Source organism: Mustela erminea, chromosome 12 (assembly GCF_009829155.1).
Source record: "Mustela erminea isolate mMusErm1 chromosome 12, mMusErm1.Pri, whole genome shotgun sequence".
NCBI lineage: Eukaryota > Metazoa > Chordata > Mammalia > Carnivora > Mustelidae > Mustela > Mustela erminea.
In genome coordinates, this window is record NC_045625.1 from 25410711 (window position 1) to 25554889 (window position 144179).

Below are 144179 nucleotides of genomic sequence, written 5' to 3' on the forward strand. Positions count from 1 at the left end.
ATATTTGCACACATCTCTTTTCTCCTATATTTACGCCAATGCTACAATTTACAAATTTTTTTGATGATAAAATAATGCATTTTCATTAATGAAGAATGTAAAAGAAAGAATATGAGTAGTTTCATCCTTAGACACAACACTTAGCTTTCTGGTCTTCCCGGGTTTCTTTTATGCATAGATACCCTTTCATAATGTTACAACCAGTTGTACATGCTGTTATATAAACTCCCTTTTTAACTAATAATATAGTATGAGATTTTTGATTTTTATACTTTTCCTTAAGAGCATGATTTTTGATAATGGTTTGGTATTCTCTAATAAAGATGTGTTATTATTTTATGCTGAAATTGATATCTTTATACATGAAGGCTTGTGTTCCTTTTTGTTTACTTAGAATAAATATCCAGGAGTGGAATTACTAAACCTATTTCAAGGACTTTCATTAATGCTTAAAATTTGCTTTCCATAAGTATTGCCACAATTGTACCCCCCACCAGCTGTGTTTGAGGGTGGCTGTTCTGACACACCATTGTCAACACTGAGTAGTCTTTTTTTCCCTTAGAATCTTAATTTCTCTAATAGGAAAAAAGGATATACCATTCTTTGAATTTATATTTCATTGATTTTAACATGATTTAATATTTTAAAAATGTATCAGCCATGTGGAGATTTTTATATGTGTGAGTTGTCCCTGGTTGTCCTTTGCCCATTTTTCTACTGAAGTATGTGGCTTTTTTCCTTATTGTTTGGCCAGAGTTATTTATATAATAAAAGGAATACCTCTTTGCCATCTATCTTGCATATGTTTCTCTCATTTGCATGCCCACTGCTGTGAGAAGCATATAGTACTGGGAATACAAGCAAAGAGACACAGGAGCTGGGCTCTCTGGGTTCATAGCACAACCCAGAGATTATTCAACATCTTTGTTCATCTCCTTCTTCTCCTATGAATTGGGGTAGTACATATCTTTCTGATACGTACGATACTTGGAATAATGTCTAGAGTATAATGTGCCCTCAGTATTAACTAGTTTCGTGAATTAGATGTTTATTTTCAAATATCCTGCTTTATATTGTGCCAACTGAAGAGCTGTCTTCTATCTTTTTAGAGGGAGAGGTTGTGGGAGGAGAACAGGAGAATAAAGGTAGAGTAAAGAAGGTCTGTGTCGATACCATTCGTACTTGGTGACAGCTATGCAAAGAACAAGTGAGACTTCTCCAGTTCCAAGTTTGACTTACACCCAAAATAAATGTAAGTGCATAGGAAAAGAGAACTCGAAATACATGGAACGTGCTGGTCATCAAACACACAGCTGTTGCGTCTATTTGTTTGTTTTGTTTTAAATGACAGATGATACTCCAGTGACCTATCCCTAGTAGGATTTCAGGATGTCTCACAGGTGCTTAGTTTAAGCCTCATCTTTTCCATCCAGGAAATAATCCAGGTAGGGCCCTCTTGTTTAAAGGAGGAGGAGATGACAGGCATGGTGGGCGGCTCCTCCATAAGCGAGCTGCCAGCTAACCCTCAACCCTGGAAGGGCCTAGAATTTCGCTTGGGACTGGAGACCCTCCCAGCTGAAAATAAAACAAATCGTGTTCCAAATCTGGTTTTGAAATGAGGAGTGAAGAGCCTCCAATTTGAAAATAATCACATCCACTGTGTCTTCATCCTCCAAATGAGGACTCTCTTACATTTCAGTTAGTCAGTGTGCAATGTTCCTTTTATATCTGTTCTCGAAGTCTTGACATCACTAAAAATAAATGACTCAATTACGCTTGTGCATAAGCAGCTGGAAAACTACCCCAATCTTCCCAATCTCTACACTGTGTAAACAGAGACACCAAAGAGGAGAAAAAGAGAAAAAGGAAACAAAGATGAAGAGAGCAAGAGAGTTTTAAAAATCGAAAGTTCTACCGAAGAGGCTCAGGGAGGAGAGAGTAGGGTGCAAATTAGTTTCCCTTCTTTGTTCCCCAGCAGGACACCGTCGTCCCTAAACCTTCGGGTCCAGGAAGCAAACCAGGTGGAAAAAAGGATCAAGCAACTTTATAAACACCTTGCAAAGACATGGGCCCAGCCAAGACACATTCCAGTGCTCATGGGAAAATGTTGGCAGGCGCCTCGGGTCAGATGCCCCAGGATCTTGGGGGCCTCGGCTAGAACTCGAGGACTAATGGGAAAAATGGAAACAGAATCCTGGCCGGCCAGCAAGCCCCAAGATACAACCACAAACCCCCTCCATTTCCAAAGACTGGTCTTTTGTGGTGGCTCTGAGCTCAGAATGCACAATTACAAAAATGAAATGTTCTAAACGTCCTCTACACCCACAGCATTCTTTCTTTTATTTACTGTCTTGGGTGGAAGAATATACTTTGTCTCCCAGTGTCCTTTCGCCAGGAAAGAAAAGCAGGTTTGGCCAGCAGAAAACCTGATCGTCTTTATTCCGTCCCTCACGTTACTCAGGAGATGAAGGAAAAGGTCAGAGCGGTCGGGCGGCCGGGCTGCCTCACCCTGCGCCGGGCTGCACGTTATCTCCACGCTTCAAGGGGAGCACAGCTCTGGAGATGAAAGTAGGTCACGAGGCGGTGAAAGGGGACCGAGACTTAACCGAGGAAAATGAGAAGCCAGAGCTGGGTTAAACCCGGGGCCTCGAGCCCTCGGTGCTTCTTCTGAGAGCTTGACCAGAGAGCGGAAGGCCAGCGTCTGGCGGTGACCTCTCTCTCCTTCTCCCGCTGCCCAGCCCCGGCTTTGCTCTCATTTCAATCAGTAAACGCAGCGCCTGTGGGAGCCCAGGAATCCGTGAAGGGACCTGCGAGGGCAGTGGCAAAGAGCTTTCCTCTTTTTCCACACAAAGACGGGCCAAAGGGGACTGGTTTAAATTGCTTCCAGCAGGATTTAGGTTCGGCATGAGGAAAATCTCTCTGAGTGCGATGAGCCTCTGGAATGCATTACTAAGAGAGGCGAAGGAATCCACTTCAGAGATCCCCGAGGACGCCATGGAATGCTAATCTTTCCTTAATGGCTAATATTTTGGTGTAATCAGAGGCGGAGGCATGGATGAGCTTTCAAAGTCCCCTTCACTCCTGAGATTTGAATATGGAATCTGAAAGAGCAGTTGTCCTGTGGCATCTTCAGAGTCCAAACTCTGCTGCATTGAGGTCACCTGAGGCTCCCGGGGTACCTGCCCCCACTGGTGATTAGGTTCGGGTTCTGCGTGCATGGGTCCAGGGGTGTGCAGAGGGTGAGGGGAAGGGGGGCAGGTCTGGGGAGAAAAGAGTCACACCGAAAGCCACAGGAGCAAAAGAATTGGAAAGTGAGTCTGAGCCAAAATTTTTAGGAAGTGCTGAAATTGGAGTTAGGGAAATGACAATAATCTATCAAATATTCCAAGGGGTAGGAAGCAGGCCAGAACTGGAAAGCAGAGCCCAGGCTCACAAGCTGGGTAGAAGGAAGATGGAAACGGGGAAGACTGTTAAGGGCAGACTTTTACTTACGGGGTCCTTGAGACGCACCATATCACCACAGGTGTGTCAAAGGAGTTGACATGCATCAAATATTTATTAACAAAAGCTAACATCTAGAAATCTATAAAAGAACATAAGAATGGGTTCAAAGGTATCTTTAAATAAGATAATTATATCAATCTTTGACCTTTTGTTTTCTTGGGTGAAAGCTAGGGGGTAGGGAATTGGGATAATCTCGTATTTGCTCTAGAAGGTGCTTCATGTAGGTAATGAGGGCCCCGTGTCTGAGAGGCATGGACTGGACTCAGTGAAGGTCCTGTGGATGGAAACTTTGGCAGCAAGGTCATCATTGGGGAGTAGGCAATTAGGTGAGTCAGTCAGGCCACCTGGAAGCCCATAGCTCAGTATTAAGATACTCATCGGTACATCTTCCTTGTGACGATATTTGCCTGTACAGAGTCGGCATCTTTTTTCCCTTGGTTTTCTTTCTCCAGAGCAACCGTGTCACACAGCAACGCTCATTACTTAGGATCAGTTTGGTAGACACAACCTGTATGCGTATATGCTGGGGGTCTGGGTTAGACAACATGTTACTTTCTAGCTTGTGAGTTGTTGCGCTAACAAGCAAAGAGAAGTGGTCAGCCTTCCTCTCCCTTCTGTTTCACAGTGACATTCATGCAGCACTGTGTACCATGAACTAGGCGGTAGAACAGGGAGTCAAAGATGAATTCGAGAGGCTTCCTGCAGTCAAGGCAATCTCTTCAGGAATAGCCATTAGCTTGCCTCAGGCTTCTGGGTCACGGAACCCATAGAGAGAGGAGAGCAGGAATGAAGCCATTATTGATGAACACCACGACTCCTGGCATTACCTTCTGTTTGGCTAAGACACTGATTTAATGAGAGAATGCAACCCACGGAGGTTAGTAGAAGTCATAACGCTTGGAGAGGACTGGTTAACACACCGTCCCATTTGTTTTCCTTCCCCGCAGGTAGTTTCAACTGGAGCGCTTGTAACCCCATCACTCTCTAAGATGAAGAACAAGGAGAATAAAACTCGTCAGAAACCCAGCAGCCAAGGTGCTCTAATCCTCTAGGCAAATATTTAACACAGGGGTTTCCTTCCACGATGCCTCCTCAGTCAGAATGGCTCTCAAGGCAAGAGGTTCTGAGACTTTCTGCTCCTCGGGGCGGTGGGGGTGGTGGTGGTGGTGGTGGTGGCGGTGGCTGGAGTGACGTTACTGTTAAAGGGCAGGGATGATTTAATGATGGGGGTGGGTAGTTGTTGAACTGGTGGTCATTGTCTGAATCTTGCCACTGACATTTCTAGGAAGGAATTTTGGCCCTCATGATTTTGGCTGCAAAAAGTTGGTAAGATAACTCTCCCTCCTCCCTTCCCATTTTCAGCTCCTTTGGGGAAGAGGAAAACCCCAGACACCAGCTTTCTGGTAACATAAGACGCTTCCCATAACCACGTACTATAAATTATAATAAGCACGACCCTTCTTTTTCTCTTCCTCTTTGTTTCGCTCCCTGAGCAATTCTGTAAGAGTCTACACAATCTCATAAGGGACTTGGCTGGCAATCAGTCGAAGATACTGTTCCTTTGGCGGCAGTTCCAAGCAACTAGACTAATGTATTCCTTTTTGCTTAGTTTCTACAAAATTGCATTATGGTTCTATGCAGCTGAGGGGCTGGAAGAAGAAACCAAAGCCTAGAGAAAGTTAAGGTACAAACTGGCAAAGCCGCTCAACCAAGCTGTATCATTTCACCCGCTTTATGTCATGGCTGTATGTGGGTAGCGAGGTTGCTGTCTCTTTGGGGTGTGGCCTCTTGGCAGAGGTTCAGGGACTCTGGTTGACCAAGAGGCACCTGGGGCTGTGATGGATCTCTATGGAGGTGCAACCTTCTGGGCTGATGTGGTTTTCTGTGTGGCCCATCCCCCTTGGATCTTGCAGAGTCAGACTATGTTTGGGCCTGGAGGATACACCTTTTGCACAAACTTCCCTGGAAACAAAGACCCCTGGCCAGTTTGCCCAGGCAGACCAGAGAAACAAGACTGTCAGGCCATTTGCTTCCCATGATGGAGCTGTTAGAAATAAACACTCAACACCAACACCTGCTACCTGTGTGATCTGGGGCAAGGTGTAAGCTTTTTTTTTTTTCTTTTGCCACCCCTTCACCCCCACCCCGGTCCCTCATTTGTAGATGGTAGGAGGCAAATGATCTTTGAGTTCCCTATTGCTCACTTAGAACAAGCCTATGAAATTAAGTCAGTTTCTCTAACGTGCATTGTTAGCTGAAAATACTTCCCCACTTCCTGCAAAACCAATCTATATACACAGAGTCTCAACAAACTTAAAGTTTCTAATCATTATTTTGAATTGCATTTCATAGAAAGTGAAACAATTTCGGAACAAACACATTATCCACATGAAATAAGGGAAGATTTAGTCTGGCTCACGGTAATAAACTGCAGTGGGATTTGGGAGCCTGGGTGGGTTCCTGTCTGAGGCTGGGCCATATGCACAGATGATACCAAGAAGTTCAGTCCAGCATAAAAGTAAGGCCCAGAGCATATGCATCTCTAGCCCCCATGGCCTCCTGCAAGCTTCTCAGGTACAAAAAGTATGTACCTGATAGCTCCTTAAGAGGACATCTTTCACTCAGTCCACAGTTTTAGTTCTCAGCCACTTACTCTGAATTGTTTATTGATGCTTGCCCTCTTTTGCTTTGGAGCCATCCTGCTGCTAACCTCAGTGCTCATTCTGTTTCTACACTTGCCTTGCCCTCTGGACTTTATGATGGGCATTATAGTCCCAGCTGAACATCCTTCCATAAGACTTCATTTCACCCAGATAGACGGCTTCTTGACCTCCTTGGTTGAACAAGGGCGGGTCACTACCCATGTGAGCTCTCTATCACCATGGGTATGACACTCACCAGTTTTAGCTTAACTTCCACTGGCAGCCCCTGAACACGGTAACAGATAATAGAGGAAACAGGAGCAAATAGAACCAGGAACCTAAGAACATCGTAACAGGGTTTCTGATGGATGAGCACAGAGCTAGGAAGCAAGGATGGAGAGTAGGGTATCAGTTACTGGACTAGAGTTCAGGGTTTGGGCTCTAATTCTTGATAGTGGTGATGGTGAGGGTTCTAGTAGGATCAAGGTTCTAATGGCTCCAGGAATCCTACAGGCTCATAATACTAATGCCAGTTAGAAAACCATAACATGCCCGTCTCTTTATCGCAGGATCATAATAGTTACATTCCAGGTAATGAATCCTAGCCATGGTGAGCAGGCAGTCAGTCTATAATCTCTGAAGAAATGCAATCATGATCCTTAGTCTGTGGCGAGATACCTATTGGAGCTCTGATCAGTTTCCCTTGCCTTTCCCTGCAGGTGGCAGCCCTAACTCACCTGGTCCAAAGAAATTATATTAGCCAGGTCTTGGAAATTTTGATGGTTCTAGACATTCTGGACCAGGTCAATTATAAGCAGCCAGAGTCTCCTCTTGAGAAACAGCTAGCAGGAGGGGTGTCGTTTAAGGAAGTGAGTTAAGCAATAGGTGGGTGAGTGAGGACAGCATGGTGGCATGGGGTGAGAGGGGGAGGGGTCCACTACACGAGTCAAAAATGAGTTGAAGGGGAACGGTACTCCCTAGGGACTCAATAAGTAGTTGGGAATGAATGCATGAATAAATCATTCCAATTTTTCCCAGACTCAGGAGCTAGGATCAAGGCTAAAGATTAATTACCCAAACTGACATACCAGGTCATGGTTGAACTATTAGCAGAAGTGACTCAATGTTGAGTCCCATAATGAGAGACTCCTCCGGCTTTGTTCCTCTAACCCCTGTCTCTTGGTCTTTGGGGGAAGGTTGAGTTGTGGGAAGGAAGAGGTATGAGGAAACAGAGCTGGATAGGGCTTTTCAGGGCAATGTTTTTCAGAGCCAACCCATTTCTGGCAAAAAGTATTACTCTCTAGGCAAGTGTCTATTTGCTATGTTGATCTAATACAACATTAACTTCTGAAACAGTTGCACTCACTTTGCCAATTTTCCAAGCTCAAAACAGGAATGGAGTTAATAAAGTAACAGAGGCATTTTGGATGGTGAAGCTTTACTTTAGAAATGCCCACATGTGCATAATTTTCCACTTTCTTCCTAAATTCCTATGCCTGGAAGGAGCCTTAGAAATCTAAACCTCTTGTTTACAGATGAGAAAACTCAGGTCATGAGAAGTAGAGGATTTGTTCAAAGCCACATGGCTATCTAGGGAAAAGCCAGGATCAGAATCCAAGATCTCAGACTTCCGGAAAGTGCTGTTTTAATTCTACTCCAGTCTTTTAATTCATGAATGGATACGGTTGAGGGGTTTGGAGATCCTCTCCAGCATCAGGGAGCAATCAGCTTGTTCGGGCACAGACCTCGGCTTTGCCACAGTGGGCAAGTGCAGCCGTGTAGAATCACGGTCTTCTCTTAAGGGGAGCTTTGAAAGGTTTGACAAAGCATTGGGAAGAGTTATCTGAGCTGCTATTTTATTTTATGGCAATTATTTTCTGTTGTGATACTATTTATCATGATAAGTTGGTTCATTCATGTGTTCATTCCCCAAATACTTGTGGATATCTATCATGGGCCAGCACCATTTTAGGGACTGGTGGGAGGGGGACAGTGGTGGGTATGGCTTCCCTCATCCTTGTCCCTATGGAGCCTTCAGCCTAGTAAAGGGTTTGGGAAGCTGTTTTCCATTTAAGTCCAGTTTGCTGTATCTATCCAAAGTCCCCTGTTGGATTAAATCCTTGTCTAGCTCCCTGCCCTGACATTCTAGTTGATAAAGACACACTTCAGAAGAGGAGAACACTTGCTTTTCTTAAATTATTTAATCCTTCGTGAAATATTCTTGGTGAAGTAGTACTACTAACTCAGCAAACAAAGCAAGAGGAGATTGAAAACCCTTACATGTCAGGAAAGTATAGAAGCTGCCCAAAGCCAGAAGGTGACTTGTTCAAGGCCGTGAATGTTGGTGAAGTCAAGAAGGGACCCAGATTCCTAGGCTCTCATTTTATGACTCTTTGACAAGAATGGAATCTTCTAAAAGTTCAAAAACATTCTAAAAATTTGAAAACACTTCTAAAAACACAAGTTCTCTCTTTTCACAGTAAGAAACTCTCCTTACAGGACTCTATCGCTTGTCCCCATTGAGTCTGTGTGTTTCCTGCTACCGTCCTAGCACTTGGCCAACTGCCCTATACAGAGTGGACACTCAATATAGTTGTTTAATGAACACATGAATGAATGAATATCATGGACATTGATACAAGGTATTAACTTATTTTGGTCACTCGCAGACATGTGTAAAGCATGGTTTGGAAATTCATTTCACTTACTCTGCTCTTAGAAGAGCTTTGCATAAGATTTTTGAAGGTTCTGTTATATTCTACAGGAAAGGGAAATAAAAGCTATTTCTATGTACTTCTCTCTTCACAGGAGAAACTCAAACACGGGCTCTTGATGTAATGTCAGGTTGGCCTCAGATACAGGCCCACCTTCGAACTGACTTTCACCTTCTGAAAAGAAGGTAGAAATTAAAAATTGTCATGTCTCCTTTTAAAACACTGATAAGGGGGTATCTGGGGGTGGCTCAGTTGGTTAAGTGCCTTTGACTCAGGGCATGATCTCGGGGTCCTGGAACTGAGCCCTGTGTTGCGTTCCCTGCTCAGTGGAGAGTCTGCTTATCCCTCTCCCTCTCCCTCTCTCCCATGCTCATTCTCTCTCTCTTTCTCTCTTTCTCTCTCTCAGATAAATAAACAAAACCTTTAAAAAGATAAATAAAATACTGATAAGTCTGGGAGAAACAGAAGGACATTTTAAGGAATGCAAAAATATGGAAAGAAGGAGAACTATGTTAGTAAGTTACTGTTTATACAATATTTTCATATCCATGATCTCATTTACTACTTGAAATAATTCTGAAGATGCTATTATCATTCCCATTTTACAGATGAACTCACTGAAACATGAAAGTATATGCTAGAAAACGGCAGAGCCTGCACTCAAAGCTAAGTCTCCTGACTTTAGAGCTGGTGCTGTGCCAAGCATTTCACCCTTCTTTGTAAACATGGTGATATCACAGCCACCTGTACGCATTCAGGCTTTCATACGCAGATCATGAAGTGGGCGATTCAGTGGTGAATGTGTCTTAAAAATGATGGATGCTCAACACTGGTGCACATTCCCTATTTTAGTTGACAGCATCACCTTGTGGATGAAAATACATCTGGTGTGTGTTTTTATTTGTAAATATATGTATACTCTGTCGATTAGGGATAATGAGCCAAGCGATTATGCCGTCAATCAGAATTGTTTAGGGGTTCAAACTTCTTTTTCAGAGTTTATTTTTCAGTAATCAACTATTAAAGAGCGATCAAATACTAATACTTAACTGATGCGGGAAGAGAATGAAAGCTGGTTTGTTTCTGGCTACCTTGGTTAAAACTCACTGCAATTTTGTTGCTTAATTAATATTTTTTGAAAAGCGGGAATTATAATTTACAGTATTTGTTGTTTTTTGGCAAGAACTACAAGGGCAAAGGGAAATCAGCCGCTTAGCAGAATCTTATTGTCTGAGACAGAAGGATGGTAGGGTCTCAAGTCCAAAGACCTCTGAGGTTCACCATTTCACCTTGGGATCATGGAAAACCCTCTGGGCCTCAGTGCCTTTATCTATGATGTAGGGAGAATCATGTCAAGCTTCTGGAATTGTCATAACATGCCTGGTAGCCTGGATCACTCTTTTTTTTAAAGATTTTTAAGAGAAAGAGCCTTTGCATTTAATGACAAGGAATGAAAACTCGAAGACAATCATCCATCCAAGTGCAAACAGAATCCACACCACTCAAGCAAAAATGTAGGCACATTTTTGTAGGCATCTCAGCTGGCTTGAATTCTCTTGCTGCTGCAGTTTCCAAAAGACAAATCAGTTTATAAAAAAAGAGTTTTTGTTATCCACGGTGGAAAATGACACATACCCTGATCTTTTTCCCCCAGAGGTCTCTCGAATGAGAACATGAAACTACACTACAACTTGTGAACAGCAAAGCAAGGACAATTTCTCCTAACTTGACAGATTATTTATAATTGCAATAGGTTACAACTTCTTCTTAATTTTAATCATTAGATAATTATTAATTCGAATGATGATTTGATAAAGAATTTCATAATCTGCATTACATGACACCTGATGTCCTCATTAAATGTTTCCTTTGGAAACTTTACTAGAAAAAAGTTTTGCTTTTTTTTTTTAAAAGATTCCCTTTTTCTTGTAAGAGAAAGCCTTCCTGGGCAATCCACGCACTGTGGGAATGGATTCTACACAACGTCTCATGTTCACAGGGTCTGGGGAAAAGCCGGCCTGGTTAGCTCCGGCTCACCAGCCTCTGCAGCCTGCCGGCCCCCCTCTCTGCGTACCCCCTCCCCCCAGCCCAGCCCTCACAGCTGAAGGTCTTTAGGGCAAACTTTCAGTTTAAATTTCCCGGCTTTTTGTCAGTTTGTGTCAAAACCGTAGCCACCTTCTCCCGCTGACTGTGGTGGCTTTGTTTGTTCTTCCCCTCCATTTGCTACTTGTTAGCCTCCGTGTACTGTGTCGGCACACTTACAGTAGGCAGAGCGCTGATGACAGATGGTGGGGGGCTGGGAACTGGGCTGCCGTGGCCCCGTGCCAAGGGACAGGCCTTGCCGCCGGAACGTGCAGCCCAGAAGCTTCTCCTTGAAGCCTTGTCCGTTTGGTTGGTTCTGTGGGCGTGTTTGTGTGTGCTCGAGCACACGTGGCCTGTTTTGTTGTGGTGATGGTGGTGGTGGTGGCTGTTTTTGTTGTTGTTTGGGCCAACGACAACAGAGGCCTCGCTGGCTGGCTGCGGCTTTTCACTCTTGGCAGTTTCCAGACTCCCAGGCAGGAAATTCTCCCAAAGATTGCAGCTGTGAATTGGCCCATTTTTTTGGAAAGAGGATAAAGAAAAGAGTTTTGTGGGTCTTTTGCTTTTCTCGCCCAAGCAAGGGTGTGTTGAATACAAACAGGGAGGGATACGTGGGGGGGGGGGGGGGAAGGAGTGGGTGGGAGAGGGAGGGAACGCTCCCTTGGAGCATGCGCAGGGCTCGTGCCCGGAGCCAGATGTGCAGCTGCCCCAAAGGTGAGACTGCCCTAGGTCTTTGTGTGGTTTCTGCTGTTTGACCCCTTTGACCGCAAGAGACACTCACTTCCATTCATTCCTTCAACAAATATTTGAACACTTGCTCTCTGACCGGTGGTTTACCGGGAGGTGAGGGCACCAGGAAGTAAAACCGACAAGGTCTATACATCATGGAAGTAACAATCAGATGAAGTGGAAGCAAACACATCACAATCTCACACCGTTGTTAGTGTTTTCCATGCGGTTTAATGGGCTACTATGGTAGAGGATAATGATGATGACAATGATGGTGGTGATGATGATTTACAACTTTCAGTGAGCATTTCTGTGCCAAGTGGTGTTCTAAAGGCATTTCTTATTTAATCTTCAGGGCAATTCTAAGAGGTGGATGCTATAAAAACGGACATTTGGGGATGGTTAGGAAAGACCTCTCTAAGGCCTCTCAAATCTAAAATTTGATTCACTTCTCTGCAGGTCCTACCTTTTGGAAAGTGGTTGATTTTCTGTTTCTAGAATTGCTGCTCTTCTCTTATCTCCTGTTGGATATATAGGTGTTCGGAATGGTTTGACAAACTATCTAGCTGATCTCCTGCTGCCTGATGTCATCTCAGTCTGCTACTCCTTTGCCATCTTGACCAGGAGGTAAAATTTGAGTTGAGATATAAAGGATGCAAAGAAGTCAGTTATTTAAAGAGTTGGGGGATGGAACAGCAAGTACAAAGGTCCTGAGGCAGGGAAGAGCTTAGTGTATTCAAGTTGCTCTTGGAATGATGTGTGATAAAATTGGAAAAGTAGGCAGGGGACTTTTGAGGACTATGTCCTGGGAAGGGATATGAGAATGGGAAGCCATTGTTGGATTTTGAGCTGGGAAGTGACATATTAGAATTACATTTCTGAAGGATTTCTACATCTGTACTGGGGAGATGAAATAGATTAGATCAGACAAGCATGGAAGCAGGATTATAGGAGGCTATGACTGGGCAGAAATGATGGTGACATGATTGAGGATGGCAAATATGAACATGGAGCAGAGGAAGGGTTAGGTATCCATGTTGGAGGTGGACACAAGAAGTGCCAATCAACTGAAGTGATAAGATGGTGAGGCAAAGTAGTCATGGCCGGCACCCTAGTTCTGACCACAGGCTGGCGGTAGATGGAAAGGACCAATGGCCTAGAGCAAGAGGGTACCCCTTTGGACACCAGAAAGGCCAGTGTACAACGAGGACACCTGAGGCCCTGGGACAAAGAGGAAATACCTTCCATGGAGGGGAGAAAAAACTATCGTATACATAGCAGGAAAATAATTTTCTTACATTTGCAAGGTGATGTTTACACTTCACCTTCTGTCCCTTGTCTTATTTGATTTTCACCATAATATGGCAATATAATTATGATAACCTCCACTTACACAGGGAGGGAATGAGATCTATGGGAGTGAACTTTCCATGGTCACATAGCTATAATACTAGTTACTGCTCATATTGAATGAAAGTTTACTTTGTACCAAGTACTGTCCCATGCGCTTTACATCTACTGAGTCTTCACGATCATATAAGGTAGATATTACTCTTACCCCATTTTTCAAAGGGAAAACTGAACCACAGAGCATTTGAATAGTTTGTTAAAGGTTACAATGCTACATACTTATCACTGTAAGTAACAAAGCTGGGCTTCATATCCAGCTGCCTATCTGTGCTCTTAACCACCGTGCTGTATCAGGTACAAGTGAACTGGGACTCTGAATCTCACAACCTCTTGACTATCCTGAAATGTCTCCTTGATGCTACTTCTGATGATTACTCTTTTCCTCCAATGGATTTATGTATCGGGGCAGTTTCAGCATTGCTTTAGATAGCTAGATGACCATCCCTCAAATATTTTCCTCCAAAGACCATACAGCATTATATTGTGATATCTGAAAAGAGATTATGCCTCCTAGTGACATAACTTTCAATCAAAATTAAAAAAAGAAAACAAAGCACCGATCAAATAATTTGGTCTTTATGTATCTGTTCATTGGAAAATAGTTTTCTGTTCTAAAGAGTTAATACATATATCATGAACGTGATTTCTTATTTTCTTGAAAGTCCTAGAGCTGAGTAAGAAGGCAAGCATATAAACATTATATCTGTTTCATTTTCATACCTCTTAAAAGATGATCTATGCATATAACGAAGCTGAAAGAATTAGGCCATAAATAATCTGTGTGTATACACCGATGAGGTCTGGTAGGTGATCATCTTGGCAGCATCTTAACTGGACTTCATGTCATATTTCTTCACTAAGGGCAAGATAGGAGAGAAACGATTTCAACCTTATTTGTTCATATGTATTCAGTCAAGCTTCTAGTTGCCGATGACATAGTGAGGATGAGCATGCATTCTGTCACTGCTCTGCCTTCCAGAAAGGCTATGTACCTAAGTAGGGTTGAAACAACCACAGGCAATTCTTTCTTGCTATTGTTTAGCTCAGTAACCAGGGGTCTAGGTCCTCATTCTGAAACGCTCTAAATTGGTGTCTGTACCCAGATGATGGGGAATAGTTGCCTCGCCAGGTGGGTTCTGAAGACAAAGTGAGGTGATTTCTCCATTCTGGCCACCAGCCAATCTGGTAGCAGGGATAAGAGATGCAAAATGGCTACCCCACATTTCTCAAAAGGAGCACCACATAACGTTGGTTTATATTCCATCAAAACATGCTCCTAAGTTAGGTTTGGAAAATGTTGTGTTCTCTTCATGCTAAGGATTGGCATATTAAAAGCTCTGATCAGTCCTATAGGAAAGAACATTCAAAATGCTGCCAAGATGGTCACCTGCAGGACTTCATCAGGTGGTGGGCTAATTCTTTCCTCTTTGTTATGTACATAGATTATCTTTGAAGAGATGAAAGTGAAACTGGTATGATGTTTATATGCCTGTCTTCCTACTTGGCCCTAGGACTTTGAAGAAAACAAGAAGTCAGATTTCCTGGTGTATGTACTAATGCAAATTTAGAACAAACAAAAATATTTTGCTGAACATAGTATTTCCAAAACTATCTATTACCATCAATGCTAATGATAATTTTTGTGACTAATGGCACAGCCAGATAATTCTTTAGCCCATTCCAGGTATGTTGAGACTAAATTCTCCTGAAATAAAGACCTGAGAGAGAAAATATTGTCTGAAGTAAGGTATTTCCTGTCATATGGACTGGGTCTTAAGTATTGGCTTAGTCTATAAGAAATTTTAAAATTTTGAGCTAGCGTACTTAAATTCCTTGACTGCCTTCATCTGCAAAATGGAAAAATGAATCTTTCCCTCAGAACATGGTTGTGACTTGTTTACTCAGTGAATTAATTCACTTAGCAAATATTTATTGAACATCTTCCCAGTACTAAAGATTGCAGTATGGATCAGGGCTTCAGGAGTTAACTAGCTGTATTTATCAAGATTTTCTAGAGAAACAGAACTAACAGGAGATATACCTTCACAGAGATACATAGATATGATTTATAAACATACAAACAAACAAATGAGTAAATTTATTATAAGGAATTGGCTCATTTGATTATGGATGCTAAGAAGTCCCATGAACTGTCATCTGCGAGATAAAGACCCAGGAGAAATTGGAGGGAAAGACGAACCATGAGGGATTGTGGTCTCTGAGAAACAAGCTGAAGGTTTTAAAGGGGAGGGGGTAGAGGGATGGGTGAGCCTGGTGGTGGGTATTAAGGAAGGCAGGTGTTGCATGGAGCACTTGGTGTTATATGTAAACAATGAGTCTTGGAATACTACATCAAAAACTAATCATGTATGGTGGCGAACATAACACAATAAATTAAAAAAAAAAAAAAGATCTGGGGGGAGGGCAGTGGTATTATTCAGTCTAAGTTCAAAGACCTGAGAACCAGGACCACCCAGAAAAAGAACAGTGTCCCAGTTTCCCAGCTCAGGCAGTGAGGCAGGAGGGGCCAAATTCTCCCTTCCTCCACCTTTTTGTTCTATATAAGCCCTCAATGGATTGGATAATGCCCATGTATACTCTTTTGCGGAGTCCACTGATTCAAATGTTAATTTCATCCAGAAACACCCTGGAAGACAGATCCAAAGATAATATTTAGCCAGATATCTGGGTACCTCATGATCTAGTTAAGTTGAACATATAAAATTAACCATTATACCAGCCCACTTGGAATTCAATTATTCAATCATAAGAAGTCCCTGATTAACATTCTGTCCTTATATTATCTTGGGGCATCAGTGACTTGTCCTATTTTTTTGGTAACACAAAGCAAGAGTAGTCTGTACCAGACCAAGTCAGATGTTTTTCAGAACTTTCAAGCAGAAAGGGATGTTATCCAAAGATGGGTAACATAAAAGGTGCCAAAATGAAGGCAAGTTATTTGTCAAGGGTTCTCCTATAAGAGGTTTAAAAACACTCTTCTGACTTCTACCCTTTGTACTGCTTTTTTTTTTAATTTAAATACTGCGGTTTTCAATATTTGTCCTTTCCTTTGAGAAATTTATTTTTACTCAACACAGAAAGATTTTCCTTTGGAGATGAATACATTGCTAAAGGGAAAAGGGGAGGAAGAAGGAAGAAGAAGACTATTATTGGTTCTCGGGTGGAGAAGATGTTTGATTCCCTCACCCCCACTTCTGTCCTGCTGCCCTCCTAGCCTTGAAAAGAAGCCCCGCATTTTAAGTGAGGGCACCTTTGTGGAAAGTACTGACTTAATCATACAGTAATTGCAAGACCTGGAGAGCTAGATAGACAGATGGACCATCTTGCTTTTGCCTGTGGGACACTGAGTCCTCACTTACACGTCTAAGAAGATGGTCCCGTAAGTTTGTCAACCCTCATAATACTGCCTTTCCCAGAGCTTCTGGCTCACAGATCTAGGGTGACTTTTTTTTTTTTTCCAAAGATTTTTTATTTATTCATTTGACACAGAGAGATCACAAGTAGGCAGAGAGGCAGGCAGAGAGAGAGAGAGAGGAAGAAGCAGGCTCCCCGCGGAGCAGAGAACCCGATGCGGGACTCGATCCCAGGACCCTGAGATCATGACCTGAGCCGAAGGCAGCGGCTTAACCCACTGAGCCACCCAGGCGCCCCCATTGGGTGACTTTTAATACCTGAAACTGAGATGGATGCAAGAATTAAAAACAAAAACAAAAAATAAACAAGCAAAAAACCCCCAAACCTACTTCTGCGTAATACTTGAAAATGAGATGGATGCAAGAATTAAAAGCAAAAACAAAAACAAAACAAAACCCACATCTGTGTGATTTCTCAGAGGGAGAGCAGGAAGATTAAAAAGGTGAACATAAATAGGAATTAGGTGGGAAAGGAAGGACTAGCAACTTTTTAGCCTTCTGTTGAATATTGTTCTAAAGTGGAGTTTCTCAAACTCAGTGCTGACATTTGGTCATAATTCCTTTTGTGTGGGTGCTATCTTGTGTACTGTAGAATGTTTAACAGTATCCCTGTCCTCTACCCACTAGATGCCAGCAGCAACTATTTCTAGACATTGTCAAATATCCCCAAAGGACAGGGGCAAAATATCCCTGAGTAAGAACCTTTGCTCTAAAAGCAAGAACTCTTTCAGTTTTTGTTGTTATGGATATGTTTGGTGACCTGGGGAAGATGATAGACTCTCAGATTAATATTCTTAAATGTATAAAATAAAACACATAGACCAAGAAAGGAAAACATTTATATTGTTTATCAAAATATTTTTTAAAACCCACAAATTTTTGCTATGGTAATTTACATATTTCTTTATTAAAATACTAAATAAAAATATCTAAAAGTGGACCCAAATAACTACCTTACTTTTAAAGTAGTGGTGAGGTCATATGGTATTTCGGGAAACCTGTAACAACTGTTATGTGATATGAAGACATCTGTGATTTTAATTATGACAAAATTCTAAGACTACTATGGTTTGTTCCCTACATTTATAGTTAAGGGTAATGTTAAATTTCATCTCAAGATGGATGGAAATTAAGATGTAACTTTTTCTTGTCCATGTTCATAGAGACTGTGAATTCATAGGTATTCAATATAGAATTCCCTTTTCTAAAGCATGAATGGAAAGAAGCCATATAAGCTCAAGTATTTTTATGATATTTAATTAATACCTCAAATTCCAATAGGAGGGCATGAAGTGAAGGGAAAGCTCTGGCAGTTAGGCAATTATGAGCAAATCATGATTGCAGAGATAATCTTTAAATCCGAGCAAGCACAAATTTTATAGGCAAAACCTGAGCCTCTATTCTACTAATGCAGAACTCAGAAGTAGCAGAAGGAGGACTATAACATGATTGGGCCAAAACTAAAGAAAGTATCCTGGTGTGGCCAAGTGGCCAAGGGGCACTGGGACCTACTGGGCTCTGGGTAATGGCGGAGGCTGTGGTAGTGCTGGGAACTGGCTCAGCCAACAGTGAGCTACATAGCTAAGCAAGTTACCCGACCCCTCAAGGTATCCAGGAAATGATGGGCTTAGCTTGGACCAATGTTGATGAAATCCCTGATGTTCAATGATATAGTTTAAGACTTTCATCAGTAAGAAACTCATGGAGGCTAACAAAATCCACAGAACCAAGTATTGTGAAGGAGAAGAAATTGGCATGGGAAGAGAGGTCAAGTTGTTCAGTTCTGCAGATAGTTAATGGAAGAGTTGAATGAGCTTGTTAGGGCCAGGAACTGGGTTTATTATTATTATTTTTTTTTCTGGGAGTCATAGCAAATGTCAGGAATATAATGGGTACCCAATGAATATTTGGTGAATGAACACATCCATAAATCACCAAATTCCATTTTTAATGCTGATTGTGTCGACCCAGTTACTTCTTCTTCTTCTTCTTCTTCTTTTTCTTTTTTTAAGATTTTATTTATTTGAGAGAGAGAGGGAGGACAGATTCTCCACTGAGCAGAGAGTACAATGCAGAACTTGATCCCAGGACCCTGAGATCATGACCTGAGCTAAAGGCAGATGCTTAACCAACTGAACGCCTAAGTGCCCAACCCAGTTACGTCTTGACATTATGTTCTTCAGGGAGAGTAACTGTGGAGACATATTTTTATCTAATTTGCTTACTTATTGTGTAATTCTAATAAATACACTTACTCATAAATTTCTCTTTCTCTCTCTCTCTCTCTCTCTCTCACACACACACACACACACACACACACACACGCTTATGGGTCTGTTGGTTCCTGTGGGATAGAGAAATCAGTCCAGGGTCATCTTCTAGAAGGTTCCTTAAAATCTTCTAAGGTTTTTGTTTGTTTGTTTGTTTTTAAGATTTTATTTATTTGAGAGAGAAATAGAGAGCACAAGTAGGGGGAGCAGCAGAGGGAGAGAGATGAGCAGACTCCCCACTGAGCAGGCAGATATACTCAGGTCTCTATCCCAAGACCCTGAGATCATGACCTGAGCCAAAGTCAGATGCTTAACCAACTGAACCACCCAGGCTCCCAAGAACCTTAACCAGATTCCTGTTGACATCAGGAAGGCTCCTACAGGATTTAGTGCCATGTGATATTACCATGCTACTGAAGTAAAGCTTCTGAGAAACTGATCGGGCCCATGAGCATGCAGTAATAGAAACCATAGCAGAGAAATTGCATCATGAAAATGGTGGAGAGCAAAAGTGGTTGACCTAAAGAAAGAAATGTAGGCTGGCTTTCATTTGAGGATTTTCTTTTGAAATCTAGTGTTGTGCTTTTTTTGTTTTTGTTTTTGTTTTTTTGGGGTTTATTTTGTTTTGTTTTTCCTCAGTCAGGGGAAGCCCTAATCAGCTATGGGGCAAAGTGAGCCTCTTTTCTCTTGTTTTGCAGAAAAAAAAATGGGCTTGGTTATAGGCACAGAGCTTCACAGTTGTTGCAGGGGTTGGGGGGGGGGGAGCGTACATAAACTGCCGACTAAGGGGATCTAAAGCAGAAAACTGGTGGGTTTCAGTTCTTGTTGTGAGGGTGGTCAAGACACTGTACCGTCTTGAACTGAAATTATTTCTTCTGTCAAATATGCTTGTTAAACTGGCTTCAGGACTGTAACTCAAAAGGCCTACAGACAGGGGTATAAATGGGTGAAACATAAGATGAAAAAGGGGAAAGTGGGACTCTTGCCAAGTAGAGGGTATATGTCCATTAGAAAGAGGTACTGCTATGCACTTTTAGTCCATTATCACCATACTAGCATGTGCATCTAAAGTTGCCAGATCTTTCAGACTTTTTAAAAATCTAAAGTTTGACAATTAAATGCTATGTTAAAGACATTACGCAGGCCAGATTTGACCTTGGTGTGGCCACAGACCATAATGTCTAAGGGATTGCAGTATTAACAGTTCAAGAATATAAACTGACATGTTTATTGTCTGTGAAGGAGTTCTTTAAATTCACGCAAAGTTGTTGTTGTTGCTTTATAGGCAGGAAAGCAAGGTCATAGGCGTCTGTGCTCTGCAGGGCAATCTCCAGGTGCTCCACTGGCTTCTCCAGTGAGACAGCCATGATTGCAATCTTGCAAGTCTCATTCAAGTTCAGGGCTAACTTATTTTCATGTCTGGTCCCAGGTGCCCAGACACCTGGTAGACAAAGGGTTCCAGACCCTGTCCTTTCCAGTCTGCCCTGGGGAAGGCCTGGCCAGCCAACCCTGGGAACTTTCAGGACCACAGTTCATCAGCCAGCATCTTTCTCCCTCGATGCTGTCCACCTGGGCATGTTGCTAGGAAACCTAAATTCACTTGTTGGAGTACTTCATAGTTTGCAAGTCATTTGCATGATTTTATCAGTGTCATGAAAATCCTGTGCACTGCTGTTACTCCTGTTTTACAGAGGAGGAATCTTAAATTCAGGCATGTTATGTGACTTGTCCTCAGTTAGAGTAAGGAAGTGGTAGAACCTAGATTCATTCTTTCCTATCGGACTCCCAGCACTTCTGCCAAACATACAACCTTGTCCCATAACACAAGACCTTAGTAACCCTACTTAGCATTTCTGGAAGTCAAATAAAGGAAATACTGCTATTCCAACCACTGATCTGCGGAAGTCTGTCCTTGGAATGAGGAAGGGTTATGAGAGAACTACTCCTTAAGAAAGAACATCTGAATCTCTATTTTTTAGTAGGTGGAATATTAGGTCGATATTTCTTCTAAACTTTGGGTATTCCTCCATTATTCCAAAGCAGAAATAGAACTGGAGAAAGGAGCCTTATATTCCGGTCATGATTCAACTGTTGACTTTAGACAAAATTCCTTTGTCCTCTCCCTTAACTTTATGTTCCTCCTCTGTAGAACAGAAACCATGATATGTGAGTGGCAGAGCTAGAAGCCAGATTAGTACCCCATCCCATTCCATGAAATACCACCAATTTATCCTTTAAAGATCACAGGAACCTGGAGGAAGCAGATCCCAACATGCAATAACTATATTGGGTATGGGCTACTAATCACAGATGGGTGGAGAGTGATTTATAAAGGAGATACAAGGCAAGACATTGGGATACTTAGGACATATAAACAGCTCCTACTTGTGGTGATGAGTAAATGTTTCATAGAAGCCGACTCTTTTTTTGTTATTATCTTAATGTCTTTTAAAAAGGATTAAAAATTGTAACTATTAAAGGATATACAGTAGAAAGGAGTCTCCCTCTCACTCTGACCCCCAAATTCTACTTCCTGTAAGGTAACTTATAGCAGATTTTGTGTGCCTTCTCAGCATTTTCTAGATATACAGAAGTATATATGAATGTGGTACATATCTCTGTATCTTTACTTTTGTCTCTATCTATTTATATGTTCTCTATTTTTCACAAATGGGAGCATACTACACACATCCTTCTTGAATGGATTTTATTAGTTAAAAGCTTCCTTTAAAAATTTCTTTATCAGGACATATAGATGTATCTCATACTTGCAGTAGCTCTATAGTATTCCACCATTGCATCCTTCATGTGCCTTTCTTAGTCAGTTCCAGCTGCTATAACAAATTACTATAGGCATGGTGGCTTAAATAGCATTTATTTCTCATTCTGTTCTATAAGCTGGAAAGTTCTATATCAGGATGCCCGCACAGTCGGTTTCTTGGTGAAGGTACTCTTTCTGGTTTATAGAGGGTTGTCTCTTCCCTGTATCCTCACATGCCAGAAAGCATAGAGGGAGAGGAAGCAAGGTCTCCCATGTTTATTCTTATTAAGCCACTGATCTTATTCATCAGGGTCTCTGTCTCATGACCCAATACATCCCAAGGCCCCACTTTTTAATACCATCACACTGGAGGTTAGGATTTCAACATATGAATTTGAGAGGACACAAACATTCAGTCCATAACATTTATTTATTAATTTCTAATTGTGGAACATTTAGTATTATTTAGTATATTATTTATATTTATATTATATTATGTTTTTAGTATATTATTTATATAGTATATTATTTAGTATAACTATATTTTTTACTATTTCAAAATGTTCTAATCTGTAACCTTGTATATATTGCTGAACACAGGCTCAAAATAAACTTCTACTATTGTTTCATTATAGGCTTTGAATATTGATACTGCCCTCTGAAGAGGCTATGTCCTTAATATTTCAAGGAACATTTCAAGAAAGTACCTTTACATTTTTACCATCATCTTGTATTATAAAACTTTGATTTTTGTCCATTGAGAGGCAAAAAATTTTCTGTTTTTATTTGAACTTACTTGCTTTTAATAAAGTTGAATAGGGACTCCTGGGTGGCTCAGTTGGTTAAGCAGCTGCCTTCAGCTCAGGTCATGATCGCAGCGTCCTGGGATCGAGTCCCACATCAGGCTCCTTGCTCAGCAGGGAGCCTGCTTCTCCCTCTGTCTCTATCTGCCACTCTGTCTACCTGTGCTCTCTCTGTCTCTGACAAATAAATAAATAAAATCTTAAAAAAAAAAAGTAGAACATAAAATCCTGACGAGACATATTCGTGCAAAGAAGCCTGTTCATGATCTTTATCCATTTTTCTATTGGGTTGTTAATTTTCTATCTTTTTTTTTTTTAAGTTTTTATTTATTTATTTGTCAGAGTGACACAGGCAGACAGAGTGGCAGGCAGAGGCAGATGGAGAAGCAGGCTCCCTGCTGAGCAAGGAGCCTGATGTGGGACTCGATCCCAGGACGCTGGGATCATGACCTGAGCCGAAGGCAGTGGCTTAACCAACTGAGCCACCCAGGCGTCCCGAATTAGAAGAGATCTTTATGTATTAATGAAATTGACTATTTGCATTTCATACTTGTTGCAATTTTTTTTTTGTAGTTTGTTATTTGTCATCATATCTTCCAGATACATCTTTTTAAAGGTCTGCTTTTCAATGTTTTAAAAATCAAGATGGTTCTTCAAGAGTACTCTGATTATGTGGCTGATGCTTCTGAAAGTTGGGTTTGTACAACTTTACCAGGAATCTTCTGCTTGTCCTCACAGGGGATCGTGTAATATTTCTTGACTAGGACCTGGTTTATGCCACTGTGAGTCACTCATGTTACTGGAAAAACTGACCAACCACTAGACATTACTGGCACAGTTCCCATAATTCTCCAAGGAACTAAGGGCATTCAAGAGGGAGGGTTTCTCATTCCCTTTGTAGCCAGTCATTGTCCTGATTGACTTTAAGACTATCTCTGTGAGAAAAAAAAGTAAAGAAAATACTAAAGCAAGAAAGGTTTCCCAAGTTATTTTGAGTTTATAAAAAATAACAGTCATTAACTGAAACAGGAATTTCAGAAAAATGATCCAGACTTATTGAAAAACTCAACACCGTTAAGCATCACTATTTGGTTTACAAGTTACATGGTGAAGTGCTTAAAGCATCCCAGCCAGAGAAGAGAAGGCTTCATTAACCAGGCAGAGACATCCACAGAAGAACAACTTAAGCCTGAATGAGTGGAGACAAAGGTCATATGCAGTCCCTGAGGTAAGAGGGGTACCATGTTTTTATTCTGATGCAGATTTGATAAGATGGGACACAAAAAACAACCCCTCCCTACAGATATTGAGGATGGACTGTTCATTCAAAAACCACTTGGCACTGAGCTGTCAGATTCACTATCTGAAACAGCAACAGAGATAGAAGGAAAATGATCTCCTTTCTTCTAAGTTCACAACAACCATCAAAACAATGTGCACCCATGCCACAGGGCTCCGAGCTGATTGACCAAAGACCATGCTTAATTAAGGGGTAAGGTGGTAGTGTATATACTATACTTGGTCTTTCTTTATGGGGCATTTGCTTCTGGTTGCTTATTACTCCTCGTTGTATACAGTGGAAACAGAATGCAGTGAGTTGTATGGTTCTTTGATTTTCTGGCTTAAGCAGAGATCAAAATTCTGCACTGTAAGAGGCAGTGACCAACTGCCCCTAATTGCCCAGGATTGTCCTTGTTTCAGTAAAGTCCAGTGTTCTGGGAAACCCCTCAGTCATAGTTCAAACTAGGACAATTGGTCACTCTCAGTCTTGATCTTGTCCAGCTGATTCTTTCTTTAGTCATGTTGTTCTATAGAGAAATTAAGTAAGATAAAATGGGCTAAAGCATAAGAAAAAATTCGGTAATACAGAAATAGGATCACAGATTTTTTAGTGAGAAATGCTGGAACAAGATGCATAAGACTATACGCTCAGGAAGAGAAAAAAATTTTGAGGTAACTTCTATGATTCCTTGATTCTATAACACGATCCCTACCATCTTAGAAAAGTTAGATGATCCATAAGCAAAATAATTTTTATTGCCATTTATTGAATGATTACTGTATTCTAGGCACTGTAGAGAACCCTTCAATGTTATTCTGATGATAACTTTAGAAAATAGGTATTATTAGATATGATTTATAGGGGAGAAGACAGGCCTACAGATAGAGTTTATGTCTTACCCAAAGTTATGTAGGTAGTAGACGGTGAAGACAGGATTTGAATTCAGATCTGTGTGGTTACAAAGCCTATGTTCACATCCCCAATCTTCCATTATCCACAGATAGTTGTGAGAAATCATTTCTGTTCTCTCCATGTTATGAGATTATTGGTACTGCCTGTAATATGATCCCTGGGGACCAGAGAAATAGTAACACTAACAACACGCATTTGCATAACATATTTTACATTTCAAAACACCTTTACTTCTATTTTCTACTGTCATCATCCCAGAGATGCTGGGAAGTAGCTAATGTTGATCCTTTCTCTATTTATAACATGTAGGAAAGAGAAGTATGGAGGAGCAGGGTCAACTCTTGATGGGTACACAGGTGATGTAGTGGCAAAACTGGACTCCTATCTACAACTTCTGATCTTAATTCCTTCCAAATACCGAGTCCATTCACTAGAGATTAAGGGATTCTGTGACTTTCTTGGTTGATATCAAAGGCCTTCCAGACCTCTCTGGGCATTGATCCAAATTTGTTTCCCCTACTTCTCTGTCTACCCGACTACACCATAAGCTCTGGGAAGGCAGGTTCTTGTGTCTGTCTTATTCATTTCTGTATTCTCAAAACCCGACACAGAGATTCTAAGTAAATATTTGGTAAAAATGAACATCATTTGCAAACCTTTCTCCTAATTTAGATGGTGGTCACTATTCCCCATTACCATGCCGTGTTTTCTTGTCACCACACCACACCTCATTTCACACTGTTTCCTCCCCTCATTTTCACATGGTCAAAGACCAAGGGCTCTTTCAAGGTGTGACTGAAACACCACATCTACCAGACAGCTCTCCCAGGCCTCTTAGCCATAAATGTTCTTTCCTTAATACCCGGGGTCCACCCCTAGCCTATTCCTCTTTTGTTGCACCTACCAGTGTGTCTCTTTAATAATAGTGATTTGTAACTTGCATAAGTCAAAAGGGAGTAGAAGGGACTGGAGCTCTCTTTATATTGTACAGACCCTGTGAGTAAGCACTTGAAGAATGAGTCCATGGCTTGAATTCTAGGACCTTCACAAGCCCAGGGCTTCTAAAAAGAGCCCCAATTCTTTGCATTCTGGAATGTCAGCCCACACTTCAGAAAGAGTGACACAACAGTTTCTGTAGGCACTCCTGGTTACAAGAAGTGAGATGAGGATTGGATGGTCCAAATGTGATGCATGTATTTGGAGTCAGAAGAGGAGGACTTGAGAGCCATTGTGAGAGCTTGTTGTTGTTTATTAATGAGATATTTATTAGTATTCTTTATTAATGAGATAGCATTGCTGCATAATTTACATTAACCCTGCCCACATCTATTTCTGGGGTCAACTTAATGGGATCATCTCCTAGTGAGTTTTTTTAAAGGGAATGTCTGTTATTATTTTGTCCAAGTGATGGGCTAAAGGAAATATATTAAAAACTATGGATCCAAGACAATGTTGGGCCCTTGAGACTTGCCTCTCTGCTATTGTTACTTCAAAATTCAAATAAAAATCCACAAAACTGTTTTCTCAACTCAAAAATATAGACATCAAGAGAATCCCTGGATAACTGAACTACCCTGAGGTTGTGGTCTTTTGGGTCAGGTGTCTGCTTTCATCACTATACTGCTTGACCTCAGATTTTTGTTTTAGATTTTCTGCTACAAATGGTAGCAGATAGTTAAGACAAGGCTCATTGAACCAGAGCAATATAAAAGCATTGGCATGATACTCACTAGAGAAACCAGAAAAATTTAGTAGTTTATATACTCAGGCAAAATAAAAATAATTTGCTACTATAATGCATTTTGTCACAGTGATGGTTTAGTGTGGTGGGTTTTTCTATCACAAGGTACAGCCATGTTGTTTTAATAAAATATGTTGGTTTTCATTAAAAAAAAAAAAAACACAGCAAAGCAGAACAAAAACAGAACAACCTTCACTTCCCCACAAAACCCTAATGCCAGTAACCCTTAAGCTTATTAAATTTTCTTCTCTCATAACCTTCAAAATGGTTCACCCTAATGAGCTGTGGGGCAGAAACAGCTTAGCTAAGTAGCATCCCCTGCATGGTGGATGAATTCCTAGCAGATGGCAAAGGAAGGTGTCTTCAGTTTGGGCTGCTATAAGAAAGTACCATAGACTGGATAGCTTACAGAAAACGGGAATCTATTTCTCACAGTTCTGGACTAAGTCTAAGGTGGGTGCTGGTATTGTCAGGTTCTGATGAAGGCCCTCTTCCAAGCTGAAGACTCCTCATTGTGGTGTCCTCACATGGAAGAAAGAGAGCTAGAAAGTTCTCTGGGGTCCCTTTTTGAAGGGCACTAATCCCATTCATAAGAACTCCACCCTTATGACTTAATTATCTCCCAAAGTCCCCTCTTCCTAATACCATCCCATTAGGGGTTAAGATTTCAACATTTGAATTTTGGAGGGGACACAAACATTCAGTCCATTACAGAGGAGAATTCAGAGTGGTAACTGGTAAGATGTATCAGCTGTGGCAGAGGGTAAAAAATGGTTTTGCACAATCTAGTGGGAGGCTTCCTACCTAGCGACTTGATTCAACACATTTATAGCTGTAAGTAGGTTGGCTCTGGGTAAAGAATGAGAAGGGAGAACATCTCAAGTACCATCCCAAGATCCTCCTGGGAGATTCTGGTTCATGCCTATTTTGTTCCTATGTAATTATTAATAGCATCCCCTTTATTCTCAAAGGTGTCATGGTGAGAATGATTAAGTAAGTTATATGTTCATCCTAGACAGGAGGCAGCCCCTTTCACAGAGGTTTCCTTTTACCCATTGTAAACCAACTCATTTAATTAGTGCGCAGTTCTAATGTTGCTTAAGGTAAAGTCATATTCCTTATGAACACAGGTATAAAACATTGAAAATTTATATGCTGCACTGATTTTTAAAAAATCATGATTTTAACTGATAAAGAGGATATAAAGCATAAAAAAACTATTAGAACTACACCAAAATAAAAGCAAAGGAAACTATTGACAAAATGAAAAGGCAGCCTAATGAATAGATGATATTACAAATGATATATCCAATAAGGAGTTAATATCTAAAATATATAAAGAACTTATACAACTGAACACTAAAACCACCAATAATCTAATATTAAAATGCTCAGAGAACCCAAATAGGCATTTCTCCAAAGAGGACATATACAGAGCCAACAGGCACATGAAAGCATGCTCAACATAATTAATCATTGGGCAATTATATTCAAATTGGCAATGAAGAAGTCAAACTCTTTCTCTTCACAGATGACATGATACTTTATATGGAAAACCCAAAAGACTCCACCCCCAAACTACTAGAACTCATACAGCAATTCAGTAATGTGGCAGGATACAAAATCAATGTACAGAAATCAGTTGCTTTCTTTTACACCAACAATGAAAATATAGAAAGGGAAATTAGAGAATCAATTCCATTTACTCTAGTAACAAGAACCATAAGATAGCTGGGAATAAACCTAACCAAGGGGTAAAGGAGGTACTTGAGGAACTACAGAACACTCACGAAAGAAACTGAAGAAGACACAAAAAGATGGAAGACCATTCCATACTCATGGATTGGAAGAATAAACATTGTTAAAATGTCTATACTGCCTAGAGAGATCTATACTTTCAATGCCATCCCAATCAAAATTCCACTGGCATTTTTCAAAGAGCTGGAACAAACAATCCTAAAATTTGCGTGGAATGAGAAGAGACCCTGAATTTCTAAGGAAATGTTGAAAAAGAAAAACAAAACTGGGGGCATCATGTTGCCTAATTTCAAGCTTTACTACAAAGCTGTGATCACCAAGACAGCACGGTACTGGCACAAAAACAGACACACAGACCAGTGGAAGAGAGTAGAGAGCACAGATATGGACCCTCAACTCTATGGTCAAATAATCTTTGACAAAGCAGGAAAAAATATACATTGGAAAAAAGACAGTCTCTTCAATAAATCGTGCTGGGAAAATTGGACAGCTATGTGTAGAAGAATGAAACTCAACCATTCTCTTACACCTTACACAGAGATAAATACTAAATGGATAAAAGATCTAAATGTGAGGCAGAAATCTATCAAAACCCTAGAGGATAGCATAGGCAGTAACTTCTACATCGGCCACAGCAACTTCTTTCACAATAGATCTCCAAAGGAAAAGGAAACAAAAGCAAAAATGAACTTTTGGGACTTCATTAAGATCAAAAGCTTCTGCACAGCAAAGGAAACAGTCAAAAAGAAGGAGGTAACCCAAAGAATGGGAGAAGATATTCACAAATGACAGTACAGACAAAGGGCTGATATCCAAGATCTATAAAGAAGTCCTCAAACTCAACACATTCAAAACAGATAATCATGTCAAAAAATGGGCAGAAGACATGAACAGACACTTCTCCAATGAAGACGTACAAATGGCTGACAGACACATGAAAAAATGTTCATCATCACTAGCCACCAGGAAGATTCAAATCAAAACCACATTGAGGTATCACCCTACACCAGTTAGAAAGGCCAAAATTAACAAAACAGTAAACAACAAGTGCTGGAGAGGATGTGGAAAAAGGGGACCCTCTTACACTGTTGGTGGGAATGCAAGTTGGTGCAGCCACTTTAAAAAACAGTGTGGGGTTTCCTCAAAAAATTAAAAATAGAGCTTCCCTATGACCCTGCAATTGCACAACTGGGTATTTACCCCAAAGATACAGATGTAGTGAAGAGAAGGGCCATCTGTACCCCAATGTTCTTAGCAGCAATGGCCACAGTCACCAAACTGTAGAAAGAACCAAGATGCCTTTCAGCAGATGAATGGATAAGGAAGATGTGATCCATATACCCTATGGAGTAGTATGCCTCCATTAGAAAGGATGAATACCCAACTTTTATGTCAACATGGATGGGACTGGAGGAGATTATGCTGAGTGAAATAACTCAAGCAGAGAGAGTCAATTATCATATGCTTCACTTATTTTTGGAGCATAAGGAATAACATGGAGGACATTGGGAGATGGAGAGGAGAAGTGAGATGGGGGAAACAAGAGGGGGAGTCAAACCATGAGAGACTGTGGACTCTGAGAAACAAACTGAGGGTTTTAGAGGGGAAGGGGTGGGGGGCTGGGTGAGTCTGGTGGTGGGTATTATGGAAGGCACGTATTGCATGGAGCACTGGGTGTTGTGCATACGCAATTAATTTTGGAACACTGAAAAGAAATAAAATAAAATAAAATGGAAAAAAAATTAGGTTATTGTAAGTAAAAATCACAATGAGATACCACCTCACACCCGTCAGAATGGCTAGAATCAAAAAGACAAGAAATAACAAGTATCGGTGAGGATGTATAATAAAAGGAACCCTCATGCATTGCTGGTGGGAATGCAAATTGATGTAGCCACTGTGGAAAACAGTGTACCTATTCCTCAAAAAATTAAAAGTAGAAATACTTTTATGGCCCAATAAGTCCACTGCCAGGTATTTACCCGAAGAAAACAAAAACACGAATTAAAAAAGATACAGACATTACTATGTTTACTGCAGCATTATTTACAATAGGCACAATATGGAAGGAACTCAAATATTCAGAAGATATGTGTGTGTGTGTGTGTGTGTGTGTGTATGTATGTATATGTGTGTGTGTGTGTATATATATATATATGAATATGACTTAGTCATAAAAAAGAATGAGATCCTACCATTTGTGACAACATGGATGGACCTATAGAGTATTATGCTAAGTGAAATAAGCCAGACAAAGACAAATACTATACAATTTCACTCATATGTGGAATCTAAGAAATAAAACGAATAAGTAAACAAACAAAGAGAAAGCAAAATCAGATCTATAAATACTGAGAACTGATAGGTTGCCAGAAGGAAGGGGAGTGGAAAGATAGGCAAAATGGGTGAAGGGAAGTGAGGGGGTACAGGCTCCCAGTCATGGAATAAATAAGTCATGGGGATGAAAAGTACAGCATAGGAATATATCCAGTGCTATTGTCACAATGGTGACAGATGGTAGCCACACTTAGCGTAACATATAGAGTTGTCAAATTCCTATGTTGTACACCTGAAACTAATATAACATTGTGTATCAACTATCTTCAATAAAAAATATGACAATATCTAGGGGCCTGTGCATATATATATCACATTAATAAAAAGTACACATGTTGAGAAAGAAGTAGGAAGCTGATGGTCTGAATTGTGTGCTGGAGTGTGTATGCCTGTGTACAAGCACACACACACACACACACACACAAACAATAATTTTCAATAGAAGTGCACAAGAGGGTAGAAGGAATAGAAGGAATCAGTGGTTGTAGCCAAAGTGAATGGCATCCAAAGACCAAGATAACCCACAGTTCTCAATGATCCTGCATAGCCCAGGCTCAATGTTTGATTTATATTCCATTGTACCTTCAGCTAATTAAAGTTCTCCTGATAATTTGGATAGAAGAGAGTTTATTCTGCATTTCAGATACTTCTTGGCTTTCTAGAAAAGGATAATTCATCATTCATAATATCCCATGAACCCTTCCTTGGGTGAATCACATAAAAATCAAACTGACAGGTGTGATTATGAGATTTGTATGGTATTTTGCTTTCTACATACCCTATGCCTCCTAATTCTCAGCAATTCTACCAGGATATATTTTATACATGAGTGAACTCCATTATCAGAGGGAATTAGTAGCTTAGAAAAAGTACATAGCTAGTAAGTGGGGGCAGGACTGATCCCAGAGCCCACAGAGTGGGCTTATCTCCCTTAGCTACAAGATACAGAAGGCAGGAATGAGTGGACACAAGGACATATAACACCCCGGCATTGGGTGTGGATCTCCCATGTTCACTGAGTGTATCACTGATGTACAGATTCTTCACTGGTCTCCCTGAGCCCACGTATCTCTTTCCAATAAGTCAACACCTTAGCCACTATTATTTTTTCTGACTATGTCTCCTCCTTCCATTCCTCCTCTTTCTAGTTAGAAAGAGTTGGACATATTCACACTGTGGTTGGTACAAAGTCGGAGAGCTTTGATGCAGCCTCATAAGACCTGGCATGGGTGGGACCCAGACCACCCCTGTACGACTCCTTGGACAACTTCCAGCATGATCTCAGCACTCCAGGCCTCTACTCCCTTTGGGTTCCCTTGACAGCTCATGCTGTCACCTGCCTCAGAACTTCTACAGTCAAATCCCCTCTACCTGGAAGAGTCTTACCTCAGAGCTCAACCTGAACATTCCTCCTTCAGGAAGATTCCACGAGCCACTCAGAGAAGTCCAGGTCTCAACTAACCTAATAAATTTGCTTCACAACACTACCATTGTAATTTTACCTTCTTTTTTTTTTTGGTATAATTATCTGATTGATATCTTGTTCGACTGGAAGCTCCATGAGAACAAGGGATTGCTTTATTTTCCACTTTGCTTTTTCCCCAGCAGCTAGTAGGTATTCCACAAATAACTGTTGAACAAAATTTCTTTGCTATCTAATGACCACATATGACTATTTAAACTTAATTAAAATTAAAGAAAACTAGGGGCACCTGGGTGGCTCAGTGGGTTAAGCCTCTGCCTTCAGCTCAAGTCATGATCCCAGGGTCCTGGGATCGAGCTCTGCATTGGGCTCTCCACTCAGCAGGGAGCCTGCTTACCCCTCTGTCTCTGCCTGCCTCACTGCATACTTGTGATCTCTGTCTGTCAAGTAAATAAAAATCTTTTTAAAAAAATTAAATAAAACTAGAAATTCAGTCTCTCAGCCATACTAGGGACATTTCATGTACTGGATAGCCACACGTGGCCATTCCTGTATGGGGACAGTGTCGTTACAGAACACTTTCACAATCATAGAAACCTCCCATGGACAATGTGTCCTCAGATGTTTACAGAACCAAGAAATACAATATACTTGCTTCTTGTTCATGTTCAACATGGGCAATGGTTAGATTTTTCTTAAAAAAAAAAAAAAAATCTCAAGGGATGCTGTCCAGTGTGGCCTGAGGACCCCTGGGAAGTCTGTTCTGTAAATAAAAGAAATGTGAAGATAAAACCAGCAGAGAATTCTAGATGGGGTTTTCACTGGCTCATTTTCACTCAACAGATAGTTAAACCATGCCTACTATGTATTATACTGACTACACTTAAAGGAACAATCTTCCTGAAATTTTCAGTTTTTCCTTTTAGAGAGGCAATAAAGCTGGATGATGGAGAATACTGACTTTGAAATCAGGAAGACGTGTGTTCAAATATCGAGTCTGGTGCTCACTAGAGTGTGTGTGTTGCTCTGCACAAGTCATAGAACTTCTCTAAGCTTTAAATTCTTCCTATGACAGAAGTGGTACCTACCTGATTGGGTGGTTGCGAGGATTTAGTGAGATAAACTGACTCATTCTTTTTTTTTTTTTTTTAAAGATTTTATTTATTTATTTGACAGAGAGAGATCACAAGTAGGCAGAGAGGCAGGCAGAGAGAGAGAGAGAGGAAGAAGCAGGCTCCCCGCTGAGCAGAGAGCCCGATGCGGGACTCGATCCCAGGACCCTGAGATCATGACCTGAGCCGAAGGCAGTAGCTTCACCCACTGAGCCACCCAGGCACCCAAACTGACTCATTCTTAAAGGGTCTATCCACCCAGAAGATCTAACAATTATAAATATTTATACCCCCAATATGGGAGCAGCCAACTACATAAGACAACTGTTAATCAAAATAAAGAGTCATATTGATATGAATGCATTAATTGTAGGAGATCTTAACATGCCACTCTCAGTAATAGACATATCAGCCAAGCAGAAAATCAATAAAGAAACAAGAGCATTGAATGACACGTTGGACCAGATGTACCTCAAAGATATATACAGAACATTCCACCCTAAAACAACAGAATACACATTCTTCTCAAGTGCACATGGAACCTTCTCCAGAAAAGACCACATTCTGGGTCACAAACCAGGGCTCAACCGATACCAAAAGATTGAGATTAATCCCTTCATATTCTCAGATCACAATGCTTTGAAACTGGAGCTCAACCACAAGAAAAAGTTCAGAAGGAATTCAAACACATGGAAGCTAAAGACCACTTTGCTTAAGAATGCTTGGCTCAACCACGAAATCAAGGAAGAACTAAAACAATTCACGGAAACCAATGAGAATGAAGACACTTCGGTCCAAAATCTATGGGATACAGCAAAGGTCACCCTAAAGGGGAAATACATGGTCATCCAAGCCTCCTTCAAAAAAATTGAAAAATCCAGAATACACCAGCTGTCTTTACACCTTAAAGAACTGGAGAATCAACAACAAATTAAGCCAACCCCATGCACAAGAAGGGAAATAATCAATATTAGAACAGAGATAAATGAGATAGAAACTAGAGATACAGTAGAACACATCAATGAAACTAGAAGCTGGTTTTTTGAAAGAATCAATAAGATAGATAAACCATTGGCCAAACTAATCCAAAAGAAAAGAGAGAAGACCCAAATTAATAAAATTATGAATGAAAAGGGAGAGATCACAACTAACATCAAGGAAATAGAAACAATAATGATTATTAACAGTTATATGCCAATAAGGTAAGCAACCTAGATAAAATGGATGCATTCCTGGAAAACTATAAACTTCCAAAACTGAATCAGGAAGAAATTGACCACCTGAATAGATCAATACCTAGTAATGAGATTGAATCAGTGATCAAAAACCTCCCAAAAAATAAGAACCCAGGACCTGATGGATTCCCTGGGAAATTCTACCAAACTTTCAAAGAAGAAATAATACCTATTCTCCGGAAGCTGTTTCAAAAAGCGGAAGCAGAAGGAAAACTTCCAGACTCTTTTTATGAAGCCAGCATTACCCTGATCCCCAAACCAGACAAAGACCCCACCAAAAAGGAGAATTTCAGACCAATATCCCTGATGAATATGGATGCTAAGATTCTCAACAAGTTCCTAGCTAATAGGATCCAACAATACATTAAAAAGATTATCCACCATGACCAGGTGGGATTTATCCCTGGCTTGCAAAGGTGGTTCAACATTTGCAAATCAATCAATGTGATAGAACAAATCCATAAGAGAAGAGAGAAGAACCACATGGCCCTCTCAATTGATGCAGAGAAAGCATTTGACAAAATCCAGCATCCGTTCCTGATTAAAACGCTTCAAAGTATAGGGATAGAGGGAACATTCCTCAACTTCATAAAATCTATCTATGAAAAACCCACAGCGAATATCATCCTCAATGGGAAAAAGCTGACAGCCTTCCCTTTGAGATCAGGAACACGACAAGGATGCCCACTCTCAACACTCTTGTTCAACACAGTATTAGAAGTCCTAGCAACAGCAATCAGACAACCAAGAGAAATAAAAAGTATTCAAATTGACCATGAAGAAGACATATTGTGATATGTCTTTTGTTAATTTTGTTATAATTAATTAATTTTGTTATAATTCTCTCTTTTTTTTTGTTTTATTCTTGTTTGGGATTGGTGTTAGTACCCTACATTTTATTTGTCTTTCTTCTCTAAATTCTGATAAAATATACCAACATTTTCTCATCCAAAATAAATCAAGTTGCCTGCTTTCTATATTCCTATTAAGTTCCAGTTTGTAACATATGAAGATGGACTTGCTCAAGACTCTGAGTGTATTTTTTGCCATTAATGCTCTTGTCTTGATTATCCCACCGCACAGTGAAAAGAGAGCTATTGAGAGTTTCCAGAGGATGAGGAAGGTTTGCTTGGCTCATAGCCTATAATCAATGGAGATGTAATTGCTTACCCAAGTCAGGACCCTGGAGAACCCAGGATAGCACAAGGAGTCATTTTTTCAGGAAGACTCTGAGGCCTTCTAGGCAAGATGGTGAGCTGTGTCTAGGGCTGCTCTTCTGACTCTAGTACATTGAAATTGAGATTCTCCTTCAACATTGGAAGTTTTAGGGAGCACCATGTAGGAGTCTCTGTGTTAGCAACTGTAGATGTCATAGTGAGGAAGACATGAGTCCTGCCTTTAAGAAGGCCACAGTCTACTCAGGAAGGAGACTAACTATAGGAGACTCCCTTGAGAATATTCCACCAGTTTAGTCCTGGATAAAGAGGGGGAAATGGGTGCAGGAAAGGAGGGCAATTTCAAAGCCAGAGTGCCATGCACACATGCATGGAGGAAAAGGACGGAGAGGGAGGGGTAGAGAACCAGAGGCTCCAAATGCATAAGGGGTAAGGAAGGATGAGGCTACTTAGGAAGGACAGGACCAGGTATGGAGGCTTTTTAGCCAAATGAAGATACTTGGCCACTGAAGGATTTTAGTAGTGATATAGTCAGACAGCATTTTAGAAAGATTGCTCTTCTTAACTTGCACAGAATCAACCAGACTTGGACAAGAATGGAGGCAGGGAGAACTGATGGGAAGTTGATAGAGTGATCCAGGTTAAGACATGATACTGGCTTGAGCTAAGGTGAAAACAGGAAAAGAACACAGAATAGAGAAAGGTTAACAGGCAGAATGGGTAAGGTTTTTTTTTGTTTGTTTTTGTTTTTAAGATTTTATTTATTTATTTGACAGAAGAGACACAGTGAGAGAGGGAACACAAACAGGGGGAGTAGGAGAGGGAGAAGCAGGCTTCCCGTTGAGCAGGGAGCCTGATGTGGAGCTTGATTCCAGGACCCTGGGATCATGACCTGAGCTGAAGGCAGACACTTAACGACTGAGCCACCCAGGCACCTCCAGAATGGGTAAGTTTTATGAACCAACTGTATGAGGTTAGTGAGGGAGCTGGAAGGATACTTCTGCTCAGTTTTCTGGTGTGGGCAAAAGGTGCTGATGGCATCCCACCAGTTAGAAGTGAAAGAAAGGGAGGAGGGAAGAGGATGAGTTAAGCTCAAGACTTGTGGTGTCTGTAAGGCAAGTAAGTGGAGAGGCACGGTCAGTAGATAGTAATGAACATTTGGAGAACAGAAGAGGGGGCAGGGCTGCCGTTAGCATAGGTGGTGGCTCAAACGGTGGGAATGTTGGAAGGAATTCATTTGTTGAAATAAAGTTTGAAATAACTGAATGAGCTAGCAGTGGGAGAGAGAACTGGGCATGGGATGGGCCTTGTTTCCTTTCTCAGTAACCATGTATATCACTTAGTGAGGACTAATGGTCTCATTGTAGCAAGCTGAAGACAGAAATGTGCTTTGGGAAGCCCTAGACATTATGCAATTACCATCTGCAGATTTTTAAAAATGCCATATTTTGCTATCTTTGCAGCAGAGTTGAGTTGAGCAAGCTGAGTCTCTGATCATAAAATCTGATGGTCAAACCATCAAAACTAGATAAAAGAAAAAGGTTGGTTTCCTATCTTGGCAATGACGCGGACATCAAACATGGCTCCAAAAAGTGAAAGCAACTTTCTCAGCAGTACGGACCTACTCCATGTTCTTCTCAGTTGAGGACACTCTCCTAATACATTCACTGTCTTTTGAATAGTTCCTGGCAAGATGCCAGGAAGAAGTACAAAGTTTAGGGTAAAATAGGATCCATTTCTCAGTCTTTTATCTGAGAAGCGAGAGACTTGCATATATACCTCTACATATCTCTGCTTACCTACAGAGTACTAATCTTTATCCTTCTCCCACCTCCCGAATGGCAGGCTGGTGTCAAAATGGAGAGAGGATTAGCAGGAAAATTCTCTCTCATCAACCCTATTCCAACACTACCACAGAGCCTATTGCATATTCTACCTTTGCTGCAAGCTGAGCCACTCTTCACATGAATAGGACTTAAGTGCATGCCCGGAGTCTAAATTATGCAAGGGAGACCATCACTGCATCTCAGAGAGGAAAGTTCAGCCTTAACTGATGCAGCCGGAAGTCACACTTGGAGTTCCAACTGTTCTGGCTTTCAGCCCCCAAAAAGCTTGCAGTGTTTATAGGAAGTTTTCTCCCAGAGCAAAATATGCTTGTATTATTATTATTATTATTATTATTATTATTATTATTATTACTTGACTTATTAGAATGTTCTTCGGCAACTCAAAGGTGCATGAAAAGCAAGAGGAAAAAAGTAAGGGGCCTTCAGTGGGTTTTCCTTGCTGTTTTCTGATACTATGAATTGAATGTATATTCAGGTGTGTGTACAAATCAGAGTGGCAAGTATAGTCTGAGCTCTCGTTTTTCCACAGCAGTAAGGAGCTCAGAGAAACAAACAAGGTTGTGTAACTGCTGGAAATTCAGAGGCTGCTGGGCAGGTGCTCAGAGCCCTACTTGCATGAGATTCTGGAGATTCTCACTGGAGGAATCAGTAACTCAGAACTTGAGCTGATGGCCGATTCCCAGGTTGAGTCTTGTCTAAACCAGAGGGAATAAAAATCACATCTCAGCAACAAAGGAAGTGGGGAAGGAACTGTCCTTAAAAGAAGGAAGACATGGTGCATATCTTGGTCCAGAAGGACTAACAATGATAAAAAATTATTAAATGTCTCTTTATATAATATTCCATGGGCCAGGACTATCCAGCCTGTGGTGCAGTTAGTCTTATTCTCCCTATTTAACAAATGAGGAGGGAAAGCACGTCCCTTGCTCAAGTTCATCCAACTAATCAGTGGAAAAGGAAGGACCTAAACCCAGGTCTATCTGATTCCAGGGCCTGTATTCCTACCTTCATATTATACTAGACAAGAAAGGAGTGATGCAGATTGGAGCATGACTCAATGCTTTGAAAGTGGCCTCGATGCCAGGCTTGGTGAGAGAGTTCTAGGTGCCACTCCTCAGGTAGCCTGTGTGGACTAAATCTAGGATAGCAGAATTAGGCTCTAGTCCATGAGTGCTAGTGGGGGAACTCAGCACCGAGACTACAGTGTAGGCTGAGAGTTGGGAGAGCAACACCCGGAAAGGGGGACATTTCAGCCGCCCAGACATGCATCCCTGTTCTTGTGTTTTAGCGTGGTGATTATGAAGGAGAACAGGGCAGCAGCTAGAAATCTGCCAATACAGGTGATACCGAGTGATGCAGCAGGAGTTGCAAGAATGAGGCTGGGCTCCACATTCAGCGTGACTCTGAAAAAGTCATTGTAAGTGAGCCAGCAGCTGAGTCATGACAGCTCCTGAATCATAACGGGAACCCCAAAATTAGAGTTAATGACCTCCGTGGGGGCTAGGGCACTTTGCTCCAGGAAACTCCTTCTCACTTAGATTGGCCCTGGTGCTCTTCAAACACCTCGTGGCCTTGTTGCAATTCTGCCCATAACTTCACCTGGAGAGACTGTTCTTAGTTCTCAAATCTTACTTTTGATGCCATCTCATTAGGGAGGCACTGTCTAATCAAATTAGCAGCCTTTCCCCAATGCCCATGCTCTAATCACTCTCAGCCACATGATCCTGCTTTCTATTCCCACAGTACTTCAATTATCTTGTTCCGTTTATTTATTTACATATGTTTAGTATCTCTCCCTCTTTGTTGGAATGTAGGCCCTGCTATTTTGGAGACCTCATTTGTTTTGCTCAGTGCTGTGCCCTAGCATACAGAATGGTGCCTCATTTAGGAAATGTTCCATCAACACTTTTAAATGAATGAATGGATGAATGAATCAATGAATGGAATATGGCTGTGCTGCTGTGAATATTATGATCTTTCTGTGCTACCAAGCCCTCAAAGGCTGGAGGAAATACAGGCTTCCAGGTTGCCGAGACACAGAAAATCCACTCAGAAGATGATTGAGAAGAAGAAAAGAATAATCAGGTAGAGATCCTTCTGTGGGCCAACATCATTGCACATGCTAAATCAGGTAACCACTGCAGGTGAAAAAAAGTAGGCATGGGCTACATTGCTAGAAAGCGCAAAGAGCAGAGGTGTGCACTCAGGTCTCTGACCCCGGCGCTTTTTCCATGCAAATGGAAGGCTAGGGAGAGAGGGCCAAGTACTGTGCTAAGTATTTCTGTTCTTGTCCTTCTTTTACAAACTGAGCACAGAAAGATTTGGTAGTTTGCATAAAGTCACTTAGTTAAAAGTAGCGAGCTAGCTCCAAAGTCCATGCTTCTAATCACTGGAATATGATGGCATGTTCCAGACAAGATGAAGAGTCTTCCAAAGAGACAACAGTGAATCTAGGACCACCAAGATATGCGGGGACTGTGGGGAGGGTCTTCCAAGTCAAGGATATCTGCCCGAGCTAAAAATCTACTGTACTCTCTTTTCCTGCCTCCGGACATTCTTACCGATCTGCCTGAAATCCATTTATTCTTGGAAATGTTGCTGCTTCTGATTTCTGGGTAAATGACAAAGCAGAGACTGGAGTAAATAGTTTTCAGGCACACCATTGCTCCTCCTTGAGACATTTTGTCTTTGCTGTCTCTGAGACAGACTCACGGGGTTCTAAGTACTTGTCTGAAATGTGCATGACTAGGTGGTGCAGCCTAGAGGTTTTGCCCTACGGAAGATGGAGGTAATGCCCACCGAGTGGACACTGGTTACGGGCACCCATTTGCATTTTGTCTGTAACAATTAAATAGCCTTACAGCAGCCTCTGGTTGCGTCGGGCTCACACCCCATTGCCATGTAATCACATCTAATCCCATTGAGCTCTGCTCAAAATAACCATAATTGGTGGTTTTATCCAAATCAATAAAGACAGCTTCTACATATTGATTATCATCCAGGGTATAAAATCATCATCGGTTACCTGGAAAAGAGAAGCAGGCTGCCAAGGGAAAAGGTCAGATATTCCATTTGAACAGGGGAGGGAAGGGGGAGGCGGAACCAGTGAATTTTAAGGTAATAGTATCAAATTACCTGAAAATGCACACAGTATATTCTTGTAATTTACAACAACAGAGAGCTCAGAAATAGGTCAATCATTTAAGTGAGTCTTCAGGTCTTCTCTCAGGGATGCACTGAGCTAGCTTACATTAGCAGTCTTAAAGGGGCTGGAGCCAACCAAGACAGAAAGAGCCAAGGACTCTTTCCTTCTTGTATTTTACAATCTAACAGTTTCAGTCAACTCCATACTTCAGCCTGATTTCTTTTCTTTTCTTTTATTAAAAAATATTTTATTTATTTATTTGACAGACAGAGATCACAAGTAGGCAGAGAGGCAGGCAGAGAGAGAGGAAGAAAAGCAGGCTCCCCACTGAACAGAGAGCCCAATGCAGGGCTTGATCCCAGGACCCCAGGATCATGACCCAAGCTGAAGGCAGAGGCTTTAACCCACTGAGCCACCCAGGCCTCCCCAGCCTGATTTCTTATATTCAATTAATGATCAACAGAGACTGTTGGCCACTGCCATCAGTAATTTGGAAAAAGTCACAAGGGTAAGGTGAATAGACTATCCATTCTGAGGACCCAGGAGACAGAGTAGAGACGTTCACCACCATGTGGAAAATGAACTGTAAGGCATTTTCCACATGGCAATGGAATCAGGAGCCTGCCCAATTCTAAAGTTTATATGTCTAACCACAGAAGTTAAAAAATGAGTTGGATCTTCTACTTATTTCAAGATGAAGCTCATTATTTTATCCTTCTTTCTAGCAAAGGTTAAAACAAAAATTGCATAAAATCATTCATGAAAAACATAAGAAGATGACAATCTATTCATAATCTTGCTACTCCAACAATATTAAAGCTGGTCTTGGGAAATTCCCGAGTGAGGTTTCCCCTTCTGTTAAACGAAGATAGCAATGGTGACAACATTTACCACAACACATGGTTTTATAGGAAATTAAAAAAATATATAAAAATATATAGGAACAATATATATATCATATATATAATGTATATGGCACTCAAAAGATAACTACAGAATTTGACTTAAAAATTTATTTATGGGAGTGCTCTTAAAGTTCTCATCCATATGACTATATCATTTTTACATAGCTATAATTATTGCAGAATATCATTGAGATCTCTCCCCCCCATTTACTCACAAGAGGAAATGCAAGAGTTGTGTAAAGTTCTGTTGAATGGATATTTATTTAATTCATCTTCTATTGTGAGATATCATCTATGATAGATAATATTTCAATGCATGTCTCTGGCACACAAATTATTTTTCCTTTTGGATTATTTTCTCAGGATAATGTGAAGTGGGGTTTTGGGGTCAAAAGTATTATAATATCACAGGCCCTGGAAGTAGAAAGGCTTAACCCAGCAGGGAAACCATACCAATGATCTAACTAGAGGAAGAATAGTCAAAGCCAAAGTTAGTTTTTAATGCAAGAGTGTGAAGTAGAAAAATCAGTAGTTTCTGTTTTACAGATGAAAAAACTGAAAGTTTAGACAGGATATTTAAGAACAGACATATGCAACAGTTAAGAAATAGAGGAATGACCTTCACATACCGTAGGCACTATTGTGGAAAAGTAGGCTTGTCAACAATATTCTTGCGTGTTCTGAGGTGGGTAGTTACACAGTAACGATGGAACAGGGATTGAGGTGTGAGAGAGGAAGGAACACTGGTTTGTAGCTTGATGGAACAAAATTTGTAACTGGCTGACTCTTTATGAAGATCAACTGGGACATGTCCACTAGTGATCCCCGGGTTTTTAATCTCTAAAAGGGGAGGATCCCAGTGCTCTCATTTCATGGGATGGTTGGATGGGATCTCTGCCAGGCAAAGATTTGACTTCCATTGTTTCTTTCATGGAGGCAGATTTTAGCCTTCATATGTTGCATTTTATTTAACATAATTATTGCAATTATAATTTTGAATGAGCTCCTAGGGGATATTTGGTTTATGAATAATGACTATACTTTTAATATATTGGAATGGCAAGTAATATACAGAATGAAACTAACAGAAGAAATGAAGAGAATAAAATAGGGTCACCAAAGGTTAGTTGATCATAGGGCTTGATCGCATGACCCTGAGATCATGACCTGAGCTGAAATCAAGAGTTGGATGCTTAAACTTCTGAGCCACCCAGGTACCCCCTTCCTATAATTTCTAACCCAAGACCTTACATACTAATAGTTCCACAAATATACCATATTGCTTCACTTCTCTGGACAGGCCTGGAAAGCTCTTCCTCATTTTCTTCATTTGGATAATTTTTAGATTTCCTTTGGGACTCAGCTTATGTGTCATTTCCTTTGGCTCATCATGTCTCATTCATTTTTCCTCAAACTCTTCATTATCTTACCATGTGCCCAAAACTGTGTTAGGCACAAGGAATAAAATGGCAAGTAAGATCAAGGACAGGTAGGGAGTTAGGTATGGAAACAACTAAATATTCATTTATTGAAAGAAGGACTATGAGGTATAGAAGAAAATGGTGACCAGGAAGGAGAAGAAAAATAAAATGTTAGTTTATAAACTCTATCTGTAGAAATTAGAGGGTTAGTGATAAGAATTCCTAGCAAATGGGCTGAATTATATCCCTCTCCCCAAGTTCATATGCTGAGGCTCTAATATCCTGTGTTTCAGAATGCGATCATATTTGGAAATGGGGTCTTTGCAGAGATAATCAATTAAATCGAGGTCCTTAGGGCGGGCCCTAATCCAGTATAACTGGTATTTTCTAAGAAGACGAAGTTTGGACACTGACATATAGAGAGGGAAAATTGAATAAACAGGGAGAAGACAACTTTCTACAAGCCGAGAACAGAAGCCTGAAGCAGAATGCTCCTTCATGGCTCTCAGGATGAACTGACTCTGCTGGCCCCTTGCTGGCCTCAAACATCTAGTCTGTGGAATTTGTGACACAATACATTTCTGTTGCTGAAGCACCCAGTCTGTGGTATTTTATTAGAGGCCCTCGTAGACTAATACAGTCTGGTACTTGGTAATTTGCTGGGGCTTGAAGATGGCAAGAATGGGCAGAGTTACGAACAAGTTATGGGAACTGTTACATGATACACTGAGATTTCCTCTTCCAGTTAAACTTTGAAACTTTCTTTATAGGTGACGGGGAGCAAGGAACACAAGCAATTTAGAACAGAGTCTAGAAAGCCCATTCTGGTATGGCTAGAGGATGGGTCGAGGGTGGAGAAGATTGGGAATGATGGATGAAAAACCAGCTGTGGCAATAGTTATGATGGGAACAGTGTGGAGATTCCTCAAAAAATTAAAAATAAAGCTACCCTTTGACCCAACAATTGCACTACTGGGTATTTACCCCAAAGATACAGATATAGTGAAAAGAAGGGCCATCTGTATCCCAACGTTCATAGCAGCAATGTCCACAATAGCCCAACGGTGGAAAAAGTTGAGAGGCCCTTCAGCAGATGAACGGATAAAGAAGATATGGTCCATATACACAATGGAATACTATTCAGCCATCAGAAAGGATGAATACCCACTTTTGCATCAACAGGGTTGGGACTAAAGGAGATTATGCTGAGTGAACTAAGTCAAGCAGAGAAAGTCAATTATCACATAGTTTCACTTACTTGTGGAACATAGGGAATAGCAGGGAGGACATTGGGAGAAGGAAAGGAAAAGTGAATTGGGGGAAATCAGAGGGGGAGACGAACAATGAAAGACTGTGGACTCTAAGAAACATATTGAGGGTTTTAGAGGGGAGGGGATGGTGGGATTGGTGAGCCTGGTGATGGGTATTAAGGAGGGAACATATTGCATGGAGCACTGGGTGTTACACGTAAACGATGAATCTTGGAACACTACATCAAAAACTAATCATGTATTGCATGGTAACTAACATAACACAATATAAATTAAAAAAAAAATAGTTCTGATGGGAGGGGAGAAGAGCTTGGGCCAATGTAACAGATGTGTGAGTGAGGGGAACTGCCATATTGCCTTGATTACATTTATTTTTAAATTACATGAGACTTACTGAGCCTATGACTGAAAACACAATGAGAGCAGAGAGAAACCAAAGAAGAAGTTGATACAGACAATAGCACATTTCCTCCTGAAGCGTCACCAGCCCTGGTTCAGGTACCATGGCACAGTCCAGACAATCAGAAGTCATATTCCTAATTCTTCAGTATTAAAGAGCAGTGGAACTTACTAAAACTGACTGTTTAAAGCCTACAAACAAAGGAAATGTTAACAGAATTTACCAAGATAATACTACTTTTTTTTTTTTTTTTTGAAAGGAAAACATCAGTGGACTTCTTTCTTGAGACAGCAAAGAACATTCTTCTCCCCACCCTGGCTTCCTTTGCCCTTTTTCTCTTTCTCTCTTTCCTCCCTTCAACAAATAATTACTAATCTCTTAACTTCCCGCTAGGTGCTACACTAAATGCTGGCCACATAGAGAGCAAGCAAACAAACAGAACTTTGTATGAGGATCTCATGACTTACTGGAGGAAAGATGTGTAAACTGAGAATCACCATCCAGTGTTATAAGAGCTGTGGACACTCTGAGCTGTTTGGCAATGCCTTATTTGATGGAAGGAATTAGGAACTACTTCCCAGAAGTTGTGACTGGAGCTAGATCTTGAAGGCGACAGAAAAGGGATCTCAGTCCGGGAGTGTGGCGGAGTGTGCTATCTTCAGGGAAATGCAAACAGTTGTGTGACTGCTGACATTCTAGGGCAGACAGAAGCCAAGTGAAGAGATTGGGGGCGGATAACCTAGAGGTCTGACTCTTAAGTCTGACCTCTTGCCACTGAAATCACCAGTTTGGTCCAATGACTCCAGAAAATGTTAGATTCCAGAGAGGAGAGAGAATTTTTCAGACTCTCTCTTCTCAATCATTCAGCCTCAAAAAAAAAAGAAAAGAAAAGAAAAGAAAAATCCCTATAAGATAGTGGATAAAGGAATGAATCTAAACACAGAGACCTTCACTAGGGCAACATGTTCTATAAATTCTTGGGTCTCACTGTGGAAAACTGAGCAAACTTCTTCAAGGCTCTGAGTGTTAGCTTTTCTATAAGACAGCATTACAATGGTAGAAAGGCTACAGAACTGGATATGAGTTATAGCTCAGTGACTCACTGGTCATGCCACCCAGGATAAGTCTCTTTGCTTCCCTGAGCCTTCTTTTGCTTCCAGAGAAGTACTCACACTCCAACTCTCAGTTTAACTTCCCTCAAGAAAGCTGCAGCCACGGGTGCTCTGGCTGGGTCTGTCGTTCCTCAGTAAAATGCACATGCAACAGTGAGTGAGACAGGGAAGTGGACTCTGTCCGGTCCCTGTGAGGGTGGGTGCCAGCACCCCCAGCCAAAGTCACGTCCAGAGCATGGCTACCGGTCAGCCTCCTTGGTGAAGTGAAGACTTTAGCTAAATCAATATGCTTGCAATAGAGCTGTTCTAGTGAAAAAGCACAGCTCAGGCGTGGAAAAAATCCCAGACTGAAATAATCACAGGGTGTTGGTATAAGGAGGAGCCTTGTAGGGCAGCCACTTAAGCACTTTCATGGTACAGGGGGAAAACTGAGACCTGGAGAGTCTAAGGGAGCACAGTTAATGAAGCATCATTAAACACCTCATTAATTCCCTTTATTAGATCCTTTATTAGGGGAAATCTGGTGTTGGAAGAAACCCTATTTCACCTGAGCAACTGATTTTTCCTTATCTTTTTGGGCACAAACAGCCTAATTATAGATAGTGCTGCCAGATAAGATACAGGAAACTCAAATGAAGCTGAAGTTTTGATGAACAAGAAGTAACTTTTTGGGTAAAAGTATGCCCCAAATATTGCATGAGACAACTTACACTAAACTTATTTTTTAAAATAGATTTTCAAATTTAACTCAGCTTCCTGTTATTGTATTTGCTCTATCTAGCAACCCTAACCATGCAGTGTCTTTCCATCTTCCATCCTTACTTTGACTGCTAGGAATCTTAAAAGCAAATGCATCAACATTGCTTTCTAATAGGATTTTATGGTATTCACTTAGCTTTAGCTTTCCTTTCTATCCATTAATATTCCCTTCTTTTCTTTTTATTAGACCCCTGGTTTATTACAAAAGGATGTGACTCAGGAACAGCCAGATGCATAGGGCAAGGTATGGGGAAAGGGCACAGAGCTTTTATGCCCTCTCCAGCCATGTGATTGCCTCAGCACCTCTGTGTGTTCATGAACCCCGAAGCTCCCTTCACTTCTTTCTAAAAACAAATCTAATTGTTGTAAGGACTTCAGTAAATTACATCAAAAATTTTGTTTGGGTATGATTTATAAAAAAACCCACAACGCTAGGTAATTAAAAGGACCAGATTTTGTACTAGGTCCTACAGATGTTTGTATGGATAATACCTCTCGTCCAATCTCAAAAAACCCTCGTCGAGTAGAAGAGATAGTCATCTATTTCAGTAATCATAGTACACAGAGATGAAGGAGGCATGTGTCCCAAAGTCACATGGCTAGTTGGTGGCAGAACCAAGATGTGTATTCCATGTAGCCGGCTAGTGGCTGACAATCTTTTCGTTACGCATACCTACCTAAGTGCCTAAAGGATAGCACAGAGGGAACTGAATGTTTGGCCTTCTCAGCACCCATCTTTTTTTCTAGGACTAGCATGCCCTTTCTGGAGGAACCTGCTCTCCCTCTTCCTTAAATTTTGTAAAATTAGTAAGGGCTGCCATCGGAATATTTGTTCTCCATGGTTATGGGTGATTGGTTCAGGTTGTGGGCACAGGACCTCAGCCAGGCAGAATCCTTCCCTAAGAATTTCCACAGTGGAACAAGGAAAAAGGAAAATCTGGTGGCAAAGATGAAAACGTAAGTATCATCTATATTGCCTGCTGTGTGGCAGAAGCTGGGCTGAGCACATAAAGGTAATATGTGAAGAGCAGCAGAGACAAGCGATGAGAACACTCTTGCAACATCTGAGTTTCTAATTTCAGCTATTCTCAAAGCTCAGCTGCAAGTCTGCTTAATCCTTTTAGCCTAAAATGATTTGAGTTGTGTTTCTATCACCTGAAAACAAACAAACAAAAAAAAGGTTGAATCTAATAGAGATGGTTTGAACTGAATTACAATTAGCATTTCCCCCTGACCCCTAGACCCATAAAGGGATACCAGTGGAATTCTGTGGAATTCTGTGGCTCAGAGCAGAGTTTACACAAAGCTGTTGATTCTGCTTCCAAACAATGCAGAAAGGCTCCTGGCCCTCGCTGCCAAACCCAGTGTTTCGCAACCTACTTCCAAGATACCCTCAAGATGTTTGCACTTGACAGAGTTGTATCTGGCAAAATCAAGCAGCACTACTGATTGGCCAAGACGACCTCAAGGTCTCCAAACTAACTCCGTACTGCTGTTGTAACTGCTTCCATTTCCAAAATGGGTAAATTAAAACCCAGAGAGGCATAGTAGGTTATTCAAGTTCATACATTTTTGGCTGAGTTTATTTTGGAACCGGTGTCTCTTTGCCATTTAAAACAGTGCTCTTTCCAATATGCTTACTCTTAATGGCTGGTATCATTCATTGAAGATTCTCTGTGTGGAGCGAAATTATTGATTGTGATGAACATAAAAAGAACAAAAAAAAAAACCCTTTCAGACTATATGGTTGTGTATTTAAATAGTCATTTTGGGGAGAGATCTTGAGAAAGTTGTTAAGACATAATGTGTATTTAAGCATCCCCATTTTGGCCACACATCACAATCACTTTTAAAGCCTTTAAAAAGGGACAGGGGAGAGGGATATGGGTTCTTCACTCACCAGGATATACTGAGTCAGAATGTTTGGGAGATAGGCACCAGGGTTTGTTTTCTTTCTTTCTTTCTTTCTTTCTTTCTTTCTCTCTTTCTTTCTTTCTTTCTTTCTTTTCTTTCTTTCTTTCTTTCTTTCCTTCTTTCTTATTTTTTAAAGATTTTATTTATTTATTTGACAGAAATCACAAGTAGTCAGAGAGGCAAGCAGAGAGAGAGAGGAGGAAGCAGGCTCCCTGTGGAGCAGAGAGCCCGATGCGGGGCTCAATCCCTGGACTCTGGGATCATGACCTGAGCCGAAGGCAGAGGCTTTAACCCACTGAGCCACCCAGGCGCCCTGGGTTTTCTATATTTAAAGAATCCCAAAGATAATTTGGAAATAACTGATCTAAGGACCAGTATTTGGCATCACTAATGCAGATTTTTTTGGGTCTACATCATCAGTTGTTTTATTAACAGCATTTAGCAAAAAAATCTCTTTCGCTGTATTTATGTAAAATCAACAGAACTACTTATACAACCATCTAGACTTGCTATTTAAGCAATGTTATATACCTCCTTCATTCAGCCAATATTTACTAATTCCCTCCTAGTTACTGGTTTCTGTGCTTGGCACTTGGATTTAAAGATGAGTCAGAGGGAAACCCTGCACTCAAGCAGCCTCGATGGAGAGAGTACATGTGAATGCATGATGTTCAAAAGAGGTTGCGATGTCAGATGATCAGGGAAGAAACCAGAGAGAATTAGGGATGGCTTTGTGGAAAAGCATCTGAACTGGGTCCTGAAAGCCTGGTAGGATTTGTATTTGCAGATGAGAGGAAGCTCAAGTCAGGCAGAGGAATAAGCATGAGCTAAGACTGGGAGCTCAGAAGCAACAGCAATAATAATGATAGAAATAACAATAATTACAGCCATTTTTGAGTGCTTGCCAAATGTGTCAATTACTGTTACAAGCGCTTTAGGGGATCATCTCATTCAATTCTTACAACAAAGCAATGAAGTAGGTACTTTTATTATTCCAATTATATGGATGAAAAACGGAGTTAGGAACAGGTTTGGTAACCTACCTAAGGTCATCCACTAAATAAACTAGTTATTTCTGTTTTGTTCAACACTTGTTTGTGGATTGAACAGATATGTTACTTCAACACCTTCACTCACAGATGAGAAAACTGAGGGCCAGAGAGGTTGAGAGACATCTCCAAGGTCACCAGGCTGGTTGGTGGCCGTGCCAGAATCGGCATCACTTTTGTGTGTTCTTCACTATGCCATGTGTATACACGCACTGTGTATACATGCGTGCAGCGAGAGACTGAGAGGACAGCGTTAGAATGTCAGTTCTGTGTAGTTACAAAAACAAAGAGGAAATACAGTTATCTGGAGAAGTAACGAAACCCAGAGCTGACACTTAACCAAGTCCTAGCTTTTAAATGCAGGAGAAAAAAAAAAAAAAAATACAAAGGTGAGGAAGTAAAGTGGAGTGGAGTAGTACTCATTTTGAGCAAATCTCTTCATGTTAGTGTTCTCATTTACAAAATGAGGAAGTTAGACTAGATCTCTAAAGGTCCTTCCATATTCTGTATGATCCTAGGAAGGGCTAGAAACAGAGATTATGCATCTGCAGACCTCTATGTCTGATGGAGTGAGATTCAGTCAGCAATGAATAATCATGGCCTGAGAAACCTGATCCGGGGGGCCAAAGCCAGCTGTTGGGTAATGGAGAGAGAGGTACTCTTTGGTTGAATCCTGGTGCTTCACTTATTTGCCCTCATGTGATGCTGAGAAAGTCATGTGATCCATTTACAGAAATATCCAGCACCTAATCAACTTCCTTCTGAAAAACAGGGACTTAACAAGAGAGAGCGCCATTTTCTGTGATGTCAAAAGCTGAAGAAAAGGGCACCTGTTTGGTTCAGTAGGCTAGGCGTCTGCTCTAGCTTAGGTCATGATCCCAGTGTCTCGGGATTGAGCCCTGCATTGGGCTCCCTGCTCGGAGGGGAGTCTGCTTCTCCCTCTGCCATTCACCTCACTTGTGCTCTCTCTCTCTCTCTAAAAATAGTAAGACTAAATAAAATCTTTTTTTTAAAAAAGCTGAAGAAAAGATGAGAAGATGTTAGGGATTAGGCCATCGGGGCACTGCTGGCCTATTGTCCCACTATGGACGGTAGACCCCACGTGGTCTTGAGGTTGAGAGCTTTACCCCCTTTAAGGAACAAGATAGGTTCATGTGCATTCCCTGCATTGCGCTGTAATTTTTTCAAGGTAAAATAAATACAAGTAAAACATCTGGGAGTAGAGGCTGCTTGTAATTTATTCCTACCAGTAGCCTTACACCTACCACAAGCGCTAGCTACGTCATCTGTTGAGAAGCCTGAGAAGAGCAGTGATGCTGGAAAACATTCTCAGTCTATTGTAGAACAAGATGGATGGAAAAACATTTCCCACACAGCAACAATGATTATACTTTGTATTTATACAGCACCTGTTTCTGGAGAGCCTCTGAGAGACTTGGAGCACGTTTTTTCATTTCTCCTTTTAAGAAGACTGTGAAGCCAGTTCCAGAAAGTCTGCTGCCAAGTGAAGAGATACCCTGCAAGGCACACAAGTAGCCTCCTGGTCTCCTGAGTTCTGCAGTCAGAGGGTCTGCTGTGAAAGCTGAGGGTTTACGTGACCCAGCCACTAAGGCACAACAACAATTTAGTGAGTCCCTGCACCTTAAACACATCGGGCAGCTCTCAGGTGAAATGCAAAGGCAAGGAAAGCCCTTGCTCTTCAGTTTTAAAACATATCAGAGTCAATAGTGAGCATAATCAGAGGAAGTTTTCATAAGTATGGAAAACAGAAGTATAGAAAGAAACCTGAGGTCTTAGATTAGAATTGGATATATAAGTAAATTCATAATTTGGTTTTAAAATATTTATCTATCTACATAGATATAGAAATAGATGTATATATTAATGTAGAAGAATGTCTGTTAATGTATGTATATACATGCACATTTTTCTTACCTCTGTCTGCTGAAACAGTCTAGAAGCAATACCATTCCAGTAGCAATGAGCATACCAGCCTTCCCTATCTTGCTTTCCAACTAGAATTTTCCACTGAAAGGAACTGAGGCCCTTTGGAAAAAGGATTGCTCTAAGGCTGGGGTAGGAAAAGTGAAAGCTCAGCCCCCAAATTTTTGGCAGCAGAAAGTAGGAAAGTGCTCTAAGAATATGGGGACAAATCCAAAGGAAATTCGAGTCAGGGGCTCCTGATGACCAAATCTAGATAATTTAAGCATTATAATAAATGACTGTAACAGACTACCACCTGCTGCATAAGATAGGAATTTGAGGGTATCTAGTGAAGAGAGAGAAAGGAGGGGAGCTCTTCCTTGCAGTAAAATGCCAACTGAATAAATATAGTGAGGATGATGAAGACAGAAAGTAGTTATTTGAAGACCATCAAGGTGGTGGCCATTTCAAGCAGGAATTATTAATGCATGCTAAAGCAGGTGAATAGAGGTTTGTTGAAATACAGGATAATGGTTAGTTTTTCAGTGTCTTGCTATATAAAATATTTATCCATCATAAAGATAAAAGCTCTGACTCTAGAGGAGGGAATCCTGGCAGAAAGCAACCTGACCAGGTGAGCAAGGTTTGGTGTCACTAGGGGTTAGCAGAGTGACATCTCTCTACATGGTGTGCACTAAGAGGAACAGAGCATAAGATTTATGATATTCTGTCAACAATACATGCCCCTGGTTCTGGTCATGAGGAGATCATAAGGAGGTCATGAGGAGGTCACAAGGAGGATCCACTGGACGGCTCCAGGTTGAGGGACACCCTGTGGAATGAAATGCCTTTCATTCCACAACTGTCAAGTTCAGGAAAGACTAGGAGGAACTTAAATATAATGACCAAGTGCAATGTATGATACTAAATTGGATCCTGGCCACAAAGTGAACGGGACACATTGCTGAGAGAGCTAGAATTGAATGGGTCTGTATCCAATAGTGCTATATTGATGCTGATGACCTGAGTTGAAAAGGTACACTGGGTTTGTGTTGGAAAGGGTTTGTTTCTGTTTGGGGATATATACATTGCTCTCAAGAGACTAAAAGGAGAACAAGAACACACAAAATCTGTGTGTGTGTGTGTTGGGAGACACAAAAACAGCTAAAGGTTGACAGCCGATAAATCTGGGTGAAGAAGATGCAGGAGCTCTTTGTACCACCCTTGCAAACTTTCTGAGAGTTTAATAGTATTTGAAAAATCAGAGCTCATTTTACGAAGTCAGATGAAAGTATGCTCCAATCTGACATTTCCCATCCCCTCACATCCTAACCCTAAATACAATGATTAAAAGGATCATTCTCTCCACACGAGGAATTTTTAAAAAATTTATTCCATAAATATTTTCATGTACTCCAAACAAGGTCCAAAGCACAGTAACTAGATGATAATGCCAGGATTAAGCTGTGGAGCTCAAACTGAGAGAATTTCACTGAGAATTCAGGAGAGATTTTTAGAGAAGCTGAGGTTTGGGTTGAGCCTTGAAAACAGGGTAAAATGTGGTCAAAGAGAAGTGAGAAGAAGGCATTTAAGGGAAAGGGAAGGGACAGAACAATGATTGCTTAGGTTATACGTGGCAGAAAACCATTTAGACTCTCTCAAGAACAAAGGGAGACCTTATTTGTCCCTCTACATGGAAGGTATATAAGTAGTCTAGCTTCAGGTCCAGTTAGAACCAGGTGCCTAAAACATGCCTTTAGAACTGGAGTCTCCATCTTGGCTGTTTCCCTCTGTATTGGCTTCATTCCCAATTCCCTTCTCCCTAGTGCTAGTTACAGTTGACACACTCAAGAATCCTGGTGGAAAAAAGTTCCATCAGAAGTCCAGAAATTATAGTTCATTACTGTGGCTTTGGTCACATGCCTATTTGAGGATCAGTTATGATAGAGAGAATGGAATGCTCCAATTTCCAGATTTTGTCATTGATTTTTTCCTGGGACTGAGAGTGAGATTAGTCCTCCAAGAACCACAAAAACTGAGGGTTGAAGAGGGCCAGTTTTCAACAACTCTAGTGCCATAACCAGGAAAAGAAGAAATGGACACAGGGCAATCTAATTCTTCCATTGAGAAGAATTTTGGGGGAAAACCAAATAGTCCAAAATGATTCTAATATGGGAGATGTTAAGGAAGAGACCAGGAATTAAAGAGGGCAGCTAACTTGGGGAAATTGTTTAGAAGGTCTTAAATGCTTGCCTGTGATCGTGGTTCCTATTTGATGGGTTAGAAGAGGCATCAGCAAACTCTTTTTATACAATACCATCTATTAAATGTTTGATGCCATATGATCTCTAGGACAACTTCTCCGCTGTTGTAGTATGAAAGCAGCCTTAAATAATACATCAACAAAAGAGCATGGCTGTGTTGTGATGAAACTTTATTTATAAAAATAAGCAATGGTTCAGATCTAGCCTGTGGGTTGTAGAGGTTAGAGGGAGCCCTTGAAGGCTTTGAGCCTATAAATGATAACATCAGAATTATGCCTTGGGAAGATACATTTAGCTCTTGGATGGAGAATGGATTAGAGGGAATGACTGAAAGTGGGAATAAAAATTAGGAGGCTGTTGCAATGGTCCAGATGTTTGTACTGTGAAGAAACCAGTATGCTTTTATGAGCCAAATGTACCTGGGAGTTTGGCCTCACAGATTAGCTGGCACACAGTTGGGTCTGTCTGTCCTTAGCTGACCTAGATTCTCAACACCTTGCCAGTTTAGCCACCTCTGAAATCCTAGCCACCTCTGAAATCCTGTTTGTAAATCATCTTGGGAGCCTGATTATTCCTTTTCTTTGCTCTACAGTGTTTTTGATTTTGAGGACTAAGTCTGTACTATTTGTATGAGAGGGAAAAATCAATAGAAAGAGAAAGTTTAATAAAAAAAATACATTCTCCATTGACTTTAATTAACTTGGCCTTAGGTTTACAACTCGGGCAAGTATGGAAAATGAAAAAAAAAAAAAAAAAAACCCAAACCAAAAAAAACCCCTCTTACAATTCACCCAGTACACCAAACTTTTTAAGAATAAAATCTCAAATTAAAATCCATATGTTATTAGCAATTTAGTTCCCTGCAACAAGCTGAAGAAAAAGAATAAGAAAGCAGAGAAAAGAAATTCCCTTGTAGGATCTGACAGAACAGGTGGGCACTTCTAATTTCTTTGGTAAATGACCATATGCCAGAATTGAGTCAATAATTTATCAATGTCAGAGAACACTTGCATTTTTCTACGATGGTCATGACTTTGGTGTCTTCTTCAGTCTCATGGCTTAAGACCCACAATCTCTGAAACCTGTCTGCATTTGCTTCTCTTCAGCATCAGTACTTTCTGCCTTGGGGCAGGAGGAGTGAGGAATGATGTGGGTACCTGTCTTTGGCCAGATGCCTGTAGAGAAAGCCCATGAATTTGTGGACAATTCCCATAATTACACACTTGTGAGATTTTCCCGTCATTTGAAGTGACACATGGCTATTTGTAGACACATGCATTACTGTAATATGTAATATTAACAAGCATGTAATAAGCATACATGCACACATACATACAGGAATATGTTCCATAAAGTAACATGTGCATTCAGTTGCACAACAGATACATGCATGAACATGTTATCTTATGTACATCACACACAGACATAATCAAATAAGCTGTGCCACAGAAACATATACATACTATTTATACTTCTCTAAATGTAATAGGTATTTAGACAATAAAAATCTATTAAGACTAAAATGTATTTAAGATTAAAAATATAAACGTGTATACTCTATATACATGTATATCACCTATGTATATTATCGGTATGCATTACATGATCTGGTTCCCATTATCTCTTAGATATACTCCTTATAATATTCTGTCCCTCCAACATTATATTCAAGCTCCTCCTTGCTGTCCCATAAAAGTCAGGTGCATTCTCACCTCAGGGTCTTTGCACTGGTTGTCTTGTATAACTAGAAAACTCGTCCCATCAAATATCACAAAGACTATTCCCTCACTTCCTGCAAGTCTTCGTTCAAAGGTCAGTTATTCAATGAAATCTACATAACCATTCTCTCTGTTTAAAATTGCAACCCTGGGGTGCCTGGGCAGCTCAGTCCTTAGACATCTGCCTTTGGCTCAGGTCATGATCCCAGGGTCCTGGCATTGAGCCCTGCATCAGGCTCCTTGCTCAGTGGAGAGCTTGCATCTCCCTTTCCCTCCTGCTTCCCCTGCTTGTTCTCTCTCTCTCTCTCTGTGTCTCTAAAATCTTTTGAAAAAAATTAAAAATAAAAATAAAATTGCAACTCTTCCACTCCAGTCATATTTCTGATTTGTCTTAGTCCATTATAGTACTTATCACCTTCAAGATATCATATAATTTACTTTATTATGTTTACTTTTTATCATTGACTCTTCACCTTCCACGGGAATATAGTTTCTAGACAGGGTAGGACTACTTGTCTGGTGTGTTCATAAATATACTCCAAGCAACTAGAACACAGTCTGACTCATTGAAGACATCTGGTATATATTTGTTGAATAAATGAATGAATGGATTCATATATGAATATCCACATATCCGTAAATCAATCTCTCTCTCTCTCTCTCTCTCTCTCACACACACACACACACACACACACACACACACACACACACACACATACCCAGAGTTTGTTGGGCTATATCCATATATAAAGAGTAACAACATTAATCCCTATAAACATGTATACTGGTGTAATGTGAATATATGTATTTGTGCATATTCCAAGAGACTGGGACACAGTAGTAAAACTGTGTGTGTGCTGAAAGTATTTGCTCCTATTGAATGTGCTCACCAACTCACATTAGGAGTTAGATCGGTTACTCTGTGTACCCCAGCTATTAGAACCTATCATGTGAGCCCATAGTGAGATAAGTTCAGAGTGACCAGAAGTTTTGGAAAAGAAAGAAACTGACTGAACACTGGGAGACAGATTTTGGACTCCAAGAACTATGTTGGTTCCCAGACCTAAAGATCAGGAGTTAACTCTATCTTCTATTAAGTTTGATAACAAACTAACACAGAATTTCAACTTTGAAAACTTTGCTATAAGGTGAGGTAGAGGGATGAGGCAGAATAGCTTTTAGTCCTTTAGATCTGGGCTCAAACATGTGTGTCTCTTTCAAGATTTTTATCAGTTTCAGCCTGGGGAATATGAACTAGATGGAAAGTTTCAAGTCAGAAGCCTTGACTTTTGGAAATTTAAGAAAATATAAAAAGCCTCGTGCCTTTCTTCTCTGCTTTCCCCATCACTGTGTGTGTATGTGTGTGTGGTGTGGTAGGAAAGTGTTTGAGAGATATTTTTATTTTTCCACTACTGTAAAAAAGAAACCAAGTCCAGATCTGAGCCTTTCCCCAACAGTTGGAGAGATTCAGCCCTTTGAAGACTCAGGGCACCCTTCATACTCCTTGAGCCTCCTCTGGAACTATCAGAAATTGAATTGTCCTATCTGGCTTTCTGACTACCTTCTGACTTCTCTAGAGACATGGCAAATTTCCAAGCCCTAATCTCTCTCATATCCCTTGCTGTTTGACCTAAAAATTATCTTTGAATCAATAATGAGATACAACTACGGTGACCATAGAATTTATTTTCTAAACTAGAACACTTCTGAGAGTGAAGGGGTGATATTGCTAGTTATGTCTCTTCTTCCTCTTCTTTCTTTTGATTTTCTTACTTATTTATTTACATTATTGTTGGGTACCTACTGTGTGCCAGTTACTGTGTGGGTCCTTAGATATATAATGGTCCACAAAAATAACATGTCTTCATGCAGGTTTCAAGTTTGGTGAAGGAGAAAGACAATGACTCATTCTTTCAACACATGGTTCTTATGTACCTACTGTGTGTTTGGCACTATTTTAGGTACTGAGACAATGCAGTGATCAAAATAAATGAAGTCCCTGCCCTTATGAAACTTAGAAATGTACATAAATAAATGTATAATTACACACTATGATTTGTTCTCTGAGGGAAAGGTGTGTGATGCTAAGAAAGTCAAATAAGATCCAATTCTAGTCTGGGATTCAGGATCAACTCCTCCAAGTAAATGATATTTGGGTGCAGATGAGTGAAGAGCTAACTAGATGAAGGAGAGTGGAAGGGTAGAGAGAGAGAATGTTTAAGGTGGTGGGAACAGCATGTGCAAAGGCCTTGAGGCAGGAAGAAACATGGTATCTTCGAGAAAACAGGGCATTGGAGTGCAGGTGCAATGTGGAAGTGGATAATGGTAGATAGTGGGTGACATGAGATGGGTCTGGAGGAAGCAGAGAACAAACTTCACAGAAGATTCTAGACTGGGGTGAGGCCCAGTTGACCTTTCATCTTCAACTCTCTTCATGGGCTCTCATATCTAGATTCCTTATCATTTTTGTCAGGCCTAGACTCTACTGTTTGTTGTCCTTAAAATTTCCCACTAATTGTTCAGGGAGATGGTATGTAGTACCTCAGATAGGCCCTGAGGTACTACACTGTGGCAGATTTCAGGGAAGCTGCTGCACAGAGCACTTGGGAAGATAAGCCCAAGTAGAGCCTCACAAAAAGACTCTACTACTCTAAGACAAAGAATAGTCATATGCCTTCCTGTGTGGTCACACACAGGAAAGGAAGTGGCAGTGAGAAATGGTGGGACAGAGGATGTCTGTGGTCATGATAAATAGATGTGGTCTCAGATGAACTGGTGTAGACCCCAACTGGGGTTACTGTTTATATCCATGAATTTATTCAGTCCTATTTATTGAGCCCTATAATGAGCCAGAAACCTTGTTAGACAGTGAAGAATCAACCATTATCATGATAGATACTATTTCTGCCACCAAGGGAATAACATTCTGCTGGACAGAATAGGTCTATGCACTATATTTTAAGGACAACAAACAGTAGAGTCTAGGCCTGACAAAAATGATAAGGAATCTAGATATGAGAGCCCATGAAGAGAGTTGAAGATGAAAGGTCAACATAGTGATTGACTTTTTATTCTCCACAGGAGAGAGTGCAGGAATATTCTGCTGTTTCAGGAGGTGGGAGTAGAAGCAGGGAATAAGGGTTTTGAAGAGGTCTGTTCTAGTAAAATAAACAAATAAATAAATAAATAAATAAATAAAGTAAAATAAAAAAGAAGACTCTTTTAATGGTAGAAGAGATTTGGGATACAGCAAGGTCCCCACTGACAGGGAATGCTTCAAATTTTAGCTAGTGACCATCCCATGTAGATACTATAGTAGGAACTGCTCACAGGGATGGAAAATGAGCTGGGAATTTGCATGCTACTAAGGGACACACACATACGCACAATGCAAAGTAAACTCAAGAGTGGGAAGTGGTGAAGAGAGATCATTAGTTGTGCAACCTGGAAGGTTCAGGCTTCCTGTTCTTACCCTAAATCACTGATGGCCCATACTATTCAACATGTCATCTCAGAGCTCTGGCAGGTAAAAGGATATCCTTTTAGGTTTGGGAATAGAAAAACAGTCTGAAGGGATATTCTGCTACTCTATCAGTTCCTAGCCAGGTGGTCAATGGGATGTAAATCTCTTCGATCTGGAACGTTTCAACTATAAAATGTTTTTAGTTTTAAGCTTGTGCTTCTAGTAGGTAATGTTTAAGCAGTGGATTCTGCTCCTTAATGAAAGTTTGCTGAAAATTTTTGTTATCTTTGAGACTGCTCTTAGTCCGAGGCCAAACCCTGAAAGAAATGTGTTCTAAAGTCACTTTGGGAAGGCAAATTCCTCCATCCTTAGTAATGGATATCTGGCAACACTTGACACTGTTATAATGATTTACTGTTTATACGCTAATTTCAGATCTTTGGAAGAGTTGATGAAAGTAGCCTTATTACAGCTATCTCTACTTTAGAGATGAGAAACCCGATGCTCAAAGAAGCAACACTGTTCAATAATCAACACTTGTTCAGTAACAGAAAGGACTTGCATCAGTCAGGATAGGCTGGATTACGTGGTAGTACCAAACAACCCCAAAATCTTGAGGACACCAAATAATAAAAGTTTAATTCCCTTTCATGCTAGGTGTGAAACTGAGAGCCCACCAGGAGACCTGTCCGGTATTATCATGGTCCTCACTCTGAAACCTCTACTGTCAGAGCAGCTATAACCGGCCCTTGCCATGGCAGAGGGAAAAGAGAATTCAACTCTTAAGCCTGCCTTTTAGAAGTGACTCCCCTGACTTACTCATATTTCAATGGCCAAAGGCAGATCATAGCTAACTTTAAGTGGATGGAAAAGTCAGTCCTACCATGTACCATGTGCCCAGGACAGAGAAGCAGACTATTTGTAGAGTCCAAATAACTGCCAAAGTGCTAACAGTGAGCTTCTAACACATTCCCTCTGTACTGGTAAATCCATGTCCTTTCCACTGAGCTTACTACCTCTTCATGCTAAGTGCAGAATCAAGGCTAAGGCTGACATAAAGCAATCCAACCAGCTGGAAAAATCTATATTACTTCCTTGCTTCTCAACTTTGTTTCTTGTATCTTTTCTTTTCCCAGACCATAGCCTTTTGGATGTTAATATAAGTCAGTTTCCCCTTTCCATGTGACAATATGGTCTACTGGAAGACATTGGTCTAGGCTCCTCTGAGAAAGTTTAACTATGGCAAACCCTGTTGTGTTTTTCAAAGTGAATTGTCAAAGGTTTACCTGGAACACAAGTCCAAAGGAATGGCAGTTGTTCCCATCACCAAGGAAATCCATTTCATCTATTGTTGAAACTTGCCATCAACTCTACCACCAGCCTTCTCAATACATACATATATTCATAAAAATGCATTGATACATAAATTTATAAGTATATAAAATTACAGGGGAGGGGGAGAGAGATGATGGAGGAGGTAATCCAAGAAACACCATTCTTTATTGTTTCCAAATGCTGTCTTTGATCCTGTGGACACTCTGTCTTCAAGAGCCTCTACCTGGGCTGCTTTGTATGGAGTTGTTTCAAATAATCTGAACAACTGAAGGCAAGAGTATCCTGCACTCCCTTATTTCTCCAATAAATTAATCCCAGTGCTCTTAGGAGCAGTCACAGCAGCACTGAGGAAAACACTAGCAGCTAAAAGAGAGAAATGATAAATTTGTTGAGGATCCAAACAAATTTAGTAATGAATATAGTAAATGAATAAGTAAGCACTAGTAAGAGTAAATCTCAGCAAAACCAAAAAATGTAAATGGCTGTGATTTTGACTGAAGCTTCTCTTCTCTGAATCTAGAGTATACAACTAAAGAGATTTTGACCAATATCCTTTTTAACATTTGTGTCCTCGGTATTATATGTGTCTAAGTGAGATGGGCACCTAGACAAAATTGTCAAGTCAGTAGATAGTCTGTTCTTGTTATACTTTGGTCTATAGCCCCATTGTGCTGCAAAGCTTGTTAGGTTGAGGGAAGAAAGAGCACATATAAACTGATCAGGATCTGGACCTGTACTTGGTGGTAAACAAATATTAACTTACTTACAATTATGATATCCCTGGAAGTTGAGTGTTATTATCCAATGAAGAAGGGAAATGAAGATCAAAGAGACTTAGGAGTCTGCTTAGAGCTATACAGTTAAGCAAAGCAGAAATTCAAACTCAGCAGCCACTGTGGAGAACAGGATGGAGGTACCTCCCAAAAAATAAAAAAGAAAAAATGGAATTACCATATGATATAGTAATTCCACCACTGGGTATTTATTCAAAAAAAGTGAAACACTAATTTGAAAAGATATATACACTCCTACATTTATTGAAGCATTATTTACAATAGCCAAATTATGGAAGCAGCCCAAGTGTTCATTGAGAGACGAATGGATAAAGAAGTCGTGGTTTTTATATACAATATATATTACTCAGCTATAAAAAAGAACGAGATCTTGCCATTTGTGACAACATGGGTAGACCTAGAGGGTAATATGTTAAATGAAATAAGCCAGACAGAGGAAGACAAATACTTATACATGGAATCTAAAATACAATAAAAAAATGAACAAACAAACAAAAAGCAGAAACAGACCAATAAAAACTGAGAACTAACAGCTGGCAAAGGGGAGAGGGGTGGGAAATGGGCAAAATGACTACAGAGAAATCAGAGATACAGGCTTATAGTTGTGAAATGAATATGTCACAGGGATAAAAGGTACAGCATAGAGAATATAGTCAATGGTATTATAATAGAGCTGTATGGGTGAAAAAAGGTAGCTACACTTGTGGTGAGCATAATATAATGTATAGAGTTGTCAACTTACCATGTTGTACACCTGAAACTAAGGTAACATCGTGTATCAACAAATTTTAATAAAAAATAAATAAAAAATAATTGAAACCCAGATTTGCTGACTCCCAAAGGCAAGACCCTTCTTTCTTCCTTTCTTCCTCCCTCCCCGCTGCTCCCTCTTTCTCTCTCCCTTCTTTCCTTCCTTCTTCTTTATTTTTACATGCATTGCTGCCTCCACTTGATTGTAGGACTCATTCTTGAGAAGCTTAGCTGACTATCAAACCAAAATGCAATTCCTTAGAAAAATACCAATAACAAGGGTTAGAACTGTGCAATCTCATCATACAACGTGGCCCATTCCACCAGATATGGTTGGAACATAAATAGTTTATGATGGCATTCAGGATTCAGGTGATCATTGGCACAGAAGAAGGTCTTGGAATAGGAGCTCCACATAGGTTCTATTGTGCATTTATGCAGTGCACAAGCCACACAACAGTAAGTGGCAGTTTTGCCACTTAAATGATTGAGAAATGATAAATGATTGAGAAATGTGGACCACACTTAGGTTTCCATGGATAACTGTAGGCAAGAGTTAGCAGGGCCCAGTCCAGCCCGCTGGGTTGAGAGCTGGATTCCATTACCAACAAGAATGGCTTGTTGGTAATAACATGGCTTGTTAGAAAGAGAACAAACATTTCTCCATACACACTAAATAAACATGCACAATATAAAGACCCAACATTTTAAAATAGATCAATCCTTTCTAAAGATAGGTAGTATGTTTAATTACTTGGAATTGCAAATCTGTAGGTGGGACAAAGGCCAAAATAAATGACCCGTTAAGCTACTCAGATATGGTAATGTCTGAGCTTAATCTTAAAAAACATGCGAGAGTTAACCATGAAAGGGTGGCAAAGACATTCAGCAAAATTGAGGGGTATGACATATATTTCAGTGTAACTAAAGGAGGTTGTGCCTTGATATGATGCTAGAAAAGGAGGCAGGAGGCAGATTATAAAGGACCTTTTATGCTAAAGAATTCAAATCTTATCCGAGGGCAAGAAGAGGTCAGTGCAATGTTCTAAATAGAGGAATAACATAATTAGATTTGAAATTTAGGTAGACACTTTGGTCATAGAGGATAGATTGCTGAGACTGGGGAAGGGGACAGAGACAGACTGGGACAGAAATACCAGTTAAGAAACTTCTAGAAATCTGGAGCGCCTGGGTTGCTCAGTGGGTTAAAGCCTCTGCCTTCGGCTCAGGTCATGATCTCAGGGTCCTGGAATCGAGCCCTGCATTGGGCTCTCTGCTCAGCAGGGAGACTGCTTCCCTCTCTCTCTCTCTCTCTCTCTCTCTGCCTGCCTCTCTGCCTACTTGGGATCTCTGTCTGTCAAATAAATAAATAAAATCTTAAAAAAAAAAAAAAAAAGAAACTTGTAGAAATCCAGCACCAAAATGGAGCGAGGTAAGGGGTTACAGGTAAATAGAGAGAGAGAAGGACAAAAGATTATTTAAGTAATAGTTCCACAGGACTTAATGATTTACAGGGCGTGGGGTCGAAAGGAACAAGAGAAGTCAAGGATGAATTCTGCATTTCTGGCTTGGGGACGTATGAGAGAGGTGGTACATTCACACAAATAAGGACCAAAGTAGGAGGAGCAGGATGGGGTGGAGGAAGGAACTATGAAAAGTTTAGACTGGGGTGTGCTAGACTTCCTTGGGAACGTCCAGTCCCCATAGGATGTACCTAGGGAGTCATACACAAGAGTGTTGTCCATGAGAGAGGTTTGGAATTTGGAGCCTCAATATAAGAGTTGGGACTTATCCAAGCATGGCCATGGGTGAAGCCACAGGAATGATGAGATCATTCAGAAAGAGCACGCAAATTGAGAAGATGGCCACGACATGACTCCGAGGAATACCAGTGTGTGCAGTATGGGCAGAGAAAGAGAATTCTGGCAAAAGAGATAAAAAGGAGTGATTAGAGAAACAGAAGAAAGACCAGGGGAGTGGAGTGTCATGGAATGCCAAGGGAAGAGAGAGAGTCAAGAAAGGAGAATGCAGTATGATTAAATGTTGCAGAAAAGGCAAGTAATGTAAGGACTAAACAATTTTAAGTAAAGTTGATGGGGATAGAAGCAGACTTTAGGGACTTCAGTATGAGGTGCAGAGAGGGAGTGTACACTATTCTGGAATTTTTCAACCTACGTGTATAAGAACCTTTATTAAATTTAAAGTAAGTACACATATCCCCACACTATAGTAATTAACCCCTTTTTGCCAGCAGTTGTCCCTTGCCACTTCTTTGTCTCCTACCCTGTATACTCTGCCGAAACTTCAGATATTTCCAGCTCAGAGGCTGCAGCTCCTGAAGCTGCTCTTTTCAGGAAGAGTCCATGTGAGGCAAACTGTAAGAAAGGTTGTCTCTAAAAGACTGAATATATTCTTCTCTGCCCAAGGTGGAAGAGAATGGAGCAGCTTATATAATAGTAACAATGAATATTTCAGTTATTAAAACCTAAGGTGAGTTTACCTGTCTTTCCTGCAATTCTCACAGGTGTGAGGGAAAGCTAGCATCACCTATGTTCTTGTTCCTCTGTCCACCAAATTCAAGTGGGAAGATACATTCCCAAAATTATACTTTATTTTTAAAAACTATGTAAAATAAAATGTTAAGCTCTACTTCTCTCAACAATCTCATTTAAGTTTGTTTAGAAGTACAAAACTGTAGAAAGTTCTGAAGTTAGTCTAAAAATTTAAAGTACTTTTAAAGATTATTTAGTCATGAAGCTTCTACTACTGATTTTGGGAAAAGATTATTATTATTATTATTTTCATTTTAATCATGATTATTCTTGACTAAGCCGAAGAAATATATTAGGAACCAGAAACAATTGTCCTCCCCTCATCATCCCCATACATTGGTGTGGTAGGGAGTGAAGCTTAGAAAGCAAATTCTCTTCTTGGACAAAGGGTCAACGTATCTGGGCCTTGGTTTCTTCATCTTTATTTCACTTTAAAAAAAAATTATTTGAGAGAGAGAGAACGAGTGCAAGTGGGAGGAGGAGCAGAGGGAAAGAATCTCAAGCAGATGCCACGCTGAGCATGGAGACAGACAAGGGGCTCGATCCCACAACCATGAGACCCCAACCTGAGACGAAATCATGAGTTGGATTTTTGACTGAGCCACCCATTCATCTTTAAATGGAGAGAACTTTTTTTTTTCCTTTTATAGGATTGTTATGAGAATTAATTAGAAAATTAGCACAGTGCCTGGCACATAGACATTCCACAGATGGTAGCTCAGTTAAAGCTCACATTGAGATTAATGAGTCATTGTAGAGGGAAAATCTTAGCTTTACAATGCAGCGATCAAATTTAGCCTTACTAATCACATAGCAGCCTGAGACATTATGTGCTTTCTGAAGGAAGAGGGAATGCCCAGCATCACCATTACAGTCTTCTTACAAAAAAAAAAAAAAAAAAAAGCCATATTTAACTTGAATCTAATCAAGCTTTTAGTTTTAACTTCTAGATTAGAGGAAACACAAGTAATTGAGGAACAGTTCATGACATCACAAGGAAATCATGAGACAAATCCAGAATGTGTGTATTTGGAAATCAACTGACCTAGTCTCTCCAAAAAGAGTATCATGAAAAACTGCGTGAAGGGGACTGTTATAGAGAGAGACAAAAGAGATATAACAAAGAAATTGTATGAGCTCTCACGGATCCCAGCTCAAGAAAAAAAAAAAATCTATAAAATATATCTTAGGATCAACTGGGAAAACTTTGAATATGAACCAGTCATTAGATGATGGTTATTTTCTGGGTAGAATAATGGCATTGAGGTTATGTAGACTAATGCTTTTATTTTGGGGAGATACAGGTTGAAATATTTAGTATTTCATAATGTCTATAATTTACTTTCAGAAAAAAATATAAATACATTCTTTGTATATAAAAGGAGGTATAAAATAAGTATGGCAAGATGTTAATAATTGTTAAGTCTAGATGGTGGTTATATTAGCACTCGTACAATTCCTTCAAATTTGCTGTATGCCTGAAAACTTAATAATAAATGTTTGAGAGAAAAATGGAAAATTAATCACTTAGTAATGTAACTAACAGCCAAACTGATTTAATGAAAAAGTAAGCAGTTAGCAACAGAATCTCAGCACAGTATCCATAGCAGAGAAGGAAGGTTTTTGTATATTTTTATAGAAATACGGAATACTAAAAATAAAACAGATACATACAGTATAAGCAATTTCATAACTGATTTAAATGAAAAGACATTGATCAAGACAAGGATTTACCTGGCAATAACTTTAATTTCCTGAATTTGCTAATACTGAGTACTATCCAGGTGATAGTAACTCTATTGCTCCCTCTTTTGGAGAGGAATGTAGAATCTGTCTCCCTTTTATTTTCTTTTCCCCTGACCACTGTAGCAAGAGTGGGCAGAAACGTTTTTCAACCATTCATCCGTTTATCCACCATTCATTCATTCCTGCCACTGTGTGCTGGGAACGTGGAGATGGAGGAACCCACAGCAGCATGTGGAAAACAGACACGGGAATGAATACCCACAGTGTAATATAATAGGGGATATTAGGAAAGGCTATAAAAAAGGCTTTGGGGTATTGAAGAAGAAAAAAAATCCAACTTTGGCTAGGGAAGTTTGAGAAAGTTGAGTTTAAAGTCAATTAATAGGGGAAAGCAAGGTAAAAGTCAAATGCTTTCGTTTTAGAACTTGATTTGAATTTATCCTCTGACTTTTTATTTATATCTATTTTAAATATTTCTCTGTGGCAGTACTTTATGGGAAACATAAGACTCAATGAAAATTTCTGGAAGTCCTTCTCTGCATACTTCCTTTCTTGTATATTGCCTTGCAAATTCTAGCTGCCGTATCAATTCTGATTTCTTATCTATGTTTCCTTTCCCTGTGCCTTCTCTTTGGGCTCTACTTCTGAGGGCAGAACTTTAAAGAATACTCCCATGCAGAAACATAGGATGAATCTGTAGTTCACCTTCTCTGCTCGCAAGATAAGAGTTCTGAACGCTTTATTGTCCAATGCCTGAAAACAGATGCTTCAGATATTTTGTCCTATTCTAGAGTTGCTTATAGTGACTCAGTAAAAATGATGCCCATGAATTTATCATGGTGGAATTTTGTGGCTATTTAAAAGGTCATAGGAGGGGCGCCTGGGTGGCTCAGTGGATTAAGCCGCTGCCTTTGGCTCAGGTCATGATCTCAGGGTCCTGGGATCGAGTCCCGCATCGGGCTCTCTGCTCGGCGGGGGGCCTGCTTCCCTCTCTCTCTCTCTCTCTGCCTGCCTCTCTCTCCATCTACTTGTGATCTCTCTCTGTCAAATAAATAAATAAAATCCTTAAAAAAAAATAATTAAAAAAAAATAAAAAAATAAAAGGTCATAGGAGAGTACTGTCCAGTCCTTTCGTAAGGTAAAGAGAAGATAGATAGACAAATAGAAATTAAAAATATATATACATATTTTATGCATATCACTAAATCACTGCATATCACATATTATATACAAAAATATGTATGTATGTGTACATGCCAAGTGTTATATTACATTTCCTTCATTGTATTCTTTTAGAGAGATGTTTTAAAAGGGTCCTATTTATTCTTCACCTGGTTTAAACCAGTTTGTAGAACTAAAAGACCAAACCTCTCAGGTTGGAAGAATTTGCCAGCAATGCCTCCCTGACTATGGGATAATATCTAAACCCTAATGGCATTGGATTTGAGCCTCCTCACACTCTGGCCTCATTCCCTGTCATTTCATATCCCACTCCAGCCCCTGTAAACTTTAAGCCCTTAGAAATCTACTTGTGATTTCCCAAGTACGTCATACTCTTCCACACACCTCCGTGCCTTGTGTATGCCATCCTCTGTGTTGGAATGCCCTTTACTACTTTTCCTCTTTCCTTCCTTCCTGTCTTCCTTCCTTCCCTCCCTCTCTCTTTCCTTCCCTTTGAAGAAATTATTTCACCTTTTCTATAAAGTCCATCTTCCTCACTAGAAAAACCAATTACCTTCCTTATTGTCTTCTTTCTTCTAACATTTTACCTATCTCAGTGAAATTATGTTTTTATGATCAATCTCCCTATATCCCACCCCCATTAGATTAGAAAATCATAGCAGGATCAAGTCTTATTAATTGGTGTATTCCCATCACATTCACAGTAAGTGGCACATAGTAGGTCCCCAATGAGTGTTTGCTAATAGATGAATTAATAAATACATACATGGTGAAATGGAAATAGATATCTCTGCTTTCTAATGATAATTACTCCTAACCCCAGGACAGTAGGATCTAAAGACCAAGTCACATGTTTCCCATGCTGTCCAACCTCCACTCTTTTGTCTCCTGGTTGCAGATCTGAATTGTGTTATTTCTCAAAGGCCATTAAGAAGCCTTCAGAGAAAGCACAAGAGATTACCTCCAGTGCTGGTTTGCAATAATGTCCTTTTGTTCTCAGATAGTCTCCAGCTGACAGCTATCAAGGTTGTTCTAATTTGTGTCACACGGGCCATCTATAGGGAACATTTTGGAATGGGGAAGGTTCAAGAGATAGAAAAAAAAAGTAATGAATATAAAGTGTAAATGCCATAGTAAAGTAATAGAGACATATAATAACAGCAAGGGAAATTTGACCTTCTGGCCGGAAACCCGATCGTGAACCAATTGGAGAACTTTAGAAAATTGGATCAGCCTCAATAGTCACAGAGTAAACATGGGAAGTGCAATCCAGTCTTATTAAACATAATGCACACTTAATGCATAATTTTATTGCAACCAATTTCATGCTACTGCTTTAAATGAAGCTGGGTTTACTTCCATTGCACCAGTCCACTACCATTAGTGCCTCTTAAGAGAACAGCAAGGCCAGTAAACTGTTACTGGGCTGATCTCTTCCTCAGCCCATACTTTCTGCTTCATAAATTCACCCTGCTCCCACAGCTTGTACTGAGATCTTGTCTCCATTCAGTACATGGCTTTTGAAACACTACACTGTTTTGCCAAGTTGTTTGCATACAGGAATGCTATAGCATTTCTGTTTTATGCCAGCATGTACAGCAGTGAACCTTTGTCCTAGTAGAATGTTTGCCTGAATCCCAGACCTAAGACCTGGGAGTTCCTATCCCTGTAAATTCAGGAGGCAAAGGTAGCATCTGCATTGTGATCAGAAGGGGGATGTGATTATGGACCCACAGTGTATATCCTCTCCAGATCTTGGGGCTAATTTTTTCCCATCAATATTAATTCTGGAAAATATGCCCTTAAATCATTATGTTTGTCTCCTTCTGGGGTCTGATTGTCATATGTCTAAATATAATGGGATAAAATCCAGAGCCTGACTATTTTGTTTGGGGTCCCAGCTCTACTCTAATATATTGTTTCTCAGGAGGACACTACACCACCCTTAACCTCAATTTCTTCATCTCAAATGAAGTTCATAGTCACCTTTGAGCAATAGGTGAGGGCAGGCTGTAAAAGCACTTTATAGTGTAAAAAGTTGTTGCAAAATTAAAAAATATCAAATGTGATACGTTATGAGCCAACAAAATCCTGGAAAAGCCATACTTTTTTCTGTAACCTAAGAGATGTTGGATTTCTAAAGACATCTAAAAGTATACTGGATGTGTTTTAATTCTTTTACAAAATTCTGAATCCCCCTCCTCAATAGCAACCCCTAAATAAAATTTTTGTATTGAAACAAAATTTCTGAAAATATTTCCCACCTGCTATGGGATGAGAAAGCAAGTGAAACCAAGGTCTATGAACACAGACAACAGAAGCTGATGGTCTTCCCAGATTTCTGGGGCCTTTAAAATCCTGTACAAAGCTTTGCTTTCCCCTTAAGCAACTCACTGCCCACAGGATTCCTTTGAATGGGCCCGCTCTGCAGGAGCCACCAAGAGCCCTTGTACTGCAGTTTATAGTGGCCTCGGGAGAAGTACTCTTGAGGATGCCACAGGAGATCCAGAAAGAAAACTACAGATCTATATTCTGAATTATGGGTTTATCTATATTTCAAAGAACATTTATGGGTGTAGGAAACTGTTTCCAGATAGTTAAACAGTAAGACCAGTCGGGCTTTCCGGATTTTCCAAAACCTACATAGTATCGTAAGGGGAACAGTGTTCCAGCTGTACATCGTGCTATATCGATGTTCAAAAACAGACACAGAAGCTGCTTCAGCCCAGGACAGGGTTGGAGCTGTGTCACTGGGGAAGGCAAGGTTAACTTGGGGAAGTCCAATGTTGGCATAGGCTACAAATTCCCTTTTCCTCTGAGATCAGTAACATTCTTACATGGCTTTTTATTTATTTTTTTAAAGATGTTATTTAATTATTTATTTGACACAGAAAGAGCACACACAAATAGGCAGAGCGGCAAGCAGAGGGAGAGGGAGAAGGAGGCTCCCCGCTGAGCAGGGAGCCTGATGCAGGACTCGATCCCAGGACTCTGGGATCATGACCTGAGCCGAAGGCAGAGGCTTAACCAACTGACCTTAACCAGGCACCCCTTTACATTGCATTAAAAAAAAATTCCTTGAATGTGTCCTCTGTCCAGTTTCATATGCAATTGGGGGATCATTGATTTTTCACCAACAAACATCAGCTGAGCTCAGGATACTGCTGGCAGGCCCTGTGCTAGGTCCTGGGATGCAGAGCTGATTGTTCCCTGAAGGATATATATAATCTATAGTGAGATAATCCAGACCTGAACATGACTAATAGGAGAGAGGGCACAATCAAAGCCCTAAAGAGAGGTGAAATTCAAGTTAGAAAAGTTCAGAAGAAAGAGGGGTCATCCCAGCTGAAGAGAGTTTTCTTTTGTACTATACCAAAATCAGTTGTTCTCATTCTGTTATTATTATAATAATCTTTAAAACTCTTTTCAGATTAAAATAATAATTTTTTCCAAGATTTATTTATTTATTTATTTATTTATTTTAGAGAGAGAGAGAGAGAGAGAGAGAGAAAGAGAGTGTGAGCAGAGGGAGGGGTGGGGGGAGAGAGAGAGAGACTTTTCAAGCAGACTCCCCACTGAGTGTGTAGCCCCATGCGGGGCTTGATTCCAGGACCTGAGCCAAAATCTGGAGTCAGATGTTTAACTGACTGAGCAGCCTGGAGCCCCTGTAACTGGTGAGTACAGTTTAAGATGGCCATCAGGTGATGGGTTGAAGAGATGCCTGAAATCTAGGGTTTTAATGAACCTGATCTTTATCATGAAGCTGGCCTGCTTACCTTCTCGTCACTTCTCTCCATTCTTGGAAATCATTATCTATTCTTAACATTTATTATTTTACTTTTCCTTCTCTCTCTTTCTCCTCCTTTACATTTTAAATGGAGATATTAAAATATCATAAAATTCACCATTTAAAGTATACAATTTGGTGATTTTTAATATGTTCATGTTCATAATATGATTTTTAGTATGTTCATAATATGTTTAATATGTGCAACCATCACCCCACCTTCATAATCCGTAACTACAAAAGAAACCCCACACCTCTCAGCCAGTGTCCCGTCACCTGCAAACTCCTCATTCTGTCCCCCTCCTCCCACAATCCTGGGCAACCACTAGAAACTTTGTCTCTAGGCCTTTGCCTAGTCCAGACATTTCATATACATCGAATCATACAATATGTGGCCTTTTGTGTCTGCCTTTTTCCACTTAGCAAAAGGTTTCATTTCTTTAGTTTTTTTAAAGATTATTTATTTGAGAGAGAGAGCAAGCACAAGCAGGGGGAGGGAGAGGGACAAGCAGACTCTCCACTGAGTGGGAAGCCTGATGCAGGGCTCCATCCCAGGTCCCTGAGATCATGATCCCAGCTGATGTCAGACACTTAACCAACTGAACCTCCCAAGCACCCCAAGCATAATGTTTTAAAGGTTCATGCACGTTGCATAATGTATCCTTTGTATGGATGAGTAATATTCTATTATTAATGAATCTACCACATTTTGGTTATTCGTTCATTAGCTGATGGATATTCGACTTGCTTCCACTTTTGGAGTATTATGAATAATGCTTCTATAATCTTTTGTGTACAAGATTTTGTGTGGACATATGTTTTTATTTCTCTTCATTATATACATAAAAATAGAATTATTCGGTCATAGGGTAACTATGTTTAACGTTTCGAGGAACTGTCATATGGTTTTCCAAAGTAGCTACACCATTTTTCACTCCCAGTAGCAATATATGTGGGTTTTAATTTCTCTTCATACTGGACAACATTTGTTCTTGTCTGTCATTTAGATTACAGTCACCCTAGTTGGTATGAAGTGGTATCTCATTGTGATTTTAAATTGCAATTTCCTAATGACTAAACATGCTGAGTAATCTTTAATGAATTTATTGGTCATTTGCACATTTCTTTGGAGAGATTTTGTATTTCTTTGGAGAAATGCACTTTGCCCATTTTTAATTGGGCTGTCACTCTATTATTGAGTTGTAAGAGTTCTTTATTATTCCAGATAGATATCCTTTCTCAGATATATCATTTGCAAACATTTTTTTTCACTGTTTTTTCATTTTCTTGATGTCTTTTGATGCACATATGTTTTTACTTTCAATAAAGTCCACTTTTCCTATTTTTTTTCTTTAGTCATTGTGCTTTTGGTGGCATATCTAAAAAAAGGCTTTGTCTAACCCAAGGTCACTACAATTTATCCTTATGCTGTCTCCTGAGAGATTTATAGCTGTGGCCTCTATATTTAGGTCTTTGGTCTATTTTGAGTTAATTTTTGTAGATGGCATGAGGTAGAGGCCCAACTTCATTTTGTTGTCTGTGGATATCCAATTTTCTTAACATCACTTGTTGAAAAGACCACTCCTCGTTGAATGGTCTTTGCACCCCTGTCAAAAATTCATTTTTTTTTCTTGATCAACACAAGAAATCTACCAACAGAGACTTGAGAGAAAGTTACCAAATCATCCTAGACCAGGGAATAAGAGGATCCTAGGCATCCAGATGACCCTGATAATTGTGCGTTGCTGTGAGACTGGAGGAAGAATAATTAAGCCAAAAATAATAAAGGAAAAATATGGCAACCTTATGTGAGTGTGTGGGGGGGTCCCATTGTTTTTTTTTTCCATCCTTTTCTAATGCTAAGTGTGGGCTATACACTACAGGTTGGCAACCACAAACCCTTAGAGAAATCTGATAGCAGTGTACAGACTGATGTTTCTGATCAGAAAGAATGCCTGGAGTTTTTTGTATGTGTATGTGCAAATCTGGAAGCAGTATACATTTCAGAGACACTAAGGACACAGCCTTCAGCATCCATAGTTGAACAAGATGGGCATTCCCAGACTCAGATGACCTAACATCCATACATTCTGTACTACATCCATGTAGTTCACAAATCTAATGCTATTTTACATGTTTATTTGGCATGATAGGCTTCGTTAATTGATTATCTTTCTGTACTCTTGTCTGAAGATTAACCGTCAAGGCCACATGGCAAGACCCCACCTATTCTATGTAACAGATATTCCCATGAGCACTGGAACCAGCCTTCTGGAAGTGGGAAGGTTGTGTGTGTGGCTGATTTGAAAGAAATACTAGCCATGATTTCACAACATGCCTCTTTGAGTCAGGAAAGTGTCAAGAGAAGGGGACACGGTTCTCAAACAGGTAGTTCTGACTGTAAATCTACAGAAAAGCCCAAGGGGGAGAGAGTCCAGGAATAAAGAGGGCTGTAACAAAAAAAGATAGAAAATAAAATGTGTAACAAAGGGCAATAGGAAAAAGCACTGTAGAGAAAACTGAGGATGTATTGAAACTGTTGGAAAGTGTGAAACAGACCAGAGAAGGTTAAACAAATATGGTCAGAGAAAACCCAGCCATGGTTTACATCATGTTTCATATCATCTGTCTGCTTTTATATCGTTCCCTCTCACTTATGCATCATCCACCCACCACATGGTTCTGGCACATCCACCTTCTCTACAACTGCTGTACCCAAGATCACCAGGGACCACTTACATGATGTCTTCTGGGCTCCCATCAATGTGCATCATGTTCTCCGTAATACTGAGGAGGTCAACCAGTGTTGCCTTTTGACATTATCTCCCCTCTTGACCCTTTGTTCTCTTTCCTATCTGGTTTCTCCTCCATCTCTATCTAGCAATCCTTTGAATTCAGGATTTTGGGAGACAGCTCATTCACATTTGAGTTTTGTATAGTTTGTTCCATAACGAACTCAACATTTCTCTCAAAAATTATCATCCTCCTCCAGCATAGTCTGTGGCTATAAATGCCAAGTTGTCTCTGGGACTCAGCCTCTTCTTTCTGCATTTACTCTGGGTACACTCTCAGTGCCATCTCTCTCCATCATAGCTATGAGTGTCATTCTCTAATATCTTCAATGACTCCCCATTGTTCACAAGATCAAACCTGACTCTAAGGCCTCATTTCTGTCTCTGAGTTTTTAAACCTCTTGGCTCCCAGGGCTCACGCCCCATTGTGGCTTTGGGGTTTTCCTCTTGATCTCCATGCACTGGCTCTGGTTTCCTGCTCGTGACCTCACTTCTTAGATTATGAATAAAAGTATTGTCCCTTCACTCTTCCTTTGCATATGAAATATTATCCAATGCTTTGCACAGCTGTAAGTATTCCACGTTTTGACCCACATGACCCTATCTGTGACACCTTACACACAGGCGTGCACACACACAAACACACGTACACCATATCCCTTTCAGTTGACCTGAAAACCCATTATTTACCCAAATATGTGCCTTTGCTCATGTTAAACATGCAAACATGAGCACATGCACGCACATGTAGAGCTACGTAGATCATGATAACTTAACTGCAAGAGGTGTCTAAAAGTCTTAGGATCTTTAGTGAACAGGAAGTTGAATATAAATCAACAGTGAGATGACTTGCCAAAAAAGAGTAGTGACATCTTGGTGTGCATGGAGGAAGGCGAATCATACATTCATTTTATGGTATTATCAAGAGTCTATGCTGGATGCTCCAGATTTGATACAGTTCCTGCCTTTTGAAGTTTAATGTCTACAGGGAAAACAGACATTCAACAATTGTAACCATAGAAATAGGCCCAAAATTATAAACTGTAATAAATTCTATAAGGGAAAAGAATAGAATTAAGGGAAAGACTATAATGGAGAGCTAATTCAAATTAGGGGGTAGGCATGGCCTCCCTTGAGGAGGGACTGAGAGCCAAAGGGCAGAACCACGAGGTTTATGAGAGGAAAAGAGTTCCTGGCAGAAGGAACTGCATGACAAAGGCCATGTTAAGGAGCCTGAATATTGTCAATATTGTCTTTGGTTTAATTGGCCATCACTGAAGCTGGGTCTTAGTGGAAAGACATCATCTGTTTCATGGTGGTCATACCTCTTCAGTGTGGAGTAGGCATTTCATTCTATTTTGCAAATACTACTTTAAGGTTATTATAGATAGACTAGAACTTTTAAAAATGAGTATGGTAGCATAAGAAGAACACCTGGAAACCAGAAGGAAGCTAGCAGTCATTAATTCTGAGAAGACAAAATGCCAAAAAAAGGAAGAAAAGAAAATAATTTTTATTGAGTATTCTGTGAGATGGTAGTCACTGTGTTGGAAACTTTCACATACATACATACCATAATCCTGAAACTAGTCATTAGTTCCATTTTGCAGATAGAGAAATTAAGATTGAGTGAGGTTTGGTAATTTGAATAATTAATAAACAGTTGAACTAGCTTTCAAAACTCATTCTATTTGATGTTGGTGCCCCTTTGCTAACCCATTTTCACAAGATCATTATTTTCAGATCCCCAAAAGGCTGCCAAGTGTCAGAAAGACAGGGCTCTTAGGTTCCCACAGCAAGAAAACCAAAGGCAGCATGTGCACCTGAGGGTAGAAAGGGTTAAGCTGAAGTGACATCCATGGAAACAATGAAGTTAGGAGCCCAGGGAGGAGGTCAGATCAGGCAAACAGACCAGGAGGACCAGGGGTCAGCAGAGGAATGTAATTGAATGTCTGGAAGATGCAAAGGAGAGTCAGTGAGCAGGGGGACCTATTCATTGAGACAGAAACTGTGGCAGCCATATGTGCACTCCTCGGACGCTCTTAAAGATAAATATTATCTGGAGATCGAATGCACAGAATAGTGATTATAATTAACAGTAATGTATTATATACTTGAAAAGTGTTAAGAGAGTAGTTCTTAGATATTATCAGCACACACACATCCCACACACGCAAAGAGTAATTATGTGAGAGATTGGAGGTGTTCATCCATCTTACTGCGGTCATCATCTTGCAATAATACATGTATCTAATCATCACACTGTAAACCTTAAACTTACATATGTTGTAGGTCAATAATATCTCAATAAATCTGGGGGTGGAGAAAAGATGAAAGAGAAGAACCTGTCAGTCAGCTGGGAGTAGACAATGTTGGAGCTCAGGCTGCTCTCTTCCTGAGCACTCTTTCCTGGCTGGTTACCAAGCACAGTTATCTATACTAGGGTCTGACCACTTCCACATTGGTGGGGTCCTTGAACACGAAATCTTTGCTCTGGAGCTTCTCAGTGAATTCTCTAAGACTCTGCCAGATGGGCACTGCAGTTGAAACTCTCCCTACCCAATCTGCTCCTTGACTGACACAACAGAAGCAAACAGTAGAAGGAAACTAGGAGTCACGTTGCCAGCTTGGACCATTATTGTAACAACCAGGTTTCATAGAGCACGTAAGATGTGCCAGACACTGTTCCAGATGCTTCAGTTATATCAAGTCTTTTAATCTTCACAACACTCCGAGTGAGCATTACTCTTATTTCCAGTTGTAGATGAGGATTCACAGAATAATACATGACTCCTCTAACATCCCACAGCTAGTAATCTGTAGCGCCCGAATCCATACCCATGCAGTCTGGTAGAGAATCAAAGTCTATAACCCTTGAGCTCTAGTTGGGCACCACACTTCAAGGCAGTTATAGATAAACTCAAATGACCAAGGAACAAGCTATTGCATCGCATGTGGGGTGGCTTCCTGACCTCTTTCCCACCTCGCCCTTCCACACTTTGCTTCCCCGCGGTGGCCTTTTCTTTCCCAGAGCTCCCTTGGCCCTTTTTCTTCAGAACTTTAACAGGAGCTATTTCCTTGGTCTGGGACCCTCCTCCTCACATTCATCTCACTCCTCAGTCTGTCACCACGGCCTTAGGGAACTCTGTCCTGACCACTGGCTTGTGTTCAGTCTCCTGTTTCACTCACTCATGGTACCTGGTACTTTTCTTCTAAGCCTCTTAATACAACTTTGGTGAGATGACCTACTCGGTAATGACTTGCTTGTGTTTGTGACAATGCTGACTAATGGCTCTAACCTGGCATCCTACTCAAAAAAAGAGTCTATGCTTGAAAATTAGGTCAGCATGGCATAGATGGGCATTGCGTATCCCATCACTAGGGTTAGGTAAAGAGGACAGTTGACAGTTGATGGGAATTTGGGAGGGGAGAGGTGACATGGCAGGTCTGATCACAGAGTCCATTGTAGACCTTCCATCTTGGAGAGTCCTTGAGTGACCTCTCTGAGTCTGTAGCATCCACAGGTGGCCTTTCATCATCCAGAGGATGTGATATTTGATCCTCTTCAATAAGGCATCACTGTGGAGGGACACATCTAGAAGCAGAATATGCAGCACATTCTCTGGCTTTGGTTTGGTCTTCATTCTTGCACTGTGGAAGCAAGGCCCTCCTTGCCCACATCACCTGCCCTGTTTCCTTAGCTGAGAAATGAAGAAAGACTCAATAATCCCCAGGTACTTCTGAGATTTAGAGACCACATTTCTTCATATGACTGTTCCACCCTTTTAGATTCCTATCCTCTTTAATGTCACAGACCTTTTCCTTCCTTATCGATGATCAACAATGGAAGATTGACCTTTGAGGTACAGTAGTATAAGACTGTATATCCTTGCCTAATAGAACAATAGTTTGAAAGAAGTATAATGGAAAAAAAATTATTTTCTGTAAGACTTTGAATTTCTTAAAGCTCTTACACAAAAGTTATTTATTTTATGTATTTCAAGAGTGACACAGATGGGATTATTTCCACTTTACTGATGATGAAATCAAGGTTCATGGGGGAATGTAGTATGCCCAAAGTCTTGGAGCTGGGGTTTGAATCAGCTCAGTAACTTAGCAATGATGTCATTACTGCATGTCACCAAGTGGAGTTGAAGAACACATATTTAAGCACAGTGAATGTATATATAAACTTGATCCTTGGCTTTGTATATGTAAGTCACAATTGAGAAATGAAAATGAATTCTTTCATTCTGTGAGTATTTCACTGAAAAAATCAATTAATTAAGAGTATTTGTGGAAATATTTACAAGTGAAAAATCTGGTGGGTGAGGGGATGGGTGAAGTAGGGGAAGGTGATTAAAAGTACACTTACTGGGGCACCTGGGTGGCTCAGTGGGTTAAGCCTCTGCCTTCAGCTCAGGTCATGATCTCAGGGTCCTGAGATTGAGCCCCGCATCAGACTCTCTGCTCGGCGGGGAACCTGCTGCCCCCTCTCTGACTCTCTGCCTACTTGTGATCTCTCTCTGTCAAATAAATAAATAAAATCTAAAAAAAAAAAAAAAAAGTACACTTACTGTGATGATCACTGAGTCATGTAGAGAATTGCTGAATCACTAGATTGTAAACTGAAACTAATATAACACTGTATGTTCATTATACTGGAATAAAAAAAAGTTTTTTTACAAAATCTGTATGTTCTTGCTATAACTGTACTTAATACAGGAAAAAAAAACCCCAAAGATACATGTTTTAGTCATTTAAAGTAAAAATTCCCAGTATCTCAGCTTTTACAAGTAATAACAAAGTAATAGACATAGGTGATGGGGAAGAAAAAGAAATTTTGGGAAAAATCATTTTGACATCAATCTTTCAGAGTTGCTTAAAGCTAGATTAGAACACCTTTGTTTTTTTCTCTCTTGATGGTTGAATGGGCATTCTGTTGGAGTGCGGGTTGGGTGAAGAATGCTTTTTCCAGAAAGACAGCATGGTTTAGACACAGGCTGCGGCTGGAAAGTGGTAGAACAGGTTTTCATCTTCTATCATTGGTCTCTGGGAGATATTGGTGAGTGGCTATTCCTTGTCTGGGCCTTGTTCTCCTTCTCTATAAACTGGGAGCACCTTGTCAAATATTTAGACATATGACCAACATAGACATAATTACTTTTATCTTTGTGTGTAAAATTGTAGACATTGTAAGTGCTTCCCCATTTATTGTCTTATTTATTTTCTCCCAAATCCCCATAAGGTAGGTAAGAAAGAGATGTTCCGGGCGCCTGGGTGGCTCAGTGGGTTAAGCCGCTGCCTTCGGCTCAGGTCATGGTCCCAGGGTCCTGGGATTGAGTCCTGCATTGGGCTCTCTGCTCAGCAGGGAGCCTGCTTCCTCCTCTCTCTCTCTCTCTGCCTGCCTCTCTGCCTACTTGTGATCTCTCTCTGTCAAATAAATAAATAAAAAAATCTTTAAAAAAAAAAAAAAAAGAAAGAGATGTTCCTGTCCTGTTGGTGGGCAAGGAAACAGTGAGGTAGATGGATTTGCCTGACGATGCATCACCAAGATGGTGTGGAACCAGGACTCAACCTCAGGTCTGACAGCTCTAAATGGGCATGTTTTCCACAGCACCACCAGGTGCTAACTTCACAGGTGAGCTCCCAAACAAAAGCTGCATGTCTCCTTTCTAACATACAACTTTTGGGCAGGATGTCTAAGGTGACTGAGCTTGGTGAGAAAGGCATTTATGTGTAAGAGGTGTCTGTGCATTAATGCGGTGAGTGAGAAGCTGAACTAACATCTAATTTTAGTATGCAGCTAGTGCAGTGTTCCTGTTAATCGTATTCAGTCAGGCTGACTGAGGAGAAAGGAATAAAATAAACATTTCACTTAACCTTTACAATTCGTATATTTTGATTGTCCTACCAGCTTAGAATACCATCCCCCTGTAATCTCCAGCCATTTTCTATGCTATCCACACACTAGGCAGCTTCCTGGCTCTCACTTCTTTCTCTTCTGCTATTCTACCCTATTCTTCCCCTGTATTCTACTTTCTGTCACTCCTCATGCGCACTGCCTTCAGGCCTGAGTCCTTGTCTGTCCTCCTCTCCTCCTGTCCTAGTAGGCACAAAGCAGCTTGAGTGGAGTTGGAATGGAGTTCTGAGAGGACCTACTGAACATTCTGCAAGTGAGGGTCTCCAGGAAGAGGAGGCCACATGAAACTTCGTCAAGCATGGAAGCTGCAAGTTGACAATATCTCCAACGAATAGGAAACAAAGGAGAAGGAAAAGAAAAGAAGCAAGTGAAACACTAAAGTAAAAGAATTTTATCTTCTCCTTCTCATGCTACCTAGGTAAAAACACCCAATGACAGCAACTACAATAAGGCATTACTAAAGGAAAGCTATGGAACAGAAGTGCTTTTTGTGTTACTGTGCTCCACAGGGCAATTGCACAGGCAGTGACTAGACAATGACAGCACCAGGTGGTTGACGTGGACAAGGCTGTGGAGTTTGGTGCACTGGAATTGTCATAGCACAACTCCTTGGTTGGGGGGGGGGGGGAGGCAGGAAGTTGTTTCCAGGTTGTTCTGAATCAGAGAGTTATACATCCCACCAACAGGGTAACAGGATGAAAAATCTCTGTTACCATGTCCACTTCATCAGAACACAAAGCCCCAAGAGTAGATTTGTGCTGTGCTATCCAATATGGTAGCCACTAGCCACATGTGGCTTTTGAGCACATGGAGTAGGACTACACTTGACTCAGATGTGCCATAAAGGCAAAATACATATACACCAGATTTTGGAAAGAGTGTGACAGAAAAAAAAAAAAAATGTAAAAGATCTCTAATGATTTTTAAAAATTGATAATGTGCTGAGATAGTATGCTTGATGTTTTTATATATATGTATGTAAATACACAATTAATTTCACTAATTTCTCTTTATTTTGCTCTTTTTAATGTGGCTACCGGAAAACTTGACGTTACATTATGCCATTCATATTTGTAGTTCTCATCATATTGCTATCCAGGAAGTACTGGATTAGAATTCCAGAGTTGCAATTAAAAGCAAATAGAAAGAGAAATCCTCTCCAGAATAATAATCAATATCCCAGTCGAGGCAATACTGGGGGGTATGTGAGGTAGAACATTATCTTAAGATTGTTGTTGATTAAATCTCGGTACCCCCAGTGAACTTGGAACAACTGTGAGTAAAGCTACAGGAAATAAGCCAGTGTTAGCAGCCCATGGTTAACAGAAACAACTAATGGGAGAAGGTCGTGCATGGAGCCCAGTGGAATTAGGGCAGCTCAAGAGGAGGAATCCAGGCCAGATCAGCTAAAGACTTATTTTTGCCATATTTCCCTCGAGTTGTTTTTTTATTTTAGTGCAGAAGAATTGGAAGTTCTTAGGAGGAACCTATTGTTACCTACAGATTATTACGTAAAACACTGCATCTATTTGCTTACTGCAGGGTACACTTAATGATAAACTATGGTGGTCTTGCACAGAATGTGTGTTTGGTAATGCTCAGTGAATCTTCCGGCAGGCTTTGTCAAAGTCCATTTTCAGGAACCCCTTGAGGTCTCTTGGCAGCTTTCCATCTCAACTCGGAATTACCTGGGACAAGATTCCTGTGACCAGAGTGTCTGGAATGTGACTTCAACTGAGCTCACCTTAGCAGGTGATGCTTCAAGTCCCGTTAACATTCCCGTTCCCTTAAATTCCAGTTTTTCAAAACAGTGGAAAAACAGAGTCCCGACTTCAATAAGGTCTTTGCAAACCCCGTGTTCCAAAGGGAGACGCACAATCAAGCTGTCAGTGTAACCACGAGGGGGTGGGTTACTCCCACAGAGGAGAGTTAATGAAGATCTCAACTGCTCCTTCTATGTCCTGGAGCCACGACGGCTCAGTGACTGTCTGTGGAGCCAGGTGGGTCCCTTTGGCTTTCCTGCTAAAAATGTAACATTGGTTTTTAAACCAATCGAGAAATCTAATACCAGAAACCATTTTTTTTCTTTGTCTTTGGTCTTCCTTGGCTCCAAAATGCAACCCAAGAAAAGGAGATGTGGTTATTTCTAAATCCCAGAAATAATGGATGACCGGGAGTTTTTTATACATCTAGCATCAACATGCACAGAAGGGTGGCTGCTGCTACGGAATGAAAACAAAAGCCAGATCTCAATCCCAAAGTGGAAGACACAACCTAAGAGGCTGAAGTCTTGGATTCTCATTAGAGACAGCCCCAGTCAAGGAAGAGGTGTCTCCCACTTCCAGGTTTCAGGGGAGCAAGACTCAAGGTAGAGGCGAGTTCCATCTCTGAACACTTGCCCCAAGCACGTGTATTGAAGCTGCCTGCTTGAGGCTTACCAGCAGCCTCCTGTTCTGTGTTACCATTAAGGACACCTGCAGCTTATTGTTTCTCTTCTTTGTCCTGATTTCCAAGGGTGCAGATACCAAATATACAGCTTCCTCATGACTCTCATAAACAGAGATTGCCAAGCTTCCCAAACTTTTCCATTTGATAGTTTAAGAATTAATATCATGTTCTGACCTTAGCGTTCGAAGTTTCTAATGGTCAGTCGAGTTTCCAGTCTGTTCCTTGAAAGCCATAATGTCCTTGGCAGGTTATATAATCAGTCTGAGACTTAGTTTCCGTCATCTATAAAAGGGGGATGGTCGTATTGTTTTCATGTGGGGACTGAGTGATACCCCAACTGTGACCGCCATCCTCACACGTGGCATCACTTTCTCTGTGTCTGTAACTGCCCAGCCCATCACAGGGGTGTGAATCATAGTTGCTAAATGGCTGCTTCTTAAACATCCTTCTAAAAAACTATGTTAAGAGATAACTTTGAGCAAGCTCAATTTTCTCCCATGCTGAAGAGAGGAAGTCAACAGTACCATCTCAATGTGGCCAATCATACCACCAGGAAGGGATGTAACTCTTTGAGCAGGGGAAAAACGCTTAAGAGGGTTTTGGACAGTTCCATCCAAGTTAGCAAACCAAGGAATAATTGCCTAAAAGTTCCCAGTTCTCAGTAGGCTCTGTCTTGTCCCAGAGCCTCACTTCCCAGGATGTTGGCTGCCGTCACGACCCAGGTGAAACAAGTTATCCTATCATGGTATTGCTCAGTTCATTCCTCCTGCATTCATTAAAAAGTGTGCTCCTCATGGGTGATAAGTACTATTCTAGTTCCTGGGAATAGAGATGTGAATAAGGCAGGCAGCATCCTGGCCCTCGGGCAGTGTCCACTCTGGAAGGAAACTAGCACTGAAATCACCAGAAACAAACTCCCGTTCAGGATCTATAATAAGAACAACATAGGCGACGTGTATTCCTTTGGAACTGCATGACAACCCACCGAGGCAGTATAGGCCATATCGTGTCATGTGACAATGGGCCCCAAGAGGTGCACGAGCCTCCGGGAGACAGGAGCAGAGGTGAGGCTGGGCTCTCCTGCTCCACTACCCGTGGTGGGGATCATGCTGGGGCTAAGGACGCAAAGTAAATAAATCTTCCATTTCCTCTTTGTAAAAAGGGGAGAATCCTCCCTCTTAGGGTCAGGAGGATTAAACAAGCTATAGAAGAAAAGCACGAAGAACCATACCTTACAGTCACAGTTCATTAAAAACACATGGTAGCCGCTGTCAAAAATGCAGAGAAAACAAATAACCTCACTATAGTGTGATAAAATTACTGGAAGAAGGTGCTTTCTGAAGAGAGAGCAACTAATACTCTGGCAGAGTTAGAGAAGGAGCCTAGATGGGTTTTGAACGCAAGGCAGGAGTTGTGCGGTGGGGCTAGGGCACCACAACAAGGAGGAAACAGCATGGACACGACCCAGAAGAACGTGGCTCATGGCAGGGGTGGACTCTAATGGCTTCTTGTGGTCAGAATAAGAACACCGTGGAGGAGGCGTGAGAGATGGGTTGGCTGACCCCAGAAAGTAATCTCTTTTCCATGGCTGTCAGGAGCTCTTGAAGGTGACAGGAGAGTAGAAACGCCAGAGAAACCTCCCCCCGGGCCCCCGCACAGTGGACCACTTGGACCTCCATCGGCTGAGAGGTGAAACCCCAGTTGAGGGCCAAATCGCTTCTTCAGGCCCCAGTCTCTCCCCACTGTGGACTGTTTGCCTGTCTGGAATGAGATAATTTGTCAGACACCAGCTGCTGATCCTTCTTTCCTCATGGGCACATTTATTATTATGTTACAATGCGCATGAAGGATCTCTACCATCACTGGAGTGAAAATGATTAAAATGTTGTTGTTGTTTTTTTCCCCCAGAAATTCTCCAACCTTCCCTCTGCTGGAGACAGCATCGGTCATAGACTACATTGGGGGAGCAAAGTGAGTGAGTGGGGGGCGGGGATCCCTGTCATAATTAGCAAAACAGCAAGCAGAGAACCCCTTCAGAGGACCCTTCAGAGCTTGGGAGCAGACCAGGAGGTGGGCAGCACAGAGGCTGGGCTGTGCATCTCTTGGAGAGAGTGCAGAGGATGGGCTGGCTGGCTGGCTGGCTTCTAGAGCCGCACCATGTCTAATTATGTACCAGGAGGCAAGAAAAGGTGTAGGTCTGTCTTTCCAGTGCAGGGGGAGAAAAAAATATGTGGTGTCTCGCGTCTAAGAAACGAACAGGCTGACCTTTTCAGAGCGTCTGAAAGAAAAAACCAGATGTATTCCTCAAGAGTCACTGTGACTGAAGGCTCGCATTGTGCAGTCACATAAAGGGAGAGCTAACCAGAAAACAGCAGCTGAGGATCTGAAGCCGGGCTGTGCTATTGTCCAGCACACAAATGTTCTACAAGGACCCAGACCACCATGCAGTTCGCTGTGCGCAGACTATGGAGGTTCGGGGAGAGGGGGGAGTGGAGGGGGCCAGGGCTTTTTTCCCTCCTTTTCTTTCTTTCCTTCCTGAAACCTTTTCCTTCCAATCCCTCTACAGCCGCTCACATTCAGCGGCTGGCAATTATTCCCATTGACCCTCCTCACTCTCCAAATGGGGTGTGGGTCTCTGAAGGTTTTTCTCTTTGTACCTGACAACCCCATGTCGCAGGCAGGCTCCAGGGAGGAGGTGAGGGCTCAGCTCCCTGGGGACAGGGACTGGGAATGGAGTGGCTGTGATTTATTTTCCATCGAGCAGAGTCAAAGCGAGGTAAATGTGGGCTGGGAGGCAGACAGGAGAATCCCCCCAGCCTCATCAAGGGCTCTTCTCTATTGTCCTCGGGGGGAAGCTCGGGTGAATGCTGGTGGTGTTGGAGGGGGAAGGGAGAAGGGGAAGCAAGATGAAAAAGGGGAGGCAGCCAAGTGAGATGGAGTGAGATCCTTTCTTCATTCCAACTCAGTGCTTTTAGATTTTCTCCAATAGCCCTCACCTTTCTCAGCTTTAGTGGCTACATTTCAACTCCCCTACAAACTATAAAGTCCCTAAAGGGAGACGCTTGTCTTATCCTCCTCCTTCTTGTCTTTCCGTTGCCCCAGGGTAAGATTTGCCCCAAGCAGTTTTCAGTCAATGTCTACTAACTGGAATTCACTCTGTGCCCCTAGATCTTTGGATCTGGTTCCTCCTTGTCATTCCCCTCCTAGCAGCAGCGGTCGCTGACTCCCTAATGTGAAGTAGCCCCCGTCCCCAGAAACCCTATCACTCTGTTTTTTGGCCATATCTACAGACAGTTACTAAACAATATTAATTGGTCAGTAGGAAAAAAAAAAATCAATCAAGAAGATGAAATAATAATTCTCTGTGTTTTTAAGTGGTCTGACCACACTTTTCATAAGCCACTTGGGGCCGACTCAACAATATTCCAGAAGCAAGATCTTATTACCTCTGTAATGGAGATCAGAGATCCTACTACTTAATGGTTGGACACTGGGCCACTCTGGGGCGAAGTGTCAGGTGCTGTTCCTAAGGTCACAGGCTACCCCTATTTCATATTTGCTATAGCACTTTGTATTGGAGCTAGTTCTGGTCATACATATGTTCAGTTGTTTCTTGTGTCCCTCCCCTACAGGACTCCAAGTTCTGTACAACAATAGCAACAACAACTACTACTGGTTGCTTAGTATGTCGGGTACTATTTTAAAAGCTTCACATGTATTACCTTATTCAGTTTTTCATTTTGTAGAAGTATATTCCCAGTGTCAAGAAGAGTGGTTGGCACATTTGGGATTTTATAAAAACTTGCTGAAACCAAGAGAAGGAATGAATGTCAGACCCTTCCAAGATTGCCACTAAATTAGAGCAAAGTTCTAGAAAAAGAAGACGTCATGAGAAAGTAACTAAGCCAAAGGAACATCCTGAAGCACTCTTGAAAATTCGGGTGAACCTTGCTTTGGTTTGTGTAATAAATTGCATGGCCCCTGGGTTTTTCAAGGATCTATTCTTACTTAAAAAGCATCAAGGAGTTAGCTATTTTAAGAGAATTCTGTTGTAGATTTTTTTTTTTTTTTTTTTTGTGAGGCAGAGACTCATTTTGTAATGAAAATAAATCATCCCCCTCCTCTAAAATAGTAATCACTGGCAAGAGCATCACAGATTAGCATTCTTCAAAGTGCTTTTCTACATATAGCCATATGCTTACACATACGCTTTTTGTGTCACTGGAGAACTCAGTGTATCGAGTACCTATTCAGTGACAGAGCTCCTAAATACCAAGAGCCAAATACTCCCAATTTAACAGATAAGGAAACTGAGGTTCGGGGACAGGGGGTAACATATTTTGACTAGAGAAAGCCCCTCTGACAACTTCTGCCACTGACAGGTCTTCTTAGACACGTTATCATTTTGAACCACGACCTGGGATAATTCAAATTGAGAATTAGCTTGTTAGGTTGTTAGGTTGGCTTGTTAGGTTGTTCCCTGATCAGAGATGGCTGTTTTACGTCCATATTTTCAATTTATTTTAAAAAGATTTATCAAAGGCCTCCGATTGCTCTGGGAATGGGCAGGTATGACAGGAAACAAAATAGAAAATAATTCCGGCTCTCAAGGACTTTTCTGGAACCTCACTGGTAGCCACTCGCCACATATGGCTATTTGAATTTAAATGAAAGGAATACAAGTTTAAAAAATTAAAACTGAGCTCATCAATTTCACTAGCAAATCTCAAGTGCTCAAATACTTGAATTTTAAGCCTCTCAGTTGCCCCCTGTGACTGGTGGCTAACACACGGGAGAGTACAGATGTAGAGCTCGCCACTGTCACAGGAAGTTCTTTCTCTCAGACAGGACTGCTCTAGGTAAACCATTATCAAATACACTATGCGTCTGGAGGTGGTAAGGGCTGTGAGGGGCATTAAACCAGGGTCGGGGATGAGCAGAGGTCGGCAGAGAGGTGTTCATGTGTACTGGGTAGTAAGGTAAGATCTCTGGATAAATGGCGATGAAGCAGGCCACATGAATCTCTTGAATCTCCCCCTCAAAGGAGGGGAGTACTTAGTACCTGATACACTCCAAGTAGGGTTGCATGCTTGTGTTTGAGGAGTAGCACGGAGGCCTCTTTGGCTGGAATGGGGGTAAATGAAGAAGCAGTGATTGGGGATGAAATGAGAAAGGGAGGCTGGGCCAGATCGTACAGGGACTTGCAGGTCCCGATAATCCTTGGATCTCCATGAAAGCTGAGCACCAGCCTTTTGGAGTTTGGACTTTCCCTCGTCCCTCCTCTTTTCTGCTAAGATTTTCTCTCTCTCTTTCTCTCTCCACACCTCCATAGCTCTCCACACCTCTTTCTCTCTCCGCACCTTATGACAACTCGGGCCTCTGCAAGCGATGTCTCCTACTCGTTAATGAGACCCTTGCGGAAAGCAGAGCACAGAACCACACTGTGCCCCCGACGGCCTCGGGTCCTCTTCCCAGCCCGGAACTCTGACTCTGGGACTGCAGGATTTGGCAGGTCTGCTGCGTGTCAGGTGGGCATGACGACTTGGGAGAGTTAGGCTGGGTTGACATTTTCACCTTCTGGCAGAGGGATACTGTAGGTGATGAATACTAATCAGTACTGTGGGTGATCAACACGAACCCTGGAGTTTTCTACTTAGAAAACAAAGGTGATGAACATTGTTCTGACTGATGCACTTCACACACTCATTGAGCACACACTGTGTACCTAGTGGTTTACCCAGGGATAAGGGGATTCCCAGGACACCCGCCTCTTCTTGCTTTAGCAAGAAGGCCAGAAAAGTCTCAGGCCAATTGAAGTGAGCCTACTTGTAACGGACATCGTGACTGCAAAGACAAGACACGGGGCCTGCCCTCAAGACATCATAGCCCGGGAGACAAGACAGACAATACAGAGGTCTAAGTGCTTTGCTAGAGGAGAACACAGTTGCTCTGGCAAGTTGAGCACTTGTAAAGCCTTAGTAGAGTCAGGGCAATGAGGGAAGCCTTCCTGGTAGAGGAGGATAACTTGCTTTAAATCTGAAGGGTCAATAAAGATCCTTGTGGCCCCAACACAAATAGGCTCTCTGCAGAGATTTCCTTAAAAGGTAGGACAACGTGCACTCACATGTCTGACTCTTTCTCATGGTGCCTCCCCAGCACAGAACCATCTCATCCCCTGTCTCCTGGCCTCCAAATTCTTCTAATTGTATTGCTGTGTTTGATTCAGAAACACTAGAAGGGGGGAGTCAATGTTTGGGCTAAAGGAGGCTGTTGATCACATCTGTAATTCTTTCTGGCATAAAGAGAACTAGGGGGCATCTACAAGAATGTATATTCATCTAAATTCGTGGGACAGAGGAGTCAGGCAGAAAGGCTTTTCAAAGGCGTGCTGCATCTTGCTTGGTAAGTGAGCATTTCTCAAGTCTTTCTTAGAAGCAGACATTAAAACCTGCAGCACAGTCATTTAGAATTTCAAAGGTTTCTTCTCCAGGGGGTGGGACACAAAGACACCACCGTTATTCACATAATGCCGGGATGGTGGGGGACAGCAGCACACCATTAACGAAGTCCGTGCAGCAAACCTTTATGGAGAAAGGCAAGAGCTATTCTGCCAGGATAAAGAAGATGCTCATTACAGTTGTTTAAAAAAAGATTATTATCATTATTGCCTTTTAAAATTCACTCCTGCATCCTACCTGGGTTGGGAGAACTTAAGAGGGGAAAGACAATTTTTAAAGGTAGTTCATAGATCACTGAAGAATCACAAAACACTCGACATTCAATGCACATCCATCTCTCTCTCTCTCTCTCTCTCTCTCTCTGACTTGAGGGTGTCAATCTGAATTTAGAATAAATGCAACACCCACATCAAGAGATCCTTCCTTTCTTAGGGCAGATGTCTCTCAGGGCTGCTCTGCGTGGTTTTAAATGGTCCCCAAATCCTAGTCAATGGTTTGAAGGACCAAATAAGATGGAGCTTCTCACATGTAAAGCTGCGGGTCCTTCAACGTTATCTTGCATGGCATTGCCTGTCTTCTCCCTCTCCTTTGTTTTGGAATCACATGAGGCGAATACCACAGATCTAAGTTGGAAAACCAGGAGCCCAGGCTGCAGAACAGCCCGCAGACAACATTGTCTCTGAACTGCTATTGTTTCTATTTTAGGAGCACATTGAGTGATTAGCTTGGGTAACAGTAACATTGCATTACCTTGCACAGGCTGGAAATGTCTTTCAATAAGGAGGCAACACGGAGGCCATGTGATACAATCCCGTAGACAGAGCCAAGTGGAATACATCAAAGAGAGCCTTGATGCAGATGTTTCATGCAGAAGAAAATTAGGTCAGAGACCACTTCAATTTCAGCTTCTGCCAGCCTCGTTTGAGAGCTTCCAGTGAATTCGTAATGAATAGCTTCTAGGGCACTTTTCTCTCATTCAGTCACAGGCTGCCACAGCCAGATGAGCGTTCCATGCGGAATCTTCTCTCATTATTTAAAACTGCTACTTTGTGTTCTGAAATTCCAGAACCCTTCCAACGCAGTACCACTGCGGCCTAAAACAAAAAGACTCCCCAAATACGTTGATCTGTATCATATTCTCTCTGTCCCTTTCTTCCTCTCCCTCTCTGACTCTCTCTCTCCTATCCATCATACACGTACACATGTTTTAATGCATCCTCCAGTCTCTTGTTCGTCTGCCTATGCAGGTACATAAAACCGTTGCTGGGGAATACTGGAGATGTCGGGCTTTTTTAATCTTACTCAACTTTGAAGAAGCTGAGTGGCCTATAGATGACTGAAATGCTTTGCTGGCTTCTTGCAGGAGCGTGGACGTGTGAGTGAGGGTGGCATGCATGAATTTAAAAAAAAAAAAAAAAAAGCTTTTCTCTGAAGAGAGCAGAGAAGGGCAGTGTGACCTCAATGAAAGTGAATGATGCATCTTTCCCCTGCCCACCCCCAGCCCCATCTCACGTGTTATTTATTATATTGGAGGGTTAGAATCTGGAGCACCCTGGACTCTTCCTTTTCCATCTGCTCTGCACCCCCCCTAGCTTTTGCAGGGTTCACGCTGACAAATCCTTGCAGACTGGGGTGGGGGTGTGTCGAGGGATCACTTCAATTCATGCCAGGAGGAGAATCATTAGATTCTGAACACATTTGGAAGAGAGAGGCAGAAGACAGACACATAGGATCACAGAAGCTCCTCCAAGCTGGGGACGCTCCCATTTCCCATGGAAAAGGAAACGATGTGGCGGCCCCAGCCCCAACTCCTCGGGACACAATGGCTTTGTCTTTGCTACCTCCAAAGCACCAGTGCGTTCATTAACTGTTGTCTCCATTCTAGGGTTTGCAAAGCGGTGGTGGAGAGCCTCAGAAAAGCACTCAGAGGCCTGCGTCTGCTCCAGTCCAGGATGGGAAACCATCACGAAGATGTTGCCATTCTTGCCTGCCCTTTAAAAGGCTTTATCTGGCTTTTAAAAAGATACTAGTCTTCCTGGCTTTCTTCCTCACCTGGGTCTCCTCTCCACCCAGCACTCTCCTGCCACTGTTTCTCTCTCTCTCTCTCTCACACACACACACACACCCGCTCATACATCCTCACACACAATCACACTCAATTTCCCGAGGAGAGCAGGAGTGCAGAGGAGACAGTGCCAGGAGAGAAGAAAGATGACCTGATAAAGAGACCTAGTTTAAACTCCACCTTTGTCGAAACGGGACCAGCAGCTCTCTTCTGTGGGCTCTGTGTTCTCACCTAGAGCAACGTGGGTGCTGATCCCTGATTCCCTCACGGCTTTGACACTGACCCAGTAAGTAAGTCTTTCTCATGTGTTCGAGGCACTTGCTATTATTTGAAAGTGTCTGGCTGTGGGTTGTGGCCACAGATCTTGCTCCTAAGATGTTGTCTAAGACCTTGCTCTGAGGATGAGGGATCAAGGCACCCGGCTGTGCTCACACAGCTGCAGGACAGTGGGAGTCCTTCCGGACACACTGCCGTGGGGCGACTCAGCACAACAGAAACAGCTTGCACTTCGGAGTCAGACAGGGCTGGGGTTGAATTTAGGCTCTCTTACTTCCTGGCTGTGTGACCTCACGCATGTTACTTAGGCTCTCTGATCCTCAGTTTCTTCCACAGTAAAACCGGGACAGTAACCATTATGAAACGTTGTTATGAGATTAAGTGAAATCTATGAAGTATACATGCATGGTACATGGTCGGTACTCGGTAAATATCAGTGTGATTTTTATCATTGTTATTAAAAATTAACAATGGAGATACAGATTGACTGATATATATAGAAATATAGAGATATCTTTATTATATATTGATGTATATTGATGTATATTTCTGCATGTATATATGCAGAAATGGCACATGTGACATAGGGTAGTTAAAAAAAATGAACACTATTTGAATTGACTTTTCCTGTATGTGCCACATGTCTTATAAGATGCAGACACACACACACACATATATACATGCACACACACAAAATTTGATTTCCAAAGACAGTAGCAACTAATAGTCATCTGAAATGCTTAGCAGAGATTTTGGCACAGGAGTGCTTAGTAAGTGTCAATTACATTTATTTTTATTTACAACAGTATCAGGATAGTGATCTATTCCTGTTATCCTGCACTCCCTTCTCATTCTCCTCTCTGAAGAGGCTTCTTTTTTGAGAGGCAAAATGGGGGCAGACAGAACCTATATTAGCAGGAGTCAAAAGCCATCGATTTGATGCCGAGTTCTTAATCACAAAATCACAGCACTTTAGATCTCGGTAGGGGAGAAACTGAAACAGAAAGCCATCACGTGACCTGACCAGGGTCATGGAGAATCCCGGTCCTCAATGAGTCCTCCTCTATGCCCTTAGCTATCAGAAGATTCAACTGAGGCCATGAACATGAACATGCTTGGCACAGACCAGGTGCTTTGTCAGCGCCCGCTCTGCCAGCACCTGCCGGCGCTCCTACAGCAGCTGGGGCAGAGGGCCATCATCACCGCGGTGACTACGGGGCTGTCTGCCACCAGCAGCACCGCTGTCAAGTGCAGCACTGCGTGCCCAGACCTGGACTTGGGCCCTGTCAAGTTGTGAGCGTGGAGGACCACACGGCCCCCAGAAAGGAGCTCTGTGGCCCGTCATTCTGAGCAGCCTGGGCCAGCACCAAGCCTGGGAACTGAACATCCGTCTGCCAGATCCTGGCTCTGAGTGCTGGTATGTGACCACACACATTTACAGAAGCTAGAGAGACCAAATGAGGGGAAGAGGAACATCCACGTGTTCTTTTCTACGTTTATTCATTCACTCACTTGCTCATTCACTTTTTTACCCATTTAATGACTTTTTATTGAACATTGTGTTTGGAGAAACAGGGCTTCTAAGAGTTCATTGAATAAAGGAGACTGCATGGACAGAGATACAAACCAATTACAGTACAAGATGGCAAGTGCTTTAATAGCAAAATACTGTGGTAACTTTCCTGTTTCACAAGTATTGGATGGAGTAGAGACTGTGTAATAGTCAGCATTTGAGCAGAGAAGCAAAACTGATAAGCGTCGGTATATTCCTACATGTGGAAACACACACACACACACTTTATATATATGCCTGTATATGTAGGGATTTGACCTTACAGAATTATGGGAATTGGTTTAACAGTCCACATATGACTATTGTCTTTGCCGGGGTTTGGCAAACTTTTTCCATAGACAGCCAGGCTATTTCAGGTTTTGCAAGATATATGGTCTCTACGTAGCAACTGGTCAATCTTGCTGATTTAGCACAGAAGCAGCCCCTAATAGTTCACAAACAAATGAACATGACTGTGTTCCAATAAACTTTATTAAAAAAAAAAAAACAAACCAAACCCAGATTTGTCCTGTAGGCTGTACTTTACTGATCCCTGGTCTTTGGGGCTGGCTGTGGAGCCCGTCGTCAATGGAACGTACATTGGGTCAGAAAGATGGATGTGAAGCGGAGGACAGCAGGGACAAAGTGGGGTCCATGAGATGACTTGGAACCTGTGTCCGTCTCTCATTGCCCTCAAGGATTCACCTTCAATGATGTGAGAGTCCAGTGTGTGGGGGGGAAGGGGGAGGTCTTTCCTCATGTTGCTACACCTGCATGGGACCCAGGAATTGGACAGACTGAAAGAGGACCCAGAGGGGACTGATCTGCCTACTGCCCCATGGCAACAAGTCAGCCAAGAAGTGGCATCAGGCATGATGACCTTCAGGATGTAAAATGAATATGGACTCTGTCAATCTGACTAGCCCAGACTCACGCAAAATGTCTCTTATGACCCACACGACTGTGGAACAGTATAGGGAAGGAAATTCTGAAACCTGGCATTCCTGTTTCACTAAGTGATTCAATCAAGTCCACATGGATGAGAAGGTTTCAGAGGAGAGGTTGCTGGAACTGGACTTGATGCATGAGTGAGGGTTCTTAGGTGGAGGGCATCCTTAGAGTCTTCGCACAGCAAGCTTTGTGAGTGTTCTGTTTGCAAGCGACTCCAATGCGGAGTTCAAAAGGAAAAAGGAACAACCTGTTCTTTTGCCAGCCGAACACTTGAAGTATTTATTTTCCTAATTTTTCACTAATTAACTGTTTCCATCCACATCCTGATGCAAGCCATGTGGTGAGTGCTGTGGCAGGCAGCCCGAGTCTCCCCACGCAGGCTGAGTGGGTCTGCGTGTCTGGTACCAGCAGGCCCACTCGCCCATGGGGCAAGGGGGCCGATCTGTCCCTGCAGCCCTGGGCGTCCCATGAGCAGAGTCCTATTTAGCTGCGTTTTAGCAGATAACTCCCATAAAATTTGTCTGAGTCACAGCACCAAATGTTTCCCCCTTTTCTAGTAACTTGTTCTTTCTTCCTGCATTTTGTCTTGATTAATGCTGTCAGATTTTACTAGATGTTCTAGCACCAAAAGTTATTATTTGATGCCTTATTTTTTCCAGTTCTTTCACTGTATTGATACTACCATTCACCAAGACACCCATACGTCCATCTGTCTATTCATTTTTCATGTATTTGTCCATCCATCCATCTCTCTCTCTCTCAATATATATATAATATATAATATATACATTAAATCTATCTATCTATCTATCTATCTATCTATATATTTCTCTCTCTCTCTCTCTCTTTTATTTTGGCTATTACCCCATTTCAATCCTTTATCATCTCATGCTTAAATGATTACAAGATCCAGTAAGTTGATTTTCCTGAAAGGCCTACTGAACGACTAGGGTGTAGAGTAATACAGGTTTAGATTTGAATTTTGTTTCTGTCCTTAACTATCTCTACAACCTTATGTTATGTTATGTAATTATGTTAAGCACATAATTGAAACTCTCTAAGTCTACTGAGGAACTAATAATCCGTATTTCAGTATTGTGAGCATTAATTGAAACAAGGTATATAGAACAGGAAGTTCAATGTCTGGCACATAAGAGATACTCGATAAGTATTATTTTACTCTCCTCTTCCTTATTTCTCCTACCCTATCCACTCTATAATTTTCTTGAATATATTTTTCATAAATACATGCAATTGGTACCTCATTCTGGCCTTTGCTGATGCCATTCTTCTTCCTAAACTGTATCCTCCTCAGTTCTTAGTTTACTATTAGGAATTGACTCTGACTCTAGGTCTTTGGTCATGGAAACTCTCTTCCCCACATTAGCCATATTCTTATTTCTCTTTGTACAGAATTTATAGGATTTCTTGGATCTACTCATTCCTCAGGTAAAATGTTATCTCTTCCCGTAACCCTTCCTGAATTCCCCCAATTTAAACTTTTACTCCCCCTGCATCGTTGTAAGAAGTTATTGTAGGAAAGGGAAAGGGAAACTGCATCTTTGGGCACAGTCTGTTGAGCGTTGATAGCTGTGTCCTATACTCTTCACAAGAACCTCATGAGTTATCATTCTCTTCATTTTTCAGCAGAACGTTCCCAAGGTCGCTCAGCTAGTAAAGACCAAGGCAAAAATCTGAACCCAGGTCTGTCTCATTTCAAACGTCCTTTCCACTTCACACTACCCTGATTTCTTCTATCCTTTACACTAAAACAGTAATAATTACATTCCGACATTTATGAAGGATTACAAAAATTAAAAACCATGATTGGCTCCATCAATGAATTCTATTAAAGGATAAGAATATTTTATTTATTCTTATTTCACTTTAAATGTCCTGGTGTAAAAATTTAAACCTACCAGTTGCCACAAGGTAAATGTTCAATTAAATGGCATTCAATGCACAAATAGAACTTTCATTAGAGTCCTTATTCTTGGAAGATTTTAACCCAATTTCAAATGTAATAAGTAAGCATAAATCCTTCAACCATCATATTCTCAGGGTATGGTCAAATTTGGCATTTTTCCTTTTTAGTAAGGAAGTCTACAACAAAGAGGAAATTATTATTATTAGTAGTAGTGGTGGTTGTAGTAGTAGTAGTAGTAGTAGTAGTAGTAGTAGTAGTAGTATTTGGTTAAGATCTTAACACGATAAAAGACTCTTCATACACAGCCCTTGGCTATTTTGTGAAAATCCTTGGACCAGCCAGTCCACCGTCCATGGTATTCAGTAACCTTGTAAAAGCTGAATTTGTTTTATTTATAGATTGGAAGAGCCTTTACCCATGAGGAGTACTGAATAAATAGACTTTCACCATTTCTCTCCAAAAAGATTGGGAAGGAACTACTCATGAGGAAAGCCTGGAGGGTACAAATTGTCAGAATGAAGTATGGTCCTTTGTTCAGAATCAGAAGAGTTAACTACTCAAATCATAAAACACCAGCTGAAGCTTACTTCACCAAGCAGAGGGGAGCAAAATGCAAAGAAGAAAAACATGACAACACTGAAAACACCGGAGATGTAATCTCTCCAGATTAAATCATGACACCTTCATTGGGGGATCCTAGAGGTCACACTTTGCCTAAAAGATCCGGGAAGCATGCTTTGGGGTGGCACAAAAGAGACTCACAGAGCTTTTTGTTTTCTCTTTTTAATTTGATAAAACAGAATGAGATTGATTGAGCAATGCAGAATAATCTGCCTATCTGGAAAGTGTTTATGTCTGATTATTTGTACTTGAGTGAACGAAGAGCAATATTAAATTAAGGGGTGCAAAGATCAACCCAACATCATTAAATAATCATATTATGAATTAAAAAACATGAGTTCAATAATATTCTATCTTAAGTCTGTTATTTCTTTGGAGAGAAATGAAATGGTTATGCTCTGTGATAAACCCCCAAAGTCTGCACTGTCCTCATAAAAGGAACACGCTGCTGAGTCACCATGAGTACTGAGATCCTTTCCAAGAGAAAGAATGGGTTTTTGTTGCTCAGTCCACATGAACTTGCCTGATGCCCCCTCTGATTAATGATATTTATTCCCCCAGAGAGCTGCCTGAGGCTGAAGGCAGAGATATGACATTGAGACAGAGCTAACCTAACTGGCTCTCAAGGGGATTGATCGCATGCCTGACCTTTCACTATGGTGTTCTAAGCATTTGAGTTAACTGGGTGTGCCTCCCCTGCAAATAAGTCTCAGTCATTCCATAAAAGGGAAGATAGGATGCTCAGATATCAGGTTGCAAGCACTGTACCTTTAAGACCAGTCAAGGATTACCTTCAAAGCTTGGTGTGGGACCTCCTAAAGAAAAGACCTGTATGGTCATAAACTATTCATGCAGGTTATCATGTTTCTAGAACCACCTACTTTCTAGTTTCCTTACCTTGTCTCAGTGCCACCTGTCTCATCGCCTTGACGACTCTGATCTCAGATCTACCTTCAATTTATTTTTATAACTTTCATGCTCTCACCCTGGACATGTCTAGTCTTGTCGATCTGGTACCTGACCTCGACTTAACCTGGCTCCATTTTCCCTACTTGTACTAGAGATGGGTGTTGATGTCAGATCCATTTGTCAGTATCTGTTCTTGATTCCACTGTCTGCCCCATTTTTGGCTTTGCTCTTTCTGCGAAAACATCAGGAAGTCCAAGAGGTCTCACCCCAGAGGCAGAACCCACAGATAAAGTCTGAAGGGTTGTGAGGTTGTCTGAGACAATGTGCTCCACAATCCTTGTCATTTAAGCCATGTGAGGAGTCATGCATACACCCCAGAATACTCTTAACTAAGAAGAAGCTACACACATCTTGGACTGTACCTCAACTGTATCTGTCTTGAGAAAAGCCAACTATACCATTATGTATCACCCAGTGTGATACAGGAGAATATCAAGTGCTTTGAAGTCAGGCTGACCTAGGTCTGAATACCAGTTCTATCCTTATTAGCTGTGTCATCTCAATCAAGCTTCTTAACCTTTCTGAGCCTCAGTTTCTCCATCTATAAAATGGGGATAATTATACCTACTTTATACTGTTATTATGAGAATTAAAAGACATGCTGAATATAGAATACAGAATATATGATATCCAATAAGTAGGTCTTATTTTTATTGTAATTATTGCCATAATAAGCTCTTAAAGCCTAAATTCTGGCAAGAATGGAGAAAATTTCAAATATTCAGGCAGCTCGTTTCTTGAGAGATGGGTCACAGGATTCTTCATGTGCTGGGCTGGTGGATCTGTGTTTTAAGTCACCAGTTGGCTTCCTGCCTGAACTTTTAATCGTGTCCCCATCTCGATTTAAAGAGGGTGAGAAAGCAGAGACATCAATCGTTTCCTTGTCAAGGACAACAGCCCCTTCCTTCTTCCTTAGTTCTCTCCTGGGGCCCCATCCACCCAGTGCCAAGGGATGGGGACTGCTGCTGAATACAAATCACCACGTGGTGGGGGAGCCTTTGTGCCTCCATGGGAGGAAGGAGTAATTTCACTGTCTCTGTGTTAGGCTGTGATGAGTCCAATCCAGTCCCCCCACTCCTCCTGGGGTTAAGAGCCCTACCGTGTTCCACAGTCATCCTGGGTAGTGATGTAACCATGAAGATGGCAGTTACCCAAGGTACTGGGACACAGACTGTATTGATTTGTTCTTCTAATGCATTAGGAGGAAACAGGAAACCTCAGGAAGGTCACAAACGACAATTGTGCATTGACTGGCACAGACATTTACTTCATTCAGGAAAGCACAACTCAAGTGGCCTTGCTATCAGAGAGGAAAGGAGACCATAGATGCATGACTCAAAAATAAAGACAATAAGCATGGGCTGGATCAGAAGGAATCAGAAAGGACTGAAGCACCTAATGCTCAAGCTCAAACTGGAGGAAGAGTCTTTGTTCAGTTACTGGCAAGGCCAGACACTCAATCAATATTGCTAAACAAGCGGAGCAAGGAATAAACCAGGCAAAGGTGATCCCCTTAGGTCTTGGCTCTGTTGATTCTCTAGGCAGAGCTACAGCATTCTCCTATTTGATTCTGTGGTTACATGTCCCTATTTCCATCTCTTGAAGCTGAGCATGACAGAGAGCTTTCCATGCATTCTCACTGTTCTCAGCGCTCCCACCTTTGTGATCCTCCTTGGCATCATTGGTTGCTGAAAAATCACATGTTTGGAGGTATCTCAGGCTTCCTGACCTGGGTTCTGAATGTTTGGGGTCAGCTTCCCAAGAGTTCTAGGCTGGCTTTGTCTTCCTGGATGATTTTAAGAGGTGAAATATTCCTTTGAGGATTCCCGTTATTTCAACTTTAGCAACCAGTCCTTGTTTTCTGGTGAGCAATTATTCCAGAATGTCAGCTCCCATGTTAGCCCACTATCCTCTAAGAAATGAAACCTGCAAAACCAAGCTTTTCCAAATGTTTGATCTTTACTCTTCTCAGGAGATTCTGGATAGGATGCTAAGGTCTCTTCTAACTCCATAAATCTCTAATGAAAACCAAGTCATCAGTCCAGGACTCTGTGGAATATTTCTGTTTTTTTTTTTTTTTCTAGAAACATTTCTGTATTGCTTAGTAGAGAGTGAAAAATTATAAAACATCAAGGTGAGATGGGCCTGAAAACTGTGTTTTTGTCCAAGCTTTTGTAGGCTTAGTATGGACATTTAGTCTCTAATCCTGGTCTGAGCAGCCATATGGAACACAGGAGTGATATCTCTGACAAAATACATAATGCTAGAGTTTACTCATAAGCAACATAGAGCTTGAGTAAGGACAGTCCAAAGCTTCTGTGGAGATCAGATTCTAGCACAGGACATTATTTATCCCAGCCCTGCCAGTCACTCTCCTTATAATTTAGGCACAGGACAGAAATTTTGTAGCCACAGTGGCCTCATATTTAGAAGGGATTACTAATAAATTAATTTGGGGTTACCATGAAGATTAAATGAGACAGTGGATTATAAGTAGCCTAGCACATAGTAAGTGTTCAACAAATGTGTTTGTTTTTCTCTGAGGGACCACTAGATATCTAGCCACCAGTGGCTAGATATCTAGCTACTGGGCTATAGTTTGAGTCTTAGGATAAACTAGCTAACACTTACTAATCATTAATTGCGTGCCAGGCAATGTGCTAAGTAATTTGAAAGTAATGTTTTCTTTACCTAGATACAATACTACATTTATATTTGTCTAGATATTTACCTAGATATGATACAGATACTAATCTTTCAGATAAGGAAAAGGAAGCTCAGAGATATTAAATAACTTTCCTTATGTTATACATCCAATCACTGACAAAGCCAAGATTCTCATCTTGGACTTTCTCACTGCAGAGCCCATTTTCTCAACCACTGTGTTGTAAGGACGTTTTTGAATGAGAACTCAGTGGTATGACTTTAATAAGCAAAAAAACCCAGTGAACTGTAGAGTCCTTGGGGAAATAGGGGTTGGAGAATGGAGGTGGAAATGCACTAAAATAATAGATTCCAGTATTGATCTAGGGAGCAGGGCTGAGGAGAACGACATTAGTAGGATTTGTAAGGTTGTTATTAGTATTTGCCAAAGATGTTTGCCATCTCCCATGTTCTTCTTGGGAATGTTGCCTTTTGAATATCTCGCCAAAAAAAAAAAAAGATAGTAAAAAGCATCCTTCTTCCTTCCTTCCCCCCCTAAACATTTATTCAATCTTTTTAACTGTAGGCACCAAGCTAGTTACCAAAAGTAGAGAAATGTGGAGCACGGGGCAAGATTTTATATTTGATATGTTTGATTCACAGGTGCAACATACTGAGTCTGGGAAGAAAATCTGGGGCAAGATTTGGATGAGCACTGAGACTACCCTGAGGAGTCTTGACTTCAATGACATCCTTACATACGGGGTTATTTAGGAAGAGAATGCTGTCAGGCTTGTGATTTCTAAAACCCACTGTGGACCAGTGATGATGTTAACATTTGTCACATGGTGAACATTAAGAGGTTCACAGATACAGTGAGATGAGTATCTTAAACTCATAGGTAAAAAGTTTTGTCTTATGTGTATATGGGTTTGTTTTTTTGAGGAGAGTGTCCAGCTTTATTCTCAAAGAGTCAGTGACACAAAATGATTAAGATCAAATGCCAGTACAGTTGTCTCAGAAGGGAGGAAAATAAGTGAAGGGTGGTGAAAAATACCGTCAAAAGATGAGGACGAGCTGAAGAAGTAATCATGGAAATGGTGCTGGGAAGTAGAAAGGCTATTTGGGACCTGGGACTGACAACTGGAAGAGATAATCAACCAGATGTGGAAGGTGAGAGAGAGGAAAGATGAAGCTTCAATGCCTCTTGATTTTCTAACCTAGGAACCAGGAGAGGAAATACAGGAGCGCCTATAAGTTTAAGATGGGGAAGGGTTGTTAAATTTAGTATTATTCTAAGTATTGCTTGCTCCTTGGAATGTGATTATGGTATTGCTATTTTCTCTATGGGTCTTAAAACATTTACCAGGAAGTATAATTTGACTCATTGTCACAGTGAGCAAATGAGGGAAAACATGGTGATTTGAAATGTGTACTTCAAACACCAGAAGGATCTTTTTCTATAAAGCTTGGATATATACCTAAAACTGAGGGGCATGACTTCATCTCCCATTTCCAGTCCATCCACCCCTCCATAGTCTCAAAAACAAAGGTGGTAATTCAAAATGACTTAGGATATGTTTACATAATGCCAGGTGTTTAGACAAATTCTTAAGAAGTGACAGTGGGTATAGAAGCAACATAGCTGTTGCCTGAATTCTTCCTTTTTATAAAGCTATTTGACATCGCCTAGATAGAGTTCAAGTTATATAGATGCCCTGGCTATTAAAAGGGTAAACCTTATAAAGAAGATTTTGAGTGAACACTGTGTGCCAGTATTCTATCTCTTGGTAAAAGTAACTATTTAACAACATATTTTTATGGTATTAACCCTGTTAAGGTAGATATTATTATCTTTGCTTCATTAATGAGGAAAATAAGAATGAGAAACAAAAACATGTTACGTTTGTTCAATTAGGAAGTGGCAGGCTCTGTGGCAGAACTCTTCCAGTCCCCGCTCCCTATATTTTTTGACCACCTCTGGACCTCTCATCAATGGATCCCCTTCCTTTTCAGTGCCCCATCCCTTTGTGCCTTCTTTTCACTCTGCAATCAGTTTAGACTCCAGAACCCACAGTTATAATCAACCTCTTGCAAACCCTCATTTTCCTAGCCGCCCCCCCAGTTCTTCCATCTTTTTCAACCAGCAAAGCACAATCCTTGAACCTAGTCTTGCCCTCTTCATACCTACCCCACAGTCACTGTGGGCTAGAAAAAAAAAAAACACTCAGTCATGCTCACTGGTTTCACCTCCAGTTTGTGACCACAAACCTCAAGTGGGCCCTCTACCCTACCTGGCAATCCGGCCACATTTGTCTAGTCAATTGACTCTTTCATCGTTCAAGACACCCATGGTCAAGGCTTCTCATTCCCCAAATTTCCTGCCTTGCTCCCTTCTCCTTACTTTCCAGTGAAGTCTTTGCTTCTTGGTTGACTAAAGAAATAGTCATGAGCTGATGGTATATACACCTATTCTCACAACCAAACTTACCAACCAATCTGCTATCTTAACTTACAGACTCAGCCTTCCTCCTACTTATATATTTACTCATAAGAATTGTTCACACATTTATTAAGACTAAGACCTCCACTGATGTGCTGGAGCGTACCCCCTTTTCTTTTCTTTTTTTTTTTTTTAAAGATTTTATTTATTTATTTGACAGAGAGAGATCACAAGTAGGCAGAGAGTCAGGCAGAGAGAGAGGGAAGCAGGCTCCCCACTGAGCAGAGAGCCTGATTCGGGGCTCGATCCCAAGACCCTGAGATCATGACCTGAGCAGAAGGCAGAGGCTTAACCCACTGAGCCACCCAGGTGACCCCGTACCCCCTTTTCTAGGACTTTGTTCCTGCAGTTGTCTTCTCTCTGTCCTCGTTTTCCCCCTCGACAGTCACGGCCATCACCAGACAAACAGGCTTTACTATCTTCCATCTTAAGAAAACAAAACTTGCCCTCGATCCACATTCCCTTCCAGGTCTTACCTTATGTTTTCCATCTCTTTTAAAACAAACGCCTAAAAAGAATTGTCCATTCATAACTGCTCTCTCTACTTTCCTACCTTGAATTCCCTTTTTAGCCCGTGCTAATCAGGCTTTAGGCTCCCAATCCTTCAAAAACAATTTTTAAAACCATACTTGTCAATGTCACCCAAAACAACATGTTGTCAAATCCAATGATGAATTCTCAGTACCACTTTCAAACTCTTAGGAACTCTGACAAAGCTGTTTACTTCTTCCTTCTTCAAACGCTCTGTTCTCTTCTGGGATGATATGTTCTGGATTTTCTTCTCCTTCACCGATCACCCACTGTTAGTATTGTTGCTGGCTTCTTGATCCCTGCTCTAACTCAAAGATTCAGTGTGGCTCTCTGCTGTTTCCTTGTCTCCACTGCATTTACTCTTGGGTGACCTCACACAATCTGATCACTTCCAAATTTCTATCTCTTCTCCTCACTTCCTGCACGAGTTATGAAATACCAAACTACCCACTGAATATTTGGAGTGTCTATTATGTATATTATATTTAATATGGCCAAAACAGAACTCCTGGTTCTCTCCTTCCCCCTCAAAATACTCTGATTCTTTTCTTTTTCAAAACCTAGAAATTATTCTTGATTTCTCTTTTCCTCTCATTTCCTGCATCAGCAAATTTTGCCAGCTTTACCTTAATCTCATCAGTTTCCCTCCATGGCTAGCAACACTTCTAGTCTAGGTCTCTTGACTGGACTACAAAAGCCTACAAATTGATCTCATTGCCTCTACTCTTCCCTCTTCCTTCCACCCAGTTCTCTTCTCTACAGAGCAGCCCGTGTTCTTCTTAAAAGGAATTATGTTCTGTCCTCCCAAAACGACTTCAATTACTTCTCATTTTACTGAGAATAAAATTCAGACTATACCATGGCCTCCCCGGTGTTACCTGATCTGGCCACAGCTTACCTTTCTGACCTTATATTCTACTACTTTTCCACTGATCAATTGTGCTGTATTTACACTGGCTTTCTGGCTTTCCTTTAATACAGCAAACTCACCCCTGCCCCAGAGCCTTTGCACTGCTTAATTCACGTACCCAGAATGCTGTCAGACCAGATATTTACAGAACTCCCATCATCAAGAAGTATAGAGCATCTTAAAAGCATAGTGTATCAGAATTAGAAGAGTCTTAGGGATCTTCAGAACCCATCCTAGCATCTTAAAGCTGAAAAAATTTGAAGCCCAGACAAGTTGAGACTTGCCCAAATCCACACAGTTCGTGACCAGCCTGACACCTCCACCTCTCCTGACCAAATTTTCTCTCCTTTAAATTCTATTAGATGAGCTAATTACTCGGTGTATGGCATTCTTATTGATTTGTATTCAAATTAACTATAGTTGGGTTTAAACTACAACATAATCTGTCCAGCAGAATTAAATGCTTCCAAATCATTTTGACATCTTCTTTCCTAGGGCAATTGGGCTTCAGTGAATGACAAAGGGTAGAGGAAAGAGGATGGGAATACAGGGGTGGTGGTATTTTGATTCCATAGAAGTATTTGGCCTTTCCATGTGAAATCAAAGTGCCCTACCCTGGTGTTAATTCCGTTCTCTTGCTATCCTTCTGGAGCAACTTCTGGACACCAATGCCCAGAGGAGAAAACTGATCATATATAGTACTCATCTCAGAATGACTTTTCTAAAGTATAGAACTGGCTCCTTCATTTCTCTCCTTAAAATCCTTCTGTGGCCTCCTCTGCCCTCAAGATACATTCCAGTCTCTGTCACTGGGCTGCCAGCCCCTCACAGCCCGTGGTTCATCATTAACCTCCTCCCCTCCCACTTCCTTTCCTATGACTATTGCTCCTGCCCTGGTTCTCAGGGATTCAGGCACACAAGTGTCAAGTGCATTTTTACCTCTCCAGCCCTCGCCCTTACATACCTGTCCTTTGTAACGAGAAGCAGGTGGTTACCTCTTCTGGGCATCCTGGGAAGGCTTTCTTAAGCAATGTCATTTGCTTCCCCAGGATCTTGAACATCTTGTGTGTGTCCCCATTAGAGCATTTGTCAGGGTAGGAAGGAGTTTTGTTTGTTTTTTCAGTTCTCACTGCCCTGCTAGATTGTGAGCCCTTGAGCTGTTATTCTTTTGGTCTCCATAGAGCCTCGTTCAGGACCAGGCACAATCGTCACTGAGAATGTGCTGGATGAATGAGCAAGGGAATGAATGCGACCAGCAGGCTGGCAGGGAGTGAGAAGAGCCTCCCCCAAGAATATTTTAATGGATTCTCATCTGCTGCTACCTCGACCACGCCTCTTTCCACCCCACTTATATTTCATAGACTTTACAATAATCTTTCCCCAGGGTTAAAGAGACCAATTACTCTTGTGAGGCTCCTTCTGGCAGGCACTGCCCCTGGCTCTAAAGGGCCTCTTGAGCCATCTCTCCAGTCCCAAACGTGAATGTGCTGCGGGATTTTACATTCACGTATTTTTTGCAGTGCACTCACTCCTAGTAGAATGCAAGATGATATCTAGCCGTGGATTTTTAAAATAGATATAAATTTATTTATATGTGACTTAGGAAGAAGCCTTTTCCTATTTATGATGGCAAATTATGCTGGTTAAAAAAATTATTTGGGTTTAAAAAGTGAATCAATTTAATGAGAAACATTAAATTTACATAACATAGATGTATGGCAAAACTAGTAAAGTGGTGCCTGAATGACTAATGATTGGGAAATACTGATTCCATTCATGTAAGCGTTCATTCATGTGTTCATTAATCCAGTGTTTACGCCACACCACAGGCCAAGCCCCATGTTGTGTAAGGAGTATATAGATGATGAGTACTTTCTGCCTTGGTCCCTGTTATTTAAACTTTAGATACTCCCCCTGGGCACTCTGCACATTCCTCTACTGGAAGCTGAGAACAATTTGTTAACATTCCCAGTGATGTGGGATTACCAGATTGGGTGGGAATGGAAACAGGAAAATGTATGCACATATACCTGCAAATTTACATAGATGTGTGTGTTCCTATGTGTGAACATGTGAGGGTGGGCTGGGCTCCCTGTTTCAAACAATAGAATATGTCAGAGGGTATATGCACACACATCCTCATTCACACACAACCACCTAAATGCTAGAATTAGAAATCTATACTGCATGGAACAGTAACTTGCCAACAGTGGAGTTGTAAGGTAGACCATGTGCAATAGAAAGAGAGTAGACATTGGCATCAGATCAGAATTCAAATCTCAACTTTGCCGCCTACTGCGAAACTTTGGGTAAACTTTTTCACCTCTCTGGAGTTTTGGTTTTCCTCTGTAAAATGAGAGGACTGGACTGGATCAGTGACAGAAAATAGAGTTCACTGATTGAGTGTACTGTACTGGCTTGGGTGGGAAGGTCTGAGGGCAGATCCTGGTTGAGTGGGAAAATATGCTTGAATGACTAGTTAAGTCTAACATGTATGTGGGAGGGTAAATGGAACAATTGGTTATGTGTCATGTGAGTGTGAGAAGGGAGAATGGCCACATCTTTCTAGATTGCTTTTAGAGTTTCAGAGTTGGATTACCTTGAAGAGAACTTCAAGGTCTGACATTCTATAGTTTTCAATTCCATATTTTTCTTAACAGTAAGTAGTGAAGGAACATGGCAATAATGGTGTTTGGGGATGGTGATAATCATGTAGAATAGCTTCAATTTATCTCTGTAGAACTTGTAGGAGGCAGCCTCTAAGATGGCGCCCAGCGATCCCCACCTCGGCATATTTGCTGTTTTGTGTAATTCTCTACCTTTGACTGCAGTTGGATTTGTTTTGCTTCTAACAAAATAGACACAGTAGAAGTAATGTGATATCATTTCAGAGATTAAACTATAAAAAGACTATCTATGGCTTTTCTCTTGGGTTTGTTCTCTCTCCATCTTTCAGATGCCATGTTGTGAGTCACTTGAAGGAGAGGTCCATGTGACAAGGAACTGATATCTCTAGCCAACAGCCAAGGAGGACCTGAGCCTGCCAAGAGCCCCATGAGTGAGCCTGGAAATGGACCCCACTAACATGATCATTAAGATGATTGCAGCTTCAGCAGCACCTTGATTATATCATGTGGTGAGATCTTGAGGCAAAGCTGATATGCGGAACCTGGATTCTTGCCCCCTAGAAATCAAGAGGTAATAAATGTTTCAAGCTGCTAATTTTGGGGGTAATATGTTATGTAGCAAGAGATAACTAACAGAACTCTAAGTTTGGCAATCACTAAGGCAAGTCTTGACAGGTAATGTGTAGGCCCAGGTTCCACACTCCATTTAGTAAGAATTACCATTGGCTCAGACCTTGATATGGCCATCAAGATAGCCTCTGCCCATACAGCCACTTGAGTGAGGACCATGGTCACACCTTATTCTGAGCTCCAAACTTCCAACCAGTTTTCCTACATGTTCCACTGGCATCTCCCCCATAACATCTCTGAAATCCTCCCTAGTCTTGTTCTTCTGTTATTCCGTGTTCTATGTCCAAGCCCTGAACTTTGGAATCATTAGCAATTCCCCCCTTGCCTTTACTCACTGTATCTTATATCTAGAATCCCTCCAACTGCTGTCCAAGTTCACTACTGTAGTGATGTCCAAGTTCATTACTGTCCATGTTCACTACTAGGATTTCTCATGTGATTATGGTAATACCTTCTCACTATCTCCCTGCTTACGCCCAGACTTCCTCTGTGCTGCAACAGATAAAATGCTTTGCTTTTCTATCATTGGACATTTAATATATAATGTGGAGAAGACCATGTGAAGATAAAACTATCCCTTATCCCATCACCATAAAATATGGTTTATTTTTGTACACTCTTCCAGTGTCTGCCCCTGTACAAAAATGTATTTCCTTTGATGGTAATAGTGATCTCTACACAATCTTTTACTTTCAGTACTTCATTAAATAATAAGTATTTTCCCAACTTGCTACCTTATCTTAGAAATTACCGCATTTATTGGTGTATTTTACTCCATGGAGGAGATACAACCTAAGATACTTAACTACTTCTCTATTGGATATTTGAGTCCTTTCTAGTCTTTGTTATTGTAAGTAACACTGGATTAGTCTTCCTGGGTAAAACTGTTTGCCTCTCTTTAATTAATTCACTGTGGTAAATTTGTAGGAAGAGAATTCCTTGGTCAACTCTTCTGAAGACTTTTTGGTACAGGATAGAGGTCCCAAATTTTCTAGAAGATTGACCCTCAGTGATAAGAGTATAAAGCAACATCATTTTATTCACTTTTTAAAAATATATATAACACACTTTTTAAAAGTCCTTAACTTTTTTTCCCCTGAGAGCTTCCTCCCTCTCCTTCTCTAACTCTTCCATGTGTTCTTTGTCCTCCTCTACCTCCTTCCTTTTCTTCTTCCTTTTCCTTTTAATATCAAGCTTTGCACACTGAGGTAGCGCCAGTAAAGAAGTCAAGGTAAACCCTGTGGCATCAGATTGCCTGGGCTCACAGCTCAGCTCTTATCTACTCAAGGAGCAGAAACACCTACACAGTTCTCTCTCGGGTCCTTGCTCACCTAATTTGAAAAATGGGGATATATGACTACTTTCTCATGGGGTTGTTATGGTGCTTAAGTAAGTCAATATACATACAACAATTCAAACAGTGTTGGCCCACCGTGAGTGTGCAATAACTACCAGCCACTATGACCAAATAATTTCAGATTATTTTCTTAGAACAGAGGCCCAGAAGGAGAATTACCAAGACACAGGCTAATTTCTAGGCATAATTTCCCAAAAATCATTGTGCCGGTTTCCACTGGTTGGAGGTGACATTTTCAAGGATTCTGCCTCACAGAGGGCTGAAGAGGAAGGCACGGAGGATAAATGATTCACTGTGGCCATGATGCTGCCTCAGCACTGGGCAACCAGGCCTGCGTCTGAGGAAAAGGCAGCCAGACTCACTGACGTTATGAAATCAGCCACGCAGGGGTGTCAGGCAACAAGCTGATACTGGAGAGAAGTCAAGGAGAAATATGATTGCCTCAGGACAAGGACTGCTCTTGTCAGGAAAATTCCTAGGAACATGAAGAGAGATGTGCTTAAACGGTTCTGTGAGTCATATCCAGGAATTTGTAGAACAAAAGGGCGATCACGCCATGGCCAAGCAGGGCTCCTGACAGAGAGCTTTTATGGAAGGACCAAGGAGGGCCGGCAAACACAGAGCGGACTGAGTCATTACCACCCTGGTGATTCCTGACCCACATTCACAGGAGCCAGTTCCCTTTCTTCTTCTTCTAGGAGGGACATTAATAGTTCAGTTCTTTTCAGTAGACAGGTTCTGGGTATCCGAGGGGCTTAAGAATGACTGACAGAGAGGTCTGCAAGGAACTGGATCCACGCTGATAAGACCTGACTTCCCAAAATAACTTACTCACCAGTTCCTTGTTGCCAGTAACTCAGCAGCAGTTGGGGTGTTTTCATGACTGCCTTGAAAGTCAGGGTGCTGGTTGATGCTACTGCTACTGACGATGATGAAAAGAAGGTGAGCATGTTGATAATGATAATAAGGAAAGGAAGGAGAAATTCATATTTTCTGAGTACACCAGTGTGGGGGGCTTTCATGTACTTGATTGTACTTTATTCTCACACCCCACTCCCTGCCCCCAGGAGTGGAAATAATCACTCCCCTCGTATAGATGTGCCTTACAGGGGTTAAGTGTCTTACCTATGATAACACAGCTGCTGAGTGCCCACCAAAACCTTAAAATTTCCACCCTCACTTCAAACCCTGGCCTTTCCCTCCACACCACGTGCAGTAGATGAAAACGCCGCATGTATATACACCTTCACCTGGGTAAAAGACCCCCATGTAGTCATTCCAAAGGGCACTGGACCATTTCTTCCTCCTCCTCCTCCTCCTCCTCCTCCTCCTCTTCTTCTTCTTCTTCTCTCTCTCTCTCTCTCTCTCTCTCTTTTTGTAATTATACCACTAACTTTGCTGACTGGCTTAGACTCTGTCTTCTGTTGTAACAAAGCCAACTGAACACTTTATTTCTGCCAGGCCTTTCAAATAGAAACCAGCTCCAGATTTGTGGTAACAGTCTGGAGATTTGGGGACCAAAGCAGCCTGATCACCCTGGTTTAGGCCACGAGAACGGTCAGCAGCCTTCTGCAGTGATCCTAAGTGACTTGAATCCCACCTGGGGCAGCCATGAGATTTCTCAGCAGAGAAACTGTTCCCAGTTGATTTTCTTTTCTGAGCAGCCAGAGAGCCCTTTTGGTCTTGCCCACTGGGAGCAAACCTGAGGCTGCCCGGCTTGTCAGAGTGCCCAGCAAGTTTGTTGACCTGATTAACCTATGATAATTATCTTCTGAAGCTACATGGTGGGCAGAAGGGACCAGACAGACAGCCCTGTTGGCTCGGCTTTCACAGCTCATTTCCACAGGGCATTCCCCTCTGGGTCTCCGGACATGAGCTAAGTTCATTCCCACATATTTCTTTCCTTTTTCGGCTTGTCCTCTCCCCCTGCCCTCTATCATGCACATGCTGGGGTCACCAATTTCCTTGTACAAAGAGATGCAGAGTGGAGAAGGGAAAGAAAGGTGAATTGCTCATCTCCAGGATAAGCTAAATAGAGTAATGCATATTTAATATGAATGCTTTGCAAAGCAGGAGTCATGTCTCCCAAGAGTTATGGTGTTTTTCAGGCAAACAAGAGAAAGGAATTTCCCAGAACACTCTTCACTAGAAAAAGGAGAATGTCAACTCTTTTCTAAATTGGCCTAGTCTGGAGGAGTCGTGGACACAACATGGTTTTTATGGTTCCAAACCTGGTTTGAGGCTTGGTCTTACACTTTCTTGGTCTTCTGACCTTGAGCTGATTTTTTTTTTTTTTTCAAACTTCTCAAAGCCTCAGTTTCTTCATATGCCAAGTGGGAATCGTAAGACCTAGCCACAGGGTTGTTTTAAGGCTGGAATGAGAAAACATAGGTAAGAACCTTGGCGTGGTGTCTGCTGCAGAGAACCATACAGTAATTAGATGATGTCCTTGCATTTCCTTTTATTACGTGGCTTGTCACAGCGAAGGCAAAGTCTAAGAACCATACAGTCCTCAAGTCAGTCACCATAAAGCAAAGTGGAGTCAGGAGTCCAGGAGCCATGGCATGAAGGAATTCCTGAGGGGACCCTCTTCTGAAGGTGCAGCGCTGCCTTTTCTGCCATAAAGGAGAGTGACTGAGTGTTGCGCTCAGAAAGCGGTGTATGGCAGGGGTGATTTGCTTCAGCCCTAAGAGACTGGGAACAAGAACTTCTTTTCATAAACCACAATGCCCCTTGAGCATTATGACTTCATTTTTTACTTGAAGTAAGGCTCAAAAAAGCAACTATCAAATGATACCCATCCACTTGAAAACCCTGATCTGCCTCAGCAGTAGGCAGGGGAAGGTCACATCATGTTCTAGGCCAGTGTGATTGAGGTCAGCTTTTCTGTTCCTTCAGATCATTCCCTCTTCTGCTCATGCGAGGGGACCTGGTGCCAAGACATGTGAATCATCTGTTACTTACATTTAAAAGGAAAAAAAGTATAACGATGCTATATAAAATTTGGAAAAAGAAAACCAGTCAAGCAAAATCACTTTGAGTTTTCTTATTTTCCTTATCTGAATCCGCTCAGATTTTAGGTAATCATAATCATTACAGACATTTAAAATGTTTGCTTCTTTCATCTAAAATTGTATCATAAGTCTTTTATTCTTTCTCATAGCCTTTGCGGCTGTCATTGTAGATTTTCCCGTAGTATTCCTGTCCCCTGATGTCGGACACTTGGGTGGTTTCACATTTTTTCATTAGTCAGGCTAATACTGAGACGAGCATTAGCTTCTGCAGATGCATTTTATTTTTTTAAATGATTTTTTAGGGGGGGTAAATTCCTGGTTCAGAATGACTCATAATTCTTGATATTTATTACCAAATTGCTTTCCACAAGACCTGTGCTAATATTTTTGCCCCCAGAATATTACACTCACAGAATTGCTGGACTCGGGTGTTACTTACTTATTTATAATTTGCTAATCCTTTGTCTGATGACTTGTGAACGTAGCCATGCCTCTTATTAACTGCATTTTCCTCTCAGATGGTCTGTTTTTGCAAGAACAGAACCTAAGTTGGGTATCCTACATGTGACTCTGACAGGTCAGCCCCAGCTACCCTGAGGGGTCACATTTCTCATTCTACCCTGGCCCTGGAAATCTGGTCTTCTGACGTTGGTGCCCTGCTCTCTACCTGCTTTGCAAGCACTTAGGGAAGAAAGGGTATGTACGGTAGGGGTACAAATTTTAGTGGTGGCAGGCAGCGGGCCAACAAGGAACACTGCAGTATGGGGCAGGGGAGTCCCCAGGATCAAGGTAGGGAGCTCAGGGAATGCCTTTCGGAGGAAAAGCTTAGGCTGACATGAGAAGGACGAATTAGAGCTTATCAGGCCAAGACAAAGGGAAATGGTACCCCCTCTGCCATTACCACCATCTCACTCCCCATCTCCGTATCCTCACAGGACTTGAGTCATGCTGAGATGCATACTTTCATGCCCAGAGTTTGCTCACACTGTTCCCTGCGCCCAAACCTCCTCTTCATTCTTAAACACTGACTCAAGTCTTATGTAGTCTTCAAAGCCCATGTGAAACTCACTTCTTCTAACTTCCCTGTCCCAGTCTGGAGGTGGAGGTGACAACAAAGGAGAATTCCTCTTCCTCCGCGTGACCTCCCACAGCACTTCGCATGTACGACAGCCGCAGCTTTCATCAGTTTTTGCCTCCTCCACTGAACCGTGAACTTGGACTCTGTGTGACTCCTCTCTCCGTGTTGCCTTTGCTGCGCTCAGGGCCTGACTCAGGGGGTGCCGGCTGCCTGCTGAGCCACGATAAACTCACTGAAAGATCATCTCTTGAAATTCAATCCCTACACCATTGCTGGAACTCAGTAGCTTCTCAATAAATAAATACATGCTGAATACATTTAAATAGTCAAGTTCAATTTCAACTAGGTCTCCCTTTAGGGAATCACTATTTTTTTTCCAGTGGCATTTGCACAGGAGTCCACCTCCTATTTAATGGGGTTTTCTCTATGGCCTGAGAAACCAGAGCCTTCCTGATGATCATCCGGGGACTCTTACCAGCCTCACCCACCATTGGGCAGGCCAAAGCATGTCTCCTCAACACACAGCCCTTTTCCCTCCTTGTGAGAAAACCAAACCTACTCTGCTATCGGAGATGAATAACCCTTGCTAAATAGAACCCACTGAGTCTTCCAGCCAAGGAGGCGGCTGGCGGAGATGGGGGGAGGTGAGCATGTTTTGAAGCATAAAATTTCCCAGGATTAGGGCATTTCATTAGGAGACTTCTGGATGTGTTTTTCTCTCTAAAGACTCAAATGAAAGTCCAGAGAATTTACCAACTACAGGGAACCATTCTTTACCATCAGGAGCTCTGTTGCCCATTAACTATAAACAAGTATGTGCGTTGATCTAACAAATGCCTATTTATTTTTGGGGGGCTTACCCTGTTTCATTTTTAATTAAAATCGTTGCATTGATTTGTTTTTAAAATAATGGTGAAGACTCTGATTTTTGTAGGTTGAGAAATAAATTATCATTTGAAGGATTAGAGTGGCTCTTCTTTTGATTTTAATAAAGATTAGAAGAAGAAAAAGAGGCACAAAGGAATGAATGCCGCTCCCCCAATATAATGAGGTAGACGGCTTCCCCCCCTTGATCAAACAAAAGAACAAATGTATTAAACAAAGAGTATAGATTTGACAAACCATCTCTGCTCTCGCAAAGGATTTTCGAGAGGATTTGGAAAGTTGTAGCCTGACCGTGTTCTGTTATTTCTGAGTATATTAAAGCCAGTACTCTGTTAGCTTAGGTATTGTTTTTGTGTGTGCTTTGCTTCCCAGCAATAGAGTCTTTCTTTAAGAAAAGCAATTGGGAGATACCCTGGTCCTGGTTAATCTGTTCCCCCTTTCACACACAGACCATTGTCTGAATGTGCTTCCCGAGAGGCACGGGCATTATGTCCTGGGCCCCTCTCTCAGGTCAGCAGCCCGTACAAAGGGAACAGCACATCTTGGGAAGAGCCCGCTGGATTTCCATTTGACACCAGAGCTGCCCTGCTTTATGCGAGCCTCCATGCAAAATGTGCCGATTCCCGAGGAAAAACAAACAAATGAAAAACAAAGCAAAACAAAACAAAACAAAAAAAAACAAAGCGAGGAACAAATGTATGTTGGTGTTTGTAACTGTTCCACCCAGACCCTCCACCCCAAAGGGGAAGGATCCGGGAAACTCCTGCCACCCTCATGGGTGACTGCAGGGCTCTGAAGGCTCAGTAAAAGATTCATCTCTGTGGGGTGCTGAGGGTCTGGCTGCATTTCTAGAATAGGAAGCTCTGGAACTGTCCTTTTGTTCCTGTATCCCTTGTGATTTCCCACCCAGATGCAGAGACAGGGCCACCTCTCTCTACTCCTATCTGTCAACTCTGGCATCGCACCCCAGGAGTTTCACTCAGCCTTACACAAAGGTGGTCTTTTTCATATTGATATTCAATTACTTCCCCTTCACTGGATTTTTCAGTGAATATGGGCCATATTTTTCAGTAAATTGGGCACAACACACACACACCCCTGGATAGCTCTTGATCTCCCTCTCCCTCTTTCTTCTCTTCTTCAAAGAAGCTTCTTACATGTGCTCTATTCTTGCCACATCTCCCAGCTTCAACTCCTGCTTCCTGCTCAAGTATCTGCAGTGTGAGGGCTGGCTTCGTCCCCACTCAGGACCCCAGCCTGGCTGAGGTCACCAGCAACTGCCATGTTATTAAAGACCTTATTTGTTTATTTACTGTCTCTTCTTCCAGACGATGAGTGCTTTCAGGAATGGGGTCAGACTTTATTCATCTCTGTGTTCACAGCACCATGACACCCAGGACCTATTTGACTAAATGAGCTTATTCCAGAACTATCACATTGTCACAGCTTCTAGAGTTATGGAAACAAAATAACATGTCCTGAGCAAATAACATGTACATTTTCTCGGTCATCTTTATTCCCAAGGGTGTTTGGCAGATGAGGCCATTGAGACTGGAAGAGACTAAGCAATGTGCTCTAGATCCCATGGCCAGGAAATAGAGAATGGCAAATTTAGGGGTTGTTTTCAAGGCATTTCTGTTCTTTGGGCTGGTGTGGGTTGTGGTTCAAATGATGGAGGCATTGAGAACACTTCATACAAATGGAAGACTCCCTCGAGGTATCCCCAGAGGTTCAGGAAGTGGGGGGCAACCTCCAAGCTGCCATCATGGCTAGAGAGATCGATTCTGGGAAGCTCATGACTTTCATAATTGCTAAAGGGACAGTAGTGACAACAAATAATGTGAGACTTAAGTTCTTCTATTGCAATAACTGGTGCTGAATTTATTAATTTTGATAACTCAATTAATTTTCAAAACAACCCTATGTGAATGTTTCTATTACTAGTCCTATCTTATTGATGAGAACACTGAGGCACAGAGAGGTTAGACAACTACTCGAGGTCATACCTCTGGTAAGTGACGGAACCGAGATTCAAACCCAGACAAGTATCGTTCCAGGTCTAGTACTGCAACCACTACAGTACTTCAAGAAGTAATTCCCTTCTTTCTGAGAGTTCTCAAGTTGCCACATTTGCCTTGGAGTAAGAATATCCTGAAGTCTCATCATTGGGTTCTCTAAGTCAAATAAGCTGAGTTTTTTTCATCATGTGACACTTTCTCATCATTGTGGCAGTTTACTATCTTGTTTGCCCTTTGGGAATCATCCTCCACTTCATCTGTCTTCTCCTTAGAGTATGAACCCCAAAACGAAGTAAGGCATTCCAGAAGTCATCTGATGTAGCATAAGTCACACATGGCTCAGTTTTCGAGGCTACATCACATATGTTAATGTATGCTACTTATGATTTTCTTCCTGTTGACCGTACCTCCTGAGCCTTTTATCAATGGGCCACTGGGACATTCTCCCATGCTTGTTTGATGGGTATTTGGGGCATAAGTACAGGCAGGTCCTTAAATTTATCTTTGCTAAATTTCACCTTCAATGATTTCTGTGAGTACTTAAGTGCATAGGATTTGGAATCAGAGAACCTCGAATTTGGAGTCTACTTTGTCACTTAGGAGTTATTTGATCTTGGGTAATATCCACTAACTATGCTTGCCTCAGTTTTCCCATCTGTAAATTAGGGCTAATGGTATCAACTCTAGAGAACTTGGGAATTCACTGAGAGAAGAACTTTAAAAATTATATTCCTATTATCATTATAACTGCAAATGTTTCAAGAGCCTCACAAAAGTCATGAAACAATGCTTTTGCTTTTATTCTTAGGCTTTTGCTTTTATTCATAGGCATTACATTTATGTTGTTCATATAACCATTCCTGCAAGGATTTCTAGCAATTTGCATTTATTTCCTAGAAATGCTTCATAATTATTTACTGAGAAATGAGCAATGGAATATGAAATATCTTTCCTAGAAATGCTTCTAGTGAGCTTTAATATTTGTAGAACAACTTCAGTAATACAGTTGTCTGCACAAAGTGTTAATAGAGGATTATCACCTTCTGGAGATAGAACCTGGACTGAGGCACATCAAACAAACAGCCTGATGATTTTATGACTTCTGTCTCTGGCCAAGTCAGAGGCAAGGATCATCTCCAGTTTTCAGGTTTCCGCTGGGGGCTGAACTGCCAGCCCTTCATTGGAAATATGAGAGAATAAGAGAAGAAAAAAGATAACTTTTATTCCTGACCCGATCAGAATTGCACCTTTATAATACTGATCTCTCAAACCATCTGAACTACAAAATTCTGGAACCTTTTGCTAACCTGGACTTTCAAAGTCATCCCAATCCTCTGGCATTGTGCTGCTTCTCAGATTCTTCCATGACAGGCTCTGATCACTTATATCTGCCTGAGCCCTGCAGACTTAGAGGGCTTCTGGCCTTGCCCACCGCCTCGCTGACATCAGACACCTTCCTAACCCTCAAGTCTTCCACAATCCGCTGGCCTACAGTGTGAGCTGCACATCAAACTCTGCTGTTACCAGTGTGGAGAGAGCTATAAACTACAGTCTTGAAAGGCTCTATTAGGTCTTGAAGATGAGGAAAATTCATAATAAAATAAATTTTTCCTATGTTCAGGCAATGGACACCTGCACAGCTGATTAAAATTGGATTTGAAGCTAATGGAAAGGCAATAAAACTTAAAACCTAGTGGTTAATTTGGTTAGGATTTTGGAGTGACTTGTATTTGAATCCCAGCTCTTTTCATTGTTGATATAATGTGGGAGCAAGATATTTCCTTCCTAAGCCTCAGTTTTATCCCCTGTAAAATGGAGAGAATAATTCCCATCTCATAGGATTTTTGTAAGGATTCCATGAAATAATGTGTAATGTATCTACCATAGTGAGTACTTTATGCATAATAAGCACTTCATAAGTACTAGTGTCTATTATTTAATTTGATGTGGTACTCATTCTCCGTGATTCAGCCCAGCCTGCCTGACCTCAACATCCATGCTCTTTCCACTCTGCTGGATGGTCTCAAGTTTTCCATTTATGACTTCAAACCTATCAGGTGGCTCGTGAGGTCTTTCTCCAGTTGTAGACTATTGGATTTTGAATTTCAATGACTATAGCTTTAATTTCTAGAAATTCTAGTTCGTTCTTTTTGAAGTAGCTATTCTTCCTTTTTTTCCAGAGTATCTCATTTTTTGGTAGCTCTTTTTTTATGCCTTTAAACTATTTAGTACACTTGTTTTATAGTATCTTTGAAATGGATTATCTGAGTTCTTTAGAATGTAATTCTATCTTTGTTTCTGCTGACAATCACTCATGATAGATCAATTTTGAGGTATGTTTTTAGTTTTGCATTGAGAGTTCATCTTGAGACAGGGTCTTTATTTGTGGAAGTCTTGTTCATTTTTTACTGAGATTATTTGCCCATTATAGGTGGTGATATTTACTTCTTGTAGATACCCCAGGAGTATTAGAAATCTAGAACCAATTTTTTGTAAGAGTCCAGCTTGAGGGTTTCAGGATCATATGAGTTAGTATAAATGAGGGCCACAAAAACACTGTGGTAAAAGTTGGTGGTTAGAAATTTCAAGCAGATATTTTTCCTAACTGCAAGCTAGTTGAGGAGACAAGTTTTCTTCTCATCTCCCTTTGGGGATACACTGATTATTTTCGGTTTATCCTTTTACTGAACATGCTGTTCTTCATGGATCCTATTGTTTTGCAAATGACTGAGTTCTGACTCTTCCTACTTTGCTTCACCCCACACCTCATCTCCTAGTCCAACATGGGCATTAAAACCCCAGCCCCTAGATTACTGAGAATGACCATGCCTGCCTTTGGTCACCTCAGGGCAGCTACACCATTAGTGCACACGCTTACAACCTTGCTTTTGAGTTTCTTCCTCATTTCTGACCTCTAAACTTTGAGGATTTCTCTTTCTTGTGATCCAGCCATGCAACTAAAAGGGTGTTGGTTGTATTTTGTCAAGCACTTATAGACATTTGGAAAGGGGTATTTTTCAAAAGCTCTACTGCACAGAATGTTGGAACCAAAGTTTGACAATGGAAGCCTTTCTTGCATTGATCAAGACATCCCATCTTTAGTGTTTCATTTACCATGAACATCTCTGCTGCAAGAATGGTGTTCATGGGAGGGGACTGGCCTGAGGGCTGTTCTCTAACAACCTGAGGGGTGTCTTCCTTAAGGCTTAGCTGTTTAACTATTTGATGCTCATTGGCCCATAAAATGGGCTCTGTCATTTCAACCAAAACTATAAGGTGTTAAGCAATATCTGATATGATTGCCGTTTCTCTCAATTTGTATGTTCCTGCTCTTGCAAAATTTCCCCCAAGGGAATAAGAGAAATATCTGATGATATATGCATATGTTTCCTATGTACACAAAGAACCTTCCAGAACTGATGTCTGAAGAGAAGGAAAATAACTGCATTTGCTGGGCCTCATGCATTGTGGAAGGGAGAGCCACTTTTATTGCTTTGGGTAATAACAACTAATTTCCCTTCAAAAATGATTGGCCATTTCCATTGCTCTAGCCCATTAGGTCTTACCTCAGCCCAAACAAGGAAAAACTAGAAGCATTTGCCAGAGCGGGAACTAAACCTCTATCAATTCAAGCACATACTGCTACCTTCCTCTTACCACTTTTTATACAGAAATGAGCTTCAGATCTTCTCAATAAAAGTCACCAAGTCTGTACAATCCAGACGGCCTCTCTTTGTCCTGGAAGATGTGTCTGTTTTGTTTCATATCACCTCATTCTGCAGTAAATTGTGACTTCTGGGGCACAGGGGCAGCACAATTACCGAGCTACTCTTTCAAGGGCTTAGGCTAGAAGACTGAAGGAGCACAATGTTTGCTGATTGGCAAGAAGCCACAGGATTATTTTATTTTAACTAGGGATATATGAAGCATGGAGGAAAGAACATCAACTCTGGAATCAGCCAGAAATGAGTTCCAGTCTCCGTTCCGTACCTCACCAACAGTGTGATATTCGGCAAGCTACGAAACTTCGCCAAGCCTCAGATGTATAAATCAGAACCAGTTTGTAAAGTGTGGGAAGCTGGTATGTGTGAGAGGCTTAATTATGGGGCAAGCATGGCACAAGAGAGGAGATTTTAGAGCCATCCAGAAGTAGGCTCAAATTTTGGCTCTGCCGTTTCTTTTTATCTCAAGTGGGAACAACACCTGCTGTATAAAGAGTGTTGTGAGGACTGACATCCGTGAGAAAATCTCTTATGCACTCAGTCCACAATGTAAGATGTGCCCACCCCCCAGCTTTTATTTTGCTTGTTGGCACAGTTCTTGGTGAGGCACAAACCCAGTCCTGTCCTTTGCTCCTTGAGGGACTTGGTGACTTGACTCAGCTCTACCCTTCAGGTGCCCTCCGTGCAGGAGGGAGCAAGTCGTGCAGGTTTTCACTGAAGTAAGATGACCCTTTCATTCTCCTTCCTTCAATTTTTCAGACAGGGGAGGGGTTCTTGGGAGCAGAGAATGGCTCCAGGCCAGCAGGGTCACTTCCTGCCTAGCACCTGGCCCTCCCACAGAGCTTTCCATCTGACAACCTCTGGGACTGTGACAACAGGACCCCGGCAAGGGGCCACTGGCCAAAGCTTGGCCTTAAATTCCTGAGAGGCCTCTGGAATTTTCTGGAGACAGACAGGGCTCTGTCAGCAGCCCACAGCCTGGAAAGGGGTGAACAGGGTGTATGGCAGGCTATTACTCTGAGCATGCTCCCTCCCTGAGGCTTGTGGTTTTTGAGCTTTAATCGCAGAGATCACAGCCATCCTATTTTATTATAGTGCCAAGCAGGGCCACCCCGGTCCAGCCCGGGTGATGGCAGCTCCTTCCGGAGACCCTCAGCCTGGCCTCGAGAAGCAATGGCTGCCAGGCCCCAGTGCCTCCTGTGGGGTTTGTGTTTCCCTTCCTATTAAATCCTCTCTGTGCTCAGAGGGCCGTTCCACTTTCCCATCTCTCCAGCTCTGCCTCTGGCTTCTTTAAAGGCTTCAGTGTTTCCTCAAATTAAGAGACCCAGCTGCTCGAGGCCCTTTGTTCAGTGTCTCCAGGATGACCTTTCAGATAATTCGTCCCCACTTGCAGGGGCTGAGCTTTGCTGGTATTTAGACTCAGAGCTTCCTTGGCTAATCGGAATTTATTATCTTCTTTGTTAGGGGACTATGAGGTTCTTTTTCTCCATGGAGGGCTGTCTTCTGGGTGAGTGATACATGGGCTGGCCTTGGCTCTCTAATCCTGGCAAGTCTCGTTTCCAGGTTGTGTCTCCATGGGCCCCAGAGACTCTCACCCTGTGTGTGTGTGTGTGTGTGTGTGTGTGTGGCGCGCGCACACGCATGCTCACTTGACCATGGAAAATACAGACTTTCGGGTCTCAGGATCCTTTGGGGATAAAGGAAGCGATTAGAGATGAAGGAACATGGAGTCTTCTGTGGTTTCACATTCACAGCTTTACTATAGCTGTTTAATTATTCTTGCAAATCTGATTAAATCTTGAGTTTTTTTTTATTGTGGCAAAATATACACAACATAAACCACTTGAATCATTTTTAAGTGGACCGTTCAGTACCATTAAGTACCTTCTCACTGTTGTACAACCATCACTGACATCCATCTCCAGAACTTTCTCATCAACCCAAATTAAAACTCTATACCCATTAAACGCAAACTCCCCATTCTTTATTCCAGCTAGCGCTAGGAAATTATCATTCTACTTTCTGTCTTATGAATTTGACTATTCTAGGTACCCATGTGAGTGGAATCCTATGGTATTTGTGGGATAACATCTCATTGCATGGATATGCCACATATTGTTTATAGTCACTTGTTGAGGGACATGGGGGTTGTTTTAACCTTTCAACTACTGTAAATAATATTGCCATGTACATTTGTGTACAAATATCTATTTGGGTTGACTACTTTCAATTCTTTTGGGTATACACCTACAAGTGGATTTGTTGGATCATATGGTAATTTTATTTTTAATTTTTTGAGAAACCACCATGCTGTTTTCTACAGCAGCTGTACCATTACTTTGTTGTTGTTGTTGTTTTATAATTGCCATCCCAATGAGTGTGAGGTGTGTTTATTGAATTTTGAGGGTGATGAAAATAAAAATTGCAATAGTGATCATTTATTAAATTCACACCATGTATTAAATATTTAGCACAAATGATCTCACTGAATCTTCAAGACAACCCTCTTCAAGACAACCTTGTTGTTATCTCTATGTTACAGAAGGGAAAACTGTAACTAAGAAAAGTATGAACTTGCTCAGAATCAAACAACTGGAAAGGAGCAGAGCTGGAAATCATGTGCAGGACTGTCAAAATCCCACATCCAGGCTCTTTCTACTATGGGACTTTTCTTCTAACCACATTTAGATGGGTGTTACATAAGTATTTGCTATTATTATTTTTCTGCATAATTTTTTTCAATTCTTCTTTCCAGTTGCTTTGCCATCGAAGCAGATTAAAGGAAAGAAACATGTCTTTTTTGTCCTTCACATTTTCCCCACAAAACTAGTACAAGCACTAAGTCAACTTTTTCAAACATTCACCAAGCCTTTGAGATGCCCACAATCCAAATTTCTGCAAATTTTCTTCTAACTATACATAGTGGACCTCTCTGTTTACATTCTGATACCCCACCCCTCTGTCGCATGGCTATACGTACTTTCTTTTCCCACCATCAGGCCCCAATCTCCCACTCTTCTAGCTTTTTCAGTGGTGTTTTCAATCTCTCTTGAACCTAGAGATTCATTAATCTCTATTGCAAAAGACTGCTACATTCTCTTAGTATGGATTTATTTCTCCAAATTTTACCCCAAATAAATAAATAAAATGGAATGCCGCACTTCAACAGCAGAACCTAAAGTTTGTTTTTCTGCTGTGAAGCCGAACATTTATTGATGAATCCATATTGTACTGACAGCAACTCCTACAATAATTTCATGGGTTGTGTAGCAGTTGGTAATAGTGCATGCATGTGGGCAGGGAGAACTATGCAAATATCAGTAATAATTATGCTTGGTGTATGCAAATTCCACCAGGTATTTTCAGAAATTAATCTTCCAAATTACTTTTGCACAATTCAGGAAAATTGAAATGTGCATTTAAATAATTGTAGAAAAATTTAAAAGCAATCTCCACTCATTTAAATCATCTAGTTAAGGTGCTATTATAAACAAAAGGATTGTAGATATTTAAGACACAGCAGCCATACTGTCAAAACAGAATTATAAGGATCAGGAGCACTATACTTTGTTTGTAGACAACTTAAACGGGGATGACATTGTTCAGATTATTTTGTTTGGCTTAAAAGTTTATTATTAATATTCCTCAAAAATCATTCCTGAAAAGAAGCATTATTGTTTTATTTGTTCTTATTTATATATTCTTCATGTGTTTATATCTCCATTTATCAGCCCATCCACCCATCAAGTGTATGTTTTAAGCATGACTGTGTGCCAAGGACTGAACTAAGTTCAATTACAGGGGTAAGAAAACCTTTTGTCTTGAGCCTCCTGCCCAGTATGGGTCACAGACTTACATGGTTTGGCCATGTTGGGGTCTTTAAATTTCCTCCATGAGTTTAATATCAACAGGAACTTTGTATGAAAGCTAGATTTTCTTTTTTGGCAATAATTAGTGCATTACACAGGTAAAGCACTTTCAGTGTCTTCTGTTTTGATGTAGTTTGAAGTAATCAAATTATGACCATGGCTTTAAATGCTGAAGATGACTTTAGATTTCCTGAACTTCCTTGAATACTTGATATGAAGTTCTTAGGGAAAATATGATTGGACTAGGAGATAAAGGATAGTAAGGTACACAAGCCCAATCTACAAGAAGCTTCCACCTCATGGATGTGTGGGACAAGGAGTAATAAGCCTATTAGTAAAGCTTGTGATTAGAGTGTTCTAATAACAGTCCATGGACATTTTGAGGAGCAAGGGATCTCCTTTTTCCACAGATTATTGAAATGTTTTCAGGAGATCGTTGAGTTGTGCCTTGGGAATGGGTTTTACAAAACGGATGGTGGAAACAGCTTTGGAAGAGGGAGTTCTTCAAGGCTTTTGACCTTGGCTCACTCAACAGCTACATGACTATAAAGTCTTAACAATGAGTCTCATCTGTAAGATGAAGATGGTGACACACCAACCTCAAAGATTTTGGGGAGGACTTAGCTTATATTTTCCAAAATGCTCAGTCAGTTATGTTAAGCAAGGAATTCTAGCAGATGAGATGTCCTACCACAAAGGCACAGAAGTTGGAGGAAGAAAGATGTATTTGAACACTGGTGACAAGGCCAGCTTTCCTGAAACTTACATTTCTTCTATAAAAATCCAGAGGCAGTAACCACAAATTTGACATTTGTCTGTTCAGTGACTTTGAATTTATCACTGAACTGTTTGGATATTTAATTGCCTATCTCTAAAATGGGTCAAGAAAACAATCTATCCCAAGTGGTAGGAGGTAAGATGCAGAAATTTCTACAAGTAAGTCCTCTCTGTTTCTCCTCTGATTGATTCATTTGATTATTTCTTATCATTTTTGCCTAGGGATAACATCCTGGTAAAAATACACACTTCTTTGGTCACATGTCCTAAGTCAGCTAAGATGTTCTTCATAATGAGCGTTGTTCTGATCTAGAACATAGGTTTGCGATATCCTCATTATTTTTATTGTTACATTTTAAACCAGTAGAGCATTCTTTCTTTCTTTCTTTTTCTGAGAGCAACATTAAAAGAATCCCTTCAAGGAGGTGCATGGGGGTTAAATAGGGGATGGGGATTAAGGTGTGCACCTGTGATGAGCACAGGGTGATGTATGCAAGTGTTGAATCACTATATTGTATACCTGAAACTAATATTACACTGTATGTGAACTAATTGTAATTTAAATAAAAACCTTTACAAATAAATTAGCAATCTTATTCTCATTGACTCATTTGGTGGAAACAATTTATTCTCATCCTAACTGATGAGATCTGGGTTCTTAGATCAGACAATCTATTGTCATGTTTTCCTACATTTTTGAAAAAGCACAGATTAGCTTTTCTTTTCTGGTTTCCCATGACTACATCTGTGATCCTAGAAATAGCACACGGATAGCAGAAATCAGAACAGGTAGAAAGGCAGAGAAAGAAGGTAGGAAACACACAGAGGACAGTGTCTTTTTCATTTTTCATTTATACATTCAACTATCATCTTGCACTTATTCATTCAACAGTTATGAAGTTCCTGCTCAGTAGCTATGTAAGAGCCAAAAAGAAAACTCGAGGAGATTTAATCTGTACCTTCAACAGAGTTGAGAGTTTAGGGTAGGGTGCTTGGTAATACCAATTGCCAATGTTTTTATCGAGGATGTTCCTATGCTCCAGAAGTGCTGAAGAGGGAATGAGTAACTGCCTAGGAGAGCTCAGAAGGCCTCACACAGGAGGGGATATTAAATGGAGTCATGAACACCAGAAAGAAAAGAGATAAAGGGCATTCCAGGAAGGGGGAATTACTACTTCAGTGACTAAAATACTAAGGCCTATAAAGGTTAGGCCACAGAAAGGCATAAAGCTCTAAGAGGTCCAGAGAAAGGAAACATCACATTTCATAAAAGGGGTAACAGAGACACTTCAAGGAGGAAGTGGTATTTAAAATGGGCCATGACATTCCAGACGGCTGGTGAAGACAGTTCAGGTAGAGGGAAGAGCAGAAACAGTGGTAGGGAAGTAGGAAAGCTAAGGGGACTCAGGACCCATGGAGGAATCAGGTGTGTTTAGAACAGAGGCTGGGCCTAGTTAAGACTGAAAAGGTCAGGTACAGTTGGATGGTGAAGAGGTTTATGTAAGGCGTTAGTATCCACTTCCATTATTTGGTAGGAGTCCCTGAAATTTTGACCAGGGGAAATGAAAGTGCATTTAATTTAATTTCACCAGTATTTTCTGGGCCCTTGCTCTGAACCAGGTACTTTGAGAGGATCTAGAGACACAAACTGAATCAAGCATGTTTCGGGACCTCTTGAATCTTCGGCTCAATTATATCTATGCCTGTGCCCGTACCCATGCTTCAGCCTGCCCCTGTGTCTGCATTCACACCTTCGTCCGTCTACCCGTGTACTGGGACCCACAGCTCTGGGGAGTGTAACCTGGCAGCGGTGTGTAGGAAGCTTGCAGCAAGAAAGGGGATGAGAAAGCATCAGCCATTCAAGTTGGAAAGCCCTGAGTGAGTCCTGATGGGAGAGCGTGAATAGGAGGACTGTGAGAACAGCAAGCAGAGCATTCTGTGGAACCCAGGGAACTTGAGCTTGAACCCAGGCTCTTCTGCAAACTCTGATTCAACACTTCTTCCTGGACATTCCTCACCCTTACTCTCCTCTTCTGTAAAACAAGGATAATAACATTTACCTTTGGGAGTGGAGGAGAAGATTAAAGGTGATGTATTAAGTAAGCACTTGGTACTGGCTGGCACCGGTGGCTGGCAGTGATGGGATCCATGATAAAGAGGCCACAGGGTTTTGGCTTGTCACTCCCCGCTCAGAAAGAGGTAGATACTTTCTCCCAGGAACAGAGGCAGGTTTGATGGCTCCCAGGAGGGAATAACGAAGCCTGTCTTTTGACCTCTACATTCTCCTTCCCAGGTAAGGCACCCAGAGAGTCCCTGCTTGGCTGGCAGAGCCAGGCTCACCTTGGGAGGCCTTTTCATGGCGGCTCTTCCCATACCACTAATGAACCCACTGACTCGGCGCCTCTGAGAGGCTCTGGCAGCGAGCATGGCAGCAGCTGCCACCAGGCCAGGTTGCTCCATCTCCAGCAAACATTTACAGTGGCGCAGTGCCTGCTGCTCCTGTCCTGACACACAGGAAGCCGAGAGTCGGGCCAGGGAGTGGCGGCCAAGAGGATGCTGCCAGCGTGGCAGGCAGGAGCTCCAGGGTCCCTGAGCAGGAGTCTGGCTGGCTTCTAGCCATGGGGGGGGGGGGTCTCCTCTGCTGTCACCTCACAGCTGGGGATGCAGCTTCTCCCAGGAGCTCACCTCATGGAACAGGACTTGTTCACGGGCCCTGGTTCTTCCTGGCTGGCGTCAGGTGGCTTCCAGGGGGAACAAGGAGGAAGCCAGATGATGCTGAGGAACATGGCTGAACATTCCCAAAGGCAGATTCTGCTGGAGGTTCTTCTTGGTCCAGGGCTGAGACTTACTTCTGTGATCCTGAGTGTTTGTGAGAGGTGTATGCTGGTAGAAGCGCAACACCAGCTCTGTGAAGGAAGGGAGGAAGGAAAAAAGGAAGGAAGGAAAGAAGGAAAGAAGAGAGGGAGGGAGAGAGAGCAAGAGAGAGAGAGAGAAAGAAAGAAAGAAAGAAAGAAAGAAAGAAAGAAAGAGAAAGAGGAGAGGAGAAAAGCCCTTATTTGTTATTTTTGTCAATTCCTGTGATATGAAAACTCACACCGCAGAAAATTTTGAAGTACTAAGATCTCATTGGAGGTGAAGTTGAAAAGAGCTGTGCAGTAGCACGTCATTAACATTATACAATATTTCTACCACTGACATATGAGATACAAATAACCTCAAGATCATAGACAATAGTAAAAATTAGTAAAATCATAAGTGAGAATTTTCAGCACTTATCTTTGTTCTTTAGTTTATTTTTAACTTTTAATAATGGCTCAGTTTAAAAAATGGCTCACAACATTTCTGATTTTTTTTTTCTTCCCTCAGAGCTTCTGTTTTACCTTCTCCAGAGAATAAACCTCTTGTCTTTTGAGAAGGAAAATGGCCTGGCCAATCCGTGTATGGTAGGGGATCTAGGAATCTGCTCATTTTAATTTATGGAGGTGAAATTTACATAAAATTAACCATTTTAAAACGAACACTTCAGTGGCACTTGGTACTTTCACAATATCGTGTAACCACCTCCTCTCTCTAGTTCCAAAACGTTTCTGTTACTCCAAGATGAAACCCCGGGTCTGTTTCTCAGGGCTGCCATCACAGAGTAGGAATGTCAGGGTGGCTTAAAGAACAGAAATGCACTTTCTCTTGGTTCTGGAGGCTGCAGGTCTGAGACCAAAGTGTCAGCAGGATTGATTTCTTCCGAGGGCCACGAGAGGAGATCTGTTTGAGGCCTCTCTCCTTAGCTTACGAATGGCTCTCTTTTTCCTGTGTCTTCACACAGTCTTCCTACTGTATGCATGTGTCCCATTCTTCTTTGAAGGACATCAGTCCTGTTGGATGAGGACCTACCCTACCCACTTCACCTCAATTTAATTACCTCTTTAAAGACCTTATCTCCAAACACAGTTATGTTCTGAAGTCCCGAGGGTTAGGATCTCAATGTAAGAATCAGCGCTGGGACTACTCTGCACCCATGATCCATTTCTCTCTATCCCGGCAGGTCTCGGCAACCAACAATCTGCATTCTGTCTCCTAACAATTTACCTATTCTGGATATTTCATGTAAATGAAATCATCCAATACATGTGACCTTCTGCGCCTGGCTTCATTTACTTCGCATAACACATTCATCCTTATGGGAGTGTGTATGTGTGTATCATTCCTCCTAAGTGTTGCGGTTTGAGGAAAAAAAGAGAGCTAGTGGTCAAAGAACAACTGCTTCAAAGTTAAGGGATTCTCGTGCAGCCCATAAAACCAACCAAGAGCAGGTATTAATATTGGCAGATAATCTTGCCTCCTATTTACAAAACTGAAGGTACAAAGACTGGTCCAGAGACCACTGAGACAGCGGAGGCGAGACAGTTTGAAGACATGCCCTGGAAAAAGGGCTCCGGGGATGACGAGATGAAGAGAAGCAGCGTTCACCAAAGTGGCTAGAAAATGCCAATCACTCCCCAAAGCTTAATTATTACCTATTTGAAAAGTATATGAAAGTATAATGTAAAGAGAATTAAATGTCACTTAGGATACAACTCAGTTATAAACACCATAAACATTTTGCCACATGTCAGTCTATCAAAGAACTACACCTACGGGAAAAGCGCCCAGTGATGTAATTTCGGAAAGTTGCACCCTTGTGGATCCACCACCCAGATCATGACCATGTAACATTACCAAGACCCTAGAAGGTCCTCTCATGCTTCTTCTACCAGAGGTGATAATCACGAGTTTCAGTCTGTTTTTGAGCTTCATGTAAAGGGAATCACATTATGGTTTGCATTTTTTTTTAAAGATTTTATTTATTTATTTGACAGAGAGAGACACAACAAGAGAGGGAACAGAAGCAGAGGTAGAGGGAGAGGGAGAAGTAGGCTTCCCGCTGAGCAGGGAGCCCGATGTGGATCCAAGGACCCTGAGAACATGACCTGAGCCAAATGCAGCAGCTTAACCCACTGAGCCACCCAGGCGCCCTATCTTTGGTATCTTATAAAGATGTATGACAAACATCTTTTCCCTTTCTGAAACTTGTCTTTTCAGGAGAAGAATTTATAAATCTTACTGTAGTCCAATTTATTAATCTTTTCTTTTTTGGTTAATGTTATTCATATCCAGTTTAAAAAATCTTTCCCTATCCCAAGAGAATATTCTACATTATTTTCTAAAATTTTATTGCTTTAACTTTCAAATTAAGCCTATGATCTATCCAGGATTTTTATGCATGGCACAAGGTGAGGGTCAAGTTTTTGTTATCCTTATGAATATCCAAATGACCAGCACTATTTATTGAGAAGACATCCTTTTCCTGGGCTAGGGCATTTTTTGTCATAGTTAGGAGATTGTATATGTGTGGCATTGCTTCTGTACTTTTTATTCTATTCATCTAATTTTCTAGCTTTTTAAAGATGTCTTGATATTTAATAGAATAAATCCTTTAAGGTTTTTCTGCTTCGTGATTACTTTTGCTATTCTAAATAATTTGCATTTCCAAAGAAATTTGAGATCGATTTTGTCAATTTCCTCAAGACTTGTGGGGATTTTGCTAAAAACAAGTTTGTTTTTGTTTTTGTTTTTAAACTCATGAGGAGGTTTTGAATTTTAGCAAATGCTTTTTCTGCATTATACTGAGATAATGATATGGTTATTCTTGCATGGACTCGTGTTTGAAAGTTACTGGTGTTTGAACAGCAATTCTTGAAGCGAACCCAATTTGATCATGATGAACTATTCTTTTTATATAAATCTGCTAATGTTTGGTTTAGTATTTTTGAATATATGCTCATAAGAGAAATTGGCCTATGATTTTCCTTTCTTATAATGTTCTTGTTAGATTTTGTGTCCAAATTATGCTGCACTCATAATTACTTGGAAGTATTTTTTTTTCTTCTCCAAGTTTTTATTTAAATTCCAGTTAACATACAGTGTAATATTAGTTTCAGGTGTAGAATTTAGTGATTCATCACTTACATACAATACCCACAAGTGTCCTCCTTAATCCTTATCATCTGTTTGATTCCCCACCCATCTCCCTTCTAGGAACCATCAGTTTGTTCTCTTAGTTGAGAGTCTGTTTCTTGATTTTCCTTTCTTTTCACCATGTTTGTTTGTTTTATTTCTTTTTTTTAAAGATTTTATTTATTTATTTGAGAGAGAGATGAACAGAGGGAAAGGAACAAGCACACTCCATGCTGAGCAAGGAGTTCGATGTAGGGCTCCATTCCATGATTCTGAGATTATGACCGGAGCCAAATCAAGAGTTGGACACTCAACTGACTGAGCCATCCAGGCACCCCTTGTTTTATTTCTTAACTTCAACACATGAGTGAAATTTGTCTTTCTCTGACTTATTTTGCTTAATAATACACTCTAGATCCACCTGCATTGTTGCAAATGGCAAGATTTCATTCTTTTTGATGGTTGAGTAATATTCCATTATACAAATATACAACATCTTTATTCATTCATCAGCTGATGGACATTTGGGCTTCTTCCAAAATTTTGCTGTTGTTGATAATGCTGCTATAAACATTGGGATGTGCTAGTTATTTATCCAAAAGATACAAAAATACTAATTCAAAGGGACACATGACTTGGAAGTATTTCCTCTTTTTCTAATCTCTGAATTTTTAAAAAATAAGATTGTTTTAATTTGAATCTCCCTGACGGCCAAAATTAGCAAGACAGGAAACAACATGTGTTGGAGGGGATGTGGAGAAAGGGGAACCCTCTTACACTGTTGGTGGGAATGTAAGTTGGTGCAGCCTCTTTGGAGAACAGTGTGGAGATTCCTCAAGAAATTAAAAATAGAACTTCCCTATGACACTGCCATTGCACTACTGGGTATTTACCCCAAAGATACAGATGTAGTGAAAAGAAGGGCCATCTGTATCCCAATGTTTATAGCAGCAATGGCCACGGTCACCAAACTGTGGAAAGAACCAAGATGCTCTTCAACAGACGAATGGATAAGGAAGATGTGGTCCATATACACTAGGGAGTATTATGCCTCCATTAGAAAGGACGAATATCCAACTTTTGTAGCAACATGGACGGGACTGGAAGAGATTATGCTGAGTGAAATAAGTCAAGCAGAGAGAGTTAATTATCATATGGTTTCACTTATTTGTGGAGCATAACAAATAGCAATGGAGGACATGGGGGAGTTAGAGAGGAGAAGGGAGTTGGGGGAAATTGGAAGGGGAGGTGAACCATGAGAGACTATGGACTCTGAAAAACAATCTGAGGGTTTTGAAGGGGCGGGGGGTGGGAGGTCGGGGTACCAGGTGGTGGGTATTATAGAGGGCACAGATTGCACGGAGCACTGGGTGTGGTGCAAAAATAATGAATACTGTTATGCTGAAAATAAAAAATAAATTAAAAAAAATAAGATTGTTATTCCTTAAATATTTATAAAAACACTGAGGTGTGAATTCTGCACTGGTGAAGCCGCTTGGGTCTGAAGAACACCCTATAGGAAGGACTTCATTTATATATTCAACTTCTCTAATATGTATATGGGTTATTTAGTTCTTTTCTTAAATGTTATTTATTTATTTTAGAGAGAGGGGGGTGGGAGCACAAGCGGGGGGAGCAGCAGAGAGAGAGGGAGAAGGAGGCTCTCCACTGAGCAGGAAACCTGATGCCGGACTCAATCACAGGACCCTGGAATCATGACCTGAGCCAAAGGCAGATCCTTAACTGATCGAGACACCCAAGCAGCCTTGTTATTTACTTCTTTAATTTTTTTTCTTGAGTCAGTTTTGGTAAGTTGTGTTTTTCTAGATATTTGTCAATTTCATCTGATTTTCAAATTTACTGACCAACTCTTTCAAAGTAATCTCTTGTTTTTTTTTTTTTAAAGGTTCATAGAGACTATAATTAGGCCCCTTTAAAAAAAAAAAGATTTTATTTATTTATTTGAGAGAGAGAAAGAGAGAGAGTGCAGGAGCAGGGGGAGAGGCAGAGGGAAAGAGAGTAGGAGTGGGAAAAACAGGCTCCCTGCTAAGCATGAGCCTGATCACAGGACCCTGAGATCATGACCTGAGCCAGAGGCAGACACTTAACTGACTGAGCCACCCAGGTACCCCATAGGCCCTTTTTTAATTTCCAACTTTTGCCGCAATATTTTCTTCCTTTTGACTTCTTTAGTTAGAGCTTTGTAAATATTAATTTTTTCAAATAATCAGCACTTTTCGTTGATTTTCAATTGCTCACTTATTTTTTATTTTATTAATTTCTGTTCTTTAAAAGAATTTACTTCATATTACTTTCTTTTGATTTTACTTTTCTTTCTCTGACTTCTTGAGATGGTTACTTAAATTTTTCTATTATATGCATTTGAAGCAATACATTTCCTTCTGAGAACAGCTTAAGCTGTACCCCATAAGTTCTGCTATAGAGTATTTTTATTATCATGTACTTCAAAATAGTTTCTAATTTTCATCAAGATTTCTCTATTGATTTATGGGTTATTTTCTAGTTTCTTGAATTAAATAACTAGTTTATTTATTTCCATTCTCTCCTGTATAATGATAAAAGCATGAAAAGAAATAACTTCGTTTCTATATGACTTTAGCTAGACCCTGTGAACTTTTATATTTAACGCTTTTATTTAGGTATTTTAAAAGAATACTTCAAACAATGTTTAAAATTATTTTTCTCTTTGTTTTAACAATTATTTACAAGACTATTTTTTACTTTTCCAGATGACTGGGTTTTAATGATATTCCCTTGCCAACGATTTCCAGTTTTATTATAACTCTTAAGATAGAATTGACCTGCAAAATCTCTAGTTTATTAAGTTCTTCTTGGAGGATCATAATTAGCATCTGTAAATGTTTCATAAACGTTTCTATGAAAAGAGTTGCATTTATTGTTTGGAGACAAATTTCAAATGTGCCTGTAAGGGAAACTTTAATCTCATAAATTAGATATTCTATATTCTGTGAAAAATTCCATTAATTTATTCTTAAGTTTCTGACTATTATTGCTTTATATATTTTAATGCTTTATTATTCAAAGACTCATGGCTTCTATACTTTAGCTTGGATTATGTACTTTATCAAAATAGAACATTTTTTCCAACTTTTTAATGATTTTGCCTTTGATGCCTGTCTGCCTGCCTTTTCTTTCTTTTAGAGAGAAAGCACGTGGGAAGAGGGCAGAGGGGAACTGTCTTAAATAGGCTCTATGCTCAGCACAGAGCCTGATGTGGGGCTTGATCTCACATCCCTGAGATCATGACCTGAGCTGAAATCAAGAGTCGGACACTTAACGGACTGAGGCACCCAGGTGCCCTGCCTTTGATTTTCACTTTAACATCCTATCTCTATGAATTTTTTTTTCATTTGTATTTGTCTGATATTGGACTATCCTTTAAATACTAACCTATCAAAAACAGCTTTCTTTACACGTATCCAATGATTGTAGTTGGAATTGGTTTTCTTGTCGATATTGAAGAGTTTTGTCTCTTACGATAAGAGAATCGTCCTATCTAGAGTTATAATCATAGTTGCTGTTTTGTCTTACATCTATTATCTTGACTTATATTTTATATTTTCAACAATATTATGCATATTTTATACATATTTTATTTTTCTCTAATAACTTACAAGTTTCAGATCATATTATTTATTCTACTAGTTCATGTACCCCTGGGGAGGATATGTACCCATGCACTGGGGATAGGTCATGACACAGGATAAACACATGTTCTTGAAGTATCTATTGCATCAAATGGTAAAGAAACAAAAGTTTTATTATTAAAATTGATACTGGTATATAATGTGATAAAATACAAAATTCACATGACACTTTTGAAATTCTGTCTGGGACTGGGCCATTCTGGGTTATGTTCACAGATCTCTGGGGTATATGTTCACTTCCTCTGATGCTAGTTCTAGTTATGTGAAAACACTTGAAAACATCTGTGTCCGTTTTTTAAAATTACTTTTGTTCCCTGCACCTATATTTTCTAACTTTCAAAGTAAAAAATGGAGTACCATTTCTTGAATTTCCACTCTATCAATGAAGAAAATTAGCACCTATAATTTCTTTCTCTTTTTCCCCATTATATTTTTCAATTTGGTTGGTATTACCTGGAAATTGGACTCAGGTTATTTATTGTTCCAATTTGACTATGAATTTTAACAATCATTTGAAGTTTTTACTTTCTATTTATACAAACACTCTGTGGTTATGGTAAAAGTTAGAAAATACAGACGAATACCCTCAATCTTCTATCATTTAAAAATCTAAAGAAAGGGTAATAATTTTGTCAGTGTGAGACAGAAATCAAACTTAAATGTCTTTCCAATTCTTTAGTTTACATAACATCAGTTAATTTGAATCACCATCTTTATCATCATATATATTATTCTCATCTGTGCTTTCCTGGGCCTAAATATTATATTGCATTATTTCACATTAATGTAAGTTAAATAGTAAAAAAACGAGATCATAGTAAACTAAATAACAGTAAATAAAATAACAGTATACTAAGTAATACTACACTTGAGTTAGCTGTGCTGAAGTCTATTTCTGAATCTCCTATTTCATTTCCTTGATTTGTCCTCAATTACTGTTTCAGTATCATTGTGATATATGCATATATATGTATGTAAATGGCATATATGTATGTGCATATACACACAGATAGACACGTGTGCACAACTGAATTCTCATTATTCATAGCAGTTATATTCTATAAAGTCATTGCAAATACTGAATTATTAGCAAATATTGAATCACTGTTCCTAAAAGAAATATAGGATTAGGTTCCTCTAAGACTCTGGTCACAACGCTTTTATCAACAGATCAGTAGATAACCTTGTCTTATGTGTATTTCTCTTTAAACGCATACACATTTCTAAGATGTATAGATGTATATGATTCATTAACATTGGACTCATGTTGTGCTTAGGAACATCAGACAGCACATCAGCATTACACTTAGGGCCATTTTAAACAGGAAAACCAACAACAAAACACACCAAAAAATGTGAAAAATGGCACTAAATATACAGCAAAAAACATACTTGTTTACAGCATGAGAAATGGAACAAAAAGCAGAGCAGTGCCTCATTTGAACTGAGTTGGGAACATGCAAATCAGGCAATTCAAAGATTCTGCAACTCCTCTGTGAATGACTGTGAGCAGTGATTTGAGTTACAAATAAATTTTAGTGAGTACAAGAATTTGCAAATACAGGATCTGCAAATAATGAGGGTTGATTCTGTGTGTGAGAATATATAACATTATCTACATATAAAATATTGATAGGCTGGTTTCCTCTCATTGCATTAAAGGAGTTCTTGGCTATGTTTTTTAAAGATTTTAGTTTTACTTATTTATTAGACAGAGAGAGAGAGAGAGAGAGAGAGAGAGAGAGGCAGCAGGAGAGAGGAGAGAGAATCTCAAGCAGACTCTGCAGGGCTCTATCTCACATCCGTGAGATCATGACCTGAGCTGAAATCAAGAGTCGGATGCTTAACTGACTGAGCCACCCAGGCACCCCATTTCTTGGCTAGTTTTGAGATTTTATGTCAAAACTATTGTACTTCTCTGACTTCTCTCAGTTTTTTACTTTGTGGTGCTTTGTGTTTGTCTTCTTTCACTTTATGCACGCATTCAGACTAATCAGCTCACTTTAGCTCATGTCCCTCTTCCCTAGGGTATAAATCTACTTTTCTTGGCTATTAGGAGTCATTGGTACAAAAGACATAGGCCTTATGGAGATCAGGATAATGACTTGCCTTTGTTTCCCCTTCGCCTTTATGTGGTGGATATAATCTTTCCTCATATCTGTAACTGGTGAGCGAGCTGATGGGCACAATTCCTAGTCTATTTCTTTCTCAGTTATTAGCAGTTTATCATCTACTGCGATAGTTTCCAAACCAGTCTTTGGACCAATGCATGTTTCAGATGAAGTGTTCACTGGTACAGCAGTGTAAATGGAGAAAAATGCAGGCAATGTACTGAGAATAATTTACTGAAGGGACAGTTCTTTATTTGAGGTTAATTTTTCTATATTTTCACTAAATAAACTCCTTTGCTCTTACTTTTTTAAATTTTTAAAAAATTTATTTGAGAGAGAAGTGGGAGTGGCAGATGGAGAGAGGGAGAGAGAATCTCAAGGAGACTCCCTCCTGAGCACAGAGCCTGACAGCTATTTTATTTATTTTTTTAGAGTGGGGAGGGACAGAGGCACAGAATCCCAAACAGGTTCCACGCCCAACATGGTGCCCAACGTGGGGCTCAGCCTCACGACCCTGAGATCGTGACCTGAGCCAAAATCGAGAGTCCGACACTCAACCAACTGTGCCACCCAGGCATCCCCTTTGCTCTTAACTTTTAAATGTTTTTACTTGTAAAATAAATGGCCACTCAATGTTGATTTCCAAAATTTAATTTGAAATTTTATTGATGTATGAAATCCAGAAGTCCAGACATAATTCACTCCGTTCTAGCATTGCTATCTTTCACTTTCCCAACCACATTTCTCCTTGCAAAGACAGATAAATAGATATCACTATTATTATTAAAATTATGTCCCAGGTCCTACCTAAGCACCTGACACATACAAACACCTTTAATTCTCCCAACAACTCTGCTAAATAGAGAGGAACTATCATTATACCCATTTTATAGACTGAAAAACTAAGGTTCTATGGGACCCTCAAGATCATCCAATTGGTTAGTGGCAGATTCAGGGCAGTCTGGTTGCTGAATTCACTCCTCTAAGCACCACACAGAACTAGGTCCCTCTCTACCCACCTCACACCTATGTTCACTCCTGTGTTGTTGGGATCTTCTTGCTCTTACCTGACTTTAGTGCTTTACTACTTACAGATATTGCATTTCCAGCACAGTGTTCCTACCAGCCTCTCCACTCCTTCCCTGTTCTTGACCATGAATGGACAGACATGACCAATATGGGTAGATGAATCAACACAGAGGAAGGAATATTATGTGTGATTCTTAATACAGAGCAGAGAAAGAGACCCTGGCTACTTCCTGGTTTCCTGGTTTCTTGTGATCCTGAGTGACTTATTCTAAGTAACACTTTGGAAAAGACACAAAGTATGTCCCTACTTATTTTTAGACCTCTATTTTTTTTTCTTTTTTCCCCAGAGAAGCAATTCTGGTCTGTGCAATGCAGCGTCTGTGCAATTAAACCTGGATACATTTTCCTCAATTCATCTCTTTTTGTCTTACAAGTTCAATATCTTTCATATTTTGATACAACATTTCTCAGTTTCAGCTTTTAAGGCTATTTAGAGAATCGTTTTTTTTTTTTTAATTGTCTTTATGAGTATGTTGGAAAAAGCTGTTAGCCAACATTTTAAATTCCAAAAAGGTTCTCCCTCTTTTTTTTCTGTATGTTTTCGTGAAGTTTTTCCAAAAATAAATTCTGCTCCTGATTCCTTAGTGACAGGTTTTCCTTTCTTTCTTTCTTTTCTTTTCTTTTCTTTCTTTCTTTTTTTTTTTTTTTAATTTTGCAGCATCTTTTCACTGCTTCCATCCTGGTTCTATCTATGTTCTGTCAGGTAAAAAGAGGATACATTGTACATAAGACTGATATTGTCTTATAAGCAGAATAGGTGGATCTTTGTTGATTTCCCTCATCACTTTTCTCCTTTAGAAGCCCCCATCTCCAATCCTAGACTAGAGAGCTAGTTACCTTCTACTCCTGTGTGGTGGCTCCCTGAGCAGGGAAGGTGGGGACATTAGCCTGCATCTTTCCTTAGGGAACTTCCTTTGTGTGTGAGGCTCCTTCCATACCCAGAACTCAGCAGTTGCTCCTGCTTTCCCTTTCTTGGCCGCTATAGGGGTACATGTGCCCATCTAGCCTCCTGCCATGGGGAAAACTCACTGTCTGACTTCTCCTCGGCAGTACCTCTGCTCCTCCCCACTTGGGGAGGCCGTCAATCTGTTGCTGTGGATGGGGTTCCTGGTGCAGCATTTCCTTTCTGCACCATGGCTTTCCCATGTACCCAGGTTTCCTGTATCTTCTACTGGGGTTTCCCTCTGTGCTTGACAACTCCCCTTGCTCTTGCCCAACTCTACTCTTCCCATGAGAAAGCCCGTAAAGTTTGAGGAATGTGGTCAACAATTTTCTCAAGTTTGCCATACCAGTGCAGAATTATTGATAATTTTATATTCCTTTGGCTATGCCAATATGGCTAGGGGAGACATGTACTCAAGTCACCATCTTCCACTGAAGTCTTTAATTTATATTTATTGTTGTTTTAGGCATTGTGCCAGTCACTTTCACTTAGTGGTCTCATTTAATCCACCAAATATCTCTTTAAGATAGTTTATCAGCATCCCCATTTTACAGATAAGTAAATGGAGGCTCAGAAGAATGTGTTAATTTAAGCTGATACAATTAGTTAGAAATGAATCCAGGAAGTAGAGTCTGGTTTCTATAATAGGGTGAGCTGCTTTCCTCCCATCTTTCCTTGTCATAAGCTAATTATATGTCTCAGAAGAGATATACAAGGGCACAAGGCCAGTGTTTGATGCCCATGATTTTGTCACTTTCTTACTGGGTGACCTTGGGCCACTAATTCAGTTTCTGCTTTAGTAAAATGGGAATAATAATGTATTTCTTTTTAGAATTGGATGAGAAAGTACATGTCAGGGTTTTCAAAGTCAGATACCTCTTGGAACACAGCAGGTGGCACAAACATGTGGGTTGGCCTCACGTAAGACTGCAGAGATTGACGGAGACCGTGAGACCTGAAGAGGGCTTCTGAAGACATCAGATTCTATTTGTTAAAAGTCACTAGGCTGACTGTATACCCACCAGAAGGGCTAAAATAGAGACGAAAAAAGAAATAAAAATGCCAAGCATTGTCAAAGATGTGACACTAAAACTCTCCTAGATGGCTGACAGGAATGTAAATCATAAAACCGGTCTGGAAATCCAACACACATACTCTGACCCAGCATTTCAACCGCTGAGCACACTCTCAAGCAAAAGGAGTATAGATGTCCACCAAAAGATATGCATGTTCCAGAATGTGGGTTACAGTACTATTCAGGATAGGAATCTATGGCCAACATTACGTGGACCAATAGCTTGTGGAATATTAACACAACAGAATAACACAGCCCAACGAGAAAGAAGAACCTGTCACCACATGTGACAACACAGACACATCTCATGGATGTAAGGTCAAGCAACAGAAGTGAGGTACAGAAGAAGGCAGGTGTGATTCCAAATATGAAAAAGTTGGAGGAATGAATCCTTGATGTAGAAGCCAGAAGAGCAGCTTGTGCCTGGAGAAGGTTTGAGAGAAGCTTCTGGAGTGCAGTTACTGAACTCCACACTAATGAGGGTGTGCTTCTTTGTAAGTATGTTATGCTTGGATATACACATTTTAAAAACAATAATACTTGCAAACTCTTCACACATACACAAACACATGTTGGCTGGCAGTGCATGTCACACTCTTTCTCCTTCAGGTTCCCACCACATTCTCTGTGCCTTGGAATTCTGCTCCATCAGCACTGGCTACAGAACAGGACAGGTCCACCCTTTTTCTATTTGGTGGGTTTTCCAAGCAAGCAACGAGGAGACAGAGACATGGCGGAGATGCGAGAGGAAGGCCGAAATGGCCAATGCAAGAATGGTATTTTGAGAACCTTGTATGAGTCTCAGCTAATTGCTCTGGCTGTACTTCTGGGGTCTGCTGAGACCTAGATGTACCCTAGCTTGCTTCTGTTACACAAAGTGTGTGTATGCTGTGGAAATTGAGCAGGGAGAAGCCTAGTGAACTTTTTTCCTCCCTTGAACTCAAAGCTTTATTCCTTAACTGTCCTTTACAATGTCCAGGATTCTCAGGCCAGGACAAGTGGGTACAAGTGGGCTGTTTCCATCTCCAGGGAGGAGATGTCACCTGATCACACCAAAAAGAGCACCACACTCAAGTCAAGAATCTCAATTAATTCCAACTACAGAAGCTGAGGCTTGGATCATATGTCCATTTTGTAGAAACCAAACTACAGCCCGGATAAGTGACATCATTTCCCCAACCTCACTCAACTGACTGGCGGGGTCTGGATTTGAATTCAGATCTTCTGAATCCCACAATGTGGCTCCCATTAAAGGGAAACTGCCAGCCCCACCTCGGGGCTTTTCCTGATCTCGCCTCCTCCCTGCTCCCAGTTCCTCCTTCTTGCTCTAACCTGCAGCTACCTCTGCCCTGTTTTCCTACCTTGCCATCAGTTCGAGTGAGTCAGAAAAAAACCCAGATCCCATGTACAGTGCTGTCAAGTCTTCAAAGGTCTTCCTGTGGCTGTGGAAAGGGCAGTGGCTAACGGGAAATTGGCACCATCCTTTATAATTTCCTTTTCTCAGACTATCCTCTCGGGAAACCTCAGCAGACTGGGTCCCACTGCTTTCCTAGCACAGTCTGTACTCATTAGAGTAGAGCCACTGGGGCTCCATCAGTGCCTTCTCATGGAGGGGCCATGTGCTTCTCTTCTTGGCAGCCATTTTGAGATACAGACCTGACTTAGCTTTGCTAACGAGAAAGGAGGAAGTGTTGGGGGTGCCCAGGTGCTGAACTATAACAAGGTGGCTGGGTATGATTCAAGAGCAGGCATTCTGGAAGAAGCAGAACTGAGTTTGAATCCTGGCTTCATTATTCTTGACGGTGTGCTTTTGTCCTCCCTGAGCCTCTAGTTATCCAATTGCAAAATCAGGCTTTTAATAATATCTATGCAGAACTCTGTGAGGGGAGTCACAGAACTTGCTATGTACAGTGCCTAATACATGGGACTGATATTTTTTAAAACTGTGGTCCATATGTCCTCATACAGTGTCATTCAAATTAAATTGCTCATCCCTAGGCCCATTCCTGACTTATAGAGTCAGAATCTCTGGGAATAGGGCTCCAGAGTCTCTCTTCTCTTAATAAGTCTCATCGATTGAGGCAACTTTAATAGAGAGAAGTTGGTTCTTTGACAAACAAGGGAGCCAGGAAGATTAAGCAAGGACTGCTAACACGTCAACGGACACTTCCCATGATGCTTGAGCCAAATCCTGCAGATCGCATGGGACATGGTCTCTTTAGGGAAGAGATTTTGCCATTGGAAGTGTGAATGTAAGATCCATACAGTCAATAGTCAGGAGTGGGGGGAAGGGAAAGAAATGGTTGAGACACTGAGGGGTGTCAGAGATGAACTGATTCAATACAATGACCAATACACCTTAGCAGGGTCATGAGACTCTCACCCTTGCTCATTTGTGCTGGGTAAGTCCAGAGCTGCTGTGGGATAGGCCGATGATATCTAATTGTTCTGGAGACTTGTTGAATTGTTTTCCTGGGGTTCCCTGTCCCTAGCCTAGCTCTTCAATAAATTTAACCACACTTGAATGTGGTGTGGGTATCTTGCAACCTGAAAAATTACTAACACATCATGATTAAATGTTTGGGCTTTATCATGTAAAAAAAAAATGGGTAGCTGATACAGATACTACTGTTCATCTAAAGATAGCCATTCTTCTTTGCTGCAGCTTTGCAGCCACAGTCTATCTCCCATTGTGGAGGCTGAGCTTTCCAGACACTCACTGTCCCACTCTCAGTAACTCAGAGTAAACCAGAAACAAATCAGCAAGGGAAGGGTCATGTGACTCAAGCCTAGACACTGGGACATAAGGCAAAGATTTTAGAGGACTCCTGGGAAAGAATTTCCTCCATGATAAAAGGAGAGCTATGCCACTTCCTTGATTATTTCTTGCCTTTGTCAGTGTATGAAAATGTGATTTCAGAAGCCACGGCAGCCTTCTTGAGTCCAAGAAGAGAAAACCAAAAGAATTTCAGAGAAACCAACCCAGGGCTCTGACAATACTAAACTAACTTACCAACTTTCAAACCAGTTAACTTTACTCTGCTGTTTGTGAGAGAACGATTATATTTATTTTCAAGCCACTTTTACTCTGAAAGAAGTTTTACCAATATAAGATCCACTGAAGGGTTTCAACCAAGGAAAAGTAATAAAGACTTGACCATACTCACTGTAAGCCTAATATACACTAAACTGATAATCTGAAAACATCATTTTAAATCACCTATGACTTTTTTACTCAATACTTTTTAAAAATAGCTTCCTTTTTAAATAAAAAAATTGTCTAATAGCTTCCTTTTTAAATAAAAAAGTTGTCTAACATTTCACATGTTTTATGTGCTGGTTATTTTTTTCAAATACACATTAAATGAGTCAGAGCTTGTTTCCACTTTAGATTATGACAAACTAGGTTTTATGTACTAATTCCACTATTGAGAACCACCAATTGCCGAGATAAAAATATTTCAAAAATCATGACTTAACAGGCCCAGGATCCTAAAGAAAAGAGGAGCACAGAGAAATTCTGGGACAATTTGTCCCTTGAGGGACTTACCAGTTCACAGGTAGCAGGTGTTGATCAGAACATCCAGCAGTCTCATAAGTCGGTGAGACAGAAAGTCAGACTTTGAGGCCTTGTGAACACTGTGGATTTTCCACTGGGACTGAAGGAGTGCTGGAGGTGAAAGAGAAGCCAGAAATAAGCCAGCTGTCCCAATGACTGAAACCAAATCAGCTTAATGTCTGATGGTAATAAAGTGCATTCCCAGTAGTCTTACTTATATTAGTTCAGAATGTTATGATTCCTTTCCTTGGATCCTACTGCTTTGCTTTCTCTAGAGGCAGAAGTAGGGTGAGAAAAATAACAGTGCTCCCTATTATTCAGTGAGCATTTACTATGTATCAGATTCCTACTGTGATATCATGAAAGACATAATATAATCCCAAGTATCCATCAAGAAAATGGAGTCTCAGAGAGTTCAATAACTTGCCCAAGGCCACAAAACGAGTATAGGATAGAAAGGAGAGTTGACTCACTTATGGCTGCAGAGCCCGGGCAGTCACCGGACCAGCACCGTCGGCTGGCCAGTTTCCAGCGCCTCCACCAACATGGCGGCACTGCAGCCTGACCAACAGCGCTGGTGGGACCCGAGGCTCGTGGACACCACATGTACCCAAACAGCAGGCCTACCAGTGCCTCTTGTAGGCAGCAGTGACCAAACCTAAGTCCCTGAAACTGGGTCAGAATTCCAAGACACCTCCCCACATCCCTACTTTGTCCACTCTCTTCCCGAGCTTTCATGGGACTTGTGACTTCACCTCATCCCACCTCATCTGCTGTTTTCTCCTACCACGGGGCCACTGTGCCAGCAATCCTTTACACCCGACCTGACCTCTTCCTTTCTTTTCAGCAGACAGCCCTCTTTTCTGAGTCCACCCCATTAATTTTTCTGACATTTATTTCAATAGAATTCAATGCATCTGGTCCCACCATTCTGACTGAGCTCTAGGCCAGGGATAGCAAACTGTTTTCACCTCACATGTTCTTGCTAATCAATGGAGAGTGCCTGCCTGAAGCACAATGGCTAGAAGGATGGTAAGGCACATTCACACTCAGAGGTAGAGCCTGCCACGCTGACGTCTGACAGGTTGTGAGGGAGAGGGAGCGGTAATCCAAACACCACATACTGGTCCCCATTGCTCTATGCTCTGAACATGGTTCGCCTTCACCAGCTACTCTGATTTTGTTTCTAAAAGAATGAGCTGTATTTTGGTTTTGAAATTCCCTTCCAGTAGAAGTTCTGCCAGGAGGGATGCCCCACTGGTCAGGTAGGGGGTCTTTTAAACTCATTTCAGATGATGCTTACAGAGGTGCACCTGCTTGGGAGGAAATATCAGAACAGAGACATAAACCTAGTCTCCAGAGAGCAAATTCTCCATTCTTTCTAAAGCTGCCCTCAGATGTCTCTCCACAAGCCTTTCTACAGCTGATTGTGGTTTATGAACCAAGAATTTATATACTCGATCTGACAAAAGATTTTTTTTCCCCTGAGCTGTGACTATTTTTATATAAGCCTAGCAAGGTTATAAAAATGGAATCACATTTAGTTACACATTTAATGAATCACCTTCTTTATTGAAAAGAATCAGGTTACATGAAATCAGGATGGTCCCTGAACACCAAGCACACATCTTTTACATTAAAAAAAAAATGTATGAAAGAGGAGAACTGACTTACATCACTCACTTGACAGTGGTTGTGGGCACACTGGAGCAGGTTTCCCTTCTTTTTTGCCTTCGAGGTGCTTCTACACGTCTCCCTCCCACCTTTAAGCCCCTCTCCAATGAATTCCGCTTGTGTGTTCAGTTTTACTTTCTCTGCAACTTCAATTATTTTCTTCTCTCTCAGCAAGGAATCTCAACTTCCAGTCCCAGAACCTCCAGAAAACTTGTTTCGTGTCTATGAACTGACTTCTGCCTCTGAGCCAGGAAAATGTAGCTGATTACTTAATGATACTATATAGTACTCCATGTTAATCCTGGCGTGGGGTGGGATGAAGAGATTTGTAAAGAGAGGATGCCTACAAGCAAGCAGAAAATGATGAAATCTTGGAAAGCTGGTGCTGGAAGGAAACATAGAGGTCATATAATCTACCCGCTCACTTTAAATGAGAACACACAGAGACAGAGAGCTAAGCAGAATGGTAATGACCAGCCAGTATTATGGGCTGAATTGTGCCCTCTGACAATTGATGTGTTGATGTCCTGACCCCATACCCCACAACGTGACTGTTTTTGGAGATAATGTCTTCATACAGTTAATTAAGTTAAAATGAGGTCTTTATGGGAGGCCCCGGTCTAATCTGACTGATGTCTCTATAGGGTGAGATTTGGACACAGACACATTTGCACACGGAGGAAAAACCTTGTGAGGACTAAGCAAGAAGGTGGCCCCCTGTGAGCCAAGAAGAAAGGTGTCAGGGGAAACCAGACCTGTCGCCACCTTGATTTGGAATGTAGCCTCCAGAACAGTGAGAAAAATAAATTTTTAACCCACTTAGTCTGTAGTATTTTGTTATGGC

General features: G+C 41.1%; 1 protein-coding gene and 2 long non-coding RNA genes across 4 annotated transcripts; 1 reads left to right on the forward strand and 2 right to left on the reverse strand.

The window, feature by feature from the left end:
- The first annotated feature begins 2424 nt into the window (after positions 1-2424).
- LOC116570292 lies at positions 2425-5010 on the forward strand. The gene is made up of 3 exons (XR_004277375.1): positions 2425-2568; positions 4452-4539; positions 4790-5010. It is a non-coding gene; the product is annotated as an uncharacterized LOC116570292 (long non-coding RNA).
- A 5794-nt stretch (positions 5011-10804) lies between these two features.
- On the reverse strand, positions 10805-74135 carry LOC116570287 (lateral signaling target protein 2 homolog). Of its 2 annotated transcripts, none has more exons than XM_032307116.1 (2): positions 73398-74135; positions 10805-11441 (listed from the first exon to the last, which is right to left on the reverse strand). In XM_032307116.1, exons 1-2 carry the CDS (start codon positions 73430-73432, stop codon positions 11084-11086), a joined length of 393 nt encoding a protein of 130 aa, XP_032163007.1. In that variant the 5' UTR covers positions 73433-74135; the 3' UTR covers positions 10805-11083. The 2 variants fall into 2 exon arrangements, 1 of the variants encoding a protein (XP_032163007.1); XR_004277367.1 differs by lacking the exon at positions 10805-11441 and adding an exon at positions 66932-67926.
- Positions 74136-103090: 28955 nt separating this feature from the next.
- LOC116570290 lies at positions 103091-141768 on the reverse strand. The gene is made up of 3 exons (XR_004277373.1): positions 141653-141768; positions 125265-126110; positions 103091-110770 (listed from the first exon to the last, which is right to left on the reverse strand). It is a non-coding gene; the product is annotated as an uncharacterized LOC116570290 (long non-coding RNA).
- Between the last annotated feature and the right edge of the window lie 2411 nt (positions 141769-144179).

What these genes read in the sequence shown, in the direction of transcription:
- LOC116570287 (XM_032307116.1), bottom strand. Translation starts at nt 73,432, where the DNA reads ATGATGCACATTGATGGGAGCCCAGAAGACATCAT. An exon ending in GGGAGCCCAGAAGACATCAT is followed by an intron (nt 11,442 to 73,397) that starts GTAAGTGGTCCC and finishes GCCAATTCACAG; the next exon opens with CTGCAATCTTTGGGAGAATT.